At 43.4% G+C, this 139,716-nt stretch overlaps 10 protein-coding genes across 24 annotated transcripts in view; 3 read left to right on the forward strand and 7 right to left on the reverse strand.

The window, feature by feature from the left end:
* Positions 1-20,943: 20,943 nt before the first annotated feature.
* Positions 20,944-29,165, reverse strand: pfkfb3 (6-phosphofructo-2-kinase/fructose-2,6-biphosphatase 3). 3 transcript variants are annotated; one of them, XM_041963581.1, is made up of 16 exons: positions 28,949-29,165; positions 27,015-27,143; positions 26,739-26,835; positions 26,578-26,644; positions 26,397-26,471; positions 26,244-26,300; positions 25,999-26,123; positions 25,693-25,900; positions 25,442-25,588; positions 25,236-25,340; positions 24,863-24,992; positions 24,613-24,740; positions 24,275-24,463; positions 24,034-24,056; positions 23,419-23,469; positions 20,944-22,383 (listed from the first exon to the last, which is right to left on the reverse strand). In XM_041963581.1, exons 1-16 carry the CDS (start codon positions 29,025-29,027, stop codon positions 22,377-22,379), a joined length of 1,617 nt encoding a protein of 538 aa, XP_041819515.1. In that variant the 5' UTR covers positions 29,028-29,165; the 3' UTR covers positions 20,944-22,376. The 3 variants fall into 3 exon arrangements, with proteins under 3 accessions (XP_041819515.1, XP_041819517.1, XP_041819516.1); XM_041963583.1 differs by lacking the exon at positions 23,419-23,469; XM_041963582.1 differs by lacking the exons at positions 23,419-23,469; positions 24,034-24,056.
* A 4,493-nt stretch (positions 29,166-33,658) lies between these two features.
* rbm17 (RNA binding motif protein 17) lies at positions 33,659-44,327 on the reverse strand. 2 transcript variants are annotated; one of them, XM_041964359.1, is made up of 13 exons: positions 44,204-44,327; positions 43,719-43,859; positions 43,497-43,613; positions 43,027-43,193; positions 42,535-42,647; positions 41,922-41,972; positions 40,756-40,894; positions 40,330-40,481; positions 39,149-39,199; positions 36,507-36,583; positions 36,112-36,210; positions 35,959-36,031; positions 33,659-33,936 (listed from the first exon to the last, which is right to left on the reverse strand). In XM_041964359.1, exons 2-13 carry the CDS (start codon positions 43,839-43,841, stop codon positions 33,833-33,835), a joined length of 1,266 nt encoding a protein of 421 aa, XP_041820293.1. In that variant the 5' UTR covers positions 43,842-43,859; positions 44,204-44,327; the 3' UTR covers positions 33,659-33,832. The 2 variants fall into 2 exon arrangements, with proteins under 2 accessions (XP_041820293.1, XP_041820294.1); XM_041964360.1 differs by lacking the exon at positions 39,149-39,199.
* A 337-nt stretch (positions 44,328-44,664) lies between these two features.
* il15ra (interleukin 15 receptor subunit alpha) lies at positions 44,665-56,184 on the forward strand. 6 transcript variants are annotated; one of them, XM_041964385.1, is made up of 8 exons: positions 44,665-44,844; positions 45,985-46,185; positions 48,091-48,138; positions 48,244-48,291; positions 49,946-50,065; positions 53,474-53,578; positions 53,677-53,767; positions 54,017-56,184. In XM_041964385.1, the coding sequence occupies exons 1-8, from the start codon at positions 44,766-44,768 to the stop codon at positions 54,096-54,098; spliced, it is 774 nt and encodes a 257-aa protein (XP_041820319.1). In that variant the 5' UTR covers positions 44,665-44,765; the 3' UTR covers positions 54,099-56,184. The 6 variants fall into 6 exon arrangements, with proteins under 6 accessions (XP_041820319.1, XP_041820320.1, XP_041820321.1 ...); XM_041964386.1 differs by having other exon boundaries at positions 53,477-53,578; XM_041964387.1 differs by having other exon boundaries at positions 49,949-50,065.
* fbxo18 (F-box DNA helicase 1) lies at positions 54,552-70,917 on the reverse strand. Of its 2 annotated transcripts, XM_041964384.1 has the most exons (21): positions 70,617-70,917; positions 69,785-69,952; positions 68,545-69,053; positions 68,197-68,333; positions 67,162-67,309; positions 66,852-67,033; positions 66,691-66,765; positions 66,314-66,405; positions 65,728-65,896; positions 63,641-63,860; positions 63,440-63,527; positions 63,246-63,341; positions 62,994-63,130; positions 62,253-62,349; positions 62,002-62,168; positions 61,558-61,654; positions 61,272-61,463; positions 60,767-60,892; positions 60,436-60,542; positions 57,245-57,379; positions 54,552-57,115 (listed from the first exon to the last, which is right to left on the reverse strand). In XM_041964384.1, the coding sequence occupies exons 1-21, from the start codon at positions 70,633-70,635 to the stop codon at positions 56,954-56,956; spliced, it is 3,123 nt and encodes a 1,040-aa protein (XP_041820318.1). In that variant the 5' UTR covers positions 70,636-70,917; the 3' UTR covers positions 54,552-56,953. The 2 variants fall into 2 exon arrangements, 1 of the variants encoding a protein (XP_041820318.1); XR_006007936.1 differs by lacking the exons at positions 54,552-57,115; positions 57,245-57,379 and having other exon boundaries at positions 61,301-61,463.
* Positions 70,918-72,587: 1,670 nt separating this feature from the next.
* On the reverse strand, positions 72,588-77,277 carry nudt5 (nudix (nucleoside diphosphate linked moiety X)-type motif 5). The gene is made up of 10 exons (XM_041963949.1): positions 77,194-77,277; positions 76,815-76,888; positions 76,100-76,167; positions 75,963-76,015; positions 75,753-75,860; positions 75,480-75,575; positions 75,219-75,320; positions 74,207-74,215; positions 74,070-74,123; positions 72,588-73,974 (listed from the first exon to the last, which is right to left on the reverse strand). The coding sequence occupies exons 2-10, from the start codon at positions 76,869-76,871 to the stop codon at positions 73,865-73,867; spliced, it is 657 nt and encodes a 218-aa protein (XP_041819883.1). The 5' UTR covers positions 76,872-76,888; positions 77,194-77,277; the 3' UTR covers positions 72,588-73,864.
* Positions 77,278-80,170: 2,893 nt separating this feature from the next.
* plxnc1 (plexin C1) lies at positions 80,171-101,896 on the forward strand. The gene is made up of 31 exons (XM_041963559.1): positions 80,171-81,248; positions 81,901-82,023; positions 83,431-83,565; positions 83,657-83,757; positions 83,834-83,939; positions 84,026-84,191; positions 84,348-84,450; positions 85,230-85,305; positions 85,533-85,574; positions 85,707-85,840; positions 85,954-86,133; positions 87,218-87,326; positions 87,630-87,806; positions 87,886-88,053; positions 88,174-88,276; positions 88,380-88,481; positions 89,418-89,521; positions 89,619-89,660; positions 89,753-89,877; positions 90,214-90,412; positions 91,385-91,531; positions 94,274-94,442; positions 94,730-94,830; positions 95,811-95,886; positions 96,788-96,822; positions 96,940-97,035; positions 97,295-97,458; positions 97,602-97,749; positions 97,894-98,034; positions 98,121-98,195; positions 99,068-101,896. Exons 1-31 carry the CDS (start codon positions 80,241-80,243, stop codon positions 99,170-99,172), a joined length of 4,560 nt encoding a protein of 1,519 aa, XP_041819493.1. The 5' UTR covers positions 80,171-80,240; the 3' UTR covers positions 99,173-101,896.
* cep83 (centrosomal protein 83) lies at positions 99,936-110,573 on the reverse strand. 6 transcript variants are annotated; one of them, XM_041963562.1, is made up of 16 exons: positions 110,396-110,568; positions 108,972-109,192; positions 108,679-108,829; positions 108,389-108,481; positions 107,574-107,705; positions 107,187-107,438; positions 106,926-107,057; positions 106,477-106,591; positions 106,121-106,265; positions 105,690-105,839; positions 105,015-105,090; positions 104,766-104,920; positions 104,536-104,665; positions 104,312-104,415; positions 103,778-103,967; positions 102,524-103,377 (listed from the first exon to the last, which is right to left on the reverse strand). In XM_041963562.1, exons 2-16 carry the CDS (start codon positions 109,169-109,171, stop codon positions 103,240-103,242), a joined length of 2,163 nt encoding a protein of 720 aa, XP_041819496.1. In that variant the 5' UTR covers positions 109,172-109,192; positions 110,396-110,568; the 3' UTR covers positions 102,524-103,239. The 6 variants fall into 6 exon arrangements, 4 of the variants coding, with proteins under 4 accessions (XP_041819497.1, XP_041819496.1, XP_041819494.1 ...); XM_041963560.1 differs by having other exon boundaries at positions 104,766-104,923; positions 110,396-110,566; XM_041963561.1 differs by lacking the exon at positions 110,396-110,568 and having other exon boundaries at positions 104,766-104,923; positions 108,972-110,213.
* A 1,033-nt stretch (positions 110,574-111,606) lies between these two features.
* hcfc2 (host cell factor C2) lies at positions 111,607-117,951 on the reverse strand. The gene is made up of 17 exons (XM_041964165.1): positions 117,773-117,951; positions 116,862-117,010; positions 116,611-116,771; positions 116,102-116,304; positions 115,840-115,924; positions 115,626-115,729; positions 115,195-115,425; positions 114,912-115,103; positions 114,736-114,800; positions 114,215-114,335; positions 113,886-113,942; positions 113,761-113,798; positions 113,536-113,670; positions 113,159-113,344; positions 112,710-113,007; positions 112,540-112,612; positions 111,607-112,449 (listed from the first exon to the last, which is right to left on the reverse strand). Exons 1-17 carry the CDS (start codon positions 117,936-117,938, stop codon positions 112,440-112,442), a joined length of 2,274 nt encoding a protein of 757 aa, XP_041820099.1. The 5' UTR covers positions 117,939-117,951; the 3' UTR covers positions 111,607-112,439.
* A 1,406-nt stretch (positions 117,952-119,357) lies between these two features.
* Positions 119,358-128,872, forward strand: elk3 (ETS transcription factor ELK3). Its single transcript, XM_041964302.1, has 5 exons — positions 119,358-119,901; positions 123,080-123,315; positions 123,457-124,182; positions 125,540-125,662; positions 127,036-128,872. The coding sequence occupies exons 2-5, from the start codon at positions 123,109-123,111 to the stop codon at positions 127,129-127,131; spliced, it is 1,152 nt and encodes a 383-aa protein (XP_041820236.1). The 5' UTR covers positions 119,358-119,901; positions 123,080-123,108; the 3' UTR covers positions 127,132-128,872.
* An 81-nt stretch (positions 128,873-128,953) lies between these two features.
* The window catches only part of cdk17 (cyclin-dependent kinase 17), a 38,606-nt gene continuing 27,843 nt past the window's right edge, over positions 128,954-139,716 (reverse strand). Inside the window, exons 5-17 of the mRNA XM_041964301.1 lie at positions 138,336-138,461; positions 136,987-137,043; positions 136,774-136,888; positions 136,454-136,548; positions 136,168-136,230; positions 135,662-135,785; positions 135,369-135,489; positions 134,506-134,603; positions 134,273-134,378; positions 133,993-134,035; positions 133,164-133,254; positions 132,984-133,061; positions 128,954-132,615 (exon numbers count right to left, since the gene is read on the reverse strand). Of these exons, the coding sequence (XP_041820235.1) occupies positions 132,575-132,615; positions 132,984-133,061; positions 133,164-133,254; positions 133,993-134,035; positions 134,273-134,378; positions 134,506-134,603; positions 135,369-135,489; positions 135,662-135,785; positions 136,168-136,230; positions 136,454-136,548; positions 136,774-136,888; positions 136,987-137,043; positions 138,336-138,461 (1,158 nt within the window). The 3' untranslated portion in view covers positions 128,954-132,574. The remainder of the gene's footprint in view (positions 132,616-132,983; positions 133,062-133,163; positions 133,255-133,992; positions 134,036-134,272; positions 134,379-134,505; positions 134,604-135,368; positions 135,490-135,661; positions 135,786-136,167; positions 136,231-136,453; positions 136,549-136,773; positions 136,889-136,986; positions 137,044-138,335; positions 138,462-139,716) is intronic.

A 139,716-nucleotide genomic window follows, 5' to 3' on the forward strand; every position in this document is an offset into this window, starting at 1 on the left:
ATCCGCTGAACAACGGCCGTCCATTCATGAAGTGGTTTGGACGTCACACTAATATCCTCTAGCATTTGTCCCAGTGGAAACCTCCCTAACATGACGTCAAAAGGTCTGCACCATACGGACTGTTGTTCCTATGATAAAGGCAATGACACAGGAGGATTTCTGCGGTATTCGCCGTGTATAAGAGGATACGAGGCCTGCTGAAGGCTCTCTTTCTCTTTGCGGCTCCAGCAGTAGGGGAGATTATTTGGAAAGCAATCAAAATTGAACTGCGCGCGTCCAAATTGTGGCCTGGCTGACTGACCAGATGCGGCGTGGTCGTGAGGCCGTCAGCAAAAGCAATGAGCAATAAAAGCGGGTTCGAGCCAGCGCAAGTTTGCACACGTCGCATCGGCTGCCTCGCTGAGTGACGAGCTAACGTTACAGTGAGGCACATACATGACAGCTGATCGTCTTAGATGTGGAGCTCCAATATGATGTGAATGTGGCCGGTGAGTTTTATTGCATTTAAGCCTGTGGGACCCAGGATTGGCTAAAACGTAATGAGAACGTATCAGTGTAACTGGAAAGCAGCCTCTGTTTTGCATTGAACTTCAAATCAAACAGTTCTGGATAAACTTCACACATGCAGCATCACACCCTTATTATTTCAGCCCCAAACTCTGCAGAAACCCAATGAAAACACGTCTGCTACATTGCTCACCTGCTGTATAGAGCCGGAGAGTCTTTGCTGCTCGGTCCAAGGCCTGGTCCAGATGAGATGCTGGACTTCTCAAACATCTGGTCCAGACTGCCGGTGGTGATTAAACAGTCATAGTTTGCAGAGGCTGTAAGACATGCAGAGGACAGCACACAGTTACATAACAAAGGTTGCACTTGATGATAAAGAGTGTTTCTTTGGTTGGTGGTTAAACCGGCTGATAAACAAGGCTCATTTATTTATGGTAGGTTTCTCCAAACTGCTTTTAGGTGTAGTAAGCATTACAATGGTGTCCTTTTGGAGACAGCCTTGGTCCAGGGGAAAAGTTGAAGAGGACAGAAAGACTGCCTTTGTTGACCGGGGATTTCCAAGTGACTGTAATCCATTTATTAACAGGTCCAGACTCTGGGTTGCCACAGTGTTAACACATGTAACTTCTAACAGTTTTATGTAACTTTTAACTGGGGCGTCTTCGCTTCCAGATCACCAGATTTCACTGGGGAGGCGTGCCGCCCTCTGCTCATTTAATGAAAACAGCAGCGAGCCGGAGCCCCTGACCCTTGGATCATGAAGGCTCTGGCCTTTCCTTTTCTTTTTCAGGGTGTCTGCTTCTTTCGATTTGTGACAGCTGACGGCAGGGGAGGGAGAGGGAGGAGGACGAGCTGGATGAAACTCAAGACTCAGCTTCAGCACTTGGGACCGATCTGCCAGGTGAGGCGTCCGCGAAGACTCAGTTTGATGCACTACTTAAAAACAATGAAATGATAGGGGCCCCAGGCCACACCTGTATTATTGTTTTAGTGTAAGCTATGCTGATGTGATCCAGATCAGTAATTAAAACCTCCACAGTAAACAGAGCGAGGGGGCAGAGTCAGAGCCGGCCCGGCGGTGCCACAGGGCACGTCTGACATGTTTCTGGACAGATAATGAAGAACAAGTTGGTACGAGAGGAATCAGTTTCGGTGGAAGTGGAACCGATCGCGCGGCGATGATGAATATGTTGATCTCATGGGTACAACATGCGGCCATGTGACACAAGCATCAGTCAAGTGCCTGTTGGTGCACGCATCCCGTGCAGCTCCGTGCCAGCGCACATTTCCCACAGCAGCGCTGCGAGCAACTCGAGCTCAGGCATCGTGGGCCGGGCGGTCGCTCTCGCTTTCGCGCCGTTCGGTTACATCAGCGTACGCCAAATGACACAGCTCGTCCACATCATGTGAACGCAACGGCCTTTGACCTTTCCAATGAAAGCAAACATAAACTAATCAAAAAGGTGATGCCTTTCTATGACCCTTTTCCAATTATAGTGTGCTATCGCTTTATTTAACTTTAACTTCTGCCATGTTCACTTTTCACACTGTTGCTATTCCTGATGGGCTTTATTTACTGCTGTGTAATCCTAAAGGCCCAGTTATGGGAAATATCTATTCTCGTACGCAGAGAAAAATAATGAAAACAACAGGCGCTGCGTTATTTTCCCAAATTTGTTTGGGTCACTGTCCTTGGAACTGATGTGAAGGGAAGAGCGATCGCGCTTCAGCTATTTCTATTGGACGCCGTTCAAGTATTTCTGAGTGATGACTACCCAGCAGGAACATAGTAGGAAGCTGTGGGCCCCGAGCCAAAGGCAATGCATCTGTCAGCGGCGTGAGTTCGCTCCGCCGCTTGTTCCTCGTGTGCAGCGGCGCAGGAGGAGAACGCCAGGAGCTCCCAGTCATTACCAGGACTGCTGCACACAGGCTGGGGAAACACTGTGGGAAATTAAAGGGAAATTTGACTCTTATCATGCTTATGACTATTTAAAATGCCTCTTTTTTTAATAGTATTTTCCTCCTTTTAAATTCGGACTTTCGGAGCATTGAGCGCTTTTATCATGTTTGTTTGATGCCTGTAAGTCACCTGAACCTAAAACTGCAGGGACTGAGGAGGCCCGTCATTTCCCAGCAGCACCTACATTTAAAACACAGCTGTATGACTCTGTGGAGCCATCACAGTTTTGCAGCCAGCGGCGGTCCATCGGGGGCTTCGTTCCCAGGGTTACGTCAGTAAATGTGATACTGGGTGTAGCAGACTTTACAGTGAGCGGTGACAGCTTCATACAGTCCAGTGTGAAACAAATGAGATATATGTTTAATGCTGAAGGTTTTTCCTTAAAGCTTATTTAAAATGCAATCAAATGTTTGGTGTCGACTGATGCCTCTGCAGCGGGAGGTGAAAGTGCGATGTTTGGAGAGGACATGGTGTTATTATGCAAGCGCACTGCACTCATAGTAACCTAAAGCAGCGAGCAGAGTGAGATCAAGTCCAATCTGACTGTGTGAAACGCACCAGCACAAACAACATGATGTGAATGCAACGGTAAACGTTACAGTTAAACTGTTCAGGGTCATTTGTTCATCAGATCTTGAACAAAAGTCATGTGACTCAGAAATGATTGTTTATTGGGCGCAGCTATGTCAGTGTTTTCCTTTTACAGCTGATGTTTTTAGATTAATATCACTGCTGCATCCATGTGTTTGTTGCATTTCCCTGCCGCAGGTGTTTAAGCTTGAGTTCAGTTTGACTACTTTATAGACTGTTGGCTGGTTTAATCCACAGCAATGCATCGTATTCTATAAGATCATCGTTTGTGGCGTCGCCATCCTGTGAGAACCACGTATCTCCAAAAAGTTTTCATGAGCTCAGACACTTGGGATCTTTGTGATGACGCATTTCCCAGCTGATCCAAGAGGCTCTTTAAACAATTTATATATCTCAAGATGGGCAAGAATTTCCTCGACCCACAAAGCAACACTTAACACTTCAGTTTATCACAAACATTGGAGAACATTTGGTTTTTGCTGCACAGGAGGGGTATGAAATATTGCAGTCTGGACAGTAGTTTGTTCACGCTGGAAAGCAACAGAAAAAAGAGGAAACCTGACAGCACGCAGACTAAATTCAGCTGATTTTTCAGCCTTCTGTTCGTGTTCACTGTTCGACTTGTTGCTGGTGATGAACCAGTTACACTGAGATCTCAGAACATTTTTTTTAAAGCATTACTAATCCGTAACAACCCGCACTGATGTTCTTCTACCCGTCACCTTAATTTGCTGGAAGTGTTCATCTCTAGCAAACCCCACCACAGTTCTGCGAAAGCCAGGAGTGGCCGTGCCATTATCCAGATCAAGAGTTAATTATCCTTGTTATCAATGTTTTTAGAGATTTGATATGTGGGTATTTGCATTATGGCTAATTACTGTAAAGGACAGTGTTACTGTCCTGCAGACTGCAACCAGAGGAATTCTCATCGACAATGAAACTGACCACATTGGTGTGTGTTTGAATGGCATAAGAAAGCATATAAAAAAGTTACGAGGCATTGATCGATCGATCATCTGACATGTGCAGCTTGAATCAGTTGCTGCAGTTGTCAAGACGCCGTGCCTGCCTGCTGCCACGGCACTAACTGTCCAACTAATGAGAGCAAACAACTTTTTGTGATAATGGGTTAATTATCTGGTGTTCTTGAGAAATCAGCCTTTTTTCGATAGAAGATAACGAGATAAATTAACCTGTTATCATGAGAAAATGAGCTTTGTTATCTCAAGATAACACCAGTAAGAAAAAACGGCCGTTCTCAGCTTCCGTACAGTTCTGCTGTGCAGGCGACTTACATGTTATATGCTCTGTGTGTATTATGCATACGTGTTCATTTCCCAGCCTTTCCGCCTGCCCAACAGACAGAAAAATGTCACTTTAAAGCTCTCAAGCATCACTTCAACTTTCAGCACCGTTCTCACGAACTCTAACTTCTGTGCTGTCACCACAGCAAAAATAGAAAGCTCATTCGTTCTGCTGACTGGCAGAACAATGTTTCTGACCCCCCTCACCCACAGCCCGCCATGCTTCCTCTAATTGTCCTTCTGGAAATGAACCTCTTCATCGAGCCACAGTGATTTCAAGTTTGCTTTTCGGGAATGAAGTGGCTCCGAGATTGGGTGTCAGATTTTTCTTGATAGCATCATGAAGCTGTTTCATAATTTAAAGTGACTTCCAAAGCAGCAAGTGTTTGAATCTTTCATGAATATCAGAATCGAAAGATCTGAAGTGTCAAATTATTCCTTATTATCATTATTAATAGTAGTACTATGAATCAGTATTAATTAACATTAAGACCTACTATCTTTAAACTGCATCAGTAAATAATAAGAACAGAACAAGTTTATGGATTTTTATTTGGAATTAGAGATTAAGCTACCTGGTAGCATGAAGTATTTTTACACTGTGATATTTGTGCTTTTACTGAAGTGAAACATCTTATTTGAATACTTCCACCACTGGGTGTTCCTTTGATTAAAGGAACACAGAATCACTTCATTAAATAGCAGTAATTTGTGTCTGTGGAGGTGAAGTATTTTCATTTTTTTTAATCCTCATGTAATCTGTAACTTTTTTAATCATCATCTATGTGTAATGTATTACATTTCATGCAACCCAGGTTCTTTCTCAGATCTTAAACCCTATAGCTCCATCTAGTGTCTGCTGGCAGTCATGACTCATTTCTTACATGTCAGCGGCTGAAGAATTTTGAGAACTTGTGAACTTTTTTCGACACTGTCAGTGTCTCAGATGAATACTATCTGCTGTCTAAGAACAATACATTTTATTTTGAAGAAGTGATATATACACACAGCATGATTATATATATTTGACAGACGATGGTAAATCCACAAGTCCCCTGAATCAACTGCAATATGTTAAATGCAAAAAATACTCTGCAGTGAGCCACAAAAAGTACTGTAACAATATTTAAGTGTTTTTTTAAATGAAATATAGAATAGTGAAGTTGAAATGATTATCGTTTGCACCTTCATTCATTCAGCTGATAAAATTATATTTGCTCAAAACCAACTACTGAACTCCAGTTTACAAATTCTAAACCTCAGGCAGTACTGACGACACATTACATTCAGTGCTCAGCACTGTGTTACTGTGGGTTAGGTTTATTTCCTTTGTGGATCATAAACAGCAGGAGTGGAAAGTAACTAAGTACATTTACTCAAGCTTTCTACTTAAGTACTTTTTTGAGGTACTTGTACTATACTTTCCATTTTCTGCCATTTTCTACTTCTACTCCACCACATTTCAGAGTCAAATTTACTTTTTGCTCCACTACATTCATTTGATAGATACAGTTCCTGGTTACTATGCAGATTAAGATTCCACATTTAAAAAAAACATATGATAATCTTCTAAAACATAACACACTGTCGAGGTTAAAACAGTGGCTTCCATCCTGCCTGACTTGTCTGGTCAGGACCTTTTCATCTCATGTTCCAGATGTCTTTGACTTGTATTGGTTCTTGACTGGGCCACTTCTTCCACAGCTGTTAAACAGTCCTCCACACCTGTATCCAATCAGGTACATAAAGCAGCACCCTATCCTGGAACAAGAAATTCAGTGCAGTTTTGACAAATTATTTTCCCGAGCATCCAATTGTACAACAAAGCATTTGGTTTGCTGTTGCATCAAGTTCCTCCAATTCCACATCAATCCTCCATGAATAGGGAGCTTCATACAGCCACTTCCTACTGCAGCCTGCAGAGGAAATATCCATCCTAAAAAGATCCTGTTTGGGTAGAGTATCACCTTTATACAATCTATGTATTACAGCTGTGTTATGTAACATGCCACACCTTTAAACTGTGCGGGGATGAACTGCCAGTCTGCCAGTAACAGACCTCTTTCACAGCAGGCATTTTAACCTGCCACAGCAGCAGAGACACAGGTTTAACTAATCCCTGACCCACTGAGCCAACCCTGGACCCTCCATGTCCAGCAGGTGGCGTGATCGCTGCAAAGCTGGGCAGCCTCACACAGCAGGTACAGTGCTGTCTCTCTGAGCAATATTAAGCAGCTGCAGTGAAGATCAGGCAAAACACCTCTGCGGATATTATGCAAGAAAATTCTGGCATTTCACTTCTTTCATATTCTGTCACACAGTGTCTCTGCCCAACTGGAGAAATGCACATAAAAACAGTGAAGGCACAACAGCACAATGCTGGAGTGTCGACATGTGGTGTGAGAGAGAGGTTATTATAGCTGTTTTCTATCAATCTGACTATTACAGTTACGATTTACAGACATAGATTGAATTTGATTGACAAGTGCCCAGATGATAAATCTGGTGAAAAGCAATGGCTGCTCACATACATTGAGAACGGTAAACATGAATTAACTAAGATACGTTTTTTATTATTATTATTATTTAGAAAAGGTAAAAAACCTCAATCCTAAATCCACCTGAAGAAGAATCTACCAGTCAAATATCCTCATGCTGAAAGTAACAGACCCAAAGCCATTCTCACAGGGCTAAATTAACAACACACACACACACACACACACACACACATTACACTGCTCACTGCACTCCTTCATGCAGCTGACGCATAATCCGATTAGTTAGCACATTTCCTGTTTATACTCCTGTCTGCGACCAAGGTACAGCACAGTCACCTTGGTGCCGAGTTCATGCGGAAAATCATACCGGGACAATTAATCGTGACATTAATGCTTGGTTAATACTGAGCCTAACTTGCTCTCAGCAGCAGCTTCTCTGGTTCATATAAGGTGAACCTACTGCACTGAGCGACGCCTTTCAAGTTTAGGTACTGCTAATCTGGCCTAATTCAATCGACTCGAGTGATTCTGAAATCCAGCTGCTACTTGTTTGTTTGAGTTAAACCACCTTCACACTTTAACAGCAGCACAAAACGAACAGGATGACATCATGTTGCAACTGGGAAAGCAATTTGTTAAACTCACTGGATCACCCACATCACAATAATTAGAACAAGCTGCAGCAACTTTTCCTGTCAGTGTAGAGACTGTAGATCTTGTTTTATTGCTATGACTATATTGCAACATATGATTTGGATTGTGGACTTTGAATGCTGCCATTGGTGGATTAGTGATGTTTGCTGCGCAATTTGGAGGTTTATGATGCCATTTCTTTTAATGTGTTGTTACATTCTCTTTCCTGAAGAGGGCGCACATTCCCTGCATGTCAGTTCATACAAAACTCAGAGGAAATGGAGAAAACTTGATTTTCCTTCCTGTCAAATGACAATCTGACTCACTCATCTGTGTGGTCAGTGAAAGTGACTCATGCTGGGAATCCGTCCAAGTGTGTGTGTGTGTGTGTGTGTGTGTGTGTGTGTGTGTGTGTGTGTGTGTGTGTGTGTGTGCCTGCGCATGTGTGTGTGGTGTTTTTTCTGGTTAATTTGAATATTTAGCCTGTATGTGCTCAAAGCCCAGCAGATGTGAGGGGAGGCTTTCAGTTCAGATTAGACAGTATTATGAATTTAACGGGACGCGCTGATCTCGACACATGCAGACCACCAGACGTTCAGACAGATAAACCATAAACGTCTCTCCAGATGCACACACACCGACACCCTCACACACACACACACACACACACACACGCTCAAAGGACGGGTCACAGATAACGTGCACACCTCGAGCTAGAGTGCAGTTTAATGTGCGGAGTGGTTATCTGAACAGAGCGCCAGGTTGCACGTGCATTCAGCTGCAGGGTGCTGTGTCACGGAGTAAATTATTAAATATATAAAGCAAGATATGAGTATATGTTAAAAGTCCAAATAAACATTCATTCATTATTCACACATTATTGGAAACTTTATGCTCCAGATTTGCTGCATTGTTTGCACGCTTACTGACAAATTTCACATTTTTGCACATGGAGCACACCTTTGCACTTACAATTAGACGGGTGTGTGCTGACACTGTGCCCACTTTCCCTATAGTTAGCACCAAATTACAGAGTTCTTTTCAGAAACCAGTGAATTTACAGTTACATTTAGGTGCTTTTTGGAAGGGGCATGCTAATTACAGTAGGCTAAACTATGGGATCTTTAAAATGCCACAAAATGGACATAAACTGCAGCGGACTTTATTTTTAACACTTTTATTCTGAAGCATGGTATAAGCATACACTGTGTCTTTAAAGAAATGCTTCAACATTTTGTTTTTTTTTGCTTTCTTGCCAAGAGTTAGAAGGTAAGATTGACAGTTACGCTAACTATGGTAGGAAGGGCTGGTTAGCGTTTAGCACAGACTAGAAACAAGGGGGAAACAGCTAGCCTGCTCTGTCAAAAAGATAACAAACTCTACTTACCAGCTCTGCTAAATCTCACAAATTAACGTAACATGACATAACACCGTGTAACAACATCAAAATATTGTTTTTACACTTTTAAGATTAAGCAAATGAAATATAACATGATAATCATTGAGCTTTGGAGGTGCTTCTAGGTGGATTTTGTTACCTTTTAGCAAAGTTCTGCTCACTTGTGCTAACCTAAGCTAACCCTGCTACAGCTGGTGTTATTAATTTGCCATATGGACACGAGAGTGGTGACTAACTTCTCGTCTAACCCCTCTCAAAGAAAAAGATAGGCCGAAGTATCTTTCCAAAAATGTCGAACTATTTCTTTAAGAAAGTCAAAGCTAAAGTTGCTAGCTTGTGAAGAGCCTTGGGGCTCGCGGGGGTCTCGTGCCTTATGTTAGCCTACAGAAATAAACAAGTGGAAACTTAAACATTTGATGTTTAACTTTCAGCTTAACTGGTTTACATATTAGACATCAGCGGACGCAGTCACCTCAGGTCATCAAACATCCATAGGTGTGACTCATCGATCACTTCAGGCAACCGAAGTCACGTTCGTGTGTCACACACACCAACCTGCAATTGTCACACACACAAACACACACACACACACAAACACACACTGACTACCACGCACCACATAATGAAGCAGACTGTCGCTGGTTTCAAGTAAATGACAGCTTCCGAGGACTGGTTTGTCCTCATCCCTGCCGCCCACAGACAAACAGTTATATAATGTTAAAAGACCCAAGACAATGCAGTAAAGAAGATGCCAGAAGATGGAGGCCACGGTGATGATTACAAAGTGAGATTTAGTTAGAAATTCATATCAATGAGTCAGCCATTTGGAGTTGAGTGGCAGTGATGAGTCATTGATTACTTGCATTGATTACATTAAATTGCTTATTGTCTGCAAGGGTCAGAGTAGAGCCATCATTTCTTAGCCTGACGTCAGTTCAGCCTTTTTCATGGCTGCATACAAGCCTGCTCGCACACTTTATCACAATCAGTGCATTTTTCTGTGCTTTTAAGTGAAACCAGTCAGCCTGCTGTGGCTACTTCATTTCCCAGGATGCCTCTCTGCATCCAGACACCAGGCTCTTATCTGTTGTTTTAAATCACAATGGGTGTGTGAGCAAAAACATAACTGGCCAGGTGACTGAATGGCAGCTGTACCTAGTTTTAAATTAACTAACATGGACATAAAAAGTTGTTAGAGGAAAGTTAGTTTAATACCTCCACTCATCCACTTTTTACATGTCACTTATTTACTTTGTGAGGTAACGAATGAGAAAACCAGTGCACCTGTGCACCGAGGTCATGTTGTCCAGAGGTATGTAGCTGTGCACAGGATAGAAATGCACTCATTTCAGAGCATAATGGCAATATTGTACCTGTCTAATAACTGGATTTATGAAATAGCTTGAAGATCAAAAGCTAATTATTTTTTCTAGATTTGCAAGTCATAAATGCAGAATTTGAGAAAAGTCCTTCTTTGTACGGAACTCTTGAAGACATTGCTGTGATTGACTCTGTCCTCAAAAAGATTCTACCTGGTTTAAATTCAGATTTTAAAATCTGGGCTCTTGTAAGTGAAACTGTGCATGAGGACTTAAAGCTTGATCTCAGATTTATACGATGACCTGCGCCGTGTGTTCTGCTTAATGCGTCATATAGAGATCGGGGTTATGTTAGTGGGCCATGCATCCTGAGAGTTAAGAGGATATGCAACACTTTATAGCAGATACTGTCATGATATGTTCAGTATGAGACCTGCTCTCACACGGTGCTTTGATGGACTAAGGAGCAGTAAGACTCAAAGACCTGCCATCTGTGTGCACGTTGGTTAAAACAACCAGTAAAGACACATTTAGATGAGCATATAAACCATTTAACTAACTGGATACAGGATGAATCACTGTTGTCTGGGGGTAAAATTGAAAAAAATGCATCACTCTATATGTAAAATTGATGCTTTGAGGACAAAAGTCATTCAAAATTTCGATGTCAGGGACTGCTGAGTTACGTGGTTGAGACGGTGAAGCAGGAGACGTGCAGAAGGAGAGCAGGTTTGTAAAGGATCCTGGATAAGATCATTAGAGCTGTCCTACAGCTGAGAGGACAGGCGATCAGAGAGGTCAAAATTTTCCCAGAAGGATCCACCTGCTGAGTGTGACATCAACCATCAGCTTAACAAGTTCACACTTGGTACTGCGGCTACGGTTAGCATGACCTTACATTTCTATGCACGTATATGACAGAGAGATCAAGAAGATAAAAATCATATAGCTGGGACAAGTGTTTTCTTTATTACAGATATCACTGGCCCAGTGTGATAAACCCAAAAACTGCAGAAAAAACTCTAATCAACTCATAGAAAACTACACAAACTCCACAAAACCACCTGGATTGGACTCTGGGGAATGGAGGTGATAAGTGGCCTTGAGCTGAACCGTGTCTTGCTGAGCATAAACCGAGATTTCTAAAGAATTCACATTTACAGAAGTGACCTGCTGCAATACCGGGAACTTGGTGTGAGACAGTCACTTGTGTCAGCCTGTTGCAAAAGAAACTGTACAATCAGAATCATCGCTTATTTCAGCTTCACATCTGATTTTGTGCATACGACTTTGTTTTTCACACACTACCAGATGAAGCACTTGTATGTAGTAATAAGACATTGTAAGTCAGAACAATGTGGCTGTTTTGCAATGAATCAGACTGAATTGGGGATTTGTACCTCTGACGCAGGCAGCCACGACCAACTGGAGGTCAAGTTAGGTATCAGGCATTGTGGCGTCAGGCATGAGGAATTGAATTTTACAAATCACTCGGTGTTTGGGACCGGCAGGTCTGACCCTGACCCTGATCCTGGTCTGTGTCAGCTCCGCTGACTCTGAATTGACCCCTGAGTTCAAAATGCAGCTGAATCTCAGTGTGGAGAAGAGTTTTCACAATTCATACGTTAGTATAGCAGTTAACCATCTTCGTCTCTCATCAAATCTTTGCTGCGTTTTTCTCCCTGTCACTCATCTACAACTATGATACCCAACCGCAGGTTCATGTAATGTAGGCGGTAAGACCTGCTTCTGCAGTGGGCAGGGGGGTCATAGAAAGATTAAAGGTCAACTAATTCAAAAAATGCTACAGTTAGCTAGAAGTAATGTATAAACAGTGGAAACAGCTAAATGTAATATACAGCTTAAACACTTACCTTTAAGTAATGTATAAACTGAAAACAGCTACACATAATATATTAACAGTGGAAACAGTTAGCTTACAGTAATGTATAAATGGTGAAAACTGTTAGCTAAATATGATATTTAAACAATGGAAACAGTTAGCAAAATGTGCAATGTATATACAGTTAAGACAGTTGGCTAAACGTAATATAAACAGTTTAAACAGTTAGCTTAAAGTAACGTATAAACTGAAAACAGCTACACGTAATATATTAACAGTGGAAACAGTTAGCTTAAAGTAATGTATAAATGGTGAAAACTGTTAGCTAAATATGATATATAAACAATGGAAACAGTTAGCGAAATATGCAATGTATATACAGTTAAGACAGTTGGCTAAACGTAATATAAACAGTTTAAATAGTTAGCTTAAAGTAACGTATAAACAGTGAAAACTGTTAGCTAAATATATAAACAATGGAAACAGTTAGCGAAATATGCAATATATACAGTTAAGACAGTTAGCTAAACATAATATAAGCAGTTTAAACAGTTAGCCTAAAGTAATGTATAAACAGTGAAAACAGCTAACTAACTTCAAATTTAAAGTTCATTAAAATGAGGACATCTGGAACGTGCTGGGTGGTGCTGATCAGTCCATCTGATGGGTCTGTGGGGTTAAGCACGTATGTCAGACAAAAACGGCTGGGAACCACTGATGCAAAGTGCCTTTCAATTTCTTGCTTGCATTGTCAATGTTCTCCTGAGCACGCTGACATGCATGGATCGAACCAGAGCTGCGTGGCAGTCGTATCAGAAATCACCCTGTTTGCTTATGCTTCAGTTTATATGTTTTATGTGTTCTCACATGACATAAGATGGATGTGTATTTAGGAGCCCTTTGAGCTACAGTTTGAACAGGTTTAGCAACTGGTATTTCTAAATCCAGTTACATCAAACGTGAAAAAAAGAAGCTGATTACTGTCATTCAACGTTTCCCAAGTGCGTCAAGACAACAAGAGTTCAAGAGAGCTCTCGGAAGTGCAAAGTTAAAAGGACAAATGACCTCGGGGTCAGCAATCAGTGCTCTACAGCCATATTATTGTTGATGTAATGACATGTGTTTAATGTTTGTCAGCAATGATGTAACATTCAGACAGGAAGCACCAGGAGAATACTTGATTTTCCTGTCCGACACATTAACCGTGGCCCTGCGCTGTGCGTGTACAGTCTGTCCTACCAGGAACGTCAGAGGGAGTGACCCCTCCACTTAGAGAATCACAGCTTGAACCTCCTGTTGCTCTACAGTTGCATAAGATCATTAACTAAAAGCCTGAAGTGTAAACAGCGAGCCTTTGTTGGTACACAGACCAACCGGGTGGCACGATTGGCTCCATGGATGTTTTGGACCTGTGACATAAGCCAATCTGCCTCACCCCCCGGGTGCTCCTCACCCTCCTCTGGATTTAGAGGCTGGGTTACAGGAAAGGTTTGGCGGCTACATCACAGGAAATGTTACAACCCCCGATTCCAAATGGTTGCAACGCTGTGTAAACGGTGTGTGCGTGTGTGTGTTTGTTTTGTTTTGGTTTGTAGCTGTTATGAAAATGGGTTAATCACCAATTAAACAATACAAAGACTGTGAGATAATTATACATCAAACAAAAAACTAGAAATTGCAATACAGCAAAAATACTGAATAACATACAGAAACATGAATTTGATATAGTTTCACTGCAAAATTCTTTACATTTTGGAAAAAAAAAAGGTATTTTAAGTTTTTTTTTTTTTTTTTGATTGACTTTTACCTGAACTTTGTGAAGCAATGCTGCTCACATAAATCTGCTGTCTGGACTACAGTTTTACATGACCGCTGTCAAAACTTCACAATGGAATTCTATTCTATTCTATTCTATTCTAATCATTTTATAAAATAGTGCTTTAATACTAATTTCTGGTTGTGAAAAGCTTTTTTTTCATTCTGTGTGGAACCTGCATGCTCTGTAATCCATGGATTACACTTCTGCTGCATGTTGTTATACAGGAATACAACACACACACACACATACAAATAGAATAGCTGGAGGCCACTCAGAATCAATGAACTCTTGGTGCACTGAGGAAACATCACCTCTTCTGTCTGGGTCACCAACGGAGGCAAATTCAGTTCATTCCGGTGTTTTTCCTCTCGCTGAGCACACAGTGAGTCCAGTCCAGACACAAGCTAGTGCCCACGTTTAGTCTGCGCTCACTTTGACTCACAGGCTACACAAACACATGATCCTTTCGGGGGCAATTTTCCAGTATCTTTTCTCTTTGCATAATTTTCATGAAAAGCACTAGTGACAAATATTCAGACTGCAGTAGCTTTGATTTGCCCCAGACATGGCATCACTACACACACTTGCATGCATACTTTTAGTTAGCAGTGGGGAGTCGTGCAGAGTGCGGCGTGGAGGAGGTTAAGGCTGGGCTAAAAGGTCAAAGTTCATCAATATTTTGATATGCAACCACAGTCAAATAATCAGTGGCAGTGGAATGTTTGGCATTTGTACTTTTAACTATGCAAACTTTCCCCGAGGCAGAAATAACCTCACTGCTGAAGCTACAACTCTCTGCACATTCGGAAAATGTGCACGAGCAGCAGGAGGTGCTCAGTCTGATATCAGTGATAGCTGTTTCTGGTCCAGCATTAGCTCATAAGGATGCTGGTGCCGTCTTCGGTTCCTGAACCAGAATCTGTATGCAGCATAAAAATTGAACCATCAGAATTCAACGAAACTGTACAAAACTGTACTATAGTAGGTCTTTTCCTTATGCACTGCAGAATGGTGTTAGGTACGCCAAACTAGCTCACATTTTTAAAAGTTTGCCTTCAAAAGCTGCTCACTTTTTCCAGAAGCTTCCACAGAGCAGCCCCATCAAAGTGAAAATCACCTAAAATGTCCCTCACTGTTCCTGTTTCCTCCAAACTGTCTCATGTTCTCCAGATGATTCAGGAACATTTTCACCAAGACAGCAAAACAAAAGCAAAACCCCTGTTCTGGTTTGTGTCAGACTTCAGGCCAGGGTATCTTTTTATTAGGGCCGGGTCACATGGTTATGGTGGTGGCCAAAAAGAAGAATCATAAAGGGCTTTGCGAGAGTAGCAGAGGAGACTTTTAGACACACAGACCATCTTCAGAAGGGACAGAAAGGGACAGAATAATTACAAATAATTATGGCTGTACCTATACAGCTGCTCAAAAAGTCATTGCATATTAATTTACCTGAGAATTTGTTGCCCCTCTAAAATAGATCTGAAACACAGTTTTTGGATTTTACACCCATCATCAGCTGTACCGCGCTGCCACTTAATACCTGAGGAGAGAACACAGTAACGTCTTTGCAATGGGCAGACAAAGTGGCTCCAATTGTCAGCAGAGGAAATCAGTCAATTTCAGAATGGTGGCATAAATGACTCCGCCCAATGAGGTTTAAATCCACCAATTAGGTCACTTCTTCCTGAAATGTGCATGTGTGTGTGCATTGTCACTGTGCATGTTGAAACCCTGCGTGTTTTCATCATGTTTTCTCACAGAGTGGAGGGGACAGGCGTATCGACATGCAGGCGTCCAGCAGTTTCATCTCCCCAGCTGCTTTTAGTTTCCTCCCCACCAGACGTTGATTTCTCCCCCCTCTGAGTTTTTTTTTTTCTCTCTGCCATGCAGGGACTACGTGAGCCTTCACACATCACTCTCTCGATTATTCATGTAGAGGGGGGAAGAAAAAGAGGAGGAGGACGGCAGCGATGATGAGAGCGGGCGAGTTCAGCTGGACGTGACTTTGCTCAGGCTGAACGAACGCCATTTTTTCCTCCTGCCTATCCTTTCCACTTCTTCTGACTACCCATCTTTTCTTACTTTTTTCTCTCCTCCTCCTTCCCTCTCCTCCTCATACCTCCTATTCTCTCCTCTCTTCTTTCCTCCCCTTGAAGTTGCCGTGCCTGCAGCCTGAGACTATCCTATTAGACAGCTATCTCTAACCCATTAACTTGACGAGGAATTAGGAAGAGTCAGGACCGATACAACAGGAAGCGAGCCACTGTTGTCTAATAACGTCAGGAGCGCTCTGTTTTCACCTGGCAGCTAACCCTCTTTGGAGATTTAGCTCTTTTTCAATCCAGCGACTAATCCAGTGTCTATTTGAGCCCAAAGGGAATGATGTTAATGTGTCGACTGCCAGGCAGTTGGCACCTAAATCTGACCTATCTGCTTGTCTAATTTAGATGAGATTACGTGGAGATCACAGCGGTGCTGCTCAGAAACAGGTTCAGGTCTTGGATATCAACACGCAGGCAGGGAGAAGTCACGCTTTGACTGAGTTCTTCTGCAGCTGGACGGCCAACATCAGCAGCACTCTCTGCAAACGTAAAGCTATTTTTTATTTCCTTCCTTCCTGGGCTCCCTGCAGTGTAAAACCCAACTAACCACGACATCCTGGTTTCAAATCCAGCCAAGGACCTTTGTCACCTCTCATCCTTGTCTCCTTCTATATGCGTCCTGTTGTTTATCTCCTCTGTAGGCTATGCACGAACGGCAGCGATGCCAACAATGAAAAAAAAATCTCCTGCAGATGTACAGAAACAGGCGTTCTAGCGTTGCTCCTAAACCTTCTGCACAACCCAAGTGACAGCACAAAGAAGGTTATACATTTATGAAGTAGATTCATAAAGATTCATAAATTCTTGAAGCTAATGATAAGGGCAGATGTTTCAAGCATCTTCATGTTGCCCCGGGCAACTTTACATCTTATCATTAGATTTTTTCTAACATATGATGAGAGGAATGTTGTGTTTAAGTGCCACAAAAAGAGGTGCTCAGTTTTGCTCTGATGTAAAATCAAACAAAACTGCTCAGATAATCAATTCAAAGCAAATCCTTCCACTCTCACTGCATTCTCTATAGTCTAAAGTCAACTTTAAGCTTGTTCATATAGTGACCAATTGCATGTATTTGTCATTTTTGTACATTTTCAGTCTGGAGTTCGGCTGTTATTTAACACAAGTTGCTTTTACTTCTTAAAGAAAAGATTTGTCAGTTATACAGTTTCATTTAAAGCAGCTGGAATAACTTCTGGACCACATTCAAAATGTAGTTTTTCCTTTTTCTGAGCACCATTATTTGCTGCATTGTCCTTTGTATTAGAACTTAAATATTATTAAAGCACTGATTTAACAAAAAAAAGAGATGCTATCTGTGAAATCCATAATAAACCAATTCAGTGTGACACAAAATGAAACATTCGGGTGACTCACAACATTCAGACAATACTGTATTTTGAATGATGGTGGAACTTTGCAGAGGATCACGTAAAAGGGCTTTTATTTCAGCGCCAGTGTAATCGGGGATAACGCAGGGTCTATTTAATCTGCTCTGTCCCATTCAAGGCCAGCTGAGTGACTTATCCTCCCCATTCAGAGCAAAATCTCCCCATCAATGGCCCCCGCACAAAGAGCGAGGGATGAGTTTTCACTCCAGCACCAAACACAACTTCAGCATATGTATGTAGTCTGTCATTGCACCGCACTGCTTCATATTCATACACCGCGTGTAATTGGACAGTTCAGGGACTGTAGACTAGGCTAGTTGGATTTTGCCAAAGCAAAAGAAGTTTAATGATATATCAGATTAAAATTGAATTTGAAATGAATTGTAATAATTTGACTTTGGCTTTTAATTCAAACTTTTTAAAGAAAAGAAATGCCAAAGTGAAAACAAAGTTCTCCTTTGACCTTGATTGCTTTGCCATTGTACATATTCCATTAAAGTTGACTAAGACTGTAGCATTACTCCACTGGCTCACACCGGTTTGGTCCCTTCGAGGCAAAGACCAGTGGAGTCTCTGGAGGGCAGCTCGAAGGTCTTTTATTTATCTCATAAAGGAGTTTTCCAAAGGTCTGACCGGGTAAACTTCCACTCACGAGCCTGACAGGAATGTGTGACGTCTACTGTGTTCCTACAGAGAAACAGGCATGTTTGACTTTGGGAGCATGTGATCCCAAGTCATAAAGATATAAATGTGCATTTGCTGGCGGTGACACACTGTAGGTGAGAAGCTGTCACTATACATTTACAGGATGTAGGCCAGTATTTCCCAACCTCCCGTCATGTTCCAGACATGTTCATTTGAATATAATCGGCTGGATATTAAACGTTATATAACGGTATATACTTAAACTATCAGTGTTTGCACTCATACAACAACTGCTTGGAGGGGCAGATTAACCGTTATTTTTAGCCAACTGTTTCAATTTCTTTAGTTAACTAGTTGCCAGAAGTCATCACACACTCTGGTAACATGTGGCGTTCAGGTGTTAATAGCAGAGTCTGTGGATTTTTGTTTTTTTCAGTAATGTAGGCTACTATTAACGTGCGCATTTTTGTATCCATATGAGTCAATGAGTTTACAGTATGTTTGGGTGTGTGTGTGTGTGTGTGTGTGTGTGTGTGTGTGTGTGTGTACGGCTGGGCGTCCATGTGTTTATACAGCCTGTATGTGAAGGGTACAAGTAGCCAAGATTATTCTGAGCTCAAATGGGACGGGGACACATGACCGGCTAAGAAGGAAGAGCTAAGCAGGTGGATGAGGACGAGCTGCTGAGTCATGATAAAGGAGCAGCAAAAATAGAGAGCGAGCCATGACGCCCGGTTGCCTGGTGGCGGTGGATCAGTCCGTGAAACATCAACACCAACTTCTTAATGCTGATCATAACAGGGGTGCTGAGTTTGCGGTGGACTCCGGACTCCATTCATAGACCAGCCGGGTCAGCCTCCATGACTTTCTTTGTGCATCTTTAACCTGAGTAATTGGGAACGCACACAATCCTTCATCAGTGCAGCATTAGGCAGCTATTTATGGAGCTACTGGCTTAGCGCTGCCCGTTCACAAGCCCATGTACTATTCATATGTCTGACACAGCAACTCCGCTCTCCCACAGAGATTACACACACACACCAGTGTAACCACCAGCCCCAACCCATGCCAGTCTACTTCAGGCTGAGCACAACACATGTTTAAACACCTGAGCCACTTTTTATTTAGTTCGTATCTCAGAGTTAGACACGAGGAACATTAAAGCAAGCAACGCACCGATGAGATACTGCAGGGACGGGCTGTGTGGCACAAACAATCTGCATATTGTCACTTGCACAGGTTAAGTGGCCCAATATGACGGACAACAACATGCAAAGTTAGAATGCAAAGTAGCTTTCAAGAGTTTCAGCGATGCTGTGAGGGCTGAGGAAAAGCTAAACCTGCCAGGAGTCACATACGCAGGAGTGTATCTGTGTGTGTGTGTGTGTGTGTGTGTGAATGAGGTGGAGCAGTCAGTAGTGAACCTGATCACAGTCACATAACCAATCTGACCACATGATGGCCAGTCTGCTGCCAAGACACTGAGCATGCCCATGATTCAGACTTTTGGGAATACCGCATTCATCTGGCAAATGCAGTGTGTGTGTGTGTGTGTGTGTGTGTGAGTGATGAGTCAGTGGGAGAGAGAGGCAGAGGAGGAGAGTAATGCCTCCGTATACAGCATGTAGTAAGGCAAACTTTCAGCTCATTTCAGAGCCAGTTTAATGTTGATAATCAGTTCGCATCAAGCTTAGCCTGTGACCGTCAAACAGGAACTTTGAAGTTTCAAATCTGAAAACATCAATAAACTACTAAAATGCTTTTCTAAGGACCTGTGATCTGAACTTTCACTGGAACTGTCACATCTCCATATGTAAATGTTTCGCTCCTCATGAATGGCTCTTTTATCCCGGCCATACATCGACCTGATGATGGCCCTGCAGGTCAGAGGGTCACCAATAACTTGCTATCATCTCATAAAGAACCATGAATCATCGAGGAATTCAAGAAATTTGCCAATACTGTATATTTACTTAAACATATCTCCAGTTGCACAAGTTTAGCAAACATTGCATCCGTCTTTTCTGCAGCAATATGAGCAGTTGAGCAGAATGTTCACCTCTTTGGAGGAAGTGTACTGTACTTTGCAGGAAGCAGTAAAAGTATGAGATCATTTACTTATGGAAAGTGGTAAAAACGTCACAAAAGGCCTTTGCATTTTAATACTGGCCGGGAGTTTAAACCAGCTGCTTTATCTTTAGTGAAAAACAACGTGTAGTGCTTACAATGAGTAAGCATTAGCATTGCTGTTGGTTAGCCGTCGTGTGAAAGCCTGGTCGAAGGTAGAGTTCAATTAAAAATGGAGCTTTGTGCTTAACCTAGCCATGCATAGCAAAGCCATGCTAACCGCTTTGCGAGGTACTGTGCCATGATGTCAGCATTCTGTGTTCACAGTGGCAATGCTAACATGCTGATGTTTAGCAGCAGTTTATCTTATCGCTGGTTTAGTTCAGTGTTAGCATGCTAACGTTCGCTAAGTAGCAGTAAACACAAGGTAAAGCTGAGGCCTCTGTATCATTTCAGAAACACAAAGTGCACAAATCTTTCATTCCAAAATTATTTTTTAAAGTAACTTCGTGAACTTATCATCGGTCAGTATTTTCACCCAGCACTCTGTCCTGGAAAGTTTTTCTTTTAACCTCCATTGGACCTTGAATTTGTAACCGCTACGACGACGTCACGTTTTGAGCTCTTTTATTATCCGCTCTGATGCAATTTCACAGCAACATCCTGAATGTGTCCAATCACAATTAGTCTAATAAACAACATGTGACCCACAGTGTGAGTCACTGATTTCCTGAATGGCTGAGATAGTGAAGGCGGTGGGGTGCCAGAACACACTGTGTACACTGCAGATAAGCTCCATAAATGGAAGCAAAAAGGGTAGACGTGATGTTAATGTTTGACAATGACAACGAGCAAACGACAAACTGTATGTTTTCCTGGAGTGAATTTATTGGTCCAGCAGATGCAAAATCAACTGTACAACATACTGTCCTCTCATGCATTGTCCTCTGATTAAAACAAAGTGCCTTCACTCCGAGCAGTCATCCAAAACTACATAAAAATAAATAAAGGATATAATAAAACTGTTTTTACAAAAACAAAATCCCCATTTCAAGTATCTCGAGCAAACATGTTAACAAAAGTTTTACTGAGAGAGAGGGAAGCCACAGCTTCCTTCTCAACAGCTTGTGCTTTTCATTCAGTCCCAACACATTAGTACAAAAACACTTAGACACACACATTTTCATTAAAAGACACCCAGGTCATCCATCTCCAGTTATACTGTATGTACACTAACATTTACAGAGATATTATTAACAGCACGCATTGTTATCATAAAAATATAGGTGCCTACATTTGTGCGTAGCAGACAATGACAGCAAAAGGGAATCAAGGAAAATAAACTTGAATATTAAGTTTCCCATCAGTGGACAGAACTGATCAGCATGTGCTGTAGCACTGAAACTAAACACGATGAAAAATAAACACTCAACCTGTGAAGATATTGAAATGATATGTGGAGTTATTAGGTGAAATGTGGTGCCGCTCCTCGAGCAATCGATTCCAGGGAAAGAGCAAGAGAGAGGGCGTCCGGCTTGCAAAACAAGCACTACAGGCACTCTACGGCAAAAAATCACCTCCATTACTGTGAAGTAAAATGACGTGGAAAACATACAGTGACACAAAAACCAAACAAAAGTACAAATTTATCCCCACTGTGCAAAATAATCGCTTGTTTTGTAGCGTGTCAGCGTACAAAGGAGTCAATTAAATCATGACGCTCTTTTTGGAGCAAGTGCTTCCACCAAAAGTGCCATTCTATCTCCTCGTTAAATTAACAGTGCAACCAAGGATGAGCTTAAAGTTTTATCCAGGCATGAAGAAACTGGTTTCCCAGAGAGTCAGCCATCTGAGCTGTGAGATGCAGCAGGAATGACTGGTGATTTCAATGAGTCACAGTTTGCCTCTTTCAGTCTGAATGCATTAAACACTTGAAAGTTTCCCAGAAAAACACAGATTCATCAGTCTCAGAGAGAAAGAAAATGTCTAACAATAGCAAGAAGGTGAATGTAAGAGTCTTGCTTTGAGATGACACATCTTCGAACATAAATATCTGATAGGAGAGCAGTCCTTTCTGAGCAATTAAAGGTACAATAACTTGTGTCCTCAGCAGACAAACTGATACCACATCTAAGGAACTGATTCTTTACATTGGACAGGCTGATTTTTGCTGCTGCTTTTTGAAAAATAAATTTCTTTGTCAGTGATCCACTCTCTGGACTCTAGAGCCACATCGTGACACATCGGTGCAATTTCACTGGCAGGGCTGCGGGACGTCATGGCGGCCAGATGAGTTTCTCCTCAGGTTCTGTGAACACACACACAACAAAATGCCCCAATAACGTTAAAACTTCAGATGTCTTCTGTATTATGGTAAATAATAACAATGCAGCACATTACAGATGTTCAACACAGGACACAAAAGACAGCGCTCTTACATAAATACAAATAAATATATATCCCCTGGGCAACTGACAGTCTCTCATCATTAGTAATCCCTAAACCACAAGTTACATCACCTGTGTTTTCTCAGGCCCTGATTTCCTCTACGATATTTTTAGAGGGCGTGAAAACTAGCAACGAGCTCATGAGTGTGTGAATAGGTTATTGTGGCTATGTGTGTGTGTGTGTGTGTGCGCGCCTGCACCGAGTTAATCCTCAGGTGATTATGAATGAAGCTGACAAGATCTTCACACACCCAACATCGTTATCCATACTTTTCCACTGTGCCAGCAAATCTAGTGCAGACATGCTATTTCCACTCGTGCAGTAACGAAGTTTACTGACATGTTCACTGACTGTTTGTTTCGGAGTGGAAAATGATTACATAACCGACAGACCCCTTGAATTTAGCTTGTGAATGTTGTCAGCACACAATGAACATCATTTTCTTAACACATTTGATTAGCACAAAGCAAGCTAGCTTTAGCATGTTACGTTTGCATCCATCAGAATGAGCCTGCTGGCTAGTTATTTAAGTAACAGTTTGGCTCCTGTACGTTTTAATAGTCCTTCACAAAAAAACTATTATTTTGTTTCTGAATGGAAAATGTTTGTGCTAAGGAACTAAAAAAAAAACATTGTTTTATCATTAACATACTTAATTAACACAAACAAAGTGCATCTAGTGCAAGCTAGCGTTAGCATTTTACATCCATGCTTTGCTAAATGAGCCTGCTAGCTAGACTAGTTTGCCTCCTAGTTTGGTGACAGTTTGTAAACTTATAAAGAGTTCATTGTGGCTCAGGTAAACTGGTTTAGTTAGATATTTATCTAGTTATTTGTCAGATGTGGCTGCTGGCAGAACTATGAAGCAACTGCAAAGCCTCTACAGTGTGTTTACCTTTGAAAGACTAAGAGTGAAACCACTTTCAGATATTGGAGGACGGTTCGCCTTTAAGCAACAGGACAAGACAGGCCAAAAATAAACCAAACACAGAGACAACAACAGGACAGTCAGCGCAAATCGGCGTAGTACAACAAGCAGAGTGTGGTGAGGACAGCAGGCAGGAATCACAGGAATGTAAACTGTTCCCTATGAACAAATACAGTATGAAAGCTTTTTTTCTTTCCCCTCACTGAGAGGAAACAGTGCTGCTGCTCCTCAGTACAGAGTGTAATTTCCCATGAGTGACGTCTGAAACAGCACAGGCTTACTGTACCACATCCTCAGCACAAATCTCACTTTACTTTACTATCAATAATAATAAATACTCATAAATGGGATTAATCGAGCTGATACACGGTATATAAACGTGTCTATTTATAATTAATAAACTACATGATTAGATTTACAAATGATTGAAGTGTGCTGTTTTCAATTCAGTATCATGGGAGTCCGAGAAAAGAAATGCCAGCAGTGAGCACAATGGAAACAAAGACACAGTGACAGGAAGCGAGTGGAGAGGTGAGATAAAAAGAGTGACACAGCTGGATAGTGAAGTGAGCGTATACTTACAGGCAAACTTTGCCCAGCCAGTGCTGTAAGGTGCAGCGGAGGAGATGGCAACAAAGGAAAAGAGGAAACAAGTGAGCGAACATACATGCGTTCTGTACAGAGGCTGCCAGAAAGGAAACAGATGAAGGAAAACTTTTTTGATGTCCTAAAGGCTGTTCAGAGGGTCTGCCATCCTGATAAAACGAGAATTTCATGCAGAAACACAAACTGCTTTCCAAATTTGCCATAAAAGTTGTCTTACCTGTCCGGCCAGGGCGAGAGGGAGGTGTGAGGGGCTGCACAGGGCCAGTGAGGCAACAGACGGAGGAAGCTCCTGGATGGGCGCCTCATCGAGGTCATCGATGCGAGGTTTCTTGATGTTTGACTCAGGGCTGGTCAGAGGAGTCACACTGTTCCTCCGGATCAATGTGCCGGGACCCCTCTTCACCTCCTGCAGGGTAAGAAATATCAGACGTACAGCAGACTCAGAAATCAAGCCCAGTAGTGATGAACTGTAACTCACAGTTAGTTATACAGGATGTGATATTGATTTCAGTTCTGCAGGGACTAGCAGAAAATTCCCAGTGATCAGTTAATTACCTCTGGTCTGTCTCTGTGGGTGTTCACGGCCTCCACGTTCAGATAGATGGACTCCACTTTGCACCCATAGGCGACCGGGGTGAGCTTCAGCACAGTGTGGAGGGGACACTTCAGGTAGGGCATCTCATCTGGAACAACCAATCCAAGGAGGAACACAGATATGAACACATTTGCATCATATTGAGCACTAAAAGTCATTATTTTGATTGTGACACTAAATCAGAGGGTTTATGGGAGTTGTAGTACCCACCTGCACTCTTATCCAGGAAGTAGGCCAGCAGGCAGCGCATGACGGCCTGGTGGCAGATAACCAGGACGTTCTCCTGCCTCTCCAGCTCCATGATGACCGGCTCCACCCGCTGGACCAGGTCCTGGTAGGACTGCAATCAAGAGGTTGGGGTTTTTAATCATTGTTAGTTTATTAGTTAGATCAAATACCTCTTACGTAAGGTTGCATTTCTATGTCTAAAATGGTAATCTGGATTATTTTTCTAGATACTGGGATCGTAGTTGTTAATTCCTTATTTTCAAACTCCAGCAGATAACCTAAATCCTAATAAATACTCTGTATTTTAGGGCTGTTAAGTGTGAAGGTATCCAGTGGTTGGAGATTGTGGGTGTACCTCTCCGGCAGGGTAGCGATAGTAGAATTTATCTTCATCTCTCAAAGCAAACTCTTCTGGGAATTTCTCCTTCACCTCGTCATACGTCATCTCTTCACACACTCCCTGGAAAAAACACACCAAAGCATAATAGGTCAGTTTGGCGATGACAGATGTAGCTGTGTGATGCGGCGCACTGTAATAGAGTGTGTGTGTGTGATCCTCACAGCGTCTATCTCGTTGAGAGCCTTCCACTGTTCATACGGGACTCCCAGGTGCTCGGCGGTCTGGATGCTGCAACACAGCTGGCTGGTCCAAACCTTCAGATCCTTCAGCTGCTGCTCCTCCACAAACCGAGCCAGGGCTGCTGAAAACTACAGCGGGGAGGGAGCAGGATTCAACACCTGAAGTTGATCCATTACGTATTAAAAATCATCCTGTTATGTGCTTTTATGGCTCTGTCTGCGGCAGTCTGTACCTGTCTGCCCCGGGGCGACAGGCCTGCGTCGCCGCCCAGCCGTCCCTCCAGGTTGTCGGTGCTCTCTCCGTGCCGACACAGGTAGATGGTTCGGGGCTGGACGTGGATGTTCATCAGGTAGTACACGATCTTGCTCTGGATATGATCCTGGATCCGGTTGACGAGGAAACGCCGACCCACATCTATCACCTTGATGAAGGAGAGGTCCCTGGAGGAAGCGAGCAAACAGGAGAAGATGAGCGATCACTGTGAGCGTTCGTACTGGAAAATCGACAGATGCTGACAGAATCAATGCTGATCGTTTACCTGTCATGCTGATCAGGGTCCAGAGGTTGGTAGCTGGTTTTGTAGCATTCAATTCTCCTCTGGAAGTCCAACATGGCGTCAGTCTTGTTGCAGTCCCGGTAGTCTGGACATGACACCTTCACTTCCTGTGCAGGGAGGGAAGACTGTCAGACGGCATATAACACGCCTGATTCCAGAGAGTTACAAACTTTTAACGCCGTTTCGCAAAGCACGTGACACATTGTGATGCCATGTTTTCGACTTACCATGATGTTCGACGCGATGACGTTAGGGTCGTCACACACAGACTCGATGAAAAAGATCTGGGCACAAAAAGGAAAAGTGGTTCAAAATCGCATCTCAAAGCATTGTCAATGAGGTCATACCTGGATTCCTCTGATCGTCGTAGCAACACTTACCTTGAAGCCGTTCTCAGCGCCAAACTTGAGGATCATCTCTCGCCTTTCTCTTGTCGTGTTTGTGGCATCAAAGACCTAAAAAGAAAAATGAAGCAGCTTTGTAAGACGACGGGGCTATTCATCATGTCCCACGTTAAGACAAAGCTTTCAAAAAGCATGTGATGCATGATGGGAGACTCACCGCTACTTGGCCTCCCTCGTCCTTCAAATAGGACTTGACATCCCTCAAGGCTGCTAAGGCACATTGCCTAAAGGAAACAGTAGAGATGTTCATTCAGTGTTATCGTTAAAACGCATGCAGTAGAAGACTCTAGTTGTGGTGTGTATTAGTGTTGAACTTACTGCCTGATTTTCACGGCACACTCGTTATCAGGCTTGAAGAAGTCATAGGAGCTGTAGTTCTTGACCGCCTCCCTGCGGTACTCCCCAACATTGAAGACTGTAACACACACACACACAGGACGAAGCAACAAGCATGAAACGATGTCCTAGAGGTAGAGACGTGTTTTGATGCTGCCAGACAAAACACTTCAAGGAAGTGGCGTCTCATCCTGTAACTGAGAAGCTGCCGGATGAACTGCGCTGCTGTTTACGTGTGTCTTACTGTGTGTTGTGTACCTTTGGTGGGCATGCCTATCCAGTTGAGGTATCGGGTGAGTTTCTTGGACATGTACGTCTTGCCTCGAGCCGGAAGACCCACCATCACGATGACTGTGGGGGGGTTGGCGGAGTGGGGGGCGCCAGCTCCTGTGGAGAGGGACGTCAGGGAGGGGATATGTTTGAATTCCCTGTTATGCTACAGTGCTTGTTTACAAAACTGCAACATGGACAAATTTAACATCTCATGCTCTGCAACCTGAGAGGGCCACAAGCTGCAGCCAGACAGCTGGCACACATAGCGACTGGTCACCAAGAGCTGCAGCCTGTTGTTTAATGTTTATTTCTCTCTATGTTGACACATTGCCAGCGAGCACATGGGTGTCTGCTGCCACCAGAATCGTATTTTACTACCACCTCACAGCACACTGACCCACTTCTGCATGCTCTGAACAGGCTTACACGTGCCAGGATGAGTTGTTTTCACTTGACTAAATATACTGTGACCCCAGCCCTGAGGAGGTTTTGCACCATATGATGTGTTGCTGCAGGCGGCCCTGGATTGGGTCGGTGAGCAGGGGGTATGCAGGGTGTTGATTCTACATGTAAAATACTCTGTAGGTCATAAAAATTGTGAATAAATGACTGCAGATTGTTTGTCTGAAGCAGTAAATACTTTCCATGTCTTGTAAAGGTCTTTTTTTTTATCCATGTGTGCAGGATTCTTTTCAGTCTCCATCACTGCAGGTGTAACCATCATTGCCTGATGACGCCGTGAGAGCTAATTTATACTTCCTCGCAGTGCTGCTAATCTTGTTTCCATAACACAAGAGCCACGTTGCTTAAACAGGAAAACGGATCACAGTCTTAGTTGATCGTCAGACATCTGGTTCATCATTCCCAAACCAACCCAGCTCACCTGTACAACATCCCATCCCAGATAAACACTCCTGCTTATTAAAAAATATCAGGGACACATTTATGAGAGCCTGATCAGACTTCAGAATTTACTAATTCCAGTAAACCACGATATCCCATCAAAATCCATCACTGAGAAGCAGCAGAGGGTGACACGACCAGTGTCAGTCCAGACGTGCAGCCACTCTGCCTGAATGAAATCTTCTCAGTCATTATAAAGAAACCCTTTTCCTGTCTAACGTCTTCATCACATTGTCTCTTTTTGATATTTCACATCAGATTTAAATTTTCTCTAGCTGTAGCATTAAAAATTACGCACTACAAAACAGACAAGTAGGGTAAAAATCTTCCGCTGCTACTCCAATTTTGGGTCTGAGAAGGCTGGAGCTTCTCAGTGACATTAAACTGATTATAAGTCGTTTTTAGAAACTTTAAAGTCGCCGTTTTCTGCACACATCCCTCATCGATAACCTCTTCCCTGTGGTCTCTTTGGTAGAGTGCCAGAAACGAGACGGCGGCAGGGTCGCGCCATGCACACGCGCTGCCGGCCGACCAATTAGAAAACGGTACCGCTTCAAAAGCGTCAGACACCGTTTGCCCGGCACTGTGGTAACCATAGTGACCGGAGCTTCGACGTGCCCCAGTTGGAGGGCTGTGACGTGCCGCGCGTGCTGATGCAGACCACCCATCAATGAAACGATGAGTCAAAAGACCGGAGCAGGACAGGTGCACCGTGGTCTGATACATCTCAGCCGCGCTAGAGCTGAGCTATTGGTGATTATAGCTGTGGTTTAGCCATGGCGGCAGTATTACAAGAGAAGTGAAAATGTAGTTTAGTTCCGTAGAAACATCAATTGGTCGTTATACGGTTGTATTGCGGGAATATAAGTAGTCTAGTGGCGCTGCTGCTTAAACAGAAGTACTGAACACACTGCTATGTAAAATTACCAACGCCATACGCTAGTGTCGTGTGGGGATAACGACAATAGTGAAACAAGGAAGTACATGAATAGCATAGAAATATTGCTGGGTTTTACCTCTCCGGGGTGCCGGCTTGTCATCCTTGGTGGGAATCCAGATCTTTTGGATCCTGTTCTGGGTCAGCTCTCTGGGCATTCCTTAAGGACTGAAGAGCCGCTTAGATCCCGGAGAAGAAGGGGAAAAAAGACAAAATAGAGCTGGTGTTCGTCTGAGCAGGAGCCTCCTCCGTTCAGGCGGAATGAACCTGGCCGTTCACAATGTCTACAGAGCGCGTCGAGCCGAGCTAATCTGCCGGTCTGCGGCACACATCCGCTATTTAACCCCGCCTGGCCGCGAGACAACGTGACCGAGCTGACGAAATACACACGCGCGCGCTGACACACACGCACATGCAGGCAGCCACAGCGCCCCCCTGTGGTGAACACTATTCATTCGGGTGCTACTCTTACAAGTCTATCACTATTTGTATTGAGTTTAATATAGGCTGTGATCCTTATTTAAATTAGTCGCTTTATTTTATTTATTGCTACAACCGCAGCATTATTGCGCTCTGCATTTATTTTAATTGGCTTTTTAATTGGCTGATTTTCCAACATTTCTCAGGCTATTTGTTGTTTTGTCGTTTTATAAACGCGCACCAGTTGTCGTTTGATGATTTGCAATCATTGTTTATAATGCATGTAGCTTATGAATGTCATTTGTCAGTGGTTACTAGTGTTTACCTGCGTCCTGCCACGTTAGTCGGGCTTCTGGTCTTTCTGGTGTTGCTGTAATGTGTGAAACGCGCTTTAGTTGCTTCAGAACGAGCCTCAGATGAAACGTGGAGGAAACGTGCAGAGGCTCACATCTTCTCACTGCGCTTCCTCATACTGGGTTGTCCCATTGAGTCATGATGCCTATGATTAGGTTATAAATAGCGATTTGGGATGAACATCAAAAAGCCCACATTGACCAAACACTTTAAAAGAAGTGCACAAAAGACCTTTGAAGGGAAATGTTGTCAGAGACCCAGACTCCCTTGATGAATTCCGTTAAAATAATCTCAGCAGTAGATCCAGACAGTGTCTGATTAATAGCTGAGGGACCTGGACTGCTTTTCTGAACTCCACTTAATGCTGATAAAGAGTGGATCTTAAAAATCATGACACCCCAGGTGGTAAAATTTACACTGTATACAATTTGTTGATCATATACTCAACTTACCAACTTAATTCTGTTGTTTTTAATTTGCAGTGTGTGTGTTTGCAGCTTTCTTGGGCACCTGAGCGGAGACTAAATATAACAGCTCAGTGAGTTTCTGCTGGTTTAGCTTTACCCTGACTGATGTGACTGCAAATGGACTTCAGATAAGATGCACACACACACACACACACACACACACGCCACCCCAGAACAGCATTACCTCCCAGTATATTTCAAACACAATAAAAATGTCAAACCTTAAAAGCCGTCTGATGTTCAGTGTATTCTAGTGATTTATATACTTTCCTGTCTACAGCAGTAATGCAGTATTTCTCACAGTGTGAGGACTCAAAGTACATTTTGGCTGCGCTGTAAAAAACATATAGATTTCAAAATACTTTAGCGACCGCTGCGGCCCTTCAACTTTTTACAGTGTGCTGAACTTCCTCGGTTGCCTCAGCTTGGACTTGTACTCTGAACACCCCCTGACCTCCCTCCAACCTTTCCCCAAAAAAACTCATTTTTTACTTCTCGAACGTGAGGCATCTCGGGCTTTAAGGGTTGAATTTATCATTTTGCGATGAAGTATTTATACCACGATGAAATATTTCACATTTTGAAGCTGAAAAACAACTGCAGGGTAGTCAGCGTGACTAGGCTGATTTCTAATGCTACATTTCAGAGAGTGATTAGCTGTACTGACACTTTCACACTTTAAACTCAAGAAACATAGGATTGCATGACATAATCATATATGAAAAAAAAAGACAGTAAAAAAGACTTTGTTTATATCTTTATTTTGTCTTGGCTTTGACTTGAAAACCCTCTGAACTCTCTCCAACCTTTTCCCTCGTTCCGAACTCATTCCAACTGATTTCCTGTTTATTTAATGGATCTTATTAATCAGAAACTCTTTCCTGCTGAGCACCTGAACAAAGAGCAGCTGTGAGACCAAAGGAAACGGCGCTATAGATGTGATATTTGTGCGCTGAACGCCCTTTAACTGCGGCACAAGTACAGAAAGTCGTACAAGGCCAGGTCATGGTCTTTCTTTACGGCCTGAAGGATTCAGACGTGTCACAGTCTGTAAGTGCTCAGGTGGAGAAACTGCGGTTGTGAAACCTGGCACGGTTCGTGTCGGTTGTTTGTCCTGATGGTGAAACACTTTCTACACTTTGCTTTAGAAAAGGAGAGCAGGAAAGATAAAGTTTATAGGGACAGGGATGCAGTTTCTGGGGTGGGGGGTTTGGAGGATAAGATTGTCACCTTCCTTCTACTTACAATAACACCCTTACTTTCACTGCGGAGGCTGGCAGAAGAAAAACATGCCTGCTGGGATAAAGGCTGATGATTCAGCTGAGGCTTTTGCAATTTCATTATAACGTCTCACTGTTTTCTTAAGTACGGAAATAAAGGAAGATTGCCTTGGTTTAATTTGGCTCTTGTATTGCAAATGCTGAGAGTTTGACAGTGATTTAGATAGTATTTTGTCTCAGGAGGATAAACTGCTTGTCTGTCTTCGCCAGCTTTCCCTAAAAATAGCTGTGAATTCAAATGGGGCCTGAGTGCAAAGTAATTAAAATGATATTTGTGAGGAAAACACTTGATTAACTCATAAGCCTGTAACGAAACATACTTTGATTGACGTCTCTCTGGACACAGAATGGTTCATTCTTCCTGGTGTGTAAGTGAGGATTAGAACAGAACACACAGTGAGGTCAACAATTTGCTTGTTCAAATACGAAGTATGCTTGCTGCAGGTTATAGGATGTTTTTACTTTAAATCACACTGACCTGTGAAGAGTCACATGACTTTTATAGTTTGACTTATTCTAGCATTCACTAAATCCTGGTCATCATGTACTCTGCTACTTATGCTACTTTATACCTCTACATCTCAGAGGCAAATATTGTTCTTCATACAGTACATTGTTTAAGATTAAATCAGTGGTTTCCGACTGTTTTGGCTTGTGGCCCCTTACAAACGTCTGGTTTGGGGCCCCTCTTCATGTGTCAGATGTCTTTGAGTTGTTCGATGTTCCACCATAGAGGCATTTCTCCTCAAAACCTCTCACAGGGTTTCATTTCAGTAACCGCTCAAGGACCAAAGAGGTCAAATTATCTGCTATTTCACAATAAATGCAAAGATTAAGGCAAAGTCCCCCCTCAAAGCAGTGAAAACTACAGTAGCTCCACATCAACCAGCTGCAACAGTAAAATGCTACCAATGCAGTCATGCATCAGTAATAATCATCAAAACGCTTGTTCTAATACTCTGTTGCACTGGCACTGATGTATCACCACAGTGGAATAAGGTGGAGGGTCTTCCTTCCAAACTGCGTGGCGATGTCAGGAACGCCGCATTCATTCCTTCATTCATCTTAGGTTGTGTCCGGTCTTGGTTTGGACATATCCAGGTCATCCTACACACCCCTGCACACACACAGTGACCACTCAGCCACTTTAAGCCTCACGCATCGCGACCTCTCGACCTCGTCTCATGTCGCACCCGCTGGTATTCAGGTCAGGGTTTAACAGGCCGCTGACAGCCAATCCCGTCGCTCTGCTCCGCTGTGCACGTTCAGGACATGCTCTCGCCACCGGTTTCACGCCTGGGTCCTACATATATACACTCACACACTACACACACTGCTGCTCCCGGCCTGACTGAGGCCAAAACAAACCTGCTGCTTACCCTCAAACCCAGCATGGCCACGCCTACGTTTGGGTGTCATCTTCGCTTTTTTTTGTACTACATTTAAAATCTCATTCAGGAATTCAACATTTCATTTTTTGGGCTGAATTTTAGCTTTTTTAACTAAAGGAATGTACTTGTACCTGTACTCTTCCTTTTAATTATGATAACTTTTACTTTACCAGGTACTTTTTACTGACGTAGGTGTTTACATTGGTACTGAGAAACATGTTAACAACATTACGAATAGGATGTTTTTGTTTGTCACAAATGTCATCCACATTCCCTCAACCTTTGACCCCTGCAATATGAGTGAAGGAATGAAATCTTTCAAATGAGTCTCTCTTCTCGTTTATGGTTTTCTATCCAACCTGTTTCCATGATCTGAATTAAACCTGCTCCGGTGGGATCCTTCACTGGAACCTCCAGGGCCCTTAAGGCGCACTTACATAAGTTCTGAATGAGGCTGGGGCTGCGTTCACCGTCCCAGTCCCCTTCCCATCATCCATCATGGCTATGTTAAGACTGTGGGGCCCTGGGGATGAGCTAACACTACTGTGGAACCTGAGTTATGTCAGACAAAATTCAGAGGGAAACTAGGCTTCTTGGATATTAGGAGCTGCCCCATGACAGGATGTGAGCAGGTTTTGAGTTCAATGTATGATTTTGCTAGAAAGTGTTTACACCATAATGAAATATTCCACATCTGAAGCTGAAAAACAACTGTAGGCCAGTCAGCCTGACCAGGCTTATTTCTAATGTCAATAATTAGCTATACTGACTCAAATAATAAAGATTATTAAACTCGGAAACACGTTAAATTCTGAAAACAGCAACAAAAAACCCTTACATTTGCATGCAACATGAATAAAGAAACCCGTAATCGAGACATAGTTGACACCATTTAATTTGTCTTAACATAAACAACAATCTACACGATGGATGCATCACTACATACACACTTCATTGCTGTGCAGGAAATATAAAAAAAGGTTTATTATGTACAAGTGGGCAGAGGATGTGTGCTCATAGCGTCTGTTGGTGCCGTGAGGGGGGGGCGGCATCAAACCTGCTCGCCGAGGTCAAGAACACGAAACTTGTCTAGATTGTAGAAGCAGGCCTTGACGACTCGCCCGCCGAAATAACGTCCGTTCAGATCCACCACGGCTGCGGAGGGGAAAGACAGTTAAGTTCAGACTGTGCTCGAGTACACAGATAAAGCTTTCAGCAACAGATTCACAAGTCTACCTTCAGATACTTCAACAGGGTTAGACACTGTATATCATTCGTATTTAGTAGTTCCTAGTGTTGTTGTCCTTTCACTTCCAAGGCAGTGACCTCTTGTTCTGAGAAGAAATGATTTGGTTTGAGAGGAACAAACTGTTGTGGCAAGCAGCTGAGTGATGCTAACAGTCTGCTCCGAGTGCCAGTGATAAAAGCCCTACAAAGAAAAACAACTTTGCTTTGGCTCTCACACGTCTGAGGAAGACAGCAGAAATATGACATCAGTGTTGATTCCCAGGACTGTTGCCTGGCCTGTGTGCGCCGACATGCAGGAAATGCTGTCCTGAAGTTCACGCTAAGTCGAACCGAGGTAACCTTCTGTTAAACAGGACAGCTGAGACGCACGCTGTTCATTCTGTCCTGTCCGGCAGGGCTGGCCTTATCAATGAGATCAGCAACCTCATATTGCTTGCGTCCCGTAACATGTCCAATACATTTTCCTTGTCGGACAGTTACGATCACCTCAGTCAGCACATATCAGGCAGTACTTTTCATTCATGTGTGTGCACATCAGCTGCGGTGTGCTGACACTGGATGTACGAAACAAAGTGATTAGACTGGAAGATTGTTTAGCTCTACACCTCATCACATCGTGAGTCACGTGCAGTATGTGTATGGAGAGAGCACAATATATTCTTTTGAGGGAATAGTTCAGACATTTTGGGAAATAACCAGTTTCACCGGCAAGCAGTTTAGATTCCTGTAAGTCAATGCACCAAACCACAAACTGGTCTGGCACATAACCCCCCATAAAAGCGCAACTTGGTTTTACAATAAAGAATGTATTGGAAGCACATTAGTGAGCTTTGAATGTGTGAGTTTAGGCAGAGCCAGGTAAGCTGTTTCCCTGTATTTAGCCTTTACGCTAAGCTAACTGGCTTTTGGCTATAGCTTTGTATTTAACAGTCAGACATGAAATCGGTGCCAATTCTCTCACCTAACTTTCAACCAGAAAGCATAAGACATATTTTCAAAGATGTTGAACTATTCCTTTAACTTTCCCCAGTTTCTGCATAATTTCCGATCTTATGAAGACATGGCCCAAATTGCTTTCTGCATACAGTTCTAGACGCACCCAGAGCAAATTCAAAATGATTGATGATTTAGGCCCCTTTCACACCTGAAAGTCTGAACCAAGGTTCGAGATTCAAGGTTTTTGTTGAATTACATTTGCCCTCTCTGTGCTCCGACCCTGGAATTATTATCGTGAAGATAAAAACCTTTAACTACATCTAACAGAATAACAGCAAATGTCAACCTGAGACTTGATAAAGCGACTCCATGCAGTCACAGAAGGAAATGAGGTGGAACTGAGTTCAAACCCTCTTGTTTGCAAGCTGTTCCTGTGTGAACTCTGACCTCCCTACAGCTCCCTCCTGGGAGCCATAAAATGTTTCATCATCATCTATAGAAATAGATCTGGCGGTGCGACACTGATGACTGCGGCTCTTCACACCATTCTTTGGGCGTCTGTCCCGCTTTCTGACAGCTGTGATGTAAGCGCGGTGCCGCCGGTGCCGCGGGGAGATGGCTGGGTTGCTGGGCCACATATGATGTAACACCACAGGGAGCCGAGTCTCACCTTGTTTCTGATCTGGGCCAACCCATTTAGAATGGGACACACTTTCACCCATATTATTAGAGCAGTTATACAATGGTAGGATAAAGTGATGCAATTACACAAAGTCGATCGCCCATAAAAAAAAACAAGAGTTGCTTACATATGGAAATGGGATTCTGATTTTAAAATGACCCCATGAGAGCAGCATCACAATGGAAATTTGCTGCCATGTATGATTTAAGTTTTAAGCACCAAGCACCCTGTGTTGATTACTCTTTCTGGTGTTTCCAACAGGTTGACATATGAGCGAGAGGCCTCATTCTTGTGCACAATTAAATACTGACCTTTAATGGCTGACTCCACCCTCTCAAACTCCAGGAATATCCTGACAGCTTCATCATCCGGCACATCTGCAATCTGAGAGGAGAACAGTGTTTTTGTGGTGGTCCTGTTGGATCAATACATCCACTTCACCCACCGCAGTCCTCTCCTCTCACCTCAAAAATGACACATTTAACCACTTTGCCGTATTTCTCGCACTCCTCTTTCGTCTCTCCCTCCAGGTCTTCGTCCACCTCTCCTCGGCCCACCATGTTCTACGAGACACACAGACATCAGGCCTGCTTCATGAAGTCTGATGTAACCACTGCAACGTCAATGTCGTTTTGCAAGGTACACCTCAACATTTCTGCAATTGTGAAATTTTACTAAACAAAATGAAAAATAGACTAATGTCCAGTTTTGAATATGCTTGACAATGAGTTGGATTTTTTTTTTCTGTGTTGAAATGTTGATACTTGGTAAAACACACAATGTAAAAAAATGATGCATCGTTTTATTATGATACTGGTCCAATCTTGAAAACAGCATTTCAGAACACACACAAACATACCCTCAGCAGCACCACTTTGGTCGGGTTTTTGAGGATCTCTGTGAGCGGGTTGGCCTCCGACTTCTTGGAAGGGTCCGCTGGTTGGGTGGAAACAGAAATCAATGTCACGCTTTTTTTTTTTTTTTTTTCTTTCACAGCCTGCTGGTGAGCTGGATGGAGCAAGTGAATGTGCAACAGTAAGTTTTATCATATTGTATTGAGCTTGATTCAATGCGCGTGACAAATGAAACAAATCAGCACATATTTTGTTCAAAAGCTGTTACATAAATACGGTTCTGTGTTTGCTGTGCCAACGCGATATCTGCGTTTTCTGCCACGTCTGGCTGTTTTCGACACATTTGAACACTGCTTTTATGGTCTCATACATGCGGCTGAGGAAACACTCTAACAGGGTCAAGCACCATTGGAAGTATTCCTGGATAACTGACTAAGCAGCAGAGGGGCAACCGACGTTTACTTTCATTATTGATTAATCTACAGATTATTTTCATGATTAATCTATTAATCCGTCTTAAAATGTCAAAATAAAAAAAAAAAAGCTCATTATTATTCCCCAGTGCCCAAAGTGACGTCTTCAAATTGCTTTTTTGGACCAAACAACAGTCCAAAACACAAAGATACTATCATAGATAACAAAGAAAACCACATATCCTTACATTTAACAAGTTTGACATTGTTGCTTGAAAATTATTGAAAGGATTAATTGACGATCAAAATAGCTGGCAATTAATTTTCTTTTAATCAGCTAATCATTGGAGCTCTAAAATGTATATATGTACCTACACAGTGCATATTACATAAGAGCTTTTCAGCTAGTTCTTGGTTTAACTCTGACACTAAGACCAGTGGTCCCCAAACCAGGAATCGGGGGCCACAAATTGTTCCTCAGGGGTTTCCTGGTGATCTGGTCTCAACTCTTAGTTGAGAAGAGGGAGGGAATGTCTTAAAAGTGCCTGTATTCTCATTTAAACTCTCAATCTGTGCTGATAGCAGGGATTACTGCTGATCGGCTGTAAAACCCTTCAAAAAGTTAACTCACACAACTGCAGCAGTTCATTATAAATAAATAAATAAAATGTGAAAAAAACACAGTGATAAACCTGACATCCAACCATGATATCTAGTGGCCAAAAGTAAACACTGCATCCAGAAACAAGCAAAGGTTAAAATGACATATTTAATTTCAAAGCCCACAGAAAACCCAAAAACTAGGGGAGCAAATTGTTTTGAAAGTGTGGATTTTAATCTTTAAAGCAATAAAATTGACATTTTGGGAGCTACTCATATTCGCTTTCTGGCAGAGTTCAATGACAAGATGGGTACCACTCTCTCTATGAAGCCACAGCTAGCCAATTTAGGTTTGTATACGACTGGAAACAGGGTGAAACAACTAGTCTTGCTCTGTCTTACAGTAACAAAATCCACCAAACAGCACCTCTGAAGCACATGAATTCACATGTTATAGCTCACTTGTTTAGTCTGAACTAAAACCAAAGTGGAAAACAACACTTTTCCACAGAAACACCTCCCTTTTTATGGAGGGTGTGTGCCAGACTATGCAGCCAGTAATGAACATGTGGAGTTAGTGAACCCTCCTACCAACTATCTGCCTGTTACCAATTAGCACCTTCTGCTAGTATTGCCAGAGGTCCAATTTGGCCTTTCTGTGAACATTCCCATAATATGAAGCACTTCTCTCAGAGACACCTTTGTTCCTGGTCTTACTACACACCTGACAAAAATGTTGCATTTTCCTGCATTGAACCCTGAACACACTTTTAATCACATACACTCCATGAAAACGTCTGTTATATTTATGAGCAATCAGGTTAGGTTTCTCTTGGGTAAAGGATTCATGCTACATGCTAGGTTACATTCAGATCAGCCAAACGTAGTAGAAATTAAACATGATTACATCTACAGAAAAGATATTTAGACATTTAACATGCTTACATGTGCAACAAAGATATTCAAACACTGTCATTTGTGTGATATGTATCATTTCTCTCACAGTAGGCAGATTTTGTTAGCGTTGTACCGAGCCACACTACCTGTTTGCCTCTGTTTCCAGTCTTTGTGCCACACAGCTAAATAGTGGTGCCAATCTTCTCATCTATCTCTCAGAAAGTGAAGAAGAGTTTCCCCCAAATTTTGAACAATCCCTTTAAGCCATAATTAATATGTATTGTGGATTTCGCTTTAATTCATCAGTCTTGAGGTTAGGAGGAGAATAGGTTAGAAGCATCGGGAAACATATGAAGTGCAGGCAAGAGTTAGGGCTGTTAGAGAAGGAGACCAGATTCAAAGAAAACTAAATGAAACCAAAATGACAAAATAAGCCAATACTGCAGCGTTAGCACACATTGAGCAGAAAAGCATGCAAAACTACTCTACTCATTGCCATTTCAGAATTAATACAGAATACTTTTAGGTGGCAAGGTTTGGGAACCACTCAACTTTAAAGCAGACACAGAGCATCACTACTTTCAGCCTGGTAACTGTGTGTGATAGTTAAACACACAGTATATGGATAAACACATGCAAACACATGCGAACACACAAACATACACTTCTAGAATGAAAAACAAGCTGGGCAGTGCACTCTGTGTGATGAAAGAGAGAAAATGGGAGTGGAGGCCAACCTGCAGAACCTCCGCCTGAAGTCTCAGCAGCACCTGACTGGCTGGACCCTGCTGCTCAGTCACACACACATACACGCACGCACGCACGCACACACACACACAAAATGAAAAAGAACAAAGACATGCACACAGAGTCACAGTAAAACTTCTAGCTGTTCCTGGAATGACACCATGACGAGTGTCGAGCTAAAATACACACGATCAAAAGTGAGACCAAAAGCTTCTGTCTCAACTAAAAGCCAAAGCCGATTAACCACAGACTGAGACAGAACGACAGACAAAAGCTCTGGAGACGATACGAGCAAAGGTCGCTTCATGCGGTTGACAGGTAAAAAGGACTTGAAGGAAAGCAAAGTGACAAGTCAAAAAAATGGACAAAGAAAACATAACATTGACCATGAGACAAAAAAAAATGTAAAGCATACTTACCGGCCACTTTATTAGGGACACCTTGCTAGTTGTGGGTTGGACCCACTTTGTTTTCAGAAATGCCTTCATGCTTTGTGATTCAACAAGGTGCTGGGAACATGTATTCAGAGATTTTTTTGTTGTTGAAGCAAAAGGAAAGCCAGTGCGTCTAAGTGAGTTTGTGGGAACGAGCTCACAGTGATGGAAAAGTCTAATTTCGGGTGTCATCACAGCTACAAACATGCTCAACCGGATGAGCTGCATGACACAGATGATGTTCTAAAGGTGCTCTGCTGAATTGAGATCTGGTGACCGTGGAGGCCATCTGAGTACAGTGAACTCACTGTCCTGTTCAAGGAACCAGTTTGAGATGATGTGAGCTTTGTGACATGGTGCGTTCTCCTGTCGGAGGCCATTTGAACAGGAGTGGGGAACTCACTGGATATTTTCTCTTTTATAGACCGTACACGTTAGAAATGGTTGTGCATGAAATTCCCAGTAAATCAGCAGTTGCTGAAATACTCATATCAGCCCACCTAACACCAACAACGTCATTTTCTATGTCACTAAAATCAACTTCCTTCCCCATTCTGGTGCTTGGTTTGAACCTCAGCGGATCCTCTTGACCATGTCTACTTGCCTAAATGCATTGAGTCACTGCCACGTGATTGGCTGATTGATATTCACGTTAACAAGCAGCTGAACAGGTGTACCTAATAAAGTGGCCGGTGAGTGTATGTAAATCAATTAAAACAGACAAAGGCAGGACTTACGTTTTTCTGCAGCATCGCCTATGATGATCTTTCCTCCTCTCTTGCTGGTCTTCTCCACAGACAGCGCCGTGCTGAGGCCCTGCTCGTGCTTCCCCAGGCCCTGGCCTTCTTTGAAGCCGTACTTCTGCATGATCTTATGGGCCACCGTACCTCTGTGGGAGGAGAAAAACCTTCTGAATTTTTAAAGAAAGTGTGATTTGTTGTGAAGCTTAAAGCTTTAAAGCTGTTCATCTCTAATTTCCGAGTTTGAATCATCCCAATACAGGAAATTTGTCCGAATTTTGTCAACACAGCAAATGAGGTAATCAATGTAAAACGGATGGTAATGAAGTCACTTGTATTTTAAATTCCACTTGAAATAAGTTTAGGTTATAACACAAAAAAATGCCCGTTGTGCGTGTCTGTGTGTGTGTGTGTCCCACCCACCCCATGTTGGCCAGGAAGGAGCTGGTTGGTCCGGGTGGTGAACGTGACCGCTCTGAGTCCTCATACATAGGTGGAGGGATGGCGGCCTTTGAGCCTCTGGGAGGACGACCTTCATCCTCGTAGGAGAATGAAGCTGAGCCTAAAAAACCCAGAAAAACACAATCTCTACTGATTTGCATCGAGGAGCACATCCAGGTTTGAGTCTTCAGCTCTAAGTCACATTTACTGTTGTCAGCCAGAATAAAATTCTTGTTTAGACTGATATCATTTACATATATTTTATAGCTCTGAGAAGAACCAATGATGGTTCTGAAGCGAAAAGCAACACTTTGTAGATTGGAGAAGGCTGGCTTTGATTTTCCTTCCTTGTAATTTTGACATTCACATTGTTAAAGACACCTCAAACACTAATGATATAGACGATACTGCCCTCTGCTGCTAATTGAACAGAATACTGACATAATGAACAGACGCTGTGGTCATCACTTTTTCACTCAGTTTTTCTTATCGTAAAATAAAGAAGTTAGAATCTGATTCCAAAAAAATGGGACACGTTGTTTTTGCAAATGATCACATGCTGACACAACACACATATATTTGCAGAATTAAGAACTGGGTGTTGACCTCGACACTCCTGGACAAAAAATGCTACGGCTAATGCATCTAACATCTCATACTGCTGCAGCTTCACATTAAAGCATTTAACTGGCGAAACACGAGTTGACTTATGCTATGATGTAGTCATGGGACGTGCAATGTGTTTGTTAGTGAGCTTTGTTTAATCAAAAACGCATCCACAAAACAAAACAACTGTACTTTTTGGGGGGACGAGTTTGAAATATTGCAGGGAGCAATACAATGAAACAAGAAGGAGCAGCCACAGTGAGCGGCAGGCGACAGGCTGCACACCTCCAACTTCTCAGTGAGGTAACAAACTCCTTTCAGTTTCACTGTGCCCTGCTGTTCAGACTCATGCCGTGTGCACAAAGACATGCGATCTCAGTTGCTCACAGAATGATGGAAGAAGGCTCATTACTGCCTAAATTCTTTATTGATCCGACAACAGTTTGTTTTGCTGCCCCCAGAATTTTGTGATCAACTCAACAAAGGACTAAAAGCCACTTTAAAACAGAGGCCAAGAGACCCTATCATATCATAAGGCTTACCGTCCCTGTCCACAAGTGAAGAAGGTGGCGCGATAGCTGCTCCACCCATACCTATGTGGAAGAGAGAGAGAGAGAGAGAGAGAGAGAGAGAGAAAGAAAGAAAGAAAGAAAGAAAGAAATGCATTACATGACGCATCATGTTAGAAAAGTGAGTGAAGTGTAGGCATTGCTTTGGTTGATGAATGAACAGAATAGATGCTCAATTTAATGTATCTAATCATCATCTGCTTCCGTGTTTCCTCACTGTCGGATTATTCATCAATGCTACAATGCCTGATGCACTTTTGTTTCTCCTTTAATTCCCGTGGTATACTATGCCCTTGCAGTTTACCTACCTCTTAACCTGTGACCAAAGAAAATAATTTAAAGCTCACTCAAAGAATGTATGAGGAAGGAAAACCCATGTTTGAATTCTAAAACTGGACAATATTCATCTGGAGAGACTTTGGTTTTTGATCAGGTCATGACGTATGATAACTAAATCACCTGGGCAAAGTTTGCCTTCAGGCTATACTTCTTCAAAGCAGGAATGATGAAAATATGAAAACGTTCAATCATGGTGAATATGTCAACAGGCACTCCATATGTAAACCAAGCAGGTTAAAATACTCACTTCGTTTCCTCCGCTCTTTCTCATAGTCCTCTTCCTCATCTGACTCGCCCTCTGCTGCTGGGAAACGAGAGAAACCACTTGGAGCTCCACCCTCGTGCCTGTCTTTCCTCTTCCTGCAACAAACCAAGTTCAAGATTTAAACAGGTGGTCTGTGTTCCTGTTAGTATTCAGTGCAGCACACTTACTTTAGTTTCTCACAAATTACCATTACGCAATGAATAACTAAAAACCTAGTGCACTTTTCTGGGTTTGGTCCAATGTTATGTTTACAAGCACTCAATTACAGATGCATGACGATCCCCCCCAGGACTCTGAATAGTAATCAGCGGGAAAAGAAAGAGTGAATTGATTAATTTTTTTCGTTATTTAAGTGGAAGAGAAGATCATTTCCACTATTTTATCCAGAAGTTATTCATGTTTGTGTACTCAATTATTGTCTCTCATATTTAATCCCTGCTGCTGTTTCCATCTCTTAATCAACAATAGCAGTACTTTTCTCTCTCCTCGATCTCCTTCTGCCGCTCCTGCTCCCTCTGCCGCTGTCGTTCTTCTCTGTGTCGCTTCACTACCTTCTCGTAGTCGTTGGGGAACATTGGATCGTACTCGTCTGCTAATGGGATCAGCACATCGCCAGAGGAGAAACCACTGGGCACTGCGTCCTGAAGCACAGACACAGGACAGTCCATAATATGAGAGAGAGATAGAAATTGCATTCATGAACCTGGCTGTAAAGTAATTTTGATACGGTTACTTTGATTTATTTTCAGCAGATAAAAGGTATAGTCTTTGTGAAGCTGCATCACAACCCCCAACAGGCCTCTGCTTCATATTTTTAATCGGCATCTTTGGCCCAGATTCAGCAGAATCAAATCAAGAGAAAAAGACTCAAGTGGCTTGAAACATCCTGAGCAAAACTTGGATTTCACAAACACTGATGACCAGGTTCACTGAATAAGACAGACCTTGAGTCCAGCGGCAGCATGTGGAGGAGTGTCTGTGATCTGTCTCTCATCACTGGAGCCTCCTCTCTTTAGATCAATGACTGGAGCCAAGACAGTGGTCTGCTTCATCCGCTGGGTCTACACACACACATACACAAAATCACTGGATATGTACACGTTTCACAATGTGTCATGCGCGCACACATTTTACCTGTGAGTTGTACATGTATTGCATGTGCATACCTTGGCTTGGGTCAGAGCCGCCTTCTTCACCTTCAGCTGGGACTGCAGCAGCTTGAAGTTCTTGGACCAGCCTTCGGTCTTGGTGTCACTGGCAGCCACACCGAGGTCATCATATAGCGACATTGCTGCCCGTCAGCGCTTCTGTTTCGTGCAGATAAAGGGACATTTGGTTTCATTTGGCTTCAGGATAATCGTTTCGTTCTGCAACACTTGGATAGAAACTGAGGCTGGCACCAGCCTAACTGAAAAGCTGGGTCATTAGTTATAACTCTGTTGTGTATTTATTAAATGCAACATGTTCGAGATCTTTGTCTCTTTGCTATACTAACATAAGTCGGGTATTTGAAACGTCAGAAACCGAGAAAACGGGCTAAAAATTAACTACTTTAGCTAACATTTGCTAATGCTAACATGGGTATTTAACTGCCTGCTCCTTAATATACTGTGCTAAAAACAAATATATATTTAGCTTGTTTTCAACCTACCTGTTTCAGAAATACCAGGACATTAACTAAATGTAAGTGCCGATAGCATAAAAAGGTTTATCGGCACATTTGATATAGCATTAGCTCCTCGCTGTGCGGAACTGAAGGAAGAACCACGAGCACAACAACAAACTGAGCGCGACAGGCTGCATTTGGCTACATGTCCCGCTCTTGCTCCACCTAGCGGCTGGATGACCGTATCGTCGCCACTGTACCATCTACTCTGCCTCCTCGTACCATAAGAGCGCACAAGAGGAATGCTCTTTAACGACAGTTATGTCCCGCCGTATAAAATAACATATATGGTAACTGTAAATGTATGCTTTACTGAAAGAAGAAAATACATGATGAGTAACCCAATGTGAGCCAAGCACTACAAACATGGCGTCTGCAGGCGAGCATCCACAGAACACGTGATCCACCGCGATCCACCCATCGCATTGAAGCGAAAGTAAGAAAGTGTGAAAAGCGGCAGTCGTAACTGGACTTCGCAACATGAGGATAACCATACCGGTCGTGGTTTATTTGGCGATCATGTTTTAACTCTCCACAGTGCTGACAGATGGATCCTGGTTATGCCTTATTCTCTGTGGGCATTATGATGATCTGTCTGCTCGGAGCTGCACGCTGCTCCAAAGGCGGTAAGTGCGAAACACACCCCACTACACACATACAATTATAATTCAGAACTCCCTTTGAAGAATCTTCATTTCTACTCTCGGTCTATGCTGCTATGATTTGGTCCAAACACAAAATAACACAGTTAAAAAAAAAATATATATATTATCATTATTACTTTAACTTTCCCTTTACAGCCACTACCCTCTGAGGTGATTTGTGCAATCGGTGTGTAAAACTATGACTAAACAAAACAAACACATACAAAAACACACACACACGACTCCAACAATACTCTGAACAAATCATACAGGTAGCACTGCAATAAGAAACGAGACGTTGACATTTGAAGGAGTTAAGTCCAATCCTGTGCCTTGGGAGAGCGGTCAAAGAGACGAAGAAGAAGCAGGCATCTTTCACCTACAGTGAATAAGCAGATACTTAATTTTCAGATTCAGTTTCAGGTTCAGTTCAGTTCTATGATTTCCCGCTATGTAGCACTTGGAAACTGATGTGTCCTTTCCAGTCTTGTTAAACAGAGCCTGAAGTCAGTGACTGCTCTAATCACCTGTGTTCAAGTGTTACTGATTAATCAGAACAGGTGCTATGAAACTGATTATGGAGTTGCAGTAAAGCAAAAGGTCATTAAACAATAATATAAATAATGTGTCGAGCAGCCTTCCGACACAATTCCAACATGATTCATTCTCTGAAACCTGTTGCTGAGGGTCTTTTTTACCGTTGTGGCAGTTTCATGTTATTAATAGTACATTTAAATAAATTATGATGTATTTTTATGCTACAAGCATTATATAAATAGACTATTCAACATACTGTTACTTTTGGGACTCAAGGTTGGATTTGATGTTAGGACTTTTGTACTTTTACTGATAATATTTTAAATGCAGGACTTTTACATGTAACCAAGTATTTCTACACTGTAGTATCCTATTTGTCTTTAATAGCTAAAACTAATTGCTGTTTTGCAATCCTGCCAAGATCCTCTAGTTTTTTCCCTTGCTATAAGACACTAACTAATAATAAAAAAGAAAATAATAATTAATAATAATAAGTTCAACCATTTCAAATTCCCTTTTTGCCATCTCTGTGTAAATCTCTGCATTCGTATTTTTATTTTGCCACATGACATTTTTTTGTTCCAGATGGAATCGATTGTCCCTGCCCAAAAATTCCTCCCCGGAATCTAACTGAACCTCCACCCACGACCTGCTTCCAGATTAACAGCACTTTCCGCTACACGTGTATAGGCGGTTACGTGAGGAAGGCGGGGACCTCAGATCTCACCAAATGCAAGCAAATTAGGGGTGTTGCAGAGTGGAAAGTGCCCTCCCTCCAGTGTATATGTAAGAGTTATTTGTTGTTTGTCTTTATATCACTCACAAAATTCAAGCTAATTGAGCAGAAAACTGAACTTTCTGAGTTTCTCCACCAAGTTCCTATTACAGTTGTATGGGGACTGGCACATAAGGCTGAAGACCCCCATTCAATAGTATATTCCATAGGTAGTGGAACTCTTTAAGACACACTGCAGAGAGTCAAAGCAGTGCCGTCATACAGCACTGTGAACTGAGAATGCAGATTTTCCACTCAAACTTGTCAAACCATTTAGAATTGTACTACATGTACAGTCTGAGGCCAGCATGTACTGCCAAATGCCTTTACTACTACCTCAAGCCAAGGTCCCTAATGCTCCGTAGCTCTGCTGTGTAACATCCACAATCCAGAGGAGAAGCTTGGCCTCTGATCCTGGAAGTTCCAGGTGTTCTGACCAGAACATGCAAATAGTTTTGGGGTTTGATATCACCTTATTGCATCTGAATCCAGTGTCAAATCCAAACTGGAAGCTGCTGTTGTAATCTTGCCCTCAAGCTCGATAATGCCAAACCAAAAGTGAAGTCAGGACATGATGGTGGGAGAAATGATGGATCACACTCTTGGCAGCACCACAGGAAGGAAGTCATCGCCTTCAGGGGCTTAACTAGGGCCTCCTTTTTAGCCCTGGGAGCCAGCTCCAGAAAACACTGTGCGGGAAGAGCTACTGTATGTTCCAGGAGGCCAGCCTTCCTGAGAAAACACTGTCTGTCATTTCACACTAACATCTTTTACATCCACACATGTTAGTCTGCCCTTGAGGAGTCACACACAGGCACACTGGTGTCTATATATTGTGCACTGCCACCTGCATGCGGTTTGTTTGTTTCTGTGTTTGTAATGATAAATGTAACCTGACTCTGGATCAGTCCCTGTTCATACAGCGTACAGGACTTGGTGGACGGGACAGAGTACTTACTGTGGATTGGATTGAGTCGATGCTCTATTACAGCAGTTTTAAAATGACGCTCAACAGGCACAACTCAACAGATTTTACTAAATGTAGGAGAACAATTGTTTTTTAAGGTTCAACTAGTGTTCTGTCGTTAACGTTAAGCTGAGCAGCAGGAGGGAGGCGATACAAAATGCTGACTCGAGTTGGGTGCTTGAGCCTTCACACGACTGCATTTTTTATTTATTTTTTCTTCTCAAGATGATCAGATAAAAGCAGTTTGCTTCTCGTGGTGAGGAAACAGCACACAGGAAACGAGAAATGGAGTTTCTATTTTGAACCCAACCACCTCTCCCATAACAGTCTTTTATTTAGACCTCTCTAAACTCCACTCTAAATACACTGATCGGAAGCATCTCTGAAAATCTCTTCCAGAAATGCACAGCATGCTGTTTGGTGATAATGTAGTTTTCATGTTCTATGTATGAAATTAAATAAATCGCCTAATGGTTGGGATTCCTGAAAGACATCATGTTCTGCCAAATTCTAAAATTCTGAAGAATTTTTAGGAGGTTGTGAAGAACCAGAGGGAAATTCAACACAAAGAGCAGTATATCATCTGCATACAGTGAGATGTAGTGCTTGGTGTTCTGTATAGTAAAATGGTCATGACTGGCCAACTGTTGAACAGCCAGGGCCATGGGTCTGGAGAGAGTTTTGTCAAGTGTGAGGTACTCACAGCATCAGCTTACAAACTACCATTTAATAATAGAATGCCTATGTAACAAACTAGAGTTATCAGCACTCATCAGGGAAAGACACAATCAAGCTGCATTGTGGGAAGAGTAGGATAGTTTTTTGAGCTTGACCTGTACAAGATTTCACAACTTAATTTATGTTTTTGCATTAAGACAAAGTTTCAGTATAAACTATTCAAAGTTTCAGATAATGAACACATTTTTTCATACAATTTGTTGTGTTTCAGCTGACCCAAAGAGAACCACAACACAAACGCCAACGACCACAGCAACAGGTAAGTGTATCTGCATGCACGAACGAGGGGGAAAACAGTGTCAGCGGTGAGCCAGAGAGAAGTATTGGCTTCACATTCCTGACTAACATTGGTCTGATCTTGCAGAGGGCCACACAGATATTCCCCATGAGTCCATCATTACCACCACAGTCAGTGAGTTCTATATTTGCATGAATTTTGAAGACAGAAATACTAATAAACTAATAATTAATAAGTAGTAATGGCGAGCAAAAAAAAAAAAAAAACGACTGTCTAGATTAGACTGCCTAGGTCATTTTTGTTAGAATGGTTGTAGTGATTAGCATTAGCAAATGATTGCAGTAGTTGCAGCAGCACTTGTGTTAGTAGTAATGATTAGAAGCAGCAGTAGTAAAGGTATTAGCTGTAGCTGTAGTAGCGGCAGCATTAATGGTTGTAGGAGTTGGGTCCCAAGAAAAAGTTATTTGTTGTCTACAACATATCTCATTCAAATGGCCCATGAGTAAAAGCTACTTTATGTTTAAAATGGTGGGAGAAACTTGTCATAGCAGGAAAAAGCACAGGCATAGCTGATAACTGTGATGATGGCTCTGTCTCTTCCATTAAGTGATACCAAAACCCAAAAAACCTAAATGGAATTCAGCGGCTGTTAGTGCCACAAGGCCCGATGTTTAAAACTGAAACTGGTCCACAGCTACAGCTCAAACAAATGAGCTATTTGCAAATTAGCTAATCTCCTTAGCCTTTCCAATGGACCCAGACTCTGCAGTGGTTGTATTATACTGTACTTGTTGCACAATGGTGGTTAAAAATAAGGATTTTAAGGCTGCCTTAATCAGTATTTATAATAACAATGAGACAAATAATTCTGTATGTGAAAGGAGTCTGTGAGAGAATTACATCCATACAAAGTTAGCAACTAGCTTGAACGCAGTGGAGCAATGAACAGCTCAACAGCCAATAATTGCCCTCCAGAGTGGGTGGAGACCTAAACAGAGCTAAAAGGAGAGTGACTACTGGACCATTCGACGGGAAGCACAACAACAAATGTATGCTAACGTTGCTCTGTATCTAACCCTAACTCTTTATCAGCTCTATAAAGTGATACTATGTCAATGTTGTGTTTTTTAGCTAGCTTATTGCCTGCAAGTGGCCTAAAAACAGTTAATACTACCTTAAAAAGTCAGAATAAACAAAGTAATACTTGGCTACATAATAAAAAAAAACGTTGCGTTCTTGTCACTGGGATGACTAACTAAATGAAAATGGAATAAGTAGACTGGTCTGTTTGTTACTTCCTCCCCTTGTAGTGGAAGTAGTAGCAGTAGTAAACGTAGTTGTAATACCAATGTCAATAGCAGCATTATAATAGTCGTGGTTGCTTTAATGGTTGTAGACATAAGCAGCAGCATTTGTGCTTACGGCTGTAGGAGTAGAGCTAGTACTATTAGAGGAAGTGACGGCAGGTGTAGCAGTAGTAATACTAAACAAACTAACACAAAACCTGGAATGTTTTTTGATGTTTTGTTTGTCATTTTGCAGCATATTACGTCAGATAATACAATGTGTGTAGTCCACTTGTGGAATATTGCCTACTTACAGTACTTCTGTATCACACAGTCACGTGTGAACTGCATGAGTAAAGACTGGACTCTCCAAATCACAGTATGACTTTGTTTTTCTTCAATAGTAGTTTTGCAAATAGCAGTGATGGTAGAAGACGCAACAGAGGCAGCGTGCAGTAGAAGCACAAGTCGTATTAGCAGTAGTGATGCAGCCATGCTCTCAACAGGATTAGAAGAAGTCAATTTTCTTTTCTTATCAACAGCAGCCTCCACCAGCCTACAGATGACTCAGAGTATAAGCACCTCAGCCTCAGTGACTGCAGGAGTAGGCAGCACAGAGCCAACCTCCCCTGGTCTGCAGGTCCCGTCAGATCACTCACAGGGTAAACACAGTAGCTGACAGTCACTCGTACTATGCTGGTTCCTCAGTTTAGCCTTCACATCATTGTTGCTTTTAGCTGATCTGTATCAGATAAGATTTTATTGGTAGCTTCCAACCAGTCCCACCCAGACCTCAATAGAACTTAAGATTCACTTATTTAAGACATAAACACCTTGTGTATTACCTATGGCAAGGCAAATTTATTTGTATAGCACCCTTCAACAAGGCATCAAGACAAGATGTAAAATAAATACATGGCAATATAAAATAGACAGTATAAAATGATTAAATGAAGAGATAAGACTGTAGTAATCCCACGCCGGGGAAATTAAATTGTTACAAACAGCGAGGAATAAAAGAGAGATATAGAAAGAAATGGCAATAAAAAAGGATACAGTATAAAGACCAATTATATATATATATGTACGTTATATACAAAGCATAAGAATACTACTACCAAAAAACATATTATTGTCATTGCCATATTGAAATGCAACATGAGTCAGACATGGATAATAAATACATTGTTTTGTTCTAAAACTTACACAGTAGGAAAATATATAAGCAGTAAATAATATGCAATATTGCACAAGATATTTGCACAGGTGTAAAGGATATGAACAAAAGTAAAAAACAAGTAAAAAAGTAGATTAAATACTTAGATATAATGACATAGTACAGATTAAAGAGTAGAATAAAAAATACAGAACAGCTACAGTGCAGTGCAAGATATGAATAAATAGTCCTAAATCTAACTTAAGAAAATGCTGTAGTTTGGCTAGGACAGACTTGAAGTTTTCTGGGAGTTCCTGGCCCAATACAATTCAGTGCTTTACAAAGCAACAGTAGAATTTTAACTCAACTCTATGACAAACAGGAAGCCAGTGTTAAAAACTAGGTCGGAGTCAATGAGCACACCAAGATATCTTGCCTCGTTAGCAACTGAAAGTGTGCGCTGACTTTTAATCTTCTTTGGGTCCAAAGACAGTAATGGCAGGTTTATCTTCGTTTAACTGGAGGATATTTTGGTTCATCCAATCATTGATTTGTTCAGTGCCATTACTCAGTTCTTGTTCAGGACCACAGTCACGTGGCGATGTTGTTACATAAATCTGCGTGTCGTCTGCATATTTTCTTGTTTTCGCCAATCGGCACGAGTGGGAGCATGAAACTGTTCAAAGAACGGGGCCTGAGAATGGAGCCTTGTGGGACTCAACATCATTTTTGTATGGTCACATGTTAACACAAAGAGGTCCCTGTCCTACAAATAGGATTCAAACTAGTTTAGCACTCTGCTAGAAAGTCCCAGGCAGTTTTCCAGTCTATCTAGCGTGGTGGTCGACCGTGTCAAATGCAGAATTGAGATCTAATATTAGTAGCTATTTGTTAGGATCAAATCATATGATGCTAATTTTATTGATTTTAAGTGGATGTAAGGACAATACAGACCCTGTACCAGCTGCAGGAAACGATATCAGTGACGAATGAGGCAAATTCATTGCATGATTTAGTGGGTAAAAATTCAGGGGCTGCTGACATAGGAGGGTTTGTCAGCCTGTCACTGCACTGCAATGCACTGAGATAGTCATGTCAAAGAAAACACAGGAATGACCACCATCAGTCACCATTCCCTTAGAAATGTTCACACCCTCATAATTAAGTCAGTGTGCCCCTTATTGTCTGAGGGCTACACAATCGAAGTCAATGCAGATGATAGACAGCAGTTCGACAAAGCCATCAATAAAGTTTGCACGGGGTTTGTACAGGTGGCCTGTAGATGCTTCAGAATACAGCTCAACAGGAGGAATTCAGCTGAGGACCAACATATTCAAAAGAAACCAGCTTACCACAAGACATCTGCATGCACTGGAAAGAATTATTAAACCAACCAGCAGCTCCACCGCCTCACCTATGCTTTCCTCGTAAAACCGAATGTGCGAGGGGTTGACGCGGTTTAATCATAGAATCAAGATTATGCTTCATAATTAAACCCCTGATTCGTAATGATTTGCCCGCAGAAGAGACTTAATAATGCTAAATTGAAAACAGGAATCGGAACATGAAACCCAGAGGAAGAGCCTGCTTCTGGGTGTTGGCGGGGGCCACTGTGCAGGGCAGTTGGTGCATGCCCAGTAGGAGAGGGAGGAGGCATACTTGGGGTAGTACAGTAGGCATGTTCCCTCCTGTCTGCACTGATGCCGGGGAGAATGGCTGTTGACTTGGCGGCGATTCCAGATGCGGCAGATAGTTCAATAACATCCTGCTTTAGCACGCCTGATTGCTCTCTGCAAACATCATTGGCCCCGGTATGAAGAATAATATGATACATTTAGGGGGCGTTTCATCAGCTGAGGAATTTTTCTCTTGTATGTCACAGACCGTACCATCTGGAATGCATTATGTATGATGCTTATGTTTCTGCTGATGTGCAGCTTATATCTGATAGCAGCATCTCCCACAGCCAGCAGTGCAGGTTGAATCATCTCTAGACGTAGATGAGGTTTTCGCCCTTTGCTCCACATTAAGACTAGCTGCTTGACACTCTTCACGAGACTTTCATGTCTTGTCTTGTTCTAGCTCTTGTCCTGCATATTGCGTTACATATTTCTACCTTGTTTTGTATCTGTTTTGCATCTCGTTTGCACTCATGCACCTTATGGAATGTGTGCTTCACTACGACTGAATGGGCGGTGAATCCTCTCTTACCTTACAGTACGTCCAAACATATCAGCAGCCACCTCTGGTTTCAGTGAGTCTCGGGAAATGTCAAGCTGGATTCTGATGCACTAACCCACAGGCAGAAGACATCGGCAGTGTGTCATGGAGTTCGGGTTTTGTAGCCTGACACAAGTAGGAAAAAGTACAAAAAAGTAGCAAAAATGGCAGCTAAGTAGAGAGCAAATGAAAAGAGCGACGTCTGCGCTGTAGCTATAGAAGCAATCATCAGTTATCGCATCCAATGTCTGCTTTAGTATGTAATATGTAAGATTTCCCTCTGTTGACGATAACAGACCTGCATATTTGGGATATAACAAATAAAAAAATATAATTGAGTTTAAGAAGGATATTGTGACCAGTTAATCTTATAAAATGTTTGTATTTCAATAACTGCAAATACATACATGTGGTCGATCATTGCAGGGGTCTACCTAAAGACAAGACGACTCATTAAAAAGTTAATAATAAAATAATTTATTTCTGTCTGTTGTTATTTACTATCTTTCAAACTCACTGTAGTTCTTGTGTTTCACTGCAGCTGATTTAATAATTATCGTACTGTTAATATATGCTAATAATGTGTGTAAGTGTTGCTGACTTGTGAAGTTCTCTTGAATGATTTGGCAGCTGTAGCTGTTCATGAATAACTGGCCAACTCTTATTCAACCTCTTTTTCTCCCTGCTGAAAAAGCAGATTCTGTGAGACAATCCAAAGCAACGAGCAGCACAACATCAACCTCAACCACCGCTGAGCCTTCGAACGGCTCTACAGCGAATCCTCAGAAGTCCGACCCCAGTAAGCTTTGACGCTGTCATCGTACCAAATCTCCTAGAAGAAAATCAGTAGCACACAGGGGGAAAATTTGATGGTGATGTTTTCTCTCTCATTGACAGAACTTAGCAGCACGTCAATAGCGATGATTGCCTTTGCTTCACTGGTGATCATCTGTGCTTTGATTGGAATCAGCTTCGTATGTTATAGAAGGTAAGCCAGGAAAAAAAAGCATGTGAACAAAACAGGATTTCCTTGGGTTTTGAAAAGGGTTTTCTTTGTATATCTGCAATTCTGTCTCACCACACTTTCTTTCACTCGCTGAAATACGTCAAATTTGAGTAAACCAATTGAACTTTGCATGTTTATCCATCACAGATCACAAAGTTAGAGTATCCAGATAAAAGTCCTGTGTGCTCACTCATCATTTATAATCTCATCACTATTTCCTTTATACCTTAGGAGGTTAAAAAACATCATCCCACAGCACGCAGCAGAAGAGCTGATACTCATGAATCAAGTTCCAGCTGGACCAGCGTCGTAGACTTTGTTCCCGATGACTCGGAGAGCAGCAGAGTCGCTGGAGCTCAGTGGATCATCTCCATGCAGTGAAGGACGGGTTATTACCTCCACCCAGAACTGGAGAGTGTGTGATCGCCCTCCGTCCCACAGCCCATTTGATGTTCTGTCAACACATCCAGAAAACATCATGGCTGGCTTGATGGGACAATTGTTGTTTGCGCATTCCCAACAATATGAACTTACAAGCTTGTTCTGAGCAGTTACCAAGACACTTTAACCCAATATTTGAACTGCACATGAGGACATTTTGAAGACCTTGTTAGCATCCACCTGGTGCTACAACAGGCGGTGCCTTTCAACCCCTCTCGTCCGGTTAGGCAACTAAATCCCTATTTACTGGGGTTTGAGTACAGTTTGGCCAAAACTACAGTGCCCAGCTGTTTTAGGGAATTTTAGAAATCATTCTTGACAGGTTTTTCAAGATTTAGTCAGTATGAACCAACAAACCTGGTGCTGAGTGCTACAGTCAAGGATTGTTGATTTTGCTCCAGTCAGGGGAATAATTGACAATAAGCCTTATTACTTAACATTTTTAGGCCAGTCTTGATTGTTCAAGTGGCAGCAAACTGTGGGGATTTTACGGTCTTGGTGATATTCTGCACTCCAATTGTATGTTTTTAAAATTAAGAAACTGGAGAGTTAAAGGGTTTTGTCATTAGACAGTGGAAAATTAAGAGACAAAGACATTTTGTATGTGTTAGCAGCAGATTCAGGTACACCGGTTCTCAGAGGCAGAGCTAAAACTAAATGTAGCAAAGAACAAACTTTGGTCAAAATATAGTTTGCAGCCATTTGTTTTACTCGTTCTTGTCCTTAGCACTCATGATTTTGAAATGTCAGCAGGCTAGCTAAGTGCCTACATGAAGCGCTAAAGGCTAGTATGGCTAGCTGTAAACTAAGCTAGGCTAAATATCAAACGTAAATGGGGCTAGTGTGGCAGCCTTCATGACATTATCTCATATCTTTGCCCAAGCTTGTATGACCTTACTGAACCAGAGAGCTAAGTATTTGTGTCGCTGTTTGTTTAGCTGTTGTAACGCTTTGAGAAATGTTTGCTTAAGCGACAACCTGCTAGCAGATAGCAGTGATCCAGGGGCACTGACCAAAGTGTTCGTCAGTACTGATATGTGTCCCACCCTGTGTGGAAGGATCGGTTCACCCACATCTCAAAAAACAGAAACAGCAGAAACCCGATCGAGTCCCTTTCTTTGTTTTGCATGTTGTCTCACACTGAATACGAAGGCTTCCTCTTCATAAATAATGTAAAACGTGTACGTTGGTAGCAATTCTTGGCTTTTAGCAGCTGTATCCAGAAGATATTACTGTGTGGCATCAGCAAAGTTTTCCATGAGGTGTTTCAAAAGTATGCCTTAATAATCACTGTATGAATATATTATTGAAATGTGTTTCTTTTCCCGAGACACCTGATATTTATGAATTGAATGTTGAATAGTATTTTAAAAAAAAAGTTTTCCATCAATGTTTTGTGTGCCTACTTTTGGACTTCACATTTTCATAGTTTCGTAATGGTCAGAGTGAGAAAGCCTCTGCAGTTTCCACTGAAATCACTCATGAAATATGTGACGGGTCAGCAGCTTTAAGGCAGTGTGAATCAGACTTTTTTTTCTTGTTCCTATGCACTTTTGATTTGTATAATTGTAAATATTTAAAAGATACTAGACGTGTTGCAAATGAAGGGCTTGACACAATCAGTGATTTCTGTAGCTGCTGATTGTAGAATCGGTTTTCAAGTCAAAACTATATTGACAACTTATGCAAGAGTGAAGTTATTATGTCCATTTCCAGATGTTATTTTTCAACGAAGTCCTTTGACTTCTTCGGTTCAATTAAACTTGATAATAAAGTAATACCAAAACACTTTCTGAGCCAAAAGTCAACACAACAGAGTTCCTGTTATATTCTCCTGTCACTCCTCTGCAGACTGAAACTCACAGCTGGTCAAGTCCTGTACACCAGTGTCGGCTCACTCCCACTTCTTCTCCAAATGTAAGAAAATTTCAGTTGTATATGCTCGGGATGAATAAATTCCCGAGCATATACAACTGAAATTTAAATTAACAATCAGCCTAGCCTCTTGTACATGACTTTGTATTCTCACACAGTCATTCTCAGGTATATAATTCACTCTCATTTTCATCTAATGTGCTGAAAAGATTCTTTGGTATGTTACTGGAAATCCTGTTTGATAGTATCCCAAAGAAGCTGGGGCTGATAAATAGCGGCTGTTTGGCAGAAAGAACTTGGACAGAATTCAGTAAATTCCAGTTCAGTCGTCAATCTGCCCAACACTGTGGAGTGTTGTTAGTGCCTCATTCAACACTACTGCTGGAGTGAAAAGTCAAGTTTCATCTTATTATCTACTTTAAAAAAGGTCAGAATACATATCTTTTGAAACAAACTATAAAAAAGTCAAAAAAGATTTGATTAAAGAAGAACAGCACTTGCAATGTGTGACATTGTTGTTTCTTTTTAAATAAAACTCATGAAGTCTGCCAACAGTTTCTTTTCTTTTTTTTCAATGCTCAGACAGTCCTCTGCTGAGGGCTGAGGTAGGCTGGTGATTGCCTTTCTAAAAGGGCATCTCAATCAGATATTACAACATCCAATTCCCCTTATCTCACAAAGAATACAAAACAGTCACATTGCATATAGCTTTCAGTCTGCTTCAGTGTCGCTGGGTGATCTGAGACCTTACATTTCCAGTCTTGGTCAGCGTTTCAAACGGTGACGTGAAAGTGCTTCTCCAACGGTCCGTAAAAGAAGACAGTTTTATTTCAGGTCCTGAGAGTAGGAATGTTAAAAAAGCGCCAGGAACATCACGTGGTGGTCCAGCGGGCCGAGCATTCGAGGGATTTCAGCCATTGAGAGCACGTCGTCCGTCATGAGGAAGGCAGTGGGCCCGATGCGAGTCCACACACACCTCTCACACAATGGGCCTCCGGCGGACACACCATCGCTCTGGACGGCACAAAAGAGGGAGACTAAAAATCACAGGCAAAATCTCAAAAACTGTGCTGTACTGTACACGACTGACAGACAAACTGGTATTTGGAGGCATTAGGCTATTGGCTCGTTATAGCCTCTTACACATTTCATCTGTCGTTTGCACATGACGAAGGCCGAGCTGGGCGTGATGCAGTTGGGGCAGTCTGTGACGATGCACGGGACAGGCTCGCTCGCCCTCAGCAAGGAGCCGGGCATCTGCGACTCCAGGAAGTACTCCTGGAGACGGCGGTGGGGAGAGGACAAGGCAGATGACTGAGCTTATGGTACAAAATGAGAAAGTTAACACAGGCTGTATATTCTGAGCAGTACTTTGGAGTATCGCTTCTCTGTTTTCATTTGAGGATGTAATTTAGCCTCACATGTTTCTCAACTTTGAACAAACACGACCATCAACATGCCTTTCATGCGCTGTGCTTAAACTCTGCGCCCCTGGGTCGGGTTTGTTGGCTAATGGACCGGACTGTTTTGCAGCACAAAATAGAAACAATTTTCAACATTGCCAAGTGGTCAACAAGATAAGGTCACCCTGAGCTGTTCTCACATGCAACAGCTGAGAAAGGCAAGAAAAGAAAAGCATGGATGTAAAAAAAAAAACAGACAAACAGTTGCTTTGCAAATGTTTTTATGAGGAAGAAAATGCATTCAGCATGTTAAGACCTCAAGGACACACACAAAGTGTTTTGGTGAGGAACACTGGATGTAAACAGAAGCCAATTTTAGAAATGGGCCTTGCAAGCATATTACTGCAGCCAGCTTCACTGTCACACCCGTTTCATTATATCTCTTGATCATTTCAGCCCACTCACGTTTTCTCATAAATGCAACAAAGAGCCCTGTAAAAGCAATCCTCCATCGTCCAACACAGAGTAACATTACCCGAACTGTAGCAACAAATACTTCTGATATGTCATCCATCACTGTTCAAACTCCAGCCCCTAATAAAGCAAACGGGATGAACATATTTCATGATCCGATTACATGCATTCCACATTACTGAGAGTAATTTATAGTAATGCAGTGTTTTTTGTCTTTGGGCAGAATATGGAAAACAACAGTCTGAGTCACCATGGCTGTGTTTTATGGGCCAGCATGCTGAAGAATGTGCTTCAAGACCACACTAGTTGGGGTATAATCCACTCCAGAGTGTCTGTGCTCTCCTGCAGATGCATCACATCTGTGTTGTACTGCTTTTATTTTCTCACACTGGATCACATCACTGGCGTCTTCTCGTGTTGTGGAGCAAAGTGGAGACTTTTGACCTTCCCACTGGCCACTGCGCACAATAAATTTAGTTAAGTAGAGCAACGATCCTCGTTACAAACGAGCAATTATCCTCATAATTAACAATAATGCTCCTCGTGAACTGGCCTCATCGGTTATTGAGTGCAAAATTGTAGACGGTGGGTCACAATAAAACAAAACACTCTCCAGCCTCTTACCCTTCACATCAGATCAGCTGATCACGTACAGTAAGTAAATGATCTTTGAGACAGACAGTCCGCATTGTTATGTGTAAGTGATCAGATCAGATCTGCGTGTCTGGACATCACCAACCTACATATCTGCGTGGGTTGCTGCGGTGACAACGTAGGCGTCGGTAACTCCGTATGCTGGTGGAACAGCATGAGAAGCAGAGATCCATCATCTCGCCCTCCAAAGAATCGAACTGTCGAGTCAGAACAAGCAGAACCCTTCTAGCAGCAGCATGGATTCTGCTCAGCCGTTCTGATGCAATTCCATTGCTCTGGATTTGATTTTTGAGTGACGCAACAGACACTCTGAATTGCGGCCAGAGCATCTGGACTGAGACACATCTGTAAAAATCTGACTGGAATCGCATCTTAAACAACCTCCACGGCTTGGTTTCGATTTGCAACAATCACTTTAGACTTTTGTATTATTGTATTAAAATGTATTATTTATTTAGTCGCAGTCCTACTTCTAACAGCAGACATTTTTGATAGAGTAGGAAAAGCACATCATTAATAACATTAACGATGACTATGTTCTGTTAGTGTCCAGGTAAGCTACGACAGTGTGACAGTGAGTCAGCATGTGCACAATACACATGACTGAACACAATGTTGTATTTGTTGACGAAATAAAATTAATCTGAGATTCCAAATACTACAACAGTAAAAACAAGTGTCTGAATGATAAACTTGGCCAAAAAAAAAAAAAAAAAAGTTCGTTGATCATTACATCACCAACAACCAATCATGTTCGAGGCTTGTGGTCCAGAGGGAGATGTTGCTGGGAAGCAACTGGCGAATGGAGTCCATGCTTTCTAAAAGCACTTAATCTAATCCAAGCTATAAATGCCTCTCCCTAAATAAGACCACCTAACTTTTTCTTCTCTCCTGGTGTAGAAAGTTAATTTTGATGGGTCATAACCCATCAAATGCAAACACACTAAACCAGTTCAGGTATATTCTTACAAAAATACCAAATTGCAGGATTTTATTACATTGCTGACTTGCACTAAGAATTAACCAAGCACTTAAACACTGAAGTGAAACTGGCAATGACTTATGTTGAGAAAAAGTTGGACTACATCATGTTGCTGTAGAAATGTGATAAGGAACTTTTCAAAGCCACAGGCAACACCCTTCTGCTCTTTCACAGCACATACACAGCAGATGATGTTAAAGAGTGATGGAGGTGGGGGTGACCAGGACACGTTTGTTGTAAAGTCCCCATGAAACGGCATTTCCAGAGTATCCAACAAAAAATTTCTGAGTGAAATGCGATGGCAGGTGGGACTGCGTAATGTTAGGACTTTTATTTGAACACAAGTGAGCACGTCATAACAAACACGGAGAATTACAGTGACTAAAGGTTGGATGCTACCCTCCATTCAACCGCCTCCTTCAATGCCCCTGGTACCGAAGCAGGCAGATGTACCACTCGAAGTGCAGGAGGTGGAGGGTTAGTTCAAGTTATCCTGACAGTGAAAACCAATGGGATAGAGAGAGAGACAAAGCCCATCGTATGGCCCGTGCAGGTACTAAAACAGTCTACTGTAAAATGACTTTTGCCTCTGGAACACCTGAAGGCACAGTGACGTACCATCCTGTTGCTAGCTAGCTAGCTAATGAATCTCTGTGCCGCTAAAAGATGGATTAATGGGTGGGTGTCAGGACATTCTGGTTGAGCCCTACTGATTCAAGCCTTTGTATAGACAAGTCATATTTTGTGTTTTGGAATATGCAAACATAACATGAACCTGCTGATGCATTTAGGGTGAGGAGTGAGGGGCGATTATGTCTTACCCCAGCCATTGTGAGGATGCGGCGGATGGTCTTAGTGATGACCAGCGAGGTCTTGGCGCGAGTCACCGCCACATACAGGAGGTTCCATTCATCGTCAGGAATGTTAGCTGAGCAGGGAAGAGAAGTATTCATGCTTAACGTACACCAATTAAATCTTGATACAGATCCTTTGTCCAGCCCTCCAATAACGTAAGTGACCGACTGATGAAGAGGAAGCAAACCCAAAGATGCAAGAGACAATAATGAAATACAGTTCCCCTTGTAGAGTACAGGATAAGATTGTCAATCAAAAAGCTAAAATATAAAATATGTAAAGAAGAAAAAAACGCACCGAACGAGAAGTTGGGATTGATGTGCATATTGTGTCTCGAATAGGGAACCTTGGCAAAGCCATCGGAGACTATCACAGTGTCGAACTCCAGACCTTTAGCCTTGTGGACTGTTCCCAAAGTGAAGTCTGGAACAAAAACAGCAAACATCAGGAACAAGGAATGACTCAGTATAGTGCATTGCAAGAATTACTCAATGATATGACATACATGGTTTCGCAAAACACGCTAAAAGAGCGGAAACGGAAAAAACCTGATTCTTCTTACTGTCAACGAATCCCACAAAAAGACCAAAAGCAACAAATGTACTGATCCAACTAACTTTGCTTGTGCACCTTACTTCTTTACTCTTTGCTTTTATTCTGCTGATATCATTACTATATAATTTCCATAGTGTAATCTGATTTCACACTTCACATTTCATTTTAGATGTGCGTCAGTTCTGTGTTGTGTGTGAGTTTTTGGTAAGGCCTTCACTGAAGTATTCAATTTAATTTTTTTGCATACCTGCTTTGTTAAAGTCATTTTCAAAGCACCTGTTCAGGCGCATCACCAGTTCAGGGATGCGACTTCCGTATTTTTCGACGATGCTGAGTTTGGCCTCCAGCTCCCTGTCCTCCGTCTGAGTGACGTACTTCTTCAGGGCCCAGAAGGGATTCTGATTTCTCCTGGCGAAGGAGCGAATGAGGGGATCTCTGACTGAAGGCAGAGCAAATTCAACATAAAGTCAAAACTGGGGTGGGGAGAGAAATAACTCACAGGGTAAATATGTGTTTATTTGTATGAATCTTACATTTTGGTTGTTGGCCTGGTCCTCGGCTCACCTTTCTTGACTCCTGCATCAGCTGCCAGATATCCAGGATCCTATTCAGGCCGATACTTGTGACACCCTAAAGGAAAAGGTGGACCTGTGAGCGTGTGATCAACATGGGATTTTTGAATGCTAGTTACATTTGCACTAAATTTTGCCGATACCTAATATTAGACAAGAACATCCAGCAGCTCTTGAAAGCAGGATGAGCCAACAATTTAAACTTGGCTACACACGACTGGCTTTAAATGGTGAATTTAGCTATAGTTCTTTACATGACAAGACAGATAACACTCTAATCTTTGCCCATTAGATATGAAGCTACAGCAAGCAGCCGGTTAGCATAGCTTAGCATTAACACTGGACACGGGGGAAACAGCTAGCATGGCTTTGTGTGCATCTGTGAGTACTTATATATACACTCACCCCTATGAAGTGGATCCGGCAGAGCGGGTTGGTGTCAGTGAGCTGGACGGCTTCCGTGAACAAACTAAGATTGCATCTCAACAAGATGGCCGTCTTCCCCCGACAATGACTGACACCTTGCCTCATAGCTGCTGTCACATTTTCTGCGGTCTCGTCACACACACCGCCTACAGAGTGGACAACAGTAAGATGTTCATATTACATCAACTTCTGCAGCATTAAAATCATGCATACAGAAAGAAAGTATTTACCTTTTTGCTTTCCTCCCACTAGAATCTTCTGCACACTCTTGCACACATTGAGGATGGTGGCACCCACATAAGCAATTTCAGCACCAAACCGAAAGCTCTGCACAAAGACAGCAGTAGCAGGGGGGTTGCTTTTTCTGACTAACTCTGACTGGCAGAGAGCTTAACACAAGACTATCTTTATGTGACTGTCAGTGTATTATTAGCACCTTCCAGTGAATAGAGGCAGGGGTGTAGGAATATACAGATTACAGCATACAGGAAATGTCTGAATGGGAGTGGATAGAGAAGTGGTCCACATGAGAACACTGATGGCACATTAATTACTTTAGTATAGCACACTTGTTGCCACTTCTTTTTTTTACTTCCTTTTTCCATTTGGGACAAATATGTTTTGAGTTTAGGCACTATGGATACCTTTCATACTTTGGGTCATGTATACTATGTAGCAATGTAAGTTGTGATATGTATAATTCAAATGGTTCCTGTTAGGTGGAGCAACAGTGCTGTAATAAAACAGGCAAAGTACATAAACTTAAATGTGGCTTCACCCTTCGGAGCTCCAATGAAATATGCTTTTTTCTGTATTTGTTGGAGTGGAATGCTAAAACAAATCTGTGATCTTGGATTTTAAGGACGGCATAAGCATAAATCTGGTGCCTCTGGATTAGAAATCCTCTGGCCTTAATCGCTTCTGAGTAAATGTTACCCACAAATGTTATCGGTGTGTGTAACTGCTCATACCTGTGTCAGGTAGTAGATGTGTGTGTGGTCCACAGTGTGGAGGGCATTGACTGCTCCTCTGAAGGTGTAGATCTGCTGGTGAGGATCTCCAACCAGGATTTTCCCACAGGTCTGAGATAGGAGCACATCCATGATGGCTGGGAGGGAAGAACAGAGGGTAAATTCCATCATCATCACAAAGTTAGGCAAAATGATCACAATTACACTCTTCCTCGATCCCGCAGGACTGTGCAGCAGTTATCACATCACTACCTGGATTGCAGTCCTGGGCCTCATCGATGAAGAGGGCATCGTAGAGGTTAGACAACTGGGGCTTCGGGATTTGGAGCTGCCATAACTTAAGGTACCCTGGGAAAGAAAAGTTCTGTTTACCACCTGTGCAGCATTTCTTTTAATATCAGACTTACCTACTGAATATTCATTTCACTCATTCACAGTTGCCGTACCATCGTGGGTCATGTAATAAGCATGTTCTTCTGTCTCATTGATATCCATCATCTTTTTCCAGATCATCTGCGCGTCACGGACAAACAACTAGGATTTCATAATAAAACACATACAGATTACAGATTTTCAGTGCTCTCATTATGGTTTATTCGCACTACAGGTCTGCAGTATGTCACTTGCATACATTCATGTGTCCATACCGGTTTTTCATATTCGTCTATTCCCTCCCGGATGCCGTTCTTGGTTACACGGGTGCAGGGGACATGTCTGGTAGTGATAGCCCTGTCCGTCGAAGCCATGAAGGCGCTGAGAGTCGATGTCACCACTTTGGCTTTGATGAAGCCGCCACGGCCTTCAGGCAGAACAGAGTTGAGGACGAACGGCTTCAGGTTGAAGGTTAGCTTCTTATTAAGACTGTAGCTGCCACGGGGAAGATCACAGAGACGCAACATGTGATGTGGTTCTAAAATGGAGAGTTAGTTAGAAAGAGGCTGCACTTGTCAGTCACCCTCGATATAATCAGAGATGTATTAAGGACAGTAAAGGGCAGTTTGTTGTTTCAGTGGTCGAACAGATGTCTGCATTTGAGGGCAGAAACAAGTTAAAGCGACATTTCCCACCAGCTTTGTATCATTGCAAAGTGACAAGTTCAACCCTGATTCCAAAAAAAACATAAATAAAGCAGAAACTGCTGTGAGTAAACAGTTTGTTTAAAAATGACTGCATTTTACTTACATTTTACAGTGTTACAACTTTTTTGGAAATGGGGTTATGTATGCAAATGAACAATGTTAAACTTCTCGCCATGCTGCCTGCACCCAGAGCTCCCAGCTCATTGGCTGGGAAAGTCCACTGGATGACAGCTACAGGACAACTGTTGGAACTACAGATTGTAGTTTCACACCTCTGTATGCCCGCCTCCACGGACACAAAGATTCTGAAAGTGTCGTATAGAGAGAGAGTAAACCACCTCAGCTGCTACCGTACAGCACCCCAGTTTTGTGAAAAGACCCTCTCTCCAGAGGTGAAATCCAGTTTTGGGCAGACAGTGGGAGTTCAACCTGGTAAGGCCTCATCCACACATCACAAATTATTTTGTATTTGGTGCTCTAGGTCAGAATATAATGATGATAATGCTGAAAGTAGACTCTGTGCTGTGTTTCAGGCGTCACAGTATTCTGGACACTTGACAAATTACTTTTTGAATTCATGAATCAAAAGTATCCGTGTCATCTCTAATCACACCCGTTTCAATTTCTCACCACAAAACCGGCATCCGTGACATTCATTTAAATGAAATCAGAGTGAGGGTCTGACTCTATGAACACAGGCCACAGGGAAGATTTTCAGACATGACCCTCTGAGCTAGGGAAAGGCATGCGCCTGCAAGATATGTGCGTCAGGATGTTTGAAATGACATATGAAATGAAATGTTTGAAAACAGAGTTCTGTTAACTTGTGTTCTTTAACTGTGGAATAAAGGAAAGCCCAGAATTCATTTCATGTTTACCAAACTGCACTTTGCACTGAAAAATGTTATTATTGGTTATAAACTGGCTAGTCCAGTATTGTAACCAAATAATGAGTCGACAAATTGTGCAATTGATCATTTACTTCATTCATCAAATAATACTGTTTGGAAGAATTGTTATATTATTAGCATACACTTCTCTGTGTATTACTTGGAGTAAGTTAACTTAAGTAAACAATCAACTTTGGATAAACTCAAAGCCAAAACTTGAGAAACGAAATTGCCTAACTCAAGATAAATTTTAGTGTCTTCCACATGGCTGACCCAAAATGTGTAAACCAAACTTCTTTTGCCTTAGCAGACGTTCCCCCCCAGAGAAGAAGTGAGTCATCAAACTAGTGCGTGCATATGCAGAAACGCTGAAGGGAGTTTACCGCAGTAAGCGACCAAAAACACAGAGGTCTATTTTGCCCTTTGCTGCTACACTTCTACATTCTGCTTTAGTCTTTATGCTCACTTCTCTGTAACACTCCATTAAGTCTCTTCATCTACTCTCATCCAACTAAATTGAGAAGCACAACTTCCCTTAGCAGCACTGTTATCTTGGTACTCTGGGTCAGAATATAAGGAATACAGAAGAGCAGGTAGGGTGCATTTGCAATTTGTGACATTACTTGATTTAATATCCAAATAATTACAAAAGCAGAACAACATGCCACAGCCACGTCTCTCTGTCCACAGTCTGTATTTATGAATACAAAAACTCAAATGTTTGGCTGTCACTGAGAACACCTGAGGGGAAGCGGGGGCTCTCACCTCCTCCCGACGTCATTGAAGGCCAACGCGTGGACGGTCTTGCAGTCTACGTTGCTGGGGAAGCGGCGCTGCGCCTCACTGGCCACTGACTTGTTGAAGGCCACATACAGGAAGCGGAGGTGCGGCCGCTGCTCGGCGTACTTCACCAACGTGGTTGTCTTCCCTGTACCTGCGGCAGACGGCACAGACCTGTCAGCTATGACACTAAGACCCCTGATCTGCAAGACCGGCACACACAGCAAAATGTATAAACCCCTTGGCTCCTTTATAAAGGCTTGAAAAGAATTATCTAGAGACTGTATGCCCTGTGGTAGCTTTTCAGATGCTTTACAGTTAAACAAGTATAACTATTACACACATCCACTGCATGTGATGGAGGGCTGCTGCAGACAACTAAAACTGTAATTCAGTGGTTTTCATGTTCTGATGTAAATGTTGAGGGTCTGAGCCGTGGGCACTAATAATTTGGGATCGTGTTTTACTCAGTGTTACTTATTTTATTATTCTGCTTTGCCATTTTCTTGACTAAGTGAACTGATCTTACAGAATGTGGATGGCTATGGTGCCATGAGCAGTGACACTGTACCTGCAAAAGCCACGATCTTCACCACGTGGTCTTGCTGGATGTCGTGGCTGAGGATCAGCTGCTGTTCACGTGTGAGATGGATCTGAGGCCGCCTTGTAGACACACACACAAGCACAAATGGTGATCGTTAAAGAACTAAACCTCCTCAGATGTGCTTCACTTCGGCCCAGTTTCCGCTGGCGTAGTATCAGATGACTGACATGAAGTGAAGCTGTCCAAATACACTTGACTTGCCATATAAACCAAATGAGAAACTGTTTGCGGAAAGATGGAAGTTGGAATAAATATTGTCTATCCTAATGAAGAAATGAATAAACAGTGCAAGCTGTTTTTATTTCACCACCGCATCAGTGAAACTAAAGCGTTTTGATTCTCACCCGCTCTGACCGGAGCCGACAGAAAAGGGGCCGTTCTCCATCAGATGAAGCACATAGTAGATGTTGTAATGCAACCTAGAGAGACCAAAAAGAGCAGTATCGTTGGGAGGCTGACGAGGACGATGTGGGAAATGTAAAGACGCTGACACTTGCACTCTTACCTGTTACTAATCTGGATGTTGTTCCTCTTTAAGGCGAGCAACATCGTGGCCATGTGGCTGAGGTACTCTGTGATGGCGGTGTCCGACATGCAGCCGCTCAGCAGAGACACCAAGGCCTGCACGTCAGCAACACTCTCACTTAGGATCAGTATGACAGCCATGGCCGCGTACGGGTTGGGACACTGTAGATGGGACAGGAATGATGTGAAAACCTTTAGTTAAATTCCATAGTGCTGTTGTGCACACAGAACTCCAATTTCGCCATATGATCACCAGCGGACCTTTGTGTATTTGTGTGTGCAAGTCATACCGCCGTGCCGAGGTTAAAGTGCTTCTGAATGTCAGGAATACGTAATCTTATGGAGGCTTCCGCCTGAGGAAAAAGGCGATGTTTCTTAACACACTCCAGAACATCCTCCGGTCTCACCCGCTCTCCGACCTTATGCTGGGCCATTAAACTGACCAAAACACACACAGACAAGATAATTACTACAGAGAGTTGAAAATCTTTGCATGCCAGCCTTCCCATACATCTGCTATTTATCATTTTATAGAATTATACTTAGTCATTTTAATGGAGCTCTGATCCACAGCAATGAAATAAGTATCAGAAAATAATTACAGTTTCAAAGATAATAACGACTGAAATTGTCCCGACTTTACATTTGATTTAAATACTGCATGCGCAGAGCTCGCTGTGCCAGTAGCAGATTGTTATGAGCAAACTACAAACTGCATGGAAGAGTTGAGCCAAAACAACCATTTATGCTAAAATTAGCTGAATTCAAGAGACTTTGAGGTTGAGACCTGTCTGCGGTTAGTCTCCTCACATTAGCAGCAAAAGGATGATGAAAGATGCCGCAGGACTGTTAGCCAGGGTATTGTAAAAGGCTTTCATCCTTTCTAAACAGAGTTCAGGGCCTTAGGACAAATTTATTAGTTCAGAGTGTGTTAAATTATTGTAATGGTACATGATTGTCAACAAGGAGATGTCTGCTGTTATTTAGCCTTCCTATTTGGAAAAAGTTATTATAAACAAATTTATAGTAAGTAGATGCTGTCTTTCTTCTCAGGATGGTGAAAACTCTCTAAACACTGGGGTTGTTTTGACAAAAGAAAAATTGTCAATTTAATAATCAATATTTAGTGTCCTCTGCACATTTATGCATGTATGAGATTACTGTTGTTAGTTAGTGTATCGGCCACAACGAACAGATGATTATCAGTTATCAGTCTTGGCCCTGAAATTCCAAATCGGCACATGCCTAATACAAACATGTGAGAGCCTCGTCTTCATGTATGTATCATTACAGAAATGTCCCTCACAAAGGAAATGTACACTTACACAACAAGGTACCGTATGCTGTGCTGCGATAATGCTGGATTTGTTATGCCGCTATTCTTCAAGATGGAGACGATCTCCAGTTCTGTAGCCTGCTCCCTCATCACGTAGCGGTAGTATTGTTTCTTGAAGGGAACAAACTACACAAAGGAACACAAACACGCAACATCCACAACATCTATGTTAATATGATGAGCTTTCATGTACTGCAAAGTTTGAGAAGGACTGACCATTAGTAGTGTAATCAGAGAGTTTCTTCAATGTCTTCTACTAAGATGTTACTTAAGTTTGACATTGGCCTACATACCCTGCTGCTTGTGCGTGACTTAATATAACTGTTGCTTGTTTAACCTTGCTGTCTTGGACGATGTTCTTCCAGCGACGGCAGACAATGCTGACGTTACGGTAGAGGTCCTGTGCAGGGACCTGGCACAGTACTTGCCTCAGCACCTCCTCTGGAAGGTCATCTATGCAGCCCTGGGGCTGCATCAGAACCTTGCCGCTGCCCAGGAGTCCATAGTGGGCATCAGGGAGGGCCTCCACCTCCTCGTCCTTAATGTCACTGTCACATGCGTCAAATTCATCATCATCCCCGAACATTTCTGTTGTCATTCCCTCCAGATAATCTACCAACTCCTCCTGCTGCTTTGTCTCAGACTCTGGCCCCATCTCAGCAGCTAACAGGCTTACATCGTCAACCTCGTCCTCCTCTGCTTCAGGTTCTGGTGTCATTGCTGCAGCTAACATGCTGACATCGTCATCGTCATCCTCCTCCTCCTCCTTTTGTTCTCCACTGAGTCCATTTGTGTGTGTGCATGAGCAAGGCTGGGAGGATTTGTGTGGACTGGAACTGATGACTCCTGTCACAGAGAAGAAGTTGTTGATGCCTTTCTGTTGCCCAGCAGGAGCAAGAAAGAACATTAAAGGTCTGACATAAATTTCATTAATTTGAGAGGCAGCTGCATTCATGAGATCACAAGGTCACAAGAGATCACCAAGCCGAGAATCCATCTCGACATTGTGACCAAACAGTTGCTTCAGATTAATCAGCATTCTATGAGGAACTACTGGCAGCTATGGGTGTGGTTTAACAGCAAGAGTTGGCTGTTCATTTAAAAACAATGGTGGCTCCTAAAAAGGTCAGCATAGATGCTGCTACAACATCAGTGATATCAGAACTGGAGAGTTTTTCTCCTTTAACAGAAGAGCAAAGAACAGCACTGAAGGCTTTTCTCAGTGGAAAAAATGTTTTCACTCTTCTGTTGAATGGCTTTGACAGTCTTACTACATCATATGGTTTGCTGATCTGATGGATTGACTTTAGGATGTGACAGACAGCTGGTCCATCCTGTCACCTGCCAAAGTTTTTCTTCCAAACAATTTCCATGGATGACTTTCTGGATGGTTCTGTGTAATCCATCTGGCACATCGAGTTATTAATTTTAGGACTTCCAACCAAAGGCTGGTGAGGCCAGTCAAGACTTTTACTTGACAAAATAGCATAATTTCATGCACAGTTGTTTCCCTGTCTGTTTTCACTGTCACTTTGTATGTCAGAAAAATTTGTAGCAGAAGGTTTACAGCAGATTACCAAACTTCTGTCGCTTGGTGGGTGTCCTGGGGTAAAGCCACCTGCTGGGGTCACGGTTGCCTGGCCCATGCTTGACGGTGTGGGGCAGGGTGAGGGCACTGGTGCCCTCCGCACTTTGTCCCAGTTCATCACACTCCGCTGCATTCAGGTGCCTCCTTTTGACCTTCCCTAGGAAACCACACAACATTCCAGTTCTGTAAGCACAACACCAACCACTGCACTAGGATTGTCCATCAGCAATGTCAGCCATTTAGTTTTCCTGTCTACAATGGTATGCACACTGTTCAGCCTTTACAGTGCTAGGATTAAACAAGGATGCCAGTTTCATGCTATACATGATCAGTCTGACTAATTACCAGCCAGTCATATCCTTTTAGAAGGCGCTGGTTCCCCCCTTTACTCAATATGGTAGAACTTTGCCTTAAGTTATCTGTGTGTGAATTGTGAATATTATTAGAACTGAGAGTCCTATCAGAGATCAGATGTAGTGCAAAAGGCATTTAAACCCCAATAAGAACAGAGTTGTTAAATGAAGTGCCGATTTTATTACTTTATGGTTTGGAAAATGTTGGAATTGTCCAGTCGTTACACTCTGCTTCGATCAGTCAATTCGTAAACTGGGTGGAGTCAGTGGATTCAAAGGTCTGGACCACAAGTGAAAGTGGTCAACTTCTGGTCCGTCACCAGTGTTCAGTTCAAATACCAACTGCCTGACACAGAACTCACTACATACAGTAGTTAGCTAGCTATAACATTACAGTTAAATAGTTCTTAATAATAGGTGGTGTATTACGCTACTGGTCTTAATTAACATTAATTAACTTAGCGTTACCTTTAACAGCCACTTCCATCCTCGCGTCCAGTGCATACGGACTTTGGTATCTAAGCTGCGTAACTTAGCCAGCTACACACAAATGCTAGCTTGTACAAATTAGAAGCTAGCATCGAACTGTCAGCGCTAGGGCTAATAAACATTAGAAAACAACTGTTGCTACGTTGTTTATACTTGTTAACAGTACTTTTCCTTTAGGTTTGCAACCACAAACATGTCCAAAAACTCAAATGCGCAGCTCTGGTTAATGTCAACAAACTAGTTTATGTTCTAACTCTCTTGCTGTATTTTCCATAGTGAAAGAAAGATACAAAGCTATGCACTGCTGCGAGTTCTAGCCATGTGATTGGTCAGAAGTTCTTCTTCTTTTAATAGTATTTGCGGTTGGCATACTATCTTAAAGATGCATTACCGCCGTCAACTGGACTGGAGTGTGTAGCAGTTTAAAGTCGGAATTGAAAGGTTTAAAAGTTGAATTTTACTATGCTTTCCAGCTTTATCACAGCAAATATTCATGATAAAGGCTTTGCATTTGCATAATTTGATGCACTTTTGTTTATATTAAGTAATCCGAATTTTCATGGGGAGACCTTGTGGATGGACTGGATAATCTTATGAATTTACCAAATAATACTGAATGAAAACTATTCTCCGACAGTTAGACTGTAAATATGGAGAGAATGTCTGCAGTAAATATTAGTATTTTAACAAAAAATCTCTAAAATAACTAAATGTTTTTTACTGTAACTGTTTTGCAACTTTTGCTTCCAGACTCTTTACCATTTTTGTACTATTTCTTTTTTTTAAAACTGTACTTTATTATTTCTTTATTACTTTCTGTATTACACTGCTTGTTAATACAGTCATGAAACAATGCAATGAATGATGAATGGAGAAACAAGAATAATAGGGTAGATTACAGTTGTTATGGCAGAGTCAGGATACTTTTAATTTTGTTTAATAATTGAATCTGCCGTCTTTGGATTTTGGTGAGCTTTCTATAAATAAAGATTATTTTGATTATTATGAAGTGCAATGTCTTATCAGCTGCTCCATTGGTGAAATGGTGTCTTGATAGTCAGTGTTTTCTCTGCTTATTGGAGGCAACAGCAACTCTTCTGAATGACAGAACTGTTCTGGGAATAGACAGGAAGAACGGACAAAAGAGGGGAGATCTCCTGTCTCAGGTTCATGCCAAATATTTGCAGAAGCCCCTTGTGTATTCTATTAAAGCTCTCACTGATGGCTCCAAAATAGATGGATGGCTTTTTTTATGTTTTGGCCATTTCATCAGTACTAGAAATGCAGCTGTAGCAAGTCACTGTTGTCTTCAGTCCACAGACGACCCGAACACCCACACATCTGTTCGTCCACAGTTAGCCAAACTATAACCACGGCACTGAGAACTCTGTATTGATAGTTCACTTTTTTGGAACGGCTGTGTGGGTGAAACCTCTCCAGCTGGACTGAACATGCCAGACAGTCACAAATCTGATTTCATGCATATCAGGCTACAGCATCACCTTATCCAATATATTGATATTTTCAGGGAATTTCTCATTTGCGGTGAAGTGAAAAACATTGTGGTGCTCAAACCCTAATTTATACTGTATAAATATCTTTTAAAAAGCTGAATAATGACCAATAAACACAATGATCTGTTAATAATGAGCAGGATCCTCCAGGCTCTGGGCGAGAGGAGGCCACAGACACTGGCTCTTGTTCCTCAGTTTCCTCATCTTGTCCGATAGCTTGCACGACATCAAGCTGCCTCTACAAAACCATTTAGACAATTCTGTTATGGGTATCATATGATAAGAAAAGCATCCACACATTTGTGCACTATTCATTTACTGATCAATAAATTAACTTTGTGATACAAAATTAAAACCAGAGTCAGATTCTTTTTATGTGTACACACTGGCCAATAAAGCTGATCCTGACTACAAGTTTTAATCCTACATACTACTGTATTGCCTATAATACCTATAAATCCCTTGTTGTTTTGTACTACATACACACAAATAACACAGCATGTTAATAACTTTTAAACACTTTTCCCTTCTATCATGTTGCTGCTGACGAGTCAGTTTGAGACAGAAACACAGATTCAGGTAAGAGCAAAGGTAGTATCACGTTTATTTGTTGGTCAGTAATTTCAAATTGCTAGTTAAGTATCCACTCCAGTTAATCACACCATAACGACGTTAGCGGCACAGCATGAACTATTTCTAATTAATAGGTTAGTTTCTCTGTAGTACAGCACAGTGGAATTATTCCAAGAAAAATTCCACTCATATTATTAACGCTGGTGTTAATATGCCAACCAAACACACATAATATACCGTTTGGAACAATTGTCACATTGCACAAGTTATTTTGTGCCTGGTGACTCCTCTAAAGTTACCGGTAGTTATTGGATGGCTGGGGAAGCCCACATCCTTCCCCAGATCCAGAGGAAGGAGGTGGGCTTGCATGATTCAGCCGTCCACTGCTCTCTGGTTTTCTGTGGGTTGATGGATCTGATGTTAAATATCAGTGCAAAAACCCAGACGGGCTGTCATCAAAAATCTGTTATTCACCTCTGAGGTTAACCAAAAGAAGAATTCGTCAAACTAAACGAAGCAAGAATTACATGCGACGTACTTCAGGTGTTTAGAGATGCTCCCATTCAGTCAGAATGTCGACAGCGTGTCCGTCAAGGAATGTCTTACAATCAGTAGATAAAAGTAACAGCAAATTGCATCTCATCAAACTACTTGTAATCTCATAAAAACAGGAAACGACTATTCATCACTTAAGGCATAGAGGAATAAAGCCTGAAACATACTGCGCATCGAGCGTGCACACATGTATGTTTCAGGCCTTGAGGTATCAGTTCATACCTCCACAGTGAGAAGAAAAAGTGGTCCAGGACATTTAGTGTAAAGAGGGCTCCTTCATAGCTTTGGTTTCTAGATCCAAGGCTTTTTCATTGAGATTTTTTCTGTTCAGTATGATTTACACACATGTGTGCTTGTGTTGCCTCCTCTAAACGCCATATTGCTCTATGGATGGTCACTGCGCTTCATAGGAACAAATATTTAACTATGATGTAACGCGCGATCGACAACCACAATGCAACAGCTTTTCACAGTTTCTTCATACAATTTGGAAGAGTTCAAATTCCTTTCCAATACATTCCCGAATTTGTAGGAGCCCCATGTAACAGCAAAGACTATTTCTTCCTCACATCCTCATCCTGAACATCACTGCTTCAGGACGGGGAGCTCCCTCGGTTTAAAGAAGGCCTGAGCCATCCCCATGGCAAAGATGTACACTTTAGAGTCCACCACGATTTTTTCTTTCTTCAGCAGATCTGCGGGGAAGAAAAAAAACAAACAAGCCAAGAGTTGGTGTGGGTGCTTGTATCGCTCACGTACGAGCATCGCTGTGAAAAAGCTGAAGCCTCACCGTCTATTTTCGTCTGGAATTCATCCAGAGGCAAAAGAATGACTTCAACGAATTCTGGAAAGAGAGGAGAAAGACGTGTGTGATCTGCTTGATGAGAGAAAGGGATTATTTCTGATGTGATGAGGGACACTACTCACCTCCGTCACCTGCGGAAGAACAAAAGAGAACAAGATTATCCAACAGGTTTTTATTATACAGACAAATGGATTCTTAAAATACAGCTGGCATTTTCGCACTCTGATCCTAAACCTCTCTTTTTTTGATGTTTTAAGTCAGATTCGGCAAACCTGTTCCTACAACTTCACAAAACTGTTGAATGCCACTTGTTCATAAACAGGTGCATGCGTGTGAGATCTGATCAGTAGCCGAACACAGCTCGTGTGTCAGGGTGACAACGGTGCGGGACAAAAAAAAGGAGTTGTGGAGTTTTTGAACGTCTCGTCGGCAGCGCTCCGCCCGAGGCTACCTGTTCTGCTCTGTTTGAGTTACGTTCACGAAAACGTTGCCTCAGAGCACGACCGCAGCTGTCAACAGCACGTCACTGCTGGGCTGAGCTGTGACAGAAACAAGTCTCGCGAAAGCAAAAGGACACAATTAGCAATTGACACACTCAGCATTACTTTCACTGATTTCAGTGATGTATTAAAGCTCCATATCAGCCCAACTCCATATGAGCCATAATAAATCTTAAGACTAAAGCCTCGTTCAGACAGGATTAAGATCACAGCCAGAGGTGGGTAATAAAATATTTCCCCTCCTCATAATACACCCATTGTTCTGGACGGCACTGTACCCTCTGGAACAGGAGCTGCTTCTGTAATACAGAGGCATATGCTGCAGGAAAACCTCATCACCTGTGGGCTTTTTTTAATATAAACCTTATCTACTGGTAGTTATTTAACTGTAACTTAATTATTAACAGAGTTGCAAACTATTTACTGTACACGTGTCTGTTTGCACCCCGATAAGTTTGTTTGTTCAGCAAGAAAATGACTCGTGTCCCATCTGTCTGATCACAGGTAGACCGGCAAAGACAGCAGCACCTGTGCCGCTGTGCACACAGCTGATGAAACCCATTAACAATGAAATCTATGAATACAAAACCAAGTGACTGGATTACTAAGTGCGTAAAAAAGTCAGTCTGCTCACCGAGCTGCTGCGTCGGGTTGATGTTCTCCATTTCATCCCCGTTGATGTTGACGAGGACGATCTCGGTGGTGCAGTTAGACAGACCGGGGTCCAGACAAGTCACTGCCGTCACAACAATAACATTACCACTTGCATCGTGTCAGTGTCTTTTCACTATTCACTGCTGCCTGCTAACCTCTCCAATACATGCAGGAGATAAGATACAGCCAAGGAAGGCAGCTAATGCAATCAAATGTACAGCGTGGCTTCGTGCGATGATACCTGGAGTGACTCCAACGACTTCCCCTTTGTAGCCGGTCTCTTCTTTTAGCTCCCTCAGTGCAGCAACCTCCGCACTTTCCCCCTCATCAATCAACCCTGAGCACAGCAGACCCAATGAAAAACACACACATGGTTAACAAAAGTCCCAACATGAAAAGTTGGATATCAAGGTGAGGGTCTGTTTCTGCGAAATTCTGGAGCAAAATGAGCAAATTACTAGGTGCAACAATGTCTACAGAGTGTGTTCGAGAAACCCGCGGCACACCGTCTGACCTGCAGGAAACTCCAAGGTGTAGCATCCCATAGGGGGACGAAACTGCTTCACCATCACGACGCAGTCTTTGTGGAGCGTCCGTTTCAGCAGGGCGATAATCCCCACACCTGCAGGGAAAGCGTGGTACAGCTTGCACAACTCAAAGTCTGACTGACACATCAAATGGAATAAAACACACATACACACACACACACACAAAAGACACTGACCATCTGCTTCTGTGTTGGCACGTCTCGTCGTCCTTTTCGCGGTCTCCCAGGTTCTGGTGGATGAAAACAGGGGGTGAAACTGTGTGCAGGAAACTTGTGTGACTGTGAAGTCACGTCAGTCAAAGACAGAGCAGTACCTGGTGTTTCCCGCAGGGTCCACGTACGTCGTCTTCTCCAGCTTCACCCAATTTCCTGCCGCGATGACCTGCAACACAGACAGCAAACTGACACACTGGAGCTGATGACAGGTCGGTGGATGATCTGAATGGCAGCGAACACACAACCTGCTGCTCCGTAATCACAGTACGTTGCAGCTAAACAGCTTAATATAGACCCAAAAACTCTGAAATGATACCGTGAGCTGCTGCTCCACTAATCTTACCAAACTGTAACAACCAACAGAGAAGCAAGTTTGGCTTAATTTGCATAACTGAGAAATCTCCAACTGTTTTTAAGATGATGGATATGTTGTTGACAGTGAAATAGCTATAGGTGAGTGATGAGAGGCATCATTCAGACAATGCAACAGTTGTTCTCATAGATTTATTGAACTGATAAGTTGAATCTATTACTAAAGATGAGTTATCAGATGATGAGGCAGACCTGTACAACCTCATGCAACCCAATACAAAACCCTGAAGTAAAAACATGCGTTTAAGAATCTTATGCAAAGACATGATTTACTGATGTGTTACTGTATTAAATTGGATTACATTTTGCAGGTATCGCTATTAAAAGGGTCAGAATTCGTTACAGCCACAATGCAGAGTTCACATGGAGTATTTTAAGGCAGCTGTCACAGAGTTTTCTGTCTGAGAGGTCCCTTTTAAAAACACAAAAAAACAGACGTACCTCTTCCTTCACTATGTGTGGAGTCGTGGTCACTTTGGGTTCCACAGAGTTGCTCATTTTCACTATCCGGACGACTAAAAAATGGAAGAAAGTCGACTCAGAAAGCTTCAAGTAAAAAAGCGGCTCAGTACGAGCTCGGCTGAGGGTTAAAACAAAACACAAAGAATCACAAGTGCAATGCTGGCGACACGTTTCCAATCATGACTTGCTCAATTAGCCGCTACAGGGGGAAGGCTAACCTCCACTGCGGCGGGACGACCGCACATTGAGCCCTTCTGTTCGTGTCTGTGCTTGTTTAACGGTAGCTAGCTATCGGGGCTTGTGTGTTTTAAACTTTAGACAACCATTTAAAATGGAAAAGAAGTTAAAGTTAACTCACAGGAAATCCCAACGGTTTCTCAGTGCTGGTAGAGATGGTATACAAACAGCGAGGAGTCACTCTGCTACTACTTCCGGGTACCGCAAACGTCACCGGAGTCGAGGAGAAAGGCGATATTGGGAACATCCCAGTTCCCTTACAGTGCATCCAAGCACAGGCGTAGGAACCAATATTTGAGACATGCGCATTTGTCTCACCCAAAAATTATACCGCGGTGGAGAAAACTATTTGACTTTGAAATCTTTAACTCACCTACTTTTATTTTGAAAGCGCAACACTGCGTCATGTGACTGACCCGCCCCCCTGCCTCACCTGCTCATCTCATTTCTCTTAATTGCATCCACGTTTCCCTCACTCGCGTCCTTTCCTTGCGTCTTAGTCCGTCCCACCGGGGATGCATGGAAGGACGCAAGGAAACCACGCAAGGAGAGAAGAAACGAGGAAATATGTTTCAGGAGAATTGAGACGTCCTTTCCTCTGAAGCGTCACGTGAAGCGACGTCTGTTTCTGATGACGCGACACAGCTGGATCTGCTGCATTTACTGTTTTTTTCACACCCCCACCACCCCCCGCCCTCAATACTCCGCTTAGACACATTCAATTATATTTACATTATTTAAAAAAAGTCTCCAGCACTAGCAAATAAGTATGAAACACTTTTATTAAGGCACATGAGAATTAATGAGTTCATTCTTGGCTGGATGCCTCTTCCCAATGAACAGGTGGTCATTTTCTGACCTGAACTTGTGTCTTCTTTCCCTGTTAATGAGACAGATTTCAGAGCTGTCAGTGAAGGCAAACCTGTGTCGTGACTTGTTACCTTGAAATAACATGAGCCTTTGGTTGCAGTGTGGACTCCTTTGTGAAAGTGAGGTCCAGTGTGGAGACGTGTTGTGGCCTAGAGCCCCACTCAGAGTCCGTCAGGTGTTTTTATAAGGGCAGACACATGGAGATCAAGAGTAGCTTCTTGGACGCCACTGTCCCCTCGCTATCCTTTGTTCCAGCTCGTTAACCTGCCGGATGCTCAGTCCTCAAGGGACCAAAAGCTGCAGCAGAGCAAATGAGAGTCACAGTCTGAAGCATTTCTTAGGTGGGGTCTGGCTGCTGCTGTCTCCCTCTGCATTGTTCCTCTTGTCTGGGAGTCTGTGCACACCTTGCTGATGTTCTGACAAACTGACACAGGACTGACACGAGAAGGTGTCCACCTGCACTGTAGTCAGTCACTCTCCGGCGGTTTGCTTTCAGAGCACTCGAGGTGGTGGACTGTTTCTGGGGTCGGCCTTCAGCGCTCCCAGCTCTGTCTTGTCAGGAAGAAGTGGAGTCAGTATATTTGGAGGAGAGGAGCTGGAGCCTGCAGTCGGCACCATCACATCTTCTGGCACATCCGTTAAAGGAGATGGTGGTGTTCTACCTCAAGATCTCAAAGGGTGTGGCCATCTGGACTGAGCTGAAGAATCCTCTGAATGGAATCAAAGGGACGTGAAGAGGCTGTGGTACAGGCTGAGGTAAACATGGAGTCCACGTTTCTGGACACCATTATGAGCGGCTTTCGTTCCCAACAAGGTTGCACTCAGTCACATTTAGAGTTTGTAAAGGCCGACCATGCAGACGCCTGCCTCGTGCTACTTGCACTGTTAGTATGAAAACATGAACTAGAATTAATTAACAGTTTGTACTTACACTGTTAACAATTGGCATTTAATGGATTAAACTCTGCCTGCTTGGTTAAAATCAGTAGCTCCGTCTTTCAGTGTTGAACAGAGAGTGGAGGAAGGCTTCCTGCGGTGTCTAGTTTGGAGATTTTACAGTATCTGGCAACCACTCTCACCACATTATCAGGTGTAATTTTATCTTTGAGGCCACTTATTTGTGCTTTTTTTAATGTTAATCATATTTTCACTGGGTCCTCCTCTCAGTTACTGTTAAAGGATCAGTGTGTGGGATTTAGTGACATCTAGTGGCGATGCTGCAGATAGCAACCAACCATGTGGTAAACAGAAACTTCTGGTTTCCCGATCAAATGTTTTTTCTTTTGCATGAAGTTACACAGTTCCTTTTTCCCGCAAGAGAGTTGGACATGACTTTGGAAAATAATTTGTTTCCAGGAAGGATACCAACTCTTCTCTCAATGAACTTTAACCAGCAGCGTCAGGGTGTTTGAGGACAGGTGTGTTTGAGCGCCATCTGGCGGTGGGTTTACGCAGACTTGTCAGTGCTATGTGGGCACTTTTAGTCATGATGATGGCCTGGATCTCTGAGTCTGAGTGTTTGAGATGGAGGAGAAGAAGTAGTGGTTAAAAAGAAGAAAAAAGAATGGATAATCAACTAGTAGAAAGAACTTCCCAAAACCGACACTAGATGTCATCCGCCGCCTCTGGATGCTGCTGCTCTGCTGGAACTTGAGCGCGCAGGAAGTCGCTTCTTCCAGTTTTCAGCGCCTGTCACGTGGTAGCGTTGGTTGAAGGGGGCGTGCGCTCTGCTTGTCTGTGAGATTGGTTGAGATTTAGATTAGTTTGAAAACCATGTCCGTTTTTTAAATATAAAACACGAGAGCAAATACATAAATAAGACTGATTGAATGAAATGGGGACAAATAAACGGTGTCACTCATATAGAAAAACATCCGTTAGTAAAAATATATATATTCTATATTGCAGATGATGGAATGATCATCGAATATGGCATGAAAATCACTCAGATTCCTCCTCCTGATGAGTAGACATCACTCTCATGAGGATTTGCCATGTAGCAGACCAGTGCAAACTCTGCAGACTAACTGAGCATGTTTGAGTCGAGTAGTGGCTGTAGAGGTCGTCGCCTCCCCGATTTTGGTTCTTTTTGAGGTCGGTGTCATTACGCGAACTGAACATCTGAGAAATAATGAAAAGGTCTGTCAGATTTCGGGCTCCCTCCCACTTTCAGCACTTCTCGTTTCAGCCGAGGCGCAGCGCTGCGCTTTTACGCACGGCTCCAGAGGCTCTGCGGAGGAGAGCGGAGTGCCATGAACACCGTCAGCGTGTGAGCGTTTCGCCGTCGCCCGCTGCAAGATGATCCTGCTGCCTGGTCTGCTGTTCATCCTCTGGAGGGAACCGGCTCAGTGCCTGGCGGCGGGTGGACGCTTTGTTTTTAATGGAGACATCCGCCAGTTCGCCGTGGCCGCCAACACGGTTTACGTAGCTACAGAGGTGACGCTGTACCAGCTGAACCACGACCTGACGCTGGTCCGGAATGTGACCCAGAGAGGAGTCCTGAAGGGCGCGTCTGAACCGAGCGACGCGCAGTTTTACCGAACTTCTGCGACGGACGTCTTCAACGCAACTTTTCTGGTCAACGTGTTGTTGCCGTTTGTTGAAAACGGCACCCTGATCAGCTGCGGTTTGACCGACAACGAGTGCGGTTACTGCGAGGTGCTGGACCTGAGGAACATCTCCAACGTGCTGTACGCTGAGCCCATCCAGGTGGGGCCACCGCGGAGCAGCGGCGCATCCATCAGCTTTCTGGTCAACGTGGAGAAGACGAGTAACGAGACTTACATTCTGACTGGCATACAGCAACACGAAGGCAAGTCCACGAAGACCAGCTGCTCCTCTGGATCTGATGCGGTCAACCTTCATAACACGAACAACAATCAGAGAGGATCTATATTTTCCGTTATCGGCGACTTCTCTAACCCTGCGTTCAAAAGTAAAGGCAACGTGCAGTTTGTAGATGGATTCCAGATCGATTTAATCATTTATCTGTTCTCCAACGTGCCGTCAGGGCGCAGCAACAAGGTCCGTCTGATTTGGCTCGAAGGCAAAACAGGCAAAGTCCAGACGCTCAAGTCGCTGCGGGGCGCGACCCTCAGTGTCTCCGGCGGCGGTGAAGGCAGCAGGCTCCTGGCCTCCTCGGTGATTGCGGGGGGGGCGCCGGTGCTGTGGAGCGGCGTGTTCAGCGTGGACGGAGGTCAGACCAACACGGAGCTGGCGGTGTTCGACATCAGCCCCGACCTCACCGGTAACACGGATGCAGACCCGGACTTCTGCAGCGCCTGCTCGAGCAAGTCAACGCAGACGGTGGGTGTGCGTGTCCGCCCTCGTCTCCACCTGTTGCAGCAGTTTCACCTCCGGCCATTAAGCATCTACAGGCTCTAAGAGAAAGAAACAAATCTTAAGATAAAATAAGGATTTGAGAATAAACGCTCGTTTAAATCACTTGAGGGAAGTTTTTTTCCTCAGTTAGGGAAGTTTCCACCTTGTCTCAAACATTACCACAAGATAAATGACCACAACAAGGAGTTTTTGCTCACTTTCTTTTACCCCAGGTAGTTTTAATTGAGCAGTACACTCCATTTGTACATTCAAAGCTCAACAGTTGTGCGTGTGGTATTGAAGTCATTAGGTAATTAAATTAAGTAGGTATATAAGTAATATCTAAATATCCCAAACAGACAGACTTCAGAGTAAGGAACTGTGTGAAATATTTGAATACAATCATATTTATATATATTATATATTTGGCTTGTTACATAATAAAAGAAAACCTGTCTTTACAAGGTGAGAAGTCAATTTTTGAGGTATCTGTATAGACAGATGTAGTCAGCCATACTGTCAGGGATGGATGAACATGGCTAACTTGAAGCAAACACTGCAGTTAAAATAGCTTTTAGGCTATTTTCAAGTACCTGCAACCTTCAGCACTGACGATCGGTGTGCTTGTGTTTCACAGCCGAAGGCGCTGAAGCCGAAGAATGTGCTCTTCAGGCAGAGCTACATGACCTCGGTGCTGGCAGTGAGGCACAAGGCCTGGGTGGTTTTCTTCATCGGGACCGGAGACGGGCAGCTCATTAAGGTGCGTATGAAAATGTCGTTGGCTCAGAATCTACTACGCACTTTGTAAAATTGGATGGCTGTGTTCATTTAATGATGCTCTGTAGGAAGGAAGACGCTCTAAAATGCTTCCATTACAACTTCCATCAAATTGCAACCATAATGTGATTTTATTTGCTGTGTGTAAGTGCAGGAGGCGTTGGCATATTGACGTTTCAGCCTGGAACTTAGTGGGGCCCTTTGGTTCATACTTAACAGCTTCCTGTCACCCCGTTTATTAGTTCCTCTGCCTCTCCTCCATCACATCACCCCCTGCCCTCTCTCCATCTCCTCGATACGACAAGGAGGGGCAGGGGCTCGCTCCATTGTGCGCGCTCGCTCACGTGATTCAAGACTTGAGTCTGGGAGCACTCCACACAATAGGCTCTTTCATGCACGGTTTACTTTAAGGAGTCTTCAAAAAAAAAAAAAAAAACTGTAAGCGTATTTCTTACAGCTTTGCAGAAGGAGAGAGCAGAGAAAAAGGTTTTTTTCAATTGACTCAGATGTAACAAATAAGGAAGGACAGCTGATGGCTCCTAGAAAATGTGTTGCAAGAAGGGAAAACTACTTGTGAGATGATGGTGAGATGCTGTAATTAACTGGAAGACACACAGAAACCTATGCAAGCCACTGCCTGCGGTCAAGTTTTAGCTTTATTTGTTAATTATGTCGTCAGCAGGTGAGCTGTCAGAGCAGTTGCAGGGGGGTCTGAGGCAGATGGGCAGGCCCACACACAGACAATAAGCAACAAGCTCAGTGCAGGTCTATAGCAGCGTGCTGAATCACCAGTGGGGAAAAGCGAAGTGTTATAGAGCCTGAACAACTCCGGAACAGACAGCTGCGGGTCAGAAGCTGCAGACGGAGACACCACCGTGACACTTCTGCTTAAACATTCACCCTGAACGGCACACACTCGGGTTGCAACACATCCTGTGCCCTCACAAGTGTTATAGTGAGGCAACACAGCGGCAGAAACTCATCAGAAACCCCAGCATGAAGTTGTTTTCCTGTGCTGGTGCGAGCTCTTAGTGGCTTCAGAGGACAACAGCGTCCCCATTAAGCCTGAAAGACATCAGCGGATCGAGGTTTTCCCCAACAAGCTTAGTGCTGGTGGCCATTAGCTGGTGGCTTGACCTTTAAGAGATGCCTGAACTGCAGACATACCAGGAAATGTAACTCTAGCTTCTCCAGAATCACCACAGCCATTGATCATGTCCTCATTATTTTGTCCATGCCGGTCTTGTCTAATATGCTGCTACATAAAACCCTTTGTTACATCTGTTGTAATGAGCGAGTAAAGCCGCCCATTAAACCATGATGTTTAATATCTCCCAGCACAGCAGCTCAGCCTCTGAGAACCGTAACAAAGCCACATTTTTGTTCTCAGCTCACTGTGGACAAGAACTATCACGTCAGCTGTGCCAGGGTGCTCTACAGGGCCAGCGACGACCGCCATGTGTTTCCCAAAATACGTCTGGATCCGGTGGATCTCAAACACGTCTACGTGCCATTTGAAAAGCAGGTGAGTGTGCATGCGCTGAATTTTATGAGCACATTGTTTTATGTACGTGCGCAGCATTTTAAAGTGTTGCTACGTTTGTGTTTGGTTCCAGCTGAAGCGCCTGCCCGTGTCGAAGTGCAGCACGTACAAAAATGCGCGGGGCTGTTGGGCTGCGCAGGATCCACACTGTGTCTGGTGCAGCTCTGCAAGCAGGTCAGGGAAACAACATCTGCAGCTCACGGCTGAGAACAATCAGAAACTTGGCTAAAACATAATTTTCTCCTCCTAGATGCACATTTGAAGATGAGTGCCGAGATTCAGACTGGCTATCCATTCCTGATGAGTCTCAACAGAAGATGGTTTCCTACAAAGTAATGAAAAACGGCACTGACCAGGTACAGATTACACACAAGTTTTATCTGCTATCAGTTGTGACTGACTGTCAGGTTTTTTTTAAAGCTTGCATCTCTTCCTTTGTCAGATCTCATTTAACATCCGGGCACACTTGACTGTGGGCCCGAAGGCGCTGTCGAACTTCGCCTGTCAGTTCTCTGCAAGTTCGAGTGAGCTCTGCAGCAGGAGCAGCCCTCCTCCACGGTTCCCACAATGCACCTGCATCCTTAGAAATAGCACACTTCCTGCCGAAGGTCAGTGACTTTTGATTCATTTAATCCAGTGAATTAAATACCTGACAATCAAGGACCCTCACAGTGTCATAGGAATCCGACTCGATAAAATAGGACATATTGTGACATTGCATAAAAACATGTGAAAATTGTGTGCGTGTTATTTTCGTCTAACAGGCATACGCGTCACAGTTAAGATTAGACTCGGGACGACGCAGTTGTCGGAAGAACTGATCATATCCAACTGCGCTGCCATCAGGGGACCACCAACTTCTGTCCTGTAAGACCACTTCCATTTTTAAGATGTCAAAGTAGACAGAACTTCCAACATAAATGATAGAATATAGAGCTGAAAAGTAATGTAATCATCCAGGTCACAGATAGGAAGCACCGCAGGGTTAATTCTAGCTACTTATGTTTTGAGCATGCGACTGCAATGCATCACTTTGAACTGTGTCAGTGCCTGGCATGCACAAAGAGAGAGAGCTAGAAGTGAGAAGTGTATTTGAAAGACTGGGTCCTGGGTTCACCAAATGTATCTGTCATTTGGGAAAAAGATGCAAAGCAGTTATTGACTAAAAGGCTTTCGAAGCATTTCAAGCGCTGCCAAAACTGGAGCGAGCCATCAAGAGTGGTTGGAACAGCGATTGGCTGCAATTATGAAGAGAGGGAGCCTGAAAACCAAAGTTCTTCCTAACTTGGTAGACTTTTGGTGTGTTTGAGGCAAGGGTAAGCCAAATGCCAGCTAATGGGAGCCTCCATAGAGACTCAACCTGGACCTGAGGGCTCCAGATGGAAATGCATCACGTGGGAGAAGCAATGGATGTTTGCAGCCCAGTGGTGAAATTGGAAGGAACAGGAAATGCAAGTAGCCGAGAGTGTATGGCAGCAGGACAAAAAGGCAAAAAAAAAAAAAAAAAAAGAGGAAAGGATAAAAGCAATTATAGACCATATGGCCATCTTGTCCCTCTGCCTGCATTGCACCCTTTAGCCTCATAATCAGAACGTCTGTGCAGTTTTACTATGCTCTGGTCTCTGTGGTCTATGTGTTCACCTCAGGTGTCGGCGGTGTATCAGGGTTGGATGTGGCTGGAGCGACAGCGGCTGCTCCTGGGCAAATCAAGGAGCGAGGAATGTAAGGTTTTATCTGCTGATCTAACACAGGCTTTTCCAGACTTCACACATATTGTGCATGCGTAGCAAAGCACCAGATAAGTCAAGGTTATGTAGCTCATGCGAGCTTTTTTCTACTGTTTCCGGTTCTTTAGCTGAGCAAACGTTAGCCAAAGCAGGTCCAGAATCAGCTCTTAATAGTGCCATTGAGGTGAATATGTGAACATGCTTGATGTCTTCCTCCTGCAGGACAGCGTTTGTCAAATGATGGAGTCCGGGATGAACTTTTCTGTGAGTCTGAACCTCACCGCTCGCACACACACTCTCCCTCTGATGCTCGCCTCGTTCACGTTCGGCAGAGGCTAAAACGTCTGTGGAAGGTCACGGTGCAACCGATGGTCTTTGTGTGTGTTTTACTGTCAGGGACCACAGATCTCCTCCATTTTCCCCGGCGTCGTGTCCTTCTACGGCAGAAACAACGCATTGCTGTCCGGCCGTAACCTTGGCGGCGTAACCGGAGTGAGGATCCAGGCCGAAGAGGACTGCGAGCCACAGCAGTGAGTCAGATTATTAATTGATTATATTTCAGACATGGCAGTTTCAGTAGTTTCAATAAACGTGAGTCCTGATCTGAGTGGAACTGGTCTCTCTCTCTGTCTGCTCTGGTCAGATCTTCCGTATGGAACAACACTGGCGTGACTCTGATGTTCCACATTCCCAGCACGGACAACAAAGGCGTGGCCAAAGTGTGTGTTCTCCTCGAAGATGGCAGCTGCCACGGCAACGCTAACATCACCTACCGGTCGTCACCATCCTGCGCCAGCATCGCACCAAACAGCACCTGGATCAGGTATGGACTGGAGTTGTTGGCGTTTGTACATTCTGAACGCAAACATCCAGACTTTGATGGAAAAAGCTTTTCTGTGCGCTGCCACCAGTAACTCATAGCCTAATCATGACAGAGACAGTAGAATGAAGGTTATGAACAAGCACGGCCATCGGCTTCCGCAGCCTCTTTCATTACAGAGGCTTCATGAGGCCACACGGGTTGACAGGAAATGTGTTCCTAATTATAGAAGAACACAATGGTGCATCACGGCTAATATGCAAGTTGTCGACTTTTTGAGTTACAAATGCCCCAGACAGCACCGTCAACACTAAACGCTATCAAAAAAGGGCAGTGAAAACCTGAGTGTGCTATTTTGGGATCTGCACCCGCTAACTTCAGTCAAGGCTTATTCTAGGAAACAATGCGTGTAACTGACTAACAGTTATAAGCTGAGGGTCATCTTATGGAGAAAGATGGCCACTTCCTAAAAGCAATGTCTTTCACCATTAGATCACTTCCTTTTTAGGTTGCGGCAACTGAAAGTGCCACTTCTGCTTTTGATTGGTCTCCTTAACAAGCAGTTGTGTTCAAAGACATGACAGCCATGACACTTTAGAATCTGATAACAGTTTAATGCGCATATGGCCGTATCACAGTGCGCAGAAAACCACAGGAGTGGATTTGTCACCATTATGTTTAATAGGGAAGCAGCGGTGCATTGCCGGTTTTACCCTGAAGATGAACGTACATGGTCGCGGTACATTTTGGGAGTGGTTGCCACTCGTTGCACCACGTCAAAGGAGTAACAGGAAAATGCGAGAGCAGAGCTTTTTCCTCCGTGCTATCGTTTCAGCACGCCGGCATTGCATAGAAACATTAGCGTCCAGCACGGTGGTTTTTTAATGATCTACAGCTAGCCACATTTTCAGGATGGTTTTTGCTTTGTGCAGTTAGATTATAGGGTTTCCAGGGGACGCCTTTGTGTAAAATCCACAATCGGTAGCCACACATGTTTTTTCATATGAGGCGATCATTGCACGAATATGACTTCTCTGGTATCGAATCTGGATTCTTCTCTGATTGGCCGCCGCTCTGTGTCCTGTAGTGGGATGAGGAAGATCACACTTATGGGATCCCACCTGGAGTTCGTGGAAGGGGTCATGCACAGGCACGCCATGCAGGAAGTCAGACTTCCCAGAAACAGCAGCTATCAGGTGGCCTACATGAATCATGTCATGTCCCAGCACGTCACACACGCTGTCCTGCTTTGGTCTATTGCATGCCACATCATACTGTGACATTTGTTATGCTGCCATGTGTCATCATCTAGCACTGCGATGTCTTCTCTGACATCACATTTAGGTCTAATTACGTTCAGCCAGTGTCACTCGTCACTATATCATCAGGTCACATTGCATTGCACACAAGTTCACCATGTCGCCACCATCACCACGTCATGCTATGCAATGCACAGATGATATTATGTATGACACAGAATGTTTTTTAATTCTCTGCAGAATCTCACTTACTACACACCTGCAGCTAAACATATTGGGGGTTTTGAAAGCGGTGTGTTTTTGAAAGTAGTTAACGAAACCTTGGACTGCTCCACAAGCATAACGTACTACCCCGACCCTGAGTTCACCAACTTCACAGCCACTAGGACGGGGAACGATGTCCGCATCACCATAGAGGTAACGCATACGTTTTTAAGCGCACAAGCGGCGGTACAGGAGGTGAATGGCTAAGGTCAGCATTCTGTTGTCGTTTCAGAAAAAGGCAGACGAACTGCACATTATCCCGGAGGAGCTGTCAGTGTGGGGCGTCCGGAAAGGACAGCAACACGTCTGCGTCATGGAAGCCAAAGAAACCGGTGACGAGACAGAATTTTTCATCTGCGAGATTCCAAAGATACCTGACACTTCATTTCAACAGTTAATGGTGAATCTCTGTCACACTGCGCCACGCTGGGCAATAGAGGAGTAAAACGTTTTTTCAGACGTTTATTTTTGCTGCGTAAAATTCCCTTTGAATCCAGTGTGATTCTTGCTTTTTCCACAGATAAGGTATGGAGACAAGACAGTAACGCTGAAGCCCAAATCTTCATCTGGCCTGTCCCTTCAGATACTGCTGGTGCTGCTGCTGATACCCTGCATTATCGTTTGTAAGTACACAACGTGGGGTTGAGGGATTTGACGCACTCTGGTCCGCTACCAGCCTGTGTTTAATTGGCGAATGCGATTTGTCTGCTCGGTGTTGTCCTTCAGTGGTGGCAGTCGTCTACCGAAGCAAACAGAAGAAGCTCACCGCTCAGATGAACAAGCGCATGGAGAACCTGGAGCTCGACATCAGGAACGACATCAGACAAGGTCGGTCACAACTTTCCACAGCGCGTCTGTAGTGGAAGGTAAAAGCCCGCGTGGACTGCAGACTTAGAGCGTTTGGTTTCGTCTGTCCTCGCCTGTCTAAAGTTTAAACCGCAGGGAAAAAGGATCACAGTGCAGAGCAGTGAACCAAGAGGAGCCGTGATTTTTAGCCACAGCAAATGATCTGAGGGCGTGGAGTTAGAAAGAAGTGAGCTTAGCACACCTCCAGAGCCCACTCCTCATCTCTGCGTGAGGCTAGCTGCTAGCATTGCACACCCAAATCTGAAATGTCACCCACTACTGCATCGTGGCTGACATAGGCACCAGTTTTTTGACAAGAAGGGAGAATGTGTTGCACCCGCTAAACACCAGAATGTTGCGTGCGCCACTGTGCATCAGTACGGCTCTGCGGAGCTGCTAGCATGGCAATCACAAATTGTGGAAACAGCACCAGATCGTGCTCGATAAATTCAGCCTTATCGCAGGCTCACCCGCGTTTAACCGCTTCACTATCTAGAGCTATCTGAGCCTGAACACATGCAGCTCATGTTCACGGTGCTCCGAAGTTGTTCCTTTTTCTAATGTCACACTTGTCACACTAACACAGCTGATGTTAAAAAGCAAGGTTCACTAAGTTGCGGGCCTGCACAGTTGGAGGAAGTCGGGCAGCTGCAGCACCGGCACTCACTCAGCCACCCGTTTTCACTACCTCTTCTTATTTAAGACCTGCGAACTGACGCTTGCTTCACAGTCTTTCTTTTTTTTTTTTTTTTAACCTGGCAGTACAGAGAAATAAAGCTAATCTGCTTCATCCTTGGTAAAACATGTGTGTGCTTAAAGTGTGTTCTCCAGCCCTGCCAGATGAGATCTGGTGTCACGCGACACCAGATCTATGGTCTATGGTCCGGAAAAGAGGCCTCACTTGCCTGTCCTCCGCAGGTTTTGTGGATCTGCAGACGGAGAAAGCCGACCTGATGGAAAATGTTGGGGCGATTCCTTTCCTGGACTACAAGCACTTTGCCTCCAGAATCTTTTTCCCTGAGGTACAGTTGGGGCAAAATGTTCACACCTGACAAAGCGATGCTGTGAACGGTGACATGTCGAACGCGTCAAACACGCCTTTTTGTTCTCATTCTTCAGAATGACTCCTTGATGACGTCATGTGTGAAAGACATCGGACAGGTAAAGGTTTGACACCAGCCATTGTTGATGTTGGCGCCGCTTGTCGCCGTTGCTCTGTCGGTGATGCGGTGTTGTGTCTGACCTGAAATCAGGACGTGGTGCAGGTTCACCTCGACGAGAGTTGCCAAGGCCTGGCCAGGCTGATCCAGGACCAGCTCTTCCTCACGTCTATGGTCCACGCCCTGGAGGAGCAGAAGACCTTCACCATCAGAGACAAGTCAGTCTGGGATTTGACTGTATGATACAGTGGTGAAATGCTGTTCTATAGTCTGTCAACATCTTTACTGTCCTCTGTCTCGTCTGCTGTTCTGTGGTCTGCTATGTATTACACATATTATTGTCTTTATGTTATCTTCAGTTTCAGTTTTCGAGTCTGCTCTTCTCCCTTCCGTTTGTGGTCTCCTCTCATCATCCTGTCGTTTTTGCCTTCACTTTCGTCTTTAGGTCTTTTTTTGATGATCAATAAAAGAAATCACACTGTTAAATTGCGGGTTCTCAGCCTCCCCCGTCCTCGCCGACTTCCACCTCCTCACCTTTGCCCGCTCTCTTCCAGGTGCACGCTGGCGTCGCTGCTGACTGTCGCCCTGCACAGCAAGCTGTCGTACCTGACGGAGGTCATGGAGGCTCTGCTGAGGGCTCTGATGCAGCAGAGCAGCAACGCTCAGCCCAAACTGCTGCTGCGACGCACCGAGTCCACAGTGGAGAAGCTGCTGACCAACTGGATGTCCATCTGCCTCTACGGCTTCCTGCGGGTCAGCTGCGCTTACGTCTCTCTTACAGCCCCAAATCCCAAAAAGTTGGGCCGCCGTGTGACACATAAATAGTAGTAGTTTGCTAATCCTTTTTCACATAAACTCTGTTGAAAACGATACAAAGACGATATATTCACAAGTGATTGCATTCTGCTTTTATTTATGTTTGACAGTGTCCCAACTTTTTTTTGGAATTGGGGTTGCAGTCTTTGCTATTCTTTAGAATTTAAAGGAAAAGTTTAGCTAATTTCATGCTAATTTTAGCCATGCTAGCTGCGTTGTGGTGGTGTGGATCAACCTGTGGTGTGTGTTGATCAACCTATCAACAGCCATGCTAGCGGCTGTTGATAGGTTGATCCACCACCTTGTTCCAAACGGAAATGTCTTATCTTCTCTGTTTCATGCTAATTATCAATTGTGAGCACGCTAACACGCTAGCCTACAATTATGAACATAGTAAACAGTCATACCTGCTAAACATCACCATGCTAGCACTGTCATTGTGTGCACGTTAGCATGCTGATGTTAGCGTTTATCTGACAGCGCCTCACAGAGCCGCTAGCATGGCTGGAGAGTCTCGTCTTTCTCGTGACTCACCTTCATGTTCGTCCAAACACTGGAGAAACCTTTATGTCGACATGGTACAGTGTGTGAAATAAACAGGAAAAGGTTCTGTGAAGCTGAAGAAAAGACCATAAAATTACACCATGTGAATCATGCACAAGAATCCAAATGTTGAAACCAAATAACTTTACAAGTTTTGCAATAAACATGCATTTGGGGAAAGCCTTCGCTGAGGCCGTCTTTCCCAACTTGCACGATAAATAACTCCTGAGGATGTGTCTGGATAGACATTTCCCGCCAGGCTATGTCCTATGATTGACCCTTGATTGTTGCTGAGGTGTTTGTGATCTCAGATCTCAAAGCCGTACGGCGTCTGAGCCTCGTTCTCCCGTTTCTGGCTTTGTGCAGGAGAGCGCCGGCCAGCACCTGTTCCTGATGGTGAGCGCGCTGCGGCAGCAGACGGCGAAAGGACCTGTGGACTGCGTGACTGAGAAAGCTCTGTACACGCTCAGCGAGGACTGGCTGCTGTGGCAGGCTCAGGACTTCAGCTCCCTGGTACACGTACACACACACACACACACACACACACACACACACACACACACACACACACACACACACACACAGGTGGTCGTTTCATGTGTGCTACTTTTCTTACTTCACACAAATGGAATAACTACCAAACTCTGCGTCAGCGTGTCGCAGGTTCACTCAGTTGTGCTCGAACTTGTGGAAGGAATTTTTAACACTTCCCGATTCTTTAGTTCTGTTTTTTTTCTGCGAGTTTGAACTTAATGCTCTCATAATTAAATATGCACAGTACCCCCAACCGACACACACTTAGTCATCAAACATTATGCAGTGATGTTAAATCGATAAATTGTGGGTCAGGGTTTCTTTTTTTTCGCTTGTCTGAATTTGTGTGAGTGCTCTCAGGTTTGGGACTTTCCTTGATTGGCCAACATCCTCATCGTGTGCATATGAAGGTCGTTTGCCACACTGCACTGAGTATGGAGACCGTGTCAGTGCACAGCAGTTGGTACTGAACCACTTCCTCTTCCATGTATTTTAAGGTCCCTTTGAACATGCAAAGCAGCACGACTTTAAAAAGCTTGACGCTGTATTTACAGAATGTTGAAAAAATCATTTCCAGGACGCTGCGCAGCAGAGAAGTTCTGTGACATTTCCGAAAGTCTATATCAGGCGACTCAACGCGTTGCTCAATAAACAAATTTGTTGAGCTAAACTGAATTAAATTACCCGTCAAACTATCAGGCGGAGCTAAAATCAGCGGGTTTGCGGTTCATGCTCAGCAGAGAGTTCCAAGGCGCTTGGTAACACCTCATCCTGCCAGCAGGAAACGTCTGATCCATTTGCTGTCAGATATGAGACTGAAAATGAGAAAGAGAGATGTTTGTTTACGGCGAGGGATGTGATCACCATGGTGTCAGGAAAGCAAAAGTACGGAAAGGCTCGTGTTGACCAACAAGCTGTCCTTAGTATGTGAAGATGCACATTGTGGAAGTTTTTTTTTCCACTTGCGCAACCACAGCAGGTAATCAACATTTATCCATAAGAGGTAAAAAAAAAAAAAAGACACTAAGACACTGAATTTGCTATTTCATCTAATTAATGAGCTGCTACTGATGTGAAAAAAAAAAAAAAACCTAACACATCTAATTTCAAGGTGTGACAGAGCCTGTCTAAGGAAGCAGCTGCTTGCAAATTCTTGACAAAAACACCCAATGCAAGGAAGTGGAACATCAAAATTTCTCAGATCAAACACATCAGTGAAGGCGCATACATCATGAACAGGCTTTCTTTGAACACACCCTGCTCCTCAGAGCCAGAAAGAGGTTCATGAGACCAGATGCCGACACAGGGATACTGGTCCGTATTAACACCAGTGTTTAAGGGACAGCATGCTCCAAAAACACAGGCCTGTAGCGTGCATTAAATCAGTGGTTCTCAACCTTTTGGGCTTGTGACCCATTGAAATGAATGAACACGATGGCAGCCGACATGCAGTGTTTTTGCACTTACGGGCCCCGATCAGAACAGCACGGTTCAGTGCAGGCGATGCAAATAGACCTGAAACTGAAGCAGAATTTTATGTTGTTCTTGCGTAATGAAAGCCTTTGCATTTGTGTGGGTTTCACAGTGTGACAAGTGTGTGTCTCATGTGACGGCCTCAGAAGTCGGTTAAAGGTGCCTTCAGGAGACCTGAGTCACACACATGTCTCATGATGCACATGTTTATTGTCTGAGGGGATCTGTGTTGTACCAGGCAGTTTTTATGTTGGTGCACTCCACTTGTTTTAAGCCTTTCTAACTTTAATTATCTTAATAAAATTTTAGTTACTTGTTGCTTTGATTTTATCTCTGGTTCTGAGTAACTTCATGCCTTAAACTAGAATTTCCAGAATTAAAAAGCTTAGTTTTAAGTTTTAAGATTTTGACTTGTTTTTGAAATGTTGGCGAGTGAAATTTTCCTGTTCTGTTGGCAGATAATTTTGCTTATTTTAAGCAGTATGTCCCCCGTTTCATTGCTTTTTGCAGTGTGTTTCACACCATTCAGAGCTGAACAGTATTTGACTGTCTGATGGCAGTTATGAAGCTGTGTGTGTGTGTGCTGCCAGGCCACTGTCAATCAAATCGGATTAGACCGCACCCACACAGCCCTGATGAAGAGGAGTTCGTGCTAACTGCAAATATTTCAGCGCTGCTAATGTCTACAAACCTGCTGAATTATTCCCAGTGCTCGCCTCTGCTGCACCCTCAGCTCTCTGTGCTCCCTCTTCTTCTACTCCCTTCTCTCTGCCGCTGCTGTGACCCGACCCACAGCAGTCACGGACGTTTTATCTAATCTAACAAACCACCATCTGACTTTTCCGTCCATTAGCCAGCGCATGCATTCGCCGCGAAACTGCAAGGAAAGGAAATAAGATGGAGACTGAGATGATGCATTAACTCGTGCAGGGCTGCTGTGAAAGCCTTTCATTAACCACACCTCACCTCAAAGATCGATGGTGTGTTGTAATGTGAAACAGCTGTTGTTTCGATGCTACTGTTTGCATGATGGGAAAACTGAGGTTAGCGTGGTTATTTAGGTGGTTGGAATGCGAGCCTGCACATGTGCTAGTGTGGTAAGCCTTTAGTCACCATTCGCATGTGCAGCATCTCAGAGGAGCAGGCAAGCCAAATTTAGGACAAACTCAGAGACAGTTGTTTAAATTCTGGTTGGATGAAAGATCGTGTAACAGTCATTTTCTCCCTGTGTCTGTGTATTGCGGACAGAAGCTGAAGGCGCTGTTCGCGGTGGGCAGCGACGGAGAGGTCAGCGAGCCCCTGGAGGTCAACGCTCTCAGCTGCGACACGGTAGAGCAGGTCAAAGAGAAGATCCTGTCCACCTTCAAGGTCAAGTTCGGCTTCCCCTACATCACCCCCCTCAGGAACGTCTGCATCGGTAAACAGCAGACCAGGCTCTTAAGCCCCGCGTCACTTCTGCGCTAAAGATCAAAACCAATGAACTGATCTGGGTTCGGGTGTGAAAGGGGGCATCCTGGAAAGGCTCAGTGGATCAGAGTGAGGGTGTCCACCGTCATGGTGGAGTAACATTTACCGCAAACTACCGTGCCAGCTGTTTCAGGGAAATGACTCAAACCATATGTTTGTGACCGGTTATTAAAGATGTCTTTTAAAAAAGATTTTTCACGCTGCTTAACCACAACTTGCTCCCTTTCCCCCCACCAGAGTATGAGAAAGACGGATCGTTCGTCCCTCTGGAGGAAGTGGACGCGAGCTCGGAGGTTATCGGGGATGTGACGATGCTCAACACGCTCAAGCACTACAAGGTGAGAAGTGGGAGCGTTAAAAAAAAAAAGGAAAAGGCCGCGTCTCAAACCAACTGCAGTCACCATGAGGGCAGGGAGGCAGAGCTGACCCTGTGTCAGCTGGCTGAATTTCCCTCCTCTCGCTATTAAGTATTATTATATGACAGAAACTGGATTGAAAGTGTAAGTAACAAAGCCCTCGTTGCAAGTGTCTCTTTTCGTATCATCGGCAGACTAGATGAAACAGGAAAAGGCTGCGTATTTTTACATGCTGGAAACCCAAATAGCAGCAAGAAGTAGCTGCTTAAAATCTAAGAATAAGACAGTTGACACAGCACATAGACACGCACAACAGCAATCCTTAACAGACCCAGGGTCTTATACCAAAAAAGGAGAAGTGCAGCTTTATGCTGAACACTTTCACAGCGCTGACTCAAAAATGCACGCGTACTTTCCCCGCTTTGAGACTTGTTAGTTCAGTCTCAGCAGAACCGAATCAGGCTCCTCAGTGAGAGCTCGACTCCGCCTTGCTCATTAAAAGGAAAGAAACTGGAGGATAATGGGATCACAGAGTCTTATTGCGCTATATGTCCATCTATCAGAGCGGTGTGATGGCCTGGCTGCCTGGACTTTGTTGGCCGTATTACAGGTCACGTCCTAATCACACTCTTTTCTGGGGAGATGTATGTATTTAACGTCAGCTGTTCCTGAAAAGCTGCTGTTTCTTGAACATCTCTTTGCAGCAGCAACACCTGGAACCAGTATAGACTCAAGTATCTCTGGGGGATTTCTGTGGGTGACACTGGTTTCCTTTTACAGACAGTAAAAACAAAACACAGCCAAAGGGACAATTGAAAGCACGTCTGATGTAAGTGGCAGGTTTTATTGCAACAGCTATACAGGTGCTTTAGAAAGGCAGCAGTATCGTAGCAGTTGTCGATCATAGAAAGGTTGTAAAATGAAAGAAGATGTCGTTTGATGACCTTTCTGTGTGTTTGTAGGTTCCCGATGGAGCGACAATCAAAGTGCTTTCTAGGAAAACGCCTCCTCCTCTGAGCCCGCAGGCAAGCCTGAAGGGTAAGAGCTGGGATGAAAAGGGCCGGGATGATTCACATTGGTGTGCAATAATGATCGAGATCGAGCCAGGAGGGGGTTAGCTTAGCTTAGCATGAGGACGGGAGGAGAAACAGCCAGCCTGGCTCAGTCCAAAGTGAGGTATTGATCACGCTGTATCGGTAACCTTTTGCTTGAGGGTTAAAATGAGGTGCTATTCACTGGACATTAGCTCAGACATTAGAGATAACCATGTGGTCCACAGATTCATCTCTGACTCAAAGTCCTGGAGTCAGAAAAGCTTTAAATGTGGTTGGAAGCTCGATCAGGAACAGCCAGGAAGTGGACCTTGAGTTGAGAGTAATTTGATTGGGTTGGTTTTGCAGAGACGCACAAACTGTAGCAGACTGGCCGTCATCCCAGCTGTAAAGTGGAACACAAGCAGTGCTGCGTCACATTCGTTCTTAGATTTTAGCTTTTGATTTTTCACTTGCTGTTGTCGGCGGCGCTGCCCTTCCTGCTCTGTGGCAACGCTGTCGCCTGGGTGGGAACAATCAGCCGCAACCGTGTGACATTGAGTAAACACCAGATAATGTCTCAACATACATAGTTTTATATATATATATATATATATATATATATATATATATATATATATATTCTACATTTTTTCTTTTATAAAGTCAAATTTCATTTTGCTTGTATAATATGTACATATATATAGTCTACTTTTTATTTTGTTTTTTTCGAATGTTCTCTATCTCTGCTGCTATTTTTCTTCCCACTGCTTTCACATGCTGCTGGGGATAAATAAAGTTTTATCTTATCTTATCTTAACCACATTTAAAAAAAGGATGCGTACCATCCCTTAGAACGGATGTCTGCGAATGATCCCTGTTGATTTCTGTTCATTTTTTCCCTTTAGATGATGAGAACTTCTCTGGAAAATACTTCCACTTGGTAAGAGGCAGTGTGTGTGTGTGTGCGTGTGTGTGTGTTTTATGTTTGAGCAGGTGAATCATCAAATCACTTTATAAGACAAGACGAGTTGACTCGTGAAACGGTTCTTTTCTGCAGATTGATCCTGATGTAGACGAGGACCAGAGGAAGAACCCAGAGAGGAAGAAGTTCAAGCTAAAGGAAGTGCACCTCACCAAGCTGCTCTCCACCAAGGCAAGAGGAATGAGTTTACGTACACATGCACCAACACGAGCAGAACTGATACCAGAATCAGTCTCATCCAGGGTTATTTTCGCCAGCAGCAGCAGTGTTTATGCTCCAGTGAGAGTGAGAAAAATGGCCTGCTTCCTCTTAACATGAGCAGCACGCTAGCAGAGCAGCCTCAGTGCTTCGTCTGCGTCCAAGCAAGATGCGTTCAGGGACGGCGCTGATTGTAGGTCAAAGTGACGTCAGCTTGTTCTTTCTCTTCAAGGTGGCAGTGCATTCGTTTGTGGAGAACCTGTTCAGATCCATCTGGGGGATGCCGCACTGCAGGGCCCCGCATGCTGTCAAATACTTCTTCGACTTCCTGGACGCTCAGGCAGAGAGCATGAAGATCGGCGACCCGGACGTGCTGCACATCTGGAAGACCAACAGGTACAAAAGCTCAGCGGAAAGGAGGAAAAGCGTTCATAAAAAAATAAAAGAAAAAGTCAGAACAAATAAGATGTATGCATGTGAAGCTAGTGCAGATGTGACCCTGAACAAGTCTCTCCTGCGTGGCCTCTGTCCCGTCACAGTTTGCCCCTGCGCTTCTGGGTCAACATCATGAAAAACCCTCAGTTTGTGTTCGACATGGAGAAGACTCCAAATCTGGACGGCTGCCTGAATGTCATCGCGCAGGCCTTCATGGACTCCTTTTCTCTTAGTGAGACCCAGCTGGGGAAGGTAAAGCCCGCGACAAAGGTCTCAAAATGTGTCGTTACGGGATTTCTTTGCTGGGACAGTGGGCAGACATGGAATCAACCCTAATGTTGTTTTTCACCTGTGAATGCTCAAACTATACCTTTTATGAGTATTATTGTGTTGCAGCATGCACCAACCAACAAGCTCCTCTATGCCAAAGACATTCCCCAGTTCAGACAGGAAGTGAGGGCTTACTACAAGCAGGTCAGAGATCAGCCACCAATCACAGTCTCAGAATTCAAGGACTTCCTGCAGGAGGAGTCAAAGGTACGGTCCATTTCAGGGCAAAATCACAAACCAGGGGCGCCGCGAAGGCGAGCAGTGACCGGACGAGTGTTTGCTTTTCGTTTCAGAAACATGAGAACGAGTTCAACGAAGCTGCAGCGCTCAGAGAGCTCTACAAATACATCCAGCGATACTTCCAAGAGGTCAGCTCTCTCCACCTCCACACCACCTCAACACGCCGTCTCTTTGCGCCGTTTCACGTTTAGTTCCAAATCCTTCTGCTTTCAGATGATTTTTAATAGAGAATGAAACCCGTAGGTGCTGCTGGGACCAGCTGACGATGAGGTGCCACGTCTGGTTTTGTTTTGAATTCGGTGCGTTTCCCTCCGCTGGGTCGAGGCAAATCGACTGTCTCCCTGAGCACGAGCCTCAAATCTCAGAGAGAAAAAAAAGGGCTTGTCCAGACTTTGCAGCTATTGGGCAGGTTTCTTGGTTTCAGCTCATACGGGACCATATTTCTTGCTTTCCAAAGCCCCAACGGGTGCAGCGGTGCGTTTGAGAGCTCTGGGGAAAGTTGGCTTTGTCTTTCCGTGCTGCATATTAACTCCTGAAAATAAAATCAATGAGTCTTTGAGCTGCAGTGTGAACACACAGGAATAAGAGTTTACGATTAGGACTAGGACCTGTGTTAGAAATGAGCAATGCGCCTGCTCTGGTGGTCTCTGCCATAACTGCCCCCATCTTATCCATAATTTGCTCTCATCTGATCTCATCTGAGATGGCATCAACATTCGAGAGCGGCATCACTTGCGAGACACCGCGTGTAGAGGAAATGCGATTCTGAACCTGATTTCCCTTTGCTTTGTTGATCAGGCTGTCGTTTCCTGTTCTCTCGCGCAGAGTGGCACCTTTTTAAAACTCATTTTATGAGCAATACAGTGATACTCATCAGATGACTAATGAGCCATTCCTCCTCACAACTTCAAACAACTTTAGAAACCAGTGAGATTATCTAAGGAGCTCAAAGACCCTTGTCTTATCATAGCTCTTCTGGGTACTTTTGTCTTTTCCACAGATCGAAGAGAAACTGGCCCAAAACGGCGCCCCTACTGAGCTGAGGGAGCAACTGCACCATGTGAAAAACTTGTCTGACGGACTAAAGTGCTGCTCCTGGAACTGAGCCGCCATCCTTTCACTCATATAAATGAACTGCGAATGACCTGGTGAGAGGGGAAGTCTTACCACGCTGCTGGAGAGGACCGAGGAGCCTTTTTCCAGTGTGCATCATCCCCTGCTGCTGAGATGAGACGAGGAGTTCAGAGACTGTTCCAGAGGAGCTGAAAGGAGCCGCAAACCTGGGTGGTAATTTCATGAGTCGGGGTTCTCGGTCAGTCTGGGTTTCCTGCCCTGATGTGACAAAAAACTGTTGGAAAATCTGAATTCTGGCAAGTTGTACGCATTAAAGTGATGAACTTTTGACAATACTACTGCAATACTGCAAGGCACACATTAGCAGCATTCATGGAAGGACACTTACTGAATGCAGTTTTGCTCTATCTGCTGACCGGTCTTGTGTCTGATGGATTTTAGTTCTGCACTGATGTTTCATTCATTCAGCTGTCAAAGTCAAAACCACAGATACATCAGCTCATCTTTAAGTGATTATTACTTCAATACAATTCAAGTTAAACTTGTTGAATGACGTCAATAGTCTGTTTAAACATTGTGCAATTCACAGCCTGTAGTGTTTTAAAAATTTCCTGTCTCTCCGTTTTTATAAAAACTGTTGTCCTTGATACAGCTGTGATTTCACACTGTACCTCGTTTTCTCCAAGAAACATCACATATGAGAGCTAAGGTGGCATGATGCTCAGGAAAACAGTAACTTTGACCAGTGACAAGGCAGCTCCTGGCAGCTTAACGGCATCACTTCCTTCAGAAAACCAGAGATTTGACGTTTACTTCTTGGCCGCAGCAGCTTCCAGTTCCAGTTCCTCAATCTTGGCCTCCAGCAACTGGATCTTATCCTGCAGCCTCTTCTCTCTGTTCTCTGTCTGCGTTTTCCTCTGTGCAACACACAAACAAACACACACACAGGGTTAAAGTCAACAATTTTTAATTTGTACAGAGAGCAACGGGGCCATATTTTGATAACTGTTTTATTTTTAAGTTGTTTTATGAGAAAAAATAGTGAAGAAATGCTAAGATGATTAATGCTGAAAATATCAAATGACTCTGAACCCAATCTGGTCACTAATGGTACCAACGTAAACGAACTAGCAGCCGTTGCCGTTTCTTTTGCGGGGAGTTAGCCATTTTAATGCCAGGCCTCGCCTCCCCACATGCAAATGTTCTACCAAAACACAATGACACAATTTGCAAGGACACCGTTGCTTCATCCTGGGCTTTGAGATGCCCAAGACGAATGTGATTGTTTGAGGAGATACACAGCTGCTTCTCTTTGTCATGTGTCCTTGTGAACTGAAAATCTTTGTGTTTTGGGTCAATAGAAAAAGACATTTAAAAGAGTCACATTGAGCTGTGAGGTGTGATGGGCATTTTTAGCGATTTTTTGGACGAAATTATGGAAAAACTGACACATTAATCAATAATGAGAATAATCATTCGCTGTAGCCCTGATTTATTGTTCTTAATTGATAAATAAAATGTCAGTAAAAAGTCTTCAGGACTCATTTCTACAAACAAATCTAGCAGAAACAACCAGTCTGCCCTCTTTCTGTCAATCAAGTTGTATATATATTTATTCTTTGTCAGACAAAAAGCAAGAGTCTTCTCACTTCCTCAGCTTTTACTACACAGCCCACCTCGCCCAAAAGCCACAACTGCAATTTTATATTTATTTGCACAGAGACAAACCATTCATAATGTTCAGTGGTTATATTACCTTATTTTACTGTGTGTATGCAGATTTTTGTCTGGCATTTCCCTGTTTTGTTGGTGTTTTTTTGCATTACTCAATAAACCTGTTGGTAAAATGTCTTGCTAAAGGCTCAGTCAGACTCCACTGGTCTACTCGACATCAGAGGGTTGATGGACAACATGCAGCGATAACAAGTTTGTCGTGTTTTTGACCGTTTGGAGCAATAATATCAAAAATCACCCTAATATCCACCACAATGAACTCAGCTGCATTCTGTTTGAGTGCAACTTTAATGGACTTCTGTTATTTCCAGCTCTGCGGTGTTTAATGACAAAATGTCACACTGCAGGAGTTTGGAAACATCAGGAAGCGCAACAGAACATGAACAGCGCTGTTCGGCTGCCATCTTGTGGTCATCTCCTGTCATTGCACTGTTGGGATGACTGAAGTAATGTGGACTGTTTGAAGTCGCTGCTCAGGCATATTTCAGCGTTTTATTTCCTGTGTAGGAATGAGAGAGTGGCTGTTTTTGACAAATACTTCAAGTGGTGATTTTTACACAGAAATTCTCAGATCCAAACGGCAGACTGACACAGGTGGTATAGATGCAGTTAGTAAATGAGTAGATTGTAGTTTTTCTATTACTTACCCAAATACTGAATGTCATGAGATAGTTAAAGTTTGCTTTCACTTGTTTTCACTGAGGATGAGGAGGACGATAGTGAGGACTGGGTGGACTCTTTGTCTCCATGTCTGAGGATGAAGACAGCATCAGGCCCCGATCTCCCCTCTGGACCCTTTTGGCAGGGATGTCGATAAGTGCTTCCTTCTGTTCCTCCTCTTCCTCACTCTGCGGGTGGCTGACACTCAGCTTCCCAGAGGTGGGAAGAGTGCGCTGCCTCAGCCTCAGGCCTCAGCTCCTCCTCAGAGAGGAGCAGGAAGCTGCCAAGAGGCTGAAGCGGAGCTGTGAAGAGCGCCACACAGAGCTGGCTCCCTTAACTTCTGTGTTTAGTTTGTCACGTTCAATGGATTCAATGTTTGACATCTGAAATCAAATGAATGATGTGCAATTTATGATTCAGTGACTTTTGATTTTCTCAAAGACATCACTGTTACAAGAGTAGCTTTGCACTGTGTGGTTTTTAATCATTTGATAAATGTAAAAAAAAATATTGAATGATTTTAAATAGTTATTACTGTTAATAGGCACTATTTCATAAATGTTTTCTGCCTATGCTGCCATTGTTTGACTGGTTTGGTGTTTTTAGGTGTAATTTACTTCTCAGCTTTGGAAAAACAACCAATTAACCAACCAAGAGTTGTGTGTCGGCCTGGTGTCCTGGACTTTGTTGGCCGTATTCCAGGTCACGCCACAACTTCAAAACCTTCTGGGGAGATGTATGTTTTAATGTCAACTGTCATGGAGAGTTTTTGAAGTTCCTGAAAAGCTGCTGTTTCTTGAACATCTCTTTGCAGCAGCAACACCTAGAACCATTATAGACTCAAGTCTCTCTGGGGGGTTTCTGTGGGTGACACTGGTTTCCTTTTAGACACAAACAGTAAAAACAAAACATAGCCAAAGGGACAATTGAAAGCACGTCTGACGTAAGTGGCAGGTTTTATTGGAACAGCTATACTCTATAGCTTGCTCTGCTCAACTCGGCTTTCACCTACTTCTTACAGGCTTAGTCAGCAAGTTGAAGTGAGTTGACATCATGTGTCCTAAAGCTGGAACATGGGTCACGTGACATGACTTGAGTCAAAAAACCTTGAAATGTGGTTGGAAGCTCGATCAGCAACAGCCAGGAAGTGGACCCCGAGTTGAGATTCATTTGCTTGGGTTGGTTTTTCAGAAACACACAAACTGTAGCAGACTGGCCGTCATCCCAGCTGTAAAGTGGAACACAAGCAGCTCTGCATCACATTCACTCTTAGATTTTTGATTTCTAACTTACGGCTCTCGGGTGTTGCTGCTCTTTCTGCGTTGGCATCACCTTCACCTTCATCTTCAGTTGAAATAATCAACAAAATCAAAACCACAGATACATCAGCTCATCTTTAAGCGATTATTATTTCAATACAATTCAAGTTAAACTTGTTGAATGACATCAATAGTCTGTATAAACATTGTGCAATTCACAGCCTGTAGTGTTTTAAACCTGTGTTATCCACTCATCAGTATAAAAACGTTTTTTCCACAGTGGCTTCAGAGCAAATGTGTGTAAACAACGAGCACATCGATACAAAATCAACCCCTGAGGATGTCGTGGTCAATTTAAAAAAAACAAAAAAGGTGCTGTGGTACTCCGTTGGTGTCCTTCTCGCACTGTTTTTCAAATGCTAGTCCAATGGGAGGTAGTCTGGGGTTAGAGGTCAGGCTGGGGTGCCAGGTCCCGGTCCCTCTGCACCAGAGATCCCAGTTCCTCCAGCTGCTGCTGCTGGGCGCTTTCCAGGTCCTCCAGCCGCCGCCGGAGCAGAGACAGCTCCCTCTGATGCTGCTCCTCCTGCAAACAAGCAGACGTGACAATAGCCTTCTGAGCATCACGGCTTCCCTTTACAGCAGGCTCGCTTTTCACACTTGCTTCTCATTGCATTCATGTTCATTCACACTTAAGTAAATATTCATCACCCTTTGCTGTGTCTGTGGGTTAGAGGAAGAAAGAGTGTGTGTGTGTGTGTGAGAGAGAGAGAGAGAGAGAGAGAGAGAGAGAGAGAGAGAGAGAGAGAGAGAGAGAGAGTTTGTGAAGAGAGAAAGGTGGAAGGTTTCATTTCCTCAACACACAAGCTATTTCCTGTCTCTGTGCCTCCTCTATGTTTTTTTTTAAATCTCCATCCTGCTTTTTTCACAGCGTTATCATCCATCTACAGATGCTAACCACTCTGTTCACTGCTAGTTCTGCTCACTGGTATGTTGGATAACGGTCCCTCAGACCCCAGGAGGAGGAACGGGGTGGGTGAGGAGGTCAGGAAGGCCGGGCCCGCGCTGTAGGAACCCTGGCCGCCCAATAGGAGGCGCCGAAACTCGTTGTGTCGTCGCTGCAGCTCCTTCAGCCGTCTGCCGAGCTGAGCTTGCTCCTCTGAGAAAGATGAACGTCTGGACAGGGGGGGGAGTTGTCATTTAGTTTTGAAGTTAGACCACCATACACTCTAACTGTTAGCCAGATATGACAGCTATGAAGCAGCCCTGTAACTGGCTGCCTGATCTTGTATCAATAGTTAATGTCTAATACTATCAGGACTAACAGACACTTTGTGAACAGCTGCAGTTTTTAGTTTGTTGAATATTTCACACTGTACCTCGTTCATCTAAAAAACATCACATATGAGAGCTAAGGTGACATGATGCTCAGGAAAACAGTAACTTTGACCAGTGACAAAGCAGCTCCTGGCAGCTTAACGGCATCACTTCCTTCAGAAAAACAGAGATTTGAAGTTTACTTCTTGGCCGCAGCAGCTTCCAGTTCCAGTTCCTCAATCTTGGCCTCCAGCAGCTGGATCTTATCCTGCAGCCTCTTCTCTCTGTTCTCTGTCTGCGTTTTCCTCTGTGCAACACACACACACACACACACACACACACACACACACACACACACAGGATTAGAATCAAGTCTCTCTTAGCACCATTTCAATGTTGCTAAAGACACTGCAGTGAGCAGCAGTACCTTCTTCTGTGCCACCGCTGCCCTCTGCAGTTTCTCTTTGGCCTGGGAGTATTTCTGCTGCAGCTCAGCGTCTCGCTCCTGCAGCTTGTGCTTCTCCTCCAAAAACTCCACCCGCCGGTCCTCCACCAGTCTGGAGAGGAGAACGACACGCGAGGGGAAGAAGGGGGTGTTTTAACTGATTGTACTGTTGAGAGCGTTACGTTTACTTGACGCCGGACCAGCGGACGCACCTCTCGGCCTCGTGTTGGCTCCTCTCAGCCTGGGCTCGGGCCGTCCTCAGCTCCTCCCTGACTCTGTCCATTGTTTCTCTCAGTCGCTGGTTTGTCTCCATCAGGTCGCTTTCAGAGTGAGACAGAGTCCCCAGCTGGACACCCAGTTCCTGGTTCTGCTGTTGGGTCAAAAAAAAAAAAATCTCATTTATTTCAGATACACCAACTCCCTTGTTCGTTTGTTTGTTTTAACCCTTTGAGGTGTCTTACCTTCTGCAGGTCAGCGATCTCTGCTTTCTGTCTCTCAAGCTCCTCAAGCTGGGAGCTTTGCTGCTGTAGTTTAGTTCTGGTCGACACAAAACCATTTCATTCATCAGGGCATTGACCTTCCTTAAAGAGTGTAGAGATTAAGTTGCATGGCTTCAGAAAGGAAGGATCTTGTTCTTGTTGTTAATTTTAGTGTTTCTCCCTTTTCCATACACCTTATTAAAGATCACTGTACTGCCATTTTCACTGAATTCACAAAATAATGGTTTTAAAACAGCAGAAAACTCCTCACAAGGTGGGCAAATCTAATTTTGACACCATTCACTTTGAGGAATTGACCACTCAAAGTGTGTACGGGAACAGAAACTGAGGCTGAAAAAGAGACTGAAAGGCAGTTTAACACAATGCAACACAGCCAGCTGCAGACAGTGGTGACTGGTTTGTGCGATGCATAATCTCCCAGGCTGCAGTTCACTGTCATCTAAATTTGTTTCAGCGACTAAAATGTTGTCTTTAAGTGCACAATTACTTTCAGTTTTAAAGATAACTAACCCTATAGGTGGGTAGCTATCATAGCTAAGACAGAGCAGAAAACAATGGTGGATATTTCAGAAAAAGTTAGCACGCAAAGGGAGCTGTGAAGGTTTAGATCCACTCAACATGCAGTCAAAGGCTGACCTCAGGTTCTGCAGCTCTCTGCGGGCTGACTCCTCTCCATGTTGGGTGCTGCGAAGACGCTCCTCCAATTCCTCCCTCTGGGCGTGATCTGCAGCATCCTGCAGCGCCCTCTGCTGTTCCAGAGCGGCAAGACGGTTCTCCAACTCCAACCTAAACATAAAGCAGTAGAAATATATGATATGAAACACTAGCACACTAGCCGAGACGACAATAAGAGAAGAAAGAGATGAGCTGCACACAGCTGTAACACAGAAATCATCTTTTTGATTTTACACCAATGAGGCATTTAAACTGTCCACTTTGCTGGAACGATCAGGCAAAGTGATTGACAGCATCGTCCCATCTTTTCCAGGGATTCCACCCTCTTTTCTAACTGTGCAAGTTAACACCAGATGACTGATATCAGTGACTGAAATAAAGGTGATTCTCACTTTTCCTCGTGCAATGCTGCCGTTTTGCGGAACTCTTCCTCGCGGGCTGACTGCACCTTCCTGACAATCTCCCGCTCTTTCTCCACAAGAACTTCCTTGTGTCGCTCCACCGCAGCCTTCAGCACCTCCACATCCGCCTGCAGACCTGAGTCACATGCGAAGAAGTTGGACGTACTGTGTTTGCTTCTATGGGGCATTTGACACATAATCTAGCTTAAAGATACGAAGGTCTGGGTCATTAATTCTTTTTCACAACTATTCATGATTATAGGAAACACACAAAGGAAAAACTCAACATGGTGAGTAGGATGCCAGAACATCCTTCCAGGGTGTGTGTGTGTGTGTGTGTATCATACCGTCAATCTGCCCCTGCAGTGTGTCTCTCTCCCTCTCCAGCTCTCCTTTAGAGCGGGTACACTCCAGTTTGACGTTGGTCACCTCCAGTTTATGTGAATGTTTCAGGCTTTCAATCTGAGAACCAAAAGAAAACACAAATTAGATCTCGTATCTTAATTTCCAGCTTCAAACCACATGTGTAGGCAGTGAGAAACGAGCATGAATTAAATCTTGTATCTCTGAAAACTCAACCAGGTCGGACTGGATTTTGGCTACAATTCACAGCCACAAAACACAGACTCAAAGTCGCTGTGTAACAAGAAATGTTAAGACCTAAAAACATGGAGGTGAAGAAAACCTGGATATTATCCCTCTCACTTAACTTGCTATAGAAGCCCAGACAGTGCTTGGTAATGACTTGATGATATCACGGTCGATAAAACATCTCGAAGGTCAGGGGTCAGCGTACCTGGCAGGTGAGGGAGTTGACTTCTCTCTCAGCTTTGTGCAGGCGTCCGGTGAGCTGGCTGTTCTGCTCATGGGTCAGATTAAGCTCGCTCTCCATCCGCTCCAGCTGCAGACGCAACGACTGACGCTCCGCCTGTCACACCAGGAACCAATCCGATTCAACATCGCCCAAAAAAACAAAAGGAAAAAATATTCCCTGTCACTTTAATCGTAACACAATTATGAGTCCAGTAACAGGACAACGGGACTGCTGCTGTCTCACCTCCAGAGACTTCATTGCAGCCTGAGACTCTGTTAGCTGTCTGATCTGGATGCGCTGGACGTTCTCCGCCTGCTGGCCCGAGTTCTCCTTCTGGGCGCGAAGCTCAGCCACCTCTGCCTCCAGGCCCTTCAGCCGCAGGTGGAGCTGGGCTTTCTCCCTCAGCAGACCCTCCACTCGTTTGCCATCACGGAGTGGGTCTGAGCCCTGGTACTGAGCCACCAGGTCCTCCCGATCCTTCTCCAGACGAGAAATCTTACAACAGAAAGGGGGTGTCACTTAAATTAGAATCTCCTTGTACCATTACACACCAGTGTATAATAACAACTTCATGACACGCTAGAATTCAACTGAAAAGCATGAAGAACGAAAACAAACAAACAAATGTACCTCTGCCTCATAGCGAATGCGCCTCTCCTCCAGTATACGAGCATGTTCTTCCCTCTGGTGGTCCAACTGGGACTTGAGAAAGGTGCAGTCATACCGCAGCTTGTTGTACTCAGACCTGTACTTTTCTGTCTCCTAAGGAGAACCACGAGTACACACATTAGCCCCAAATCAGTGAGAGGAGAAGGGAGGGAGGAGGGAGGGAGCAATCAAGCAGACAAAATTGAAATGAGCTGCTATCTCCTTGAAAGCAGAGACTTTTCAAAAGGCAATCAATGCTAATCTCTTCACCATTGCTATATTACAGCCAGAGCTGCCAACGCAGGTGTTAAAGGATAATACTTCCTTCTTCAGAAGGAGTCATTTGCAGCTGTTTATTCATGTACATTAGTAACAGCAAATTCCATATAGTCACAAAATCTGTAACAGTACAAATGAAGGAGCATTCTGTTTTAGTTTTCACATCAGTGCTGCTTCCTGTTAATCCTCCCGGGAGGTCATTTAAGTTTCCCCAGAGAATTAATTGCTCAGAAATCAATTAGTAAATGAATTTATTTTAATTCAGAGCATCTTTGCCAGAAGAAACCTAGCTTTTGCCTCAAGCAAGGTTTAACACTGATAAGTATAGACTTACATTACACATTTGTTACATAATGACAGGGAGAATGTAAACTTGACATAAAACAGCACTAAGTGGGCAGTAACTATCAATAACACCATAGTCTGTAGCCAATAGTTGCTGTTAATACAAAGAAAATTGATTCCACTTGTGTCCCACATCACTGATCTATGACACAGAAACAGACAAACTGACTGACCTCCTCCAGTTTATTGAACCTCTCTCTGACTGGAGCCTCCATCTCCTGTTGCACCTGAGCTCTGAGCAACTCCAGCCGCTGAGGGGTCATCACCTGGTCAACACACATGCACACACACAAACACACATGTTTGAACCCACAATGTCAGTGGAAGTTTGCTTGCACAGAGGCAGTTTTGAAAATCTCGGCCACACCAGGTCTGTGAATGTAGTTTCACCCCCTTTGGTAATCAAAGAGCAAACACTTCATCAGTCCAACAAGAGATTTCCTCCTTCTCAAGCTTGGTTTACCTGTAGCCGAAGCTCCTCCAGCTCCCTGGTTTTGTCCAGCAGCTCTCCTCGGAGCTCAGCCAGCAGCAGCTGCAGTTTCTCCTGCTGAGCCTGCCTGTCGCTCAGAAGGCGCTTCAGTTCACCCTGAGCCCGGGTGAATTCATCCTGCAAGCTACAAAAAACAGGCAGCAGGGCAGAGACTGAGCGCAGTGAGATACTAACGGATACATGGGAAACTGTGAAGCATGATGCACAGTGGAAACATAATCAACACAATCATCTGTTCTCCAGGGTGAAACAAACATTTATGTTACCTGGCGTGTTCAGCCTTCAGTGTCTGGTAGTTGGTCCTGTGGTTTTCACACTTCATCCTCTCATCGATTAGCATCTTCTGCAGCTCCATCTCTGCTCCCCCCAACCCAGCGGACAACCCTAGCATGGCTGCAGACTTCCCCATCCCAGGCTCCAGGTTCGGGACGAGACTGGCCGAATGGCCGAGGGTGGAGGAGGTCATCTCACCTCTGCAGGAGGAGAGCTAGAGACAGATTAATTAAAGCTGGAGAAACCAAGCAAAGGAACTGCCGTGTGTTTTTGTCTGAAAGAAAGAACCAGGGGTTGTCAGCTAGCTAACCCTCAGTCCTCTATCAGCAACAAAAACTACCTACATTCTCTGGAAGCATGGTGAGGTGCTTTAACAAGGCAAAATTTGTTGTCAGTTAGTTACCATGGTGGCTTTGACAAGAGTCCCCCAGCTACTTGTTAAAATCACAACCTCTTAGCAGTCAAGGCAAAGCTCTGAATCAATCTCAAGTGATTAGTTAGCGCCACTCCCTGGCTGCCCGCTTTGCTGTGGATACAGAGTCTGTGATTGCGGCTATTGAACCGCTTTAGCCACTTAACATCAAGCAGCCCGTCTATCTCTGAAGCCATGCTCACATCAGTGTCACTCGGTCAGAATAAATTAACAGAACAGTTTAGCATGAAGGGGTCATGCTAACATCAGAGTTCGAACTGTAGTTTCATTTGCTGACTCAAGAATCCAGAAATATCACTAAGAAAGTGTCACAAAACAAAAGCAGACTTTTTAACTTAATGTGAACGCTGGATAAGGTTTGTTGACATCCGGCTTATTTCAAAAACAACCTTGTAGTGTTAGCGTTAGCCTATATTGGAGACACAAAGGCTAACCTGTGGGATAAAAGTGTTGATTACAATACACAACGTACTTATTTTGGCTATAAACTGACTATAATTCAGGAGTTAATACTGCAAAGCGACCTCTCAAATTTCACAAAAGCACTGACAGTTTTTAAATGTCGCGCTCTGTGTCCCGCGACTTAATATGCTAACTAGCCAGCCAGCTATTGGACTGCGTCCATTATCGGACGCTAACGTTAATGCTACCTGCACTTTTTCCTTTCAAAATCGATTCAACAGGCTTCATACATGAAGTCACTAACATGAGTCAGACAGGTTTTCACAAATTTAAACATTCAAAAAGCGATCAAAACAAAATTCTGAGCGACTTAACTCGGTAAGATAAATGGCTTCCTGTATGCTAACTTTAGCAGCAATTTGCCAAGCCAAGTAGCGTATTAGTTAGCATATTAACGTTAGCACACCTGATTTTGTCTTGCTTACACCGCTAACGTTTTGCACAACTCGGTGAATATTTTTCATCAACAACGATGCCGTTTGCTTCACACACTTGACCAATCGGCTGCCGAAAGCAACTTACCTTTTGTTGACTCCTTTCTTTCAAGCTTTCTATTTGACTTGCTAGCCAGCGCTAGCTGGCTAATCTGTAAACTACAAACTGTGGGATCATGGGAGTATTTTACCCGAAGTGCATTTCTGTTGTCCAAGAAGATAACGCTCATCAAACTTTGTCAAAGGGATATTAATCGTGGCGCTGGAAGTGTTTGACATGGTAAGGCACTTTCAATCCCTATGTGCTAACATCATTCAGACACTTCAGACATCGAGAGGCTCCATTCCTGGAGATACTTCAGTACCAGGTCGACGTGGAGTGGACGCAGCGAGCTCAAAATCAATTCAATTAATGGTCCCCGGGTAGCGGACGTGTTAGATATCCATCCAAGACCCATTTCGCTACCATGCAGTGGGCCCACAGAGCTGCAATATCAAATCTCACACATTAATGTATAAATAATAATTTAACATTACAACATTGAATGATTTAACATTGACGGGGCCCTATCTGCCTATGTAATGATTACTTTTACCAGAATTTTCCCTGTGTGAGATCAATAAATGATTGTCTTTTTACTTTTCATACTTGGATATTGCTTATTTTATGTAAGATCTGAACCCTTGGCCATCACTGGATTAAAGTGATCTTCACATGTATGAAACCACAAACATAACAAATAAAACAGTGCTGGTGTGATTGCACAGAGCAGTTAAACACTTCGGTTACTGCTTTAAAAAAGCAGAATTATAGTTGTCCTCAATGAGAACCAATCCACCAGCATTACACATACACTGCACCTCAGATGATCAACTATGGCTAGTGCGAGTGAGGCACGTGCAGTTCTGTGAAGTTGAATTTCCTCTTGATGACCTACAAGTTTATCCTTATCTCCATTCATCTTAAAGGGAAATTATGAGTCTGCATCTTGCTTGCTTCAAATGCAGAGAGTTAAAGATAAAAAATACTTCATGTGCTATCCCTTACCACAAACTGATGAACCCTTTCACAATATCAAAATGAGAGAAATGCAAGAAAGAGAAGAGATTCAGGTTCTGGTCTAAATGACGTTTGGACGTCTCTCCAGGTGTTCCATCACAACACTGGTTGAAAGGGACTGTAATAATCTGAGGCCAGATGAGACGGAGGAGCGGAGGAAAGAGAATAATACAAAATAATTACAAACATAATGTTGACACACAAATCTCATCATACAACAGCTGTGGCATGTCTGATACCTTTAATAATCAGAAATGTTAGTAGTGCCTCAAGTTTTTGAACAGGGCCTGAAATATTTTTTTAACTGATAGGACCAGTGTGTAGGATTTAGTGGCAGGTAGCAGTGAGGTTGCTGAACTGAATACCCCATGCCTCATCCCTCCCCTGGTGGAAGCTAAAAACCCAAAATGAAAACTAATGAATATTAAATTCAATTTCTGACAAGTTCCCATAAATCATACACACTGGACCTTTAAACGTGTAAATGATCTGGTGATGATAATGATAATAGAGATGCAACAAAATTCAAAAACAACAAATGTAATGGATACAGGAAATGTTTGTAGTAACATGGCAAAACACACGGACAAAGACCTGAATCATAGGAAATAATCTGATTATAAAACAACAATAACATTCCACTGCAGAGATAATTGGTATTTTGTAACCTCGCAGTGTCAATAGGATGATAAAAGTGGTCAATGATAAAAAAAAGATCTTACCATCAGTGTTTCCTTCAAAAACATGACATAATGTAGGAATAATTAGTGCTGGATAGTAGAAAATAACAGAAAGTATCTCCAACCTTTGAAGAGTTTTAGATCTGAAATCGTATTTCTAGCTTGGGCTACATCATATTACATATTGCTCAACAAAACACTTATTTTACTGAAATGGCCAAGTGGTCAAGCTTCCTATGAAAATGCTTATTTACAGGGGAATAATTAAATACATAAAAAAAATAAATTAACAAAACTATCTAGGTAATATACAACATCTGAGTGGGGAACATTGCCAGCTTCCTGAGTGTACATATTGTCTTTTCCAAAATATGTCCTTGGTTCAAATATTTTTAACTGGAGCTGCAAAGAAAAAGGAAATGGAAGAAGCAATTCAATAAAAATTCAAATTTAGAAAATGAACAGAAATCACACAAGTTCAAATCTGGTTACCTGTCTGCAGCGTCCTGGTCAGCCTCAGTACTGTTGTCTGCTTTGGATGCAGATGCTCGCAATTTACAGGGATCTAAAAAAAAAAAGAAGAAGACAGAAACAGGAAGTTTGCATCTGTCCACAAAAACGAATTGAGTGAGCTGAAACTACAAAAAGAAGAGCTGCTCCACCTTGAATCCAGCGGATCTGCGTCGCTGGGCCATAGCCCTGCTCGTTCTTGGCAGCTATGCGGAAGACGACAGCTGGCCGGTTGGAGGCGGAGCAGTCGATGTGGGCGTTGTCCATGTTGGTGGAGTTGACCGTGCAGGACGTCTTGGTGCCGCGGTAGATCCTGATGAAGGCCATCTGACCCGGACGGTCTGTGCTGTTGGAGCGGCTCTTCCTCACCGCCATGTACATGGAATACTCCAGGATGCGGCCCGATGGAGAGGAGGGAGCCTCCCACGTGATGTGGACTGAATCGTTGGCCTGTGCAGAAAAAAGAATATTAGGACAAATAGGAACAACAAAGTAACTTTATCAACAGCTTGTCAGTCTGAAAACAGTCTATGCTAACCGATACTACCCATGTTGACCACATTTCCTCACTCTCTGCATCTGAATATCCTTGATATGTCACCTTGGTAATTTTGACAGCACAGGGCGCTCCAGGGAAACCAGGCGTGCAGGTTTTGAACTCGCTGACTGGGCTGAAGTCTCCCGCGCCAAAGCAGTTGATACCTGCAACTCTGAACCTGTAAGTCTGACCTGGAGCCAGTTCCTGCTTCTCTCTGCCCTGGTAGTCCTGAGGCCCGGGCAGCTTTCTCTGGAGAAAAGCAAAGGATTGACAAATGATGTGTGTGTGAATTAATTATATGCCTGCATGAGCAAGAATAATAAGGGGTCATGGAGTTTCATCTTCTTTTCAATGCATTAAAAAACAGTAAAATCAGTCTTTCAGTAGAACACACAAGTGATGGGCACTGGAAAGGGTTGCTTTTTTTGGTATGTTTTTACCTCTTTAGTATTTGAGGGTCGACTGCTGATGGCTGCAGGCGCCTGGTCGCCGTCAGCAGGTACAAAGTAGTGGCTGACCTCAGAGAAAAGCGTTTTGAACACACCAACATCAAACCACACTGCTTCATCTGGATTCTGCTGGACATGGAGGGGAGAGTTTATAGTCCTAGTTTAGACGAAGCCGAGTGAAAGAGCTGCCAATCACTATCCAGAAGTGAACCTGACCTGATCTGTTGTCTTCTCAGCTGAAACAGGTTGTCCCTCTGAAAAAGCAAAGGAGCACCCACAGTGAACTTCACTTTTTGAAACCCTCAACCTGCTGCAGTCTGGTTTATGAGCGTCATCATTACCTGACTGCTGTTGAGCTGAGCTGCTGAGCTCTGTTCGTGACGTCTCCTGTCCAGCACCTACAACCAAAACGATCAGAGGGTCAAAGCTGAGAAACTGAAGTGATGCTAAAGCTGCTCTGAGAAGACAAGAGTGTTGAAATCTTATTTGATGAGGGCAGCTCAGACTAAACGGCTGCTTTAGAGCAAAAGCTTGCTTTGTGTTGTTTCCTTAAAGCTACGTAGGAAACCGAATAGAGATACAGTCATTGATGTTACATCAAACATGCCTACTGCATCTTTAATGTCCTTAACGATTACATGGCATTTCACCACTTGGAAATAAGACTTACTGCAGCGCTTTGTATCAGAGTCCTCCACTGTCCCTCTCCCAGTACTCCTCCCTCCTTGTGCTTGGGTCTCTGCTGAGCCACTGGCCGATTTTACTGTAGTTTCCTGCTGTGCCGGAGCATCCTGAAATTCAGGGAGAAAATGAAAGACTTTTTTGTTCTAAATAGAGAACATTGCCAGAGTAAGGCACAAACAAAACATAAATAGCAACAAAGCACAGTGATTTTTAACTGTGTTAACTAGCAGGGCTCCTTCACAATGCAGTGTTATTAAAATTACTTCTTTTACCCAAGTTCAAATGACCAAAAATAAATAAATAAATAAATCTATAGGGGAAAAAATACAGGAGTGTCTGTTGAAACCACTCAACATGAATGTATTGAATATTCAGTCTAAATAATAGTACAGACATCTCTGTGGTTGCTCTGCTGGTCTGTTCAGGATATATAGTTGTAAAGCAGGGGCGTGGTCTTACATGTAATGATGTTTATTTACACTAAGCAAAGTAACACGTCCAATATACCTGAGCTGATGCTTTTGCTTCTTTATTAGCTGCTCCCTCAGTTTGAAGTTGATTGGACTGGACACCTGAGAACGGAGCGTTAAGCAAAATTCCACTGTAGAGTCAGAAATGTCCATAGAGTGTTGCCCACACCGATAAGCATGCTATAGATAGCTGAGTATGTGCACGCTCCATACCTGCAGAGTCTTTATCCTTCCCCTCCACTCCATGTGTTCCACTTTGTTTGGCTGGTGGATGACTGGCTGCAGTACACACAGGCTGGAGCTGAAGGATGTAGCAGTCTGCTGCCGCCAGGGGGCGCCACGCCACGTGAAGCATGCTGACTGTGGATTTGATGAGTAACACAGCCTCTGGAATGGCTGGTCGATCTGAGGACAGAACACAGAATATTATACTGAGTAACTGTATTTGCTTTTTGTGAGTTAAAGCCTTTCTTAACTGCTCGCTCTTGGCTCTCACTTGTCTCCAGGTACCAGAGATCCTTGCAGCACACCTGGTAGTTCCAGCTCTTACGATATCCGTCTCGACCGCTCCAAATGTAAAGCCTGGACCCGACAGAAGCAGCACAGTGGCCAGCTCTGGCTTGGGGCCAACATGCGTATGGGTCATCACTCTGGGGTCCCTGGCTCTGCAGCTGGGACTCGATATCGTCCTGCTGCTCTGGGCCCAGGTTCTGCCAGCTCATAGTGTCTGTGACAGGAACACAGGGCGGCAGTGAATTAGCTGGCTTCTGGGTGATGCAGAAAGCCCAACACAAGCAGTGGTGCTGAGAAAACTTCATTAAAAAAAAAGATTTAACACCACATTCTGCTAAAACTGAACCAATAAAGACATTCTTTAGGGCCTCGCCCTGTGTTAAAACTCTGATAAGAGTAGAGAAATGTACTGACCTAAGTTGAGCACACTTAAGGAGTTAGTGCAGATCCATTCAATCCCTAAAGCACTGTGTTTGTCTGACTCTGGAACTGGAATCCAGCCACCGAAAACATACATCCTGCAGACAGAAGGACACAACATGTCAAAGGCTAGCATGTCCAGGTGTCACATACAAACTAGACATCCACTTTAACTGAGATATAACGTCGACAATAAAGGATGCCTTACTTGTTTCCAATGACACTAGCAGAGTGAAGGCTTCTGGGAAACGATGTGGAACCCCTGGTTTGAGGCATCGACCAAACCATTGTGTCTGAAGAGAGGAAAAGAATCATGATAAGGAACTAAATATTACATTATGGAGAGTTGGTCCTCACTAAATGCATACATGCAAATAAGCCTACGACATGTTAGAGGCACAGTGGCAAGTACAGGATGTAAGAATTTTCCTTTCTGAAACGTGCACACAGTTGATTTAATCACATCCTACCGAGGTCAAGCTGCCAGAGGTCGTCTAACCGGCATCCTTGCATCCCTCCAAAGATATAGAGCTTCGGGGAGCCAAGGCCAATATAGGCAACCGAGGTGTGGGACTCCCGTGCAGAAGGACCCCCACCCTTCGTCTCTGGGATGCTCCAGCCTCTTGCCCCCGATACAGACTGCAGCTCAAGCTCATAGAAGTCCCCCATGTATCTAAGAAGGTAAAAAGTCAAACTCATTAATGCAACTCTCTCATAGATAGAGATAGAGGTTATATATCAACTACATAGTTTCAATGCTAGTTAGCTGTAATTTGGTCACTAATGGTGCAAACACAAACAAGCCTGAAACTTTTTGTTCTTAATTGTTAAATAACATGTAAGTAAGAAGTCTTCAGAATTCATTCCCACAAACAAATGAAGCAGAAACAACTGGTGTGCCCCCTTTCTATGCTTCTCTGAAAAGCCCAGGGTTAACTAACTTCAAACGTTATATATTGTGTGTGTAGTTGCACAGCACCTTGGTACATTGCCATTGGGATCTTCACTATCATTGGCCAGCCCTCCAAACAGGTAACATTTGTTGCCCACAAGAGTGAAGCTGTGCCCAATCCGAGGGCAGGGAGGCAAGCCATTCCTGGGTGCTCTGGGCTTCAGCTTCTTCCACAGCCAGCGATTAGCCTGAGCCAAACAGGTCAAGAGTCAAGATTAGAATAGAAAAACGACAGCAATATGGTTAGAATCACTACTGAAGAAATGTGACAGCATTACCTGAAGTTCATAGAGGGTGTTCGTATATTTACCAAACTCAACCATGCCACCAAAGACCAGTATTCGAGTGCCTTCACAGATGAAGCCATGGGCAGCACAGCCAGGCGGGATGTCCCCCCTCACCGCAGGCAGAAACCACTGCTTTGAAACTGAAAGAACAGCCAGGTGGCAGCCATCGCATGAGACAGACACATGGTGAATGCTGCCTTTTAGACACTTCATACACCCTATTGGAAAACAACCTGTGCAAACAGGGTGATTATTGCAGTAGCTAGACAAATATTACCTCAAACACCACCTCACGACAACAGTAAACTTCAGTGACCTTATAGCACAATGCTCTCCACAACATGTCAACACATCTTGACAACAAACACTATTAAGTATTGATTCAGTGCAAAGTGTTAACACATGCGCACGTGAATACAAACATCAGTCTCAAGCTCTGCTCACACATCAATGATAACGACATAGTATGTTTAAGGACATAAAGCTACTTATATGTATATAATACCGCGTTGTCAGACTTTTTCATTACAGCTCAACTTTTTTCAGGTAACGGTACCAAAACAGCGACATATGACGCTTCTCCTACCACACTGCTCAACATTGTCTTTAACCAGTTAACGGCAAAGCTACAAGCAACGTTAGATTTCGGGGAAAAAAATACTAACTGAAGCAAGCTAGCTAACTGAAGTAAGCTGTCCAACTGAAGTTAGAGGCTAGTTTACAACAACGAACCCGTATTACCGCAACCAAAATAACGCTGAAGTTGTCTCTGACCTTTAAAAAAACAACAAAAGCTCATGACAAAGGGCTTGGTGTCCCTCTGTGGTCTTTTTGAGTCCTGCGCATGCTAAAAACATTAGCCGCTAACCCTGCTAGTTAGCGCCCAGCTAACGTTAGCTCACCAGTGTTGTAAACATGTAGGTACTCCGCTATCCCTTCGTTTCCACCACCGAACACAATAATCAGCTCCCGTATTGCAGCTGCTCGGTGTCCGTGTCTGGACCGCGGTGTCACTCCTGTAACGGAATGAACTTTCCTCCACTGCGGCTCCTCGGTGCCCGGGGTCATCTTCCTCGCCGAGCTGAAGTTTGGCGCTGTTGACGTTTCAAAGATGCGGGCGGAGCGAGAAGAGGAATCAGGAAATCCAATCAGAGAGGTCGAAACAAAACAGGACGCCTGACTCTGTTTCGTAGACCGGGTATCAAAAATGTAAGGGAAGTGCAGGCTCATTTGCTGAGTGAATAACGGGGGAAGGAAAAAAAACTACTTGGCGAGTCAACTTGTTTGTTCTTGCTTTCTTGATCAGTCAATTGACTATTTACAAAACCAGTCAAAGCACAACTGAAGGGGGACTTGGTGACATTGTTGATTCAATGAGAACAACCAGTAAATATCATGAGCTCAGTGAAAAAGTACAAACCTAAACTGAACAAAATAAAGGTCAAGTAAATGCCACATTGTTGATTAAACATCCAGTAAGTTTAAGTAAGGTCAATTATAACAGCATCATAACTCTTTTTAGCTTTTAGCTTTTGAACTAAGTAACTGATGATTTTTCCAGGGTTATCTTGTCTTGGGGTTGAGAAAAACAAATTTAGACAGTCTTTGTTACAAACTGGATGCAAATGGACATTGACCAAGTAAAGTCTAACAAAAGATGTTACTGGGTTGCATTGTGGGAAATGTGGACTCCAGCATTTATGGATCTTAACCAATACAGAGGACTAAAAGTCAGGATATCTGCTATTTGCTGCATAGGCGGCATAGACTTTAGCCATTCCAGATTTAATCTGTCTCCTGTGGGTTTCCTAACTAAATTGCTGCAGGATTGATTTAAAGAAACAATGTTTTCCTGTCAACCGCAAGATATCAAGGACACTGAATATATTGACATGGCCTTTAAGTCCACATTGAGATGCACAAGTAAACAAGAATGAGTCCATAGTGCAGAGTCATTTGAAACAGATCTGTCTGATTTATGTCAAGCATATAGTCCATCTCAAACAGTGCAGACACTTCTGGGTTTTTCAGTTGTCAGAGCGTCTTTATCAACAGCATGAACAGACCTGATTGAAGTCTAGGCTAAATGTTGCCTGGTAACCTGGCCATATTCACACCGCTGTTTGGTTCATCATCTCAAACACAGACATCTTTGAAAGTCGCTCGCCTTGTGAACTGTCTGTAGTACTGGGTCCCTCCACTGAAACCAGAATATTTACACCTGCATGAGCTAATATTAACTGGAGCATGATATTTCTCCTGAAAGATGTACAGGCTGCAAATTCAGAGAGGGGAAAACTAATAAACTAATAAATATTTAAAGATAGCACAAGGCAATGTATATATATGCATGTGTGTGTGTGTGTGTGTGCGTGGGCGCGCGCGCGCCTATGTGTGTGTAAGAACAGGAACCCCTCCCGGTGAACAGGAAGAAGATGACGTCAGCTGTCAGTTGGCTCAGTGCTGTGTGTTGTCGGAAAGTCGGAATTACAATTTTTGTGTGTGTGTGTGTGTGTGCATGTGTGTGTGTGGGTGTGTGTGCGTGTGTGTCAGGGAGAGAGAGAGACAGAGAGGAGTGGAGAAAGAAAATGAGCGCGTCTGCCTGTAGGCCATTTCCGTGCATGACTTAAGGTGTGTGTGCAGGTCTGAAAAAGTGTGTGCGTATTGCGCGTACCTCGGGCCTGTGTGTGTGTGTGTGTGTGTCTGCGCGTGTGAGAGAGTGGTTTAAAGAAGGAGGTGTTTTTATGGGAAATAGAGATTCTGCGCGAGTGTGTGTGCACGTGTGTGTGTGTGTGTGTGTGTGTTTACACAGACGGGAATACTGCGCCAAAGGAAGTGCGCCGGTTCTCCGTCTGCGCGTCCCGACTTCCTGCTCTGAGGCAGGAGAGAGAAAAGCTGCGGATCCGCTTTCAGAAAGCAGCAGCAGCAGCAGCAGCAGCATGGAGCCCAACACACACACTCCGCTTTAAGACACAAACACACACATCACGCAGGGCAGACGGACAGAGGAGCAGCGGCCGTCCACAGCAGGGTAGGTGTGAGTTTAAGTTTCCTTCTACTAACAACTTTCTAGACGCATTAGTACATAACAGAGACACGGAATCGGTCTCATATTAACAGTTGTTGAATCTGCAGAAACCTGATCAGGTTCAGATATCCAACGTTAGCTTGAAAACTACACTGAAGCCGCGCGTAAAGTGTTAAACCTGTGCGTAAAAAGCGTTAATGCTGTGCGTAAAAGGTGGTAAAGCCGTATGCGTTCTCCGCCTTGGCACAGGCCCATGCGTAAAGTTGCCCCAATTTTGTTTGGCTAAGTTTGGAAAAAAAAACAATAAAAAAGAGGTTAGTTTATCGGTCACAGCGGAAAAGTAGCCGTGGCTCCTTTAAAAATGTAGTAGAAGACTTTCTGGTTTGTCTGGACCTCGCAGACTAATTGCCATGCGCTTCCGGATTGAAGCTGGCAGCAGACAACATCTTGAAAATGAGTCACTGGTGCAAAACAAAGAACCAGTTGAGTTCCAGCTGAAGCCCCCTCCCTCTCCACACACACACACACACACTTCCAAAAATAAGAAATAACTAACCCAGAGAAAATGGATGTAGAATCATGTGCGGCTTTTTGGTTTGGTTTGTTTCTGTTTGACTGAAGATCTTGAGAGTCCAAAGTACACGGTAGTGTGTATCTAATAGATTCCTATTTGAGGAAGGAGAATGTTCAGATATGGGTCATTTATAGCTTGTCAACTTACACTAATGATGAGAGAGTTCACGACTGTCAGACTCTAAGCTGCATCTCTGAGGGCTGGACTGCTTTTATTGTGAAATTCCATTAATGAACATTTCCTCCTGCTTTGTTGCTCTCCAGTCCAGACTTGTTAAAAGTGAAAAGTCAGAGGGTGAACATAGATCAAACAGAGTCTGACATCAAGACATAGATGCATTCTCCATATGTTGTCATGGATCCGCAAATCTGTGTGTGTGTGTGTGTGTGCATGTGCTGAGATGTTGCTCTTAAAGAGACAAATTCTGCATTCCACTAAGAGCGAGCAATCTTTAAAATATCTTTATACAAATAAAGAAGCATAAGGTGTGTGTGTGTGTGTTCCTGGTGGTTCCCAACAGGACGTCCTACCTCCCGGAGAGGGGAGGCCTTTCTCCGGGAAGACGCCCCTGAAGCAGAATGACAGGAAGTCCTCGTTTAGACAGCGAGACAGCACTGCAGTTCTTCCATCACTTAACACACACACACACACACCCATGCATGAAAGGGGAAGCGAGGGGATATGCGTTTGTGTGTGTTCATGGTGATGGGTCATTGTTTGCACCACATACACTTTCCCCTTTCTGCTGCATGGTCTCTTTTTAAAGACAGAGGAGAAAAGACAGATGCACACTGTTTATTTCTATTGAATTAGTGGCTGATTTTTCTGGTATTGCTGAACCACATGTTATTATGAAAGTTGGTCGAGTAACCATCAGTTCTGGTGGCAATGTTTGAGGTCCTTGGCTCTAATGTCTCTCCACTATTGAGGCAGATGTGGTTGTGGTTGATTTCTGGTGCCACTGCAAAGTCACTACTGTCATGTCGTCATGATTGCAAATTAAATTTGGTTATGGTGAGTTATTTGTTGTTTTTCTTTCGGCAGTGAGTAGTTTTGTATTTCCTGCCAATAAGGCGCCTTGTAAATTCATTTGAGACAGAGAGAGGAAAAGCAAAGGAGACGCAGCCAGGCAGACGCTCACAGACAGTCAGTGGTTTCCAGGTAAACACATCGGTTAGACCTGTGCTTGTCTTGGCAGAAGGTCACTGACCACATCCTGCTTTATCACCATGGAAACATCCAAAAGCCAACCAATGTCTGTCCCTCTCTCTCGCTCTCTCTCTGTCTCTCTCTCTCACACACACACACAAACGCACACACACAACAGAAAGAGTATATAGAAATGTAAAGGTAAAACAACAAGAAACACAGTGGATTACATATCAATTTTAAAAGTGTAATTAGGACTTCTTCTTTGTTAGCAGGCAAATTTTTTCCATTCAAAACACGGCTCCACATATCCCATGTCCTGAAGGCACTCAATTTTGTAAGTGAAGGTGAGTTCAAGCATATTCAACTTCACTAAATCCCTTATCTTAATATGATTTGAACCATAGTATGCATGCAGATGCTACGTGGAAGATGTAGCCAGAATTTTAGTTTAAAACATTCAGAACGTGAAGAAGTAACATTCCTGGTGGTACGTCCAAAGATGCCTGTGTTGTTCTGCAGAGACATCTACCGAAGCTAGCATGCTAACAAGCTAGCTCCAGCCCGTCCTGTCTCATGATACCACATTGTACCTGAAGAGGAGACTGTCTCATAGTATAACCTTCAGTCGTTTCAGCTGGGAGATGTATGCAAACTTTTTTACTCTAATAAATAAACATACACACAAAAAAAAACCCAGAGTAGAAGAAGAAAGAAGAACCTGAGTTTGTTATGTTTTCTTTTTCTTTTTAATTTGTCGCTCATCTGTACATAAAACCTGCTCTTTTCAAGATAAGGAGGTGAAGTTAGGGCACATGGACAAATTCAACCCTGATCATTGATGGCAGCTTCACTCACTCTTGTGTTTACTACTGTCGCCATCCTGCTTTGGAAGGCAGCCAAAGTCTGAGACCATGATGCAAAAGATCATGAATTTATGTGTGTGAGATATAGATGAATTTAGTGGTCAGAAACTCATAGCACAGTGGACAAGAGTATTTGGTGGTGTTTACATGTTGGTGTTGTCTGTTTGTGGGTTCGGTGTTTAGGACAGGAAATTCCCTGTCTTGTTGGGGGGGGGGGCATGGTCAGCACTGTTATGCTTGTGGTTTTTAGTGGACTTTACATCAGCGGAAATATTGTGGTTTGCATTTGTGTTGACGTTGACATTTCCTGCTCCTCCCTGCCCACCTACCCTCCTTCCTTTCTTCCTTCCTTCTTTTTTATGTCCTCTCTGGTGTCTGATTCCATAACCAGTCAAAGAATATGCAAAATAATTTCAATTTAAGTTGAATGTTTCAGGCCATAGAATGACTCATCTAGTTATTATCATTACTTTCACTTTGCACTTCCTTGATCTTCTGAGCTGCATGTTCATCTTTAATCTGCAACAATTTCCACAACGAGTGCAAATCAATACATGCTCGTAGAACTGATTTCATTAAGTCTCCTCCGCAGACCACGCGTGTGATCGGTGTCATCCCGTCATGGAGAGTTCCATCACGCTCTGGCAGTTCCTGTTGCAGCTGCTGCTAGACCAAAGCCACAAACATCTAATCTGCTGGACGTCCAACGACGGCGAGTTCAAGCTGCTTAAGTCAGAGGAAGTGGCCAAGCTCTGGGGGCTGCGCAAGAACAAAACCAACATGAACTACGACAAGCTGAGCAGAGCGCTGCGCTATTACTATGACAAAGTATGCACCATATACGTTTCAAAAGCATTGAAATACACTGTGATACTGTCAAAGTGTTTGTCATTAGGGCCATGAGACCCACTTGAAATCAACACACCAAAATAAAAGGGTTTAAAGGAAGAACTTTTGTTTCCTCTGTAGAACATCATCAAGAAGGTGATCGGCCAGAAGTTTGTCTACAAGTTCGTGTCGTTCCCTGAGATTCTGAAGATGGACCCTGCGATGGTGGAGTCAGGCCGTAGCAGTGAGGAAAGTGGGGGCGCGACATCAGAGCCTGAAGCTGAGGACGAGGATGGGGGTGGGAGAAACCAGTACCTCCACTCCGGCTTGTACTCCTCCTTCACCATCAGCTCCCTGCAACACTCCTTAGAAGCTCACCATCCCATCAAGATGGAGCCCAGATCCAGTCGCCATGACGACAGCTCCTCTGTCATCCGATTCATAACCAATCGTGGCCACTCCTCCGTACCATCCACCCCACCCCCGTCCTCGACGGAGCCCTCCCATTCTTCCAGGCTGTCTCCTCAGCAGGCCCGCCCTTCCTCCTGCTCCTCCTCCCCGCCACAAAGCCCCACCCACACAGCATGGAGGGGGCGGGGCCAGAGCCCAGAGACTGGTGAGTCGGAGCAGGGCACTCAACCTCTAAACCTGTCATCCGGTCAGAGGGAGAGAGTAAGGTCACATAGCACGACAACGCCAGAGAGGAGGGGATTGGTCAATAGCGCACCTTTGAAAAGCAGAAAACCCAAAGGCTTGGAACTCTCTGCCTCCTCCCTCCTCCTGACAGGAAGTGACCTCGTCTCCATTGCTCTCAACAGCCCAGCGCTGCCTTCAGGGTCCATGACCCCTGCCTTCTTCACCGCACAGGTACAACATGACACATAGCACATGCATTAACACACACACAGTCCTTCCGTATGTACAGGTGGTGTCAGGTGAGGAAAGAGTCAGGCAAAAGAGAAGAAAAAGTTGGTGCATGTGTTTTGGGGGATGGATAAAGTTAAACTTGTAGACAGGGAGGAGATGGAAAGAGGTGAGCGGAAAGACGAGAGAATACGAGAGAGGGAGGAGGTTCATAAGTGAAGCCATATGTTCCTGAAGCTCCTGATTCACTGGCAAGAACTCACTGACTGAACCAGGACATTCGGACTAGCAGACGTGTTTATCCAGACTGAGCAATGATAGGCTGCTAAGTGTACAGCACATAATTGACGGAAAATAAAAGCGTATGCTAAACCACTCGCTCGTCACTGAATATTTTATATGATAAAGTATTTGTAAGGAACACCTGAGCGGTTGGTTAAGCATCCACAGCCCATCCACCACAGGAATCAGGAATTGAGAAACTTTTTATGAACTCTCCTCAGGACAGATTTTACTTCCTACATTATAAAACAGTCCCTGCAGTCAACCCTACAGTGGTTGCTGGTCTTTGGTGGCCTAAAATGGTATCCCGCTTGTCAAGCTGTGAGTTCGATCTGGCTGGTAAATCAGCAAAAACCATGAAAACATCCAAAACTGTTTTGGATCAGCAAAAGTAAGTGAGTGGTTAAACAAAGGAAAGATAATTATAGCTAAAGCACAGCCCTGTATCTTATTACAGCAAGAGTCTGACATGGTTTCCTGCCATGAAAAACAGATTCTAACATTTTTTACCTCATTTTATGCCCTTATTAGAAAGTCGATCGTAGGCAGATGACAGGAAATGAGGGGAGAAAGAGACATGCAGCAAAGGTCATGGTCAGCACCTTAAACCCTTAGGCCACCCAGGCGCCTTGTTAAAGATTTCCTTAGGCAGTATTAGGCTTATGCATTATGTAGAGCATAGTTAAGAAAAATTGTAGGTAAACACAAACACACTTAAGAAACTGTATTTTTTAGTTCCTCTGATAGAACAGAGTCTTCTGTTCCCATGCCAAAGCCAGAATGAAAACCAAGCCGGCCTTAGTTCAATACAAAGAGACAGAATGAAATACATTTTGCGAATCTGTGTGAGTGGAGCTTCCTGACCTGCATGGAGTCAGTCTGCCAAGTCAGTCTGTCTGGTAGACGTGAGTTCACTAGAGGGCAGACTTGGCTTTGAGCTCTGGGTGAGACTGAATGATATGACAACTTCACCACAGACTATGCAGAGCTCTGAGGACTTATTGCCAGAATAAATACCATCATCTCCATCCTTGTGTATTTATCCTCTGACATTTCATTTTGGGTTTTGTCAATGTAGACTCCGTCTGGTCTGCTGCTCACTCCCAGTCCTCTGCTCTCCAATATCCATTTCTGGTCCAGCCTGAGTCCTGTGGGACCCCTCAGTCCTGCCCAACTGCAGAGCCATGCCTCCCTCTTTCAGGTAACATTCGGGTTGTTGATGATAGAACGTTCTAAAATGTTTTCACCTTGGTGGTTCTCCACAGTATGGGAATGCAGGAAATCCCAGACACATACAACGTATTCATACACACACAAATAATACTGGGAGAAAATGTCAGTTCCAACTTTGTCTCAGTAATGCTGGAAAACATTTTTTAATGGATAATTATGTAAAATGTCCTGTAAAATAAGCCCTAAAGGTTTCAGTTCTGACAGTCCTGTGTAAAAAGGACAAACAGAGCTTTATTTTCCATACCTGCCTGTCAGAGAAAACACCGGCTAACTCTGTTAGCGATAGATACAAAATCTCTGTCTGCCTATAAATCTGTATTTACGGCAAATCCGCCCCCCCCATAGCTGCAGGATCTTTAATTTCACACCGCAGATTTACCTCGAAGGTTGTTTTCATCCAGTTGTGTGTGTTGGTGTATGTGTGATTCACAGTGTGCCAGGGTTTCAAAATAAGCTACAGATGTTTCCGGTCTGGTGCGGACAAGAAGAGGGGGCAACTTCCTGTTGGCTAGGGGGAAAAGGAGAGGGCTGGTTGGTCAGGAGCCCCTCCCACTCATGTCAACTCCCTGAAACACACAGACACACTCAACCCCAAAATAAACTAAAGTTAAGCATCTAATGATCATTTGAGTCCCTACAACGTGGGTTCGTCCCCATAACGCAGGTGTGAGTGTGAGTCCCCACAGTGTACTATAAGCAAAAGTTAACTCCTCTGTGGCTACAACAGAGCTGTAGAAAACAGAGAAGTCATGTGATGTCAGCTCATAAATTTTAATCTTTTTGCACAAAAAATTTTGTGAAAGCACAGACGTTGACATTACTGTTGACATTACTGATGCAACATCATGAGTGTAGTAGTGGTGGGGCTGCTATATATAGATTTTCTATTAATGATCAAGAAATGAATATACTCCATTTCAAACAACCCCATAGTTTTAATCAGTGTGAACTCACAGTGACTAAAGTCGTTTAACCATATCAAGTCTCTTTAAAGCCCCTATGTGTCAGATTTGAACATTTCTGACTTACGGTAGCTCCTAGTAGCGGTATCAGTGAGCCCCGGTGTTCCAGTTGTGTATTTTTTTCCACAAAGATGCTGCACTCATATAACTAATTCTCCGCACAGGGATTTGAATAGTATTACTCTTAAGCTTCTTCTTAAAATCCTCTTCATTTTTATTATTTATTCAGTTTAGTCAGCTTCATTGCCTCTGCAGCTTTTGTCTGTTTTCAAATAGCAAATCAAGCTGAAATATTCCAGGTTTCTCTAATGAAGCAGTGTGTCATGGGGTTAAATATGAGTTCTGGTTTCCTCCTCTAACTCTAATTGTCCCGCTGCAGTTCCCCACAGTGCTGAACAGACCCATCCCTGTGCCTTTAACCAGCATGGAGGCCCCCTCTCCTCTGCTGCTGTCCTCCAGCTCCAACAAGTCCTGATGCCATCCCGAGCTCCAAGAGTGAACTGGGCCAAACCAGGCCGAGCTAGGCCAGATCAGCAGCGAGCCAATCAGCCTTAAACTCTGATGATGAACCGCACAGGAGTTGGATTTCCTCTGAGTTACATTTCTGATCTGAAACCTGTTCCTTTGCGCTTATTGTATGAAGAAACAGGAGCTTCACTCTGAAGCTTTGCTCTCTGAGAAGAGTTTTTGCATTAGATATTCCTTTGCGTGTTCTTTACATTTGTGTTCGGGGTTCTCCTCTTTCCAGGATGTTAAAGCCTCTCAATTTCTATTCATGCAAAGAAATTGACTGGAGGTTGGTTTCTCATCTCATTTTAAATCTCATCTCATTCCACTTGGTTTAAACATCAGTGATACAGACTGGCTGTGATTTCATTAAACAGTGGAGATCTGGGGAAGTCCTTTTCAGGATCATTATGAGACACCAAGACCTCACTGAGCCAGAAGGTTTTACAAGTATAATCTACAGTTTAAGACACTTCACTTCATAGACTCAAGTACAGCTCCTTTAAATGAATAATTGATCATCTTGCAACTGTACAATTAAAGAAAATGTGCTTATTTGTTTTCTTAACAAGAATTAGCAATAGATGAGAAGGTTGATATGCACACTCAATATGAAGCCGGGGGACAGCTAGTTTATCTTAGCATAAAGACTGGAAACAGATTAACAACCTGCTGTCCAAATGTGACAAAATCCTAACTAACTAAAAGCATCTGAAAACACGTCATCCATATGAAAACCAAAGTGTAAAAACTAGTTTGTAGTTTGTAGGTTGCCCAGCAAGTTTGTGGTGACAAGACACCACAAGAAGTTACTGCTTTTGGCCAAAAAGTAGCTAGTTAGGGCATAAGCTTTGAAAAACCATAATGTGCCATTTAAAAACATTTTTTATACGTAATAAAAAAAAAGCTGGTGACATTCATTAGTGAATTAGATTTAGGCTTTGCTACCTTTGGACAGAGCCATTCTGTTTCCGGTCTTTATGCTAAGCTAACCAGCTGCTGGCTGTAGCTACATATTTAACTGACAAAAATGAGATCTTACTCTCTGCAACTCTCTGTTCCTGATCACAAAAAGCTTGGTGACAAATGCTACAGGCTACACATGTTAGTAATGTTAAGACTTCCTTTAAACAGGCCAAATCTTCAAATGTAGACAATTTTGGGGGAGACCAATGGCTGTGTGTCATTTGTCAACGTTCAACCCAATCTGTGTCATTTGGGGATGTGAAACATGCAATGAGTGACGCATGGCAAGTGTTTCAGGATCTTTTTTTTTTTTTTTTACACTTCACATCCATTTGTCCAGATCTAGATTGAGCGGAAAGTGTAGCCACGAGATGAATCCCTCACTGACTCCTAGCAGAGCGCCTGCTAGCCAGCGTGCAAAACGCTGTAGAAATCTTCATCTTGTCCTCTGTATTGCTTTGACTTGACGCTGTGAACTTAAAAAAAATTCTGTACAGTTTAATGCTTTTTTTGTACCAGCTGTGCCTTCAATATTTTAACATGTGTGTAAATGTATTAAGTTTTAAACCAGGTTTTAATAGACATTCCAGGTCAAAATTGCACAAAAGATTTTTTTTTTTGTAAAATTCTTCCTGGTTATTTTTATAGAGAAATGAATGGAAATGTATTCTCAGTGATTTGCTTGTGTTTTGCTGTTGTTGAAAGAATTGTTACTGTTTTTTGGAATAAAATTAATAACTTTTCTGAAGTTTATAACTATAATAACGTAGGTTGTGAATACACACCCTTTCACGACTCAAAGAATGAATCACAGACTGTTTATGAAACAGATTAAATTTACTTTCCATGGTTATGAGAAATAAATAGTTCCAGTAAAAAGAGTCACACACCAACTGTTGACCGGCAGCTCAGTGTTTCAGAGAGGTCGAATTCACAACACAGCAGGCCTTCCATGCATCAGGCACACACACACGCACGCACATACACACGCACGTTCAGACATGTTCACATAAAGTCAGGTCATTCATACATTTGAAAAAGTTTTACAATTTTACAATGACAAATATTTAGCCATTGTAGAAATCCACTTTCATGCATGTCGCTGCTGTTCATGTACAAAAAAAGCTGCGATTAGCAGAAACACTGTTTGCAGTCACTAGCGAAATAATCCTGCATTCTCATGGCTGAAATGTGTACAAAACGAAAAAGACAGCCACCCTCCTTGTTAGCAAAATGCATTCCCTTGCTGACCCGTCATCCTCCTCTCCTAGAAGCAGAGAGAGTGCAGGGCCAGAGGGGTTGTTTAGTTGAATGTGTTGGTCTAGCCTGCCTGACTCATTGATCCTTTATCTGACTGATGTTTTATGCTGGTTATGACCCTGACCATGCCCCTGGAGTATCATTCGTCTAACTGTGCTCTGTAGTGATGAACCTTTGTGCTGTCCGTGGTGCTGAAGTAGCAGACTTGTAATTGTGCCTTTTTTCCTCAGTCCTGCCCTTCTGTCATTTTCCTGCCATTTCTCACATTTCTGTAAAATTCCTATGCTCATTCAGTAGCTTCTATGCTCTTGGAAATACAATACAGATATGGTTATTAAAACAGGGTTAGGGTTAATATTAAATCTATCAGGATTAAAAATGAACAAATCGCCTACTGCATATAATTACTTTTTGACATAATTGTATTTGGAATGTAAACCGTTGACAGCATCTTCCATCTGTACTTGTTCTGTTCTAAATTTGTGTTGCGCTAATTAATCAAATTATGAGCTTGTTGATCGAGCGTTTGAAAACAATTGAATCCATGTTGAAAGAAAAGAAATGATGAGAAATACAGTATCTTTACAGGACTATTACACTCTTTGCTGCAAACTGCGTTTAAGTTAATGCTTATTACATTAATTCTCTTAGCCATGAATGACTGTCAAGCACTAGTAGTGCTTTTAACACTTTTCTAGCATGTTCCACCCAATCTGCATGTTGAAACAGAGAACTCTAGTGTTGCTCAAATCCTTTAAATCTCAATAAATGTGACATTTTCATGTTGATGTTGAGCAAATGAGCTGCAGCAACAGGAAAATCTCCCTCAGATCTTCTCACACTTTTACATGTTGAAGCTGTGATATTCAGTGCATCCCTGGTGTTTATTGGTGCAGAAGCTTATATATGCACTGCACTCACTTCTATTTTTGCTACTGTGAGCGCAGAAATTGCTCTCTGCCTTTTCCATGATGGATTTGTCCCAGTGTGGCTCTTGCATTCTGATTCTGAAATACTGAAAGTCTGTACCTAAAACATTATGTTTACCACAAGTCATGACATTTTGGGTTATAGACTTGTTTACTTATTTACTGAACGTTAGATGACGAGATCAATACCACTCTCTGCTACAATAAACATGTAGAGGGGGGCAGCAGCTGCTTAGCAGATCTTAGCTTAGCATAAAAAAATAGAAACAGCTCGCCTGGTTCTTTCTAAAGGCAACAACATTTTCCTACCAGCACCTCTGTTTGCAAGACTCTAAGAAGTTACTATACACAGCCAAGACAAGACTTTGTTTGAACTGAACAAACCAGATATAATAGTTACCTCAGAGCCAGGCTAGCTGTTTCTTCTGTTTATTTCTTTGTGCTAAGCTAAGCTAAGCTAAGATGCTCCTGGTGCTAGCGTCATTACTGCACAGACACAAGTGTGGCATCCATATTCTCATCTAACGCTTGCATGCAGGCAAACAAGCAAAATGTTCCTTAAAAGCCATGAAACACTTTTTTGCAACATAGCTGTTGGAAATATCTGGAGAAGAAGTGACTACACCTTCGTTGGTCCACAGGAATAAGACAAATACTCACTGCTACTAAACAAAGCCAGGACTGCAAAGCACACCAGCAGACATTATAGTGTAAGTGTCTGAGTGAATTTCGGGAGATCTTCCATTTGCTTCAGTAAACATGCAGTCAAAAGTGAGATTTCTCTAATGGCTTCATCTGTAGAATCACTGCAAGTTGCAAACAACACAGCGGGCAGTTAAATCTAACATTTCAATTTGAAATCTTTTTTTTTCTCGTGTACAAATGCCGGAGAGAGCAGTGGTCCGACGCCAAGTGGAAATCAACCATTTCGCTTTTGATGAATGCGCCGCCCCACCCCCCCCTCCGAAAAAACATGCCACATTGACGCTGTTGTTTCACACGGAGAGGTCAAAGGTCACAGACACAGAGAACATATCTTAATACTGCTGGGTAAACTCGGCCGCGTCGAGGCCCGGGTCCCTGATTCCAAGAAGAAAAAAAAAAACACACTGAAGTGCAAGTTAAAAACAAAGAGTTACTGCAGTGAGATATCCGAATGCACACAGAGCGACAAAGTGTAGCTTGCATTAAAAAAAAAAACAGAAAAAAAACACTGAAGTCCTGGCAGGTTTGCGAGGGGTTTTAGGGAAGGCTTGCTGGCTTCCTGTGGGACGTCACATGACTTCCTGTTCAGCTCCAGTATTCCTCCTCTTTAATCCGTGCTTTTCGCCATCTCCTGAACGGTTTGCCTCCCCCTCCGCCTCAGTTTTGGTCCCGTTGCTGAGCCGGAATGGCCAAAAGAACAAAAGAACCGAAAGTTGGTTTCATGTTCTCCCAGTTTGATTGGACTCTGTGTGTGCTTCTTTAACCCACAGACCAAAACTGTCACCGCAATCCACTCCCAGTCCTGCTTTCTGACCCTCAGTGTAACCCCCCCCAGAGGGAAGCAGGACCTCTAGAAGCAGATTCAACTGAAATGTTTAAAAAAAAACAACGAGGAATCCAGAGGAACCGTTTTTCCCCAACTAAGACCATATAACCGTCCCAGTCTCTCTAAACCCGGAAATGTTGTAGAGTTCAGTCATGGAAGCTCTAAGAAAAACAAAACATGAACTCCAAATATATATAGATACTGTGTACATATTTAGAAAAGAAAATCTGAAGAAACTGAAGCGTTCGGTCTCCAAGCACAACAACAGGAACAACAACTTGGATCACAGCGTCGACATCAACATCAGTGGAAATCCAACTCAAACGAAGCCGGAGAATCGTAGTCAGAAGAAAAAACAATGGTAACCTTACTGACTGCTCAGCTGTGCATGGCGTCTCGAGTTCACATCATGTACACACAAACACATGCACCCGCGCACACACACAGACACACACACGTGGTGTGTTAAATACAGACAGTAGTAGTTTAGCAGCAAAAAATTCAACCTCACCCCGCCCCCCAATAAATAAACACAGTCTCCAAATAGATTCAACCCAGAGTCACTCGCTCAGTGGGGTGTGTGCGCGTGGTTATGTGTGTGTGTGTGTGTGTGTGCAGGTACAGGGGAGGTGGGGGGGTTCACTCCAATGGGAGATGGGCTCATGCGAGAGGTTGGTGGGAAGGGATAAGGAGGTTGGGCGTCTGAAAATCCTCATCATCAGAGATTAGAAGAGCATGCTCTGCCTCCTGTTGATCTTGCCATTACCTGGAAGAAAAAGACACTCTGAAAACACAATACCCGGAATGCCTTTGCTTTACATTAAACTACGCAGCCTCAATAGATCAACAGATCCTACTCAACCAGTGAAAGTCTGGGTCTCTCGCCCCCTGTTTTTTCAGTTTTGACCATCCTTCTATAATCTGTGTCCTGTGAATCCCCCAAATTTATGGAAGTGTAATACTTGAAAACTGCAGGATCATAATCAAATAAGACTCGCTGCCTTTGTCAGCCTCATTTAACCTGCTTTCTGATCATCGCCACATGATCATATCATGGAAGAAACATTTATTTCTTTGTCTCATGATCTGACAAGGTTAAACACTGAAATCATGTGCGATGTGATCCGCACCCACCTGACTCTGGGTATGAGGAGTTCCTGTAGCCTGGGTCTCTCTGCAGCTGCACTTCCTTTAATGTGAATATTGATACACCTATAACACAGAGGCCAGCTTCAGTCTACAGCAAAGAGCAGGAAAGAAGAAAGGCCACTACAGACCAAACGCAGCTTTATTCAATGGTGTGTGTGCGCTCACTCTCGGGCAGTGTGTGAACTCGCATCCCGAGCTGCCTGAAGTAGGAATGTTTCATAGCGTCTTCAGCTGAAATCCTCTTCTTGGATTCGTACTGCGGAGACAGAAGCAGGAAATATAAAGCATCCTGTGATCTCAGCAGACGATGCCGTGGCTGCTGTGTCTGCAATCAGTGATTCAGTCAGATAAACTGTGATGAACTAAAAAAAACCATTAGAAACAGGAACCCAGTGTATGTTCATTGGAAACACAGTGTTAGGGAAAACACAGAGTGCTATGCCCCCTGCTGTCTACACCTGGTACTGAAGTGATTTCCAAAATCTAATGTGAGCAGTGGTTGTAAAGGACTAAAGCTTTCTATTAATGATAGTTCTAACATTAAACACATAGACTTACACACTGAAACATGTCTTTCAGATACTAATTGATATCTTATTATAGTAGGAGACAGCTACACTGGCAAACTTTCATTTCAACAGGTCTTTAATATTATTTTTTTTGAACGGATAAAAAAGAAATGTTTTAAGGGCTGCAGCAACAGTTGTTAAGAAAATAAAAGTCCATTCAGACAGCCATCCCTCAACTAAACTTTATGACTTGAGCACATGTACTCAGGACCTAAATTCTAATTCAGTTAATAAGGCTTTTATTTGTTTTTTACGTAGCTGACAGTGTGATTACAATTTGACAAAGTTTGATTATCAAGCATTGAATCTTGCTCGTGCTCCAAAGATAAGAAAATGAAATAGGGTAAGGGGGGGGGGTATCAGGTGTGAAATGCAGAGGAGCAAATTGCATTCTGAGTGTTTTTATGATGGAAGTAAACACTCACTTTGAGGAAAGAGAGCAGTAGCTCGATGCCTTCACCGTCCAGCCTGGAGGAGACAAAAGGAAGAGCTACAGTTTACTGTCTGTCTGCAGCACGGCCTGATGGGAAAGAGGGAGCTCATGGGAGGAAGGAAGTGGATGGCTGTCTGTGAAATGTTCCCCAGGACTTCCTGTCCATGGCACACACACACACACACACACACACACACACACACACACACACACACACACACACACACACACACACACACACACACACACACACACACACACACACACAGTACCTGGGAGCGTGGTTGATTAGCGGCTGTGGTTTGTATTTGGGGAAGTTGTAGGATTTGAACTCTTCGATGGAGGAGATTCCCGGCCAGTTCTCCTCTGTGGGTGTGCCTGAAGTCACAGAATCACACACTCTTAGATATCCTGTTTTTTGTCTCAGTTCAGGTAAACAGGTAATGACATGAGTGATGAGATATTTGTGCTGCTGTGCTGATGTGGCCTGGCAGCAGTCACTCACCCAGTAACCTGAAAATGAGGTGGAGCTCGTCCTCCACGGTGGAGCCGGGGAACAGCGGCCGACCTGCAGCCATCTCGTAGAATATGCAACCAACACCCCTGCGGACACACACACAACCACAGAACAGCAGTTTCATTCAAGGGCTGCAACTAGTGATCATTTTCATTATCAATTCTTTTGTACTTATCTTAATTAATGAGGCTTTGGGGATGTAAACAGTAAGTACCTTTATAATGTTGCTATGGAGTCCGTCAGCTGTGGGCTACAACTGGATTTTGGTATGATTAAAAGTATGTCGAATTAACTTTTAGCAGTTCTTGTTTATATTATCTATAAATTTAGAGACAACTATCACAGGAGCATCTTTTCTTCAGTGATTTCTGAGCAGATTCATTTATGTTGACTTGTAATAAACATCTGAGATACTGACATCCTTGGAAACTGAATCTAAAAACAGGTGCGCCATGTCTGCGTGTTCAGATTTGACTGAGTTATGACTCGGAGAAGGAGCATAAATTTTGATGCGAGTGCAGTCGGTTACCTGAGCTGCCCCCGTGAGCTGCTGCTGACCATGTTGAAAAACTACAAAAATGGCCGCCGCTTTAAGAATGCACACATGCCCCTGTCCCTTTCACACCACAGCTCTCCCTCCGTGCTCCCCCCGGCCACACAGTTTGAAAACCGCTATCAGTCAATCAAACAGTTAACTGGTGAATTGCTTCAGCTGTGTCTCATATCAAATCACACAGCATTATTAGGTGCAACAGAAGAAGCATCAGCAAAAAAATAAAATTCATATATACAAGTTTTTTATTTTTACTTGATGAGTGATTCAAATGACGACATGAATGCAAGGCTCGTACCACATGTCGATCTGTGTCGAATACTCAGAGGATCCCAGGAGGACATCAGGAGGCCGGTACCACAGGGTCACAACCTCGTTGGAGTAAGTTTTAGTGGGGACAGACTTGGCCCTCGCCAGACCTGCCAGCCCACCAGAGACACAAACAAACATGAGGATTCTTTATATCTGTAAAAGCACGACTAGAAAACATTTTCAAACCCAAATTTGCTTCAAGGACAGCAGGAATACTCGCGCTCCTCCAGTCTCCACTGGCCTAAAAACAGTATCAGCTCCTGCCGTGGTTCCTCTTACCGAAATCAGCCAGTTTTAGTTCTCCTCTGTCGTTGATAAGGAGGTTCTGGGGCTTGAGGTCCCTGTGGAGAACTTTCCTCTTATGACAATATGACAGCCCTCGCAAAATCTGGAACAGGAAGACCTGCAAAGATATGTGTAAAAACTTGGTGTTACTAATATGTCCTATCACAAAGGGTTTTTTTTTATCCTTTACAAGTCTAATTTGTCTAATTTTGCATTCATGGTGGCTGAACTCCCTCAGATGGGATGTAAATGCAAACAGAAATGTGCACAAAAGACTTTAATCCCGCAACTATTTGGTCAATGGGCCATTTACTGGTGCAACTTTTTTTTTTAAATGTGGTCCTGTCAAAACACTATGCAGCCCCATCTCCATTAAATACACAGACACAGAAGGAAATAAAAGCTCACAGGCTTGAGAAGGGAGAGAACAAAAATAACACGACAAAGTAAAGACAGCAGAATAAAAAGTGCAATGATCAGTAAAAGTAAGACATTCTCACCTTCACATTGTGCATGCTCATTATGTTTCCACAGTCATCCATGTACTGCTTCAGGTCCTTATCCTGCAGGGAGAGATTAGAAGAGCAGATATACTCACATGCATTTCACCTTGCAATTTTTGCAGATGTTGTCCTCATAAAGCAGTAATTGTCCATGTTAATGAGTCTGTTTTACACTGTAGCCACTCCAGCACTTTTCTTTATATTAAATGTACAAGAGTTGTGTCTGTGAGGCTCTCTGCAAAGGGCATCATGCATTGAGAACATGGGAAACAGTGAGTCTCACCAGGTACTCGAAGACGAGCGTGAGGCTCTTGTCAGTGTGGACGATGTCGTGTAGTGTTACGATGTTTGCGTGTTTGAGGTCCTTCAGTAACGACACTACAGAGACAACGACAGACAGACGTTTACACAAAGAGAAACACTTTTTAATGACAAGTCCTGATGGCTCCAATGAAAAAATGTCCATCAATATGTCCATTTAATAGCCACATGTTATTATGATGATTTTGGTTGAATTCCTGTCTGTGATTAAAGTCAAGCACCAACATGACAAAAGTTTTATTTCCAAAATGCTTCATGTAGCACTGAAGTGCAGGAGAAGACCTTCTCTGATCGCGGTGCATGGTGCTCCCTCCTCATGCTCCAGTCGGATCTCCTTCAGCGCCACCAGGTTGTCCGTCAGCTTACTGCGTCCTTTAAATACTGTGGCGTAGGTTCCCTGAATGCAACGCACAACGCTCGCTCAATATTACTGAATTAACGTGAGATGTGAAACATATTTTCTTCACTTATAGGGGGATCTCATTACTTCCTTACCTCTCCCAGTTTGTCCAGCTTAATGTACGTCTCCAACTTCCCAAAACCAATCTCGGACTGAGGAGCAGACAGAGGACAAAGTCAGAATCAAGCACAGATTAATTTATAGGGCCGCCAATAACATGAGGTTAAAGCCCCACTCTGGATTCTCCAATTTGCTCAATCTGTGGTTTCACTGTCCTTGCAACACCTGTGCAAAGCTCATTTCAACAGACTTCAAAAGTAATTTTTCATTCATGGACTAAAGTTTCCTCAAACCTTTAGATACCCCTTCATATATACAAAACATAATGCAGGTGTTCTGGTCTGTTACTGCCGGTGCAGAAATCGGTTTCTGCCTCTTTTGTGATGGATTTTCTTTGTGTATTTGTGGTTGAAGTGCAAAAAGGCTGCTCCAGGCTCCCTCGCTTTTTGCTTCAGAAGACCTGACAACAAATCCTGAAGCGTACGCTCGATGTCTTAAATCAGAGGTTTTCAAACAGTGGGGCACTTAAGCTGCTTTAAAACCATCTGTGCACCATTCCTGCAACTTGCTTAAAAAAAACAAAAGTACTCGTTCTTGGAGTGATAACTCAGCCAAATCTGAACACAGAGACATGATACACAAAAACGTCTAGATTTAGGGTGACTTTTCTTGGGTTTCATTATCTCCTTCATGGATAAAAAAAAGAAGAAGAAGATGCTCCTTACAGCACTTGACTGAGAATCATTAAGTGTTTACATTTCCTTCAGTATATAAGTAATACAGTAATAGTTGTCTGTACATCCATGGGTACACTGCTAACAGAAACTGCTACTAATTAATTCGGCATACTTTCAAAGGTGCTGATTTGCCGAAATGTAGCTGCCTCCTGTAGCTGTGTCAGACTTTGAAAATCCCTGATTTAGATCAATGAAAAATTTTCTACAATCACTTTCTGCTGTAGCTGCTGGAAATATCTTGAGCTCACATGACATTCTCTGAGATAGGCCAGAAAGCATTTGGCCACAAGGAGAACAACAATACATCAAAGTACTAAAGGAACAAGAAATGCAGTATTCTTTTATGTGATCTTAGATTTAGAAAAAACCATAAGCAACAACTTTTTTAAGCTTAGGTGTCACTGTTGGCAAACTTTTAATATGCATAAACCTGTGAGTCAATGCCACTCTGCAACAACGCTGCATGAGCAGAGTATTGGGATCTAATTTGATGGGCTGAAGGCAGGAGGTGAGCGCTTGTGACTCCAGATTAATCCATCCCGGTCTCACACCAGTTGCCATGGTAACTTGCAAAGAGGGAGTCTGGTAACAGCGCCGCCAAGCAATAAAGCCAGCACACTCAGACACAAACACATGCAGACACTGACCAGCGAGGCTCGGCGGGAGCGTCGGCTGAGCGGCTGGTCGAAGGGCGGGCTGCTGAGCTGCAGCTTCTCCAGGTAACCGTCGGGAATCCGGATGTCAGCGGGCAGGGACAAACGCTTGTTGAGGTCCTGAAACATGCACACACATAAAAGAATGATGCAAACGTTTAGAATCTAAACTCGCTTTTGATTTGACATTCCTGCAGTGGAGTCGTCTATTTGGGCGAGAGGTTTTGCATTAAAAGCCAAAAACCTCTTTAACGAGATTAAATGTTTGCTACTCATACTTATTTAACTTCAACATACAGTATGATGGTTATGAGCCACGCTGTTGCTTTTCTGCAGTCGCAAATGAGAGAAAATAGCGCTACATGCTCCGAGTCTATATGTTGTGCGGGGCCTGTTTCAGCAGCAAGCAGCGCAAGACAATGTAGGCTAGCAAGTCCACCCACACCCACCCCCACCCACCCACACACAAACACACACGTCTAAAATAACTCGCTCTCATCTCCTCCGACTCCCAGAGAGAGAAGGTAGAGATCAGGTCGATCACAGTCTTATGGAGGGCGGCGTGTCGAGGTGTGACTGCGGCTGAACAGCTAAAACCTTTGAAAGCACAAATCAGATTGCGACGGTGAAAACACAAGACCCGTATACAAAACAGCAAGAGAAACCAGGCGGGAATAAAAGCAAATTATACATGTTTATTAATGTCTGTAGCTCATATTCTCAGTCTGTATCCGCAGGCGGCTGTTGTCGGTATTACTGGGCTCACATCGTATTGTTGACGATCATATCTAGTGTAGGGTTACAATGAAGGCCACATCTGATAGCGATGAAGTGACTGGTGTGGGGAAAAACAAGGCAAATTGGAGTAAAAATACATTGAGAGAAGACGTCACAGCTGTTTGGTGATCATGCATGCTTTTAAGTTTGGCCTCTCCACAAACACCATCAGCTCATCCGCTCTCATTTCATTACTGTAGTCCTTTGTCCTCTATGACAGTGCTGCTCAGAGGAGCTGGCAGTATATGACAACAGAGAATTCAAATAAAAGCTCTGATTATTATCTTGAAGAGGTATTATGTAATGTGCCTCTGATCTGAGATGTTGTCTTAAAACTCATCACTCTGCAACAGATTTTGTCTGTCCTCTCTGCATTTCATCTATTTTTATTACATTTCCTTTAAATTTCTGTTGTTCAGTTTGTGAAGCAGTGTTGAAAGAATGAACTGATTAAAAGATCAGCACAAAATTAACTGCTAACAAACTCATAATCATTTAATTGTCAAAGTTATTCACCAACTAAAAATTCCATATGTTGTATGAATGTTGTATATCATTTAAAATGTTTTATCTTCGAGTACAGACAAAAAGCAGGTTG

The sequence above is a fragment of the Chelmon rostratus genome, chromosome 22, assembly GCF_017976325.1.
Source record: "Chelmon rostratus isolate fCheRos1 chromosome 22, fCheRos1.pri, whole genome shotgun sequence".
In the NCBI taxonomy this organism is placed as follows: domain Eukaryota; kingdom Metazoa; phylum Chordata; class Actinopteri; order Chaetodontiformes; family Chaetodontidae; genus Chelmon; species Chelmon rostratus.

Excerpts from the sequence above, each read along its gene's own strand:
- elk3 (XM_041964302.1), top strand. The coding sequence starts at position 123,109 with ATGGAGAGTTCCATCACGCTCTGGCAGTTCCTGTTGCAGCTGCTGCTA. Across the intron at positions 124,183-125,539 it reads CTGCCTTCTTCACCGCACAG|ACTCCGTCTGGTCTGCTGCT; the intron begins GTACAACATGAC and ends TTGTCAATGTAG. Across the intron at positions 125,663-127,035 it reads GCCATGCCTCCCTCTTTCAG|TTCCCCACAGTGCTGAACAG; the intron begins GTAACATTCGGG and ends GTCCCGCTGCAG.
- fbxo18 (XM_041964384.1), bottom strand. Across the intron at positions 68,334-68,544 it reads ACATCGTCCAAGACAGCAAG|TTTGTTCCCTTCAAGAAACA; the intron begins GTTAAACAAGCA and ends TCCTTTGTGTAG. Across the intron at positions 66,406-66,690 it reads GTCGGCTCCGGTCAGAGCGG|GCGGCCTCAGATCCATCTCA; the intron begins GTGAGAATCAAA and ends TGTGTCTACAAG.
- hcfc2 (XM_041964165.1), bottom strand. The coding sequence starts at position 117,938 with ATGACCCCGGGCACCGAGGAGCCGCAGTGGAGGAAAGTTCATTCCGTT. Across the intron at positions 114,336-114,735 it reads AAGCAAAAGCATCAGCTCAG|GATGCTCCGGCACAGCAGGA; the intron begins GTATATTGGACG and ends CCTGAATTTCAG. Across the intron at positions 113,008-113,158 it reads GTGCTGTCAAAATTACCAAG|GCCAACGATTCAGTCCACAT; the intron begins GTGACATATCAA and ends TTTTCTGCACAG.
- cep83 (XM_041963560.1), bottom strand. The coding sequence starts at position 109,171 with ATGACCTCCTCCACCCTCGGCCATTCGGCCAGTCTCGTCCCGAACCTG. Across the intron at positions 104,924-105,014 it reads AGATCGCTGACCTGCAGAAG|CAGAACCAGGAACTGGGTGT; the intron begins GTAAGACACCTC and ends TTGACCCAACAG. Across the intron at positions 104,666-104,765 it reads AGCCAACACGAGGCCGAGAG|ACTGGTGGAGGACCGGCGGG; the intron begins GTGCGTCCGCTG and ends TCTCCTCTCCAG.
- rbm17 (XM_041964359.1), bottom strand. The coding sequence starts at position 43,841 with ATGTCGCTATATGATGACCTCGGTGTGGCTGCCAGTGACACCAAGACC. Across the intron at positions 43,614-43,718 it reads CGGCTCTGACCCAAGCCAAG|ACCCAGCGGATGAAGCAGAC; the intron begins GTATGCACATGC and ends GTGTGTGTGTAG. Across the intron at positions 42,648-43,026 it reads GAGATCGAGGAGAGAGAAAA|GAAGAGGAAAGACAGGCACG; the intron begins GTACTGCTATTG and ends GGTTTGTTGCAG.
- pfkfb3 (XM_041963581.1), bottom strand. The coding sequence starts at position 29,027 with ATGCCCAGAGAGCTGACCCAGAACAGGATCCAAAAGATCTGGATTCCC. Across the intron at positions 25,341-25,441 it reads CTCTCAACGAGATAGACGCT|GGAGTGTGTGAAGAGATGAC; the intron begins GTGAGGATCACA and ends TGTTTTTTCCAG. Across the intron at positions 23,470-24,033 it reads TGGCTGGGCAAAGTTTGCCT|GCGAACCGTCCTCCAATATC; the intron begins GTAAGTATACGC and ends TGTTGCTTAAAG.
- plxnc1 (XM_041963559.1), top strand. The coding sequence starts at position 80,241 with ATGATCCTGCTGCCTGGTCTGCTGTTCATCCTCTGGAGGGAACCGGCT. Across the intron at positions 85,575-85,706 it reads AGTCCGGGATGAACTTTTCT|GGACCACAGATCTCCTCCAT; the intron begins GTGAGTCTGAAC and ends TTTTACTGTCAG. Across the intron at positions 95,887-96,787 it reads CCCGCAGGCAAGCCTGAAGG|ATGATGAGAACTTCTCTGGA; the intron begins GTAAGAGCTGGG and ends TTTTCCCTTTAG.
- nudt5 (XM_041963949.1), bottom strand. The coding sequence starts at position 76,871 with ATGAGCAACTCTGTGGAACCCAAAGTGACCACGACTCCACACATAGTG. Across the intron at positions 76,168-76,814 it reads CACACATAGTGAAGGAAGAG|GTCATCGCGGCAGGAAATTG; the intron begins GTACGTCTGTTT and ends TCTGTGTTGCAG. Across the intron at positions 75,861-75,962 it reads TGCCAACACAGAAGCAGATG|GTGTGGGGATTATCGCCCTG; the intron begins GTCAGTGTCTTT and ends CTTTCCCTGCAG.
- il15ra (XM_041964385.1), top strand. The coding sequence starts at position 44,766 with ATGGATCCTGGTTATGCCTTATTCTCTGTGGGCATTATGATGATCTGT. Across the intron at positions 46,186-48,090 it reads GCCCTCCCTCCAGTGTATAT|CTGACCCAAAGAGAACCACA; the intron begins GTAAGAGTTATT and ends GTTGTGTTTCAG. Across the intron at positions 48,139-48,243 it reads GCCAACGACCACAGCAACAG|AGGGCCACACAGATATTCCC; the intron begins GTAAGTGTATCT and ends CTGATCTTGCAG.